Source organism: Nuphar pumila, chromosome 3 (assembly GCF_984573655.1).
Source record: "Nuphar pumila chromosome 3, dmNupPumi1.hap1.1, whole genome shotgun sequence".
Classification (NCBI taxonomy): Eukaryota; Viridiplantae; Streptophyta; class Magnoliopsida; order Nymphaeales; family Nymphaeaceae; genus Nuphar; species Nuphar pumila.
In genome coordinates, this window is record NC_143251.1 from 40767027 (window position 1) to 40911205 (window position 144179).

At 37.0% G+C, this 144179-nt stretch overlaps 2 protein-coding genes across 7 annotated transcripts; one reads left to right on the forward strand and one right to left on the reverse strand.

Moving 5' to 3' along the window:
* The first annotated feature begins 11975 nt into the window (after positions 1 to 11975).
* Positions 11976 to 55719, forward strand: LOC149842682 (plant UBX domain-containing protein 8-like). 6 transcript variants are annotated; one of them, XM_089999356.1, is made up of 11 exons: positions 11976 to 12109; positions 16343 to 16404; positions 16542 to 17115; positions 17214 to 17297; positions 17368 to 17480; positions 17889 to 18153; positions 18254 to 18457; positions 18542 to 18706; positions 54892 to 55035; positions 55119 to 55175; positions 55427 to 55719. In XM_089999356.1, the coding sequence occupies exons 1-11, from the start codon at positions 12026 to 12028 to the stop codon at positions 55532 to 55534; spliced, it is 1860 nt and encodes a 619-aa protein (XP_089855482.1). In that variant the 5' UTR covers positions 11976 to 12025; the 3' UTR covers positions 55535 to 55719. The 6 variants fall into 6 exon arrangements, 5 of the variants coding, with proteins under 5 accessions (XP_089855482.1, XP_089855483.1, XP_089855486.1 ...); XM_089999357.1 differs by having other exon boundaries at positions 17889 to 18144; XR_016430800.1 differs by lacking the exons at positions 55119 to 55175; positions 55427 to 55719 and adding an exon at positions 28603 to 28921 and having other exon boundaries at positions 54892 to 55027.
* Positions 55720 to 138240: 82521 nt separating this feature from the next.
* On the reverse strand, positions 138241 to 144016 carry LOC149842683 (protein IQ-DOMAIN 22-like). The gene is made up of 4 exons (XM_089999353.1): positions 143594 to 144016; positions 142442 to 142600; positions 142243 to 142323; positions 138241 to 139244 (listed from the first exon to the last, which is right to left on the reverse strand). The coding sequence occupies exons 1-4, from the start codon at positions 143990 to 143992 to the stop codon at positions 138369 to 138371; spliced, it is 1515 nt and encodes a 504-aa protein (XP_089855479.1). The 5' UTR covers positions 143993 to 144016; the 3' UTR covers positions 138241 to 138368.
* Positions 144017 to 144179: the final 163 nt, after the last annotated feature.

Here is a 144179-nt window from a genome sequence, read left to right on the forward strand (position 1 = left end):
ATGTATTATTTTAAGGATATTATACATGTGTGCAACTTGCAAAATAAGATACTGAATATGGTTCAAGGAAACAAAAATATTAGATAATACTATAATGGTTTGTCTGAACTATGAGAGGAGTTAACACTTTTTGAACCAAAGTTGCATTGTTCGGAAGACAAAACTCTGCCAAAATCAAATAAACGAAAAGCACTTTTGCCAAATTATTAATGGATTGAGATCAAAGTTTGAATCCACAAAATTCGCTCTCCTTTATCGAGGAAAAGTCATTTCAATAGAAGACACTATAGAAGAATTAAGTATGAAAGATAATAGGCTTAATGGGGTTTTTTTTTCTTTATGTGGACGATATAATTATCACAGGAGGTGACAAACAAAGAGATGAAAATATTAAAAGACTTCTCAGAACACATTTTTAAAATAACTGATTTGAGATTTTTAAAGTATTTTCTTGATATAGAAGTTGCTTATTCATTTAGAAGTTATTTACTGACTCAATCTAAATTATCTTTAGACATTGTTGTCAGGTCAGATATAAGAAGGTTGACACTTTCGAAGTTGCAAATGTCAAAATAAAGATTGATTACGAGAAACCACTAACAAATTTAATACCATACAAACAACTTGTCGGGGCTCTATCATATCTCTTAATTACAAGACTTGATATTGTGCATGTGGTTTGGTGTGAGCTGTATGAAAATCCTTTTTAAAACAATATTTTTAATCAAAATTAAGTGAAAACCAGACACCAAAAATATAAAAACCGGCTCACACAAGTGGTGGAGTCCTGGTCGAACTCAGGGAACAGAAAATACTTGTATCAAACACACAAGCTAAACTACTCTTTATTACCAAGATAAAAAGAATTAATTCAATAATTAACTAACTAAAGGAGTACGACCCTATGCAGAGGGCTTAAACAAAATAAATAAATTGCTTATTACAGATCCAATTAAATAAATAAATAAAACCCTAATCTAAAAAAAGAAAAGACTTCACTGCTTTGAGTCTTCTTGTCCCTTCTTGATTGATTTGCTTCCCTTTATCTCTCTCTTTGTGTACCCTTTGGGTAACTAGGTTGAACACTTTTGTATGGTTTGTTAAAGGGCTCTCTGGGGGTTCTTGAGGGGCTCTTTTGAGGGTTTGAGAGAACCTCAGAGGGTACTTCGAGGGCACAAAAAAGGCTTAACAACGTCCAAACAGTTTCTTGCAAAACAAAAGCATGAAACACAGCAGTACAAAAAAAAACTAAATAAAGAAATTAATAGCTAATGACTAAAAAATATCAGCAAGAATAAAAATTAAACTAACTAAAATAAACTAATAACATAAACTAACTATAAACAAACTAATAACAACCTAACACTAAAAGACAAAATAGCAAAACAACCTAACTAACTAAACAAAAACTAAATTTGCTAACAAACTAATAACAACTAATCCAAGAATTAAAGCAAGAATTTAACTAAACCTAATGGTCAGGAACATACTCAGTCGAACATGGCATCTAATAAAAAATATTAACAAGAACTAAGCACGAAAATTTCCTACTAAAACTATGCTAATCGGCTAACCCAAATTAATTAAAACTAGTTTGAACTATATGCAAAAAAATAAAATAAAATAACTACCGGATGACAAAATAAGGGAGGATGTTGTACATTTTCTTTCAGAACTAGTAAGTAAAAACTACAATATAACATTAACCTAACCATGTTGAACATCAATTGAAATAAGAAAGGCAAAACCGGCTATACTAATCTAATTAAATATGCATGCTAAATAAAAATTACTAACTATAAAATGGCTAACGTACATTCAATATAATTTAAACTAACTAAAATAATAAAGAACTATCCTAAGATGAATACCCACTAACTAAATCATGAAAACACATTGACTAAAGAAAACAAGCTTAACAAAGACATGGAATAAATAAATCTAATTTAATGTATTTAAATGACATGAATGACATTAACACTAAATTACATTAATTTATCTAACGCTACAGTAGAACGTGACCAATAGAACTTTTAACGTGAATGCTTTAACTAAGAGACAAAGATGACTATTGCTACAATGAATACTCTATTACTATTGAACCTAATAAAAATATGCTATACTAACTATTAACGATCGAACCATGCAAAAAAAAAAAAAGATACTGCAATAGGTAAAACGATAATTGGCCGACTCTTTTAACTCTACTTGACTAACCTACTTCAACTACAGGCTGTAAATAGCAAATGAACCAAAGTGACGTAAACTACCTAAACATTAAATCCGACGTTGATATTAATTAATCTAACTATCTAGGCTAACTAATCAAGCAATTGAATGAAGAAAAACAAGATCGGCTAATAAAAAACTTTATTTAATGGATCTAAGAAGCACCGAATATAAGAAAAAGAACGTAATGCAAGTTGTTCTAAGCTAGATCTAACCTAAAGCTAATCAAACTCAAGAAGACAAAATATAAAACTTAGATTAAAACTAACAATCTACCTACATTAAGACTATTCTACGCTTAAATCATGAAAATGATTAAACTATCAAATCGACATATATATTATTTTATTTTCTAGATGTAAAACATAAAATAAACTAGATGAAATATGCGGATGCTATAAACAACTAAAACTATATGCTATGCAATGCTTAATGCAATGCAAAATCTAAATCTACGGTAAAAAAGAGGGAGAAAAAATAACATGTCACGGATCGCTTCCGATGGAAGGGTTGAGAGGAGAAAGTGGTTGATCTCAGCTGCATACATGCCTCCCCAACGAAGAAGGTAAGAAAAGCCGATGAAGACGGGGTTTAGAGGATCGATGAAATAAAGAATAAGAAGAGCAAGAAGAAGGAGAAATAGAAGGAGAAAATAAATCAGCCAAGAATGAAGAAGAAGGGAAGTTGGAGGCAAGAGGGCTGCTGGAAAAAATGTTTTCTCGAGACCTCTTAATCCTATTTATAAGCCTAATTAGGTTAAAATCTAAAATTTCTAAAAAGGTTCGATAATTTTTTACTAATTTCTACAATGGTCCTTTGAAAAATGTGTTTCCTAAAACACACATTCTTAAACTAATTAAAACTTTTACTTAAACCTTTCTAAACTAATTTAAACATTAATTAAAAATTCTTAAACTAAATAAAACATTAAAAAATGCAGGGCAAACTTTGAAAAACATGATTTTCTAATAAATTCAATTTCAATGCAGTTTCTCGAAACTAACAATAAAAATGGATTTTTAAAGCGATTTAACACAGATCATGCATAAAATAAGACGAATAAAATATGAATATGTATGCATGATCAAATACCCCTATGATTATCATTTGCTAGTCCTCGAGCAAACTGAAGCAAAAAGCAAAAATACTAAACTAATCAAAAACAAAAAACCTAACTCACTTTCGTCGGACTCACGGTTTCATTTAGCATATGCAACAAGCTCTTTCAACCCTTCGGTTACCCTAGTGGACGAGTAAGGTCTCGTGAGGGTTTGTAGTGATGTTACTCACAAACGTCTTTTTTATATATGCATAAAATTCAACTTCAAAAGTCATTAGGCAGTCAAGGAGTTTGTTTTCGCAAATATTTCACGTCAAGGCATTATCAAAACATTATTAGAGTCTTTTTCGTGCCACTACAGAAAAAAATATTTTCTTTCACTTTTCTAAATATCACAATCATTTATGCTTTATTCTCATAAAATCAAATATATACATGTCATTATTCACTTATCCTCATTCATATGTTTTCTGCACAGGTTTTCTCAATATTTGCTTCTAAGTAGTGAACTTTTTCTTCTTTTATACTCTTTTTTTTCTTGATTTTCAATTTTTCACACATTTTTTCTTTTCTTTCTTTTGTTGACACTATTTCAAAATTTCAGTTTCGTGACCCGTGTAACAAGTTTTTTGTCAATGACTCCCAGGCCAGACGTCATTAGGGCACCAGATACAAAGTATCTCTCGGACTTAATTGCTCGAGTCACTAGACCTTCAATTTTTATAATTTTACGTATAGCTTGCTTCTCTGTCATGTACAATGCCAATATCTATTAGGCTCTCTATAAAGTCCATGTAATGGGCTTTCGGGTTGGTGGCTCCCAAACGAGATGCCTTTAGGGCACCTGGTGTAAACACCCATCAGGCTCTACTTGCTCGAACCAAATAGGTCACATATATCAACTAGACAAAGAAGTGATTTCCTTCGTTATTCTTTTTGGCGTAGGAATCAAACACTTCAACTTGTGTCTAAGTCCAACTACTAGGGAATACAAAGACATCAAACAACTAAACGTACGCACTTTTCACTTTTTGAGCACTTTTTTCAATTTTGTTTATTTGCTTAGTTTTTCAAAGATAAAACTGTGCATATTCATACTTGTGATTCAAAATAAACTCAAACATGCATCTATCATCATCTTTTTGTAATTCACGTAAATAACCATGATTTTCTAGATCCGTGTCAGATTTTTTTTTCGTGGAGCTTAAAAATCTTCTAAAAACATTAGATTATGTAAAGCATTCATATCTGATCAAACTTATTTCTTAAAAGCCCAAATATTTATGAGTTGATATCAAAAGTGCAAGTACAAAGACAAAGACAAAAAAAGTTTGGGTGTGGAAACTACACCCTCCCCCATGCTTGAATGACACTGTCATCAGTGCCCCCCTGCTTGTATCAAACTGAGTGAATGCATATGAGAATAAAAATAACTGAGAGAAAAGGGGTAGAAATCACCTGATCCACGCAGTGAAACATGTCTCACAGTTTGCAACTCATAAAATATCAGATGCATACATGATCTATCATTCACGCGCATAAAGAAAAACTACCTAAAAACAAAAAAACTACTAAAGCTACTAATAGTACATCACAAATATGAGTTGCCTCCCATAAAGCGCTAAGTTTGACATCCTTACCAAAACGGATCTCTAGTGACCCTTCATCGTCCATAAGATCAATGAACGTGAAGTCATGCTCAACCAGGGGTTCTAAGAAAATTTATGTCATCTGTGATACTGCACACTTTGTTTTCTCCAACTCTACCCCCTAAGGATCCAATGATGACTCTAGAACTTAGGATGAAGGAGCTTCATCTCCACGTAGAGAATAGTCTTAAATGATGGTGAGTCATAAACCAAATGACTAGCAGGACACACATTTAACTGCGGACCAGATTGCTTCACTGTGACGTCTGTCACCTGAAAACAATCATCATGTCTTGTCGCTTTGTTGGCAACATCAAAGATATGCAAGCACACACACTTGTTGCCAAAAGAAAGCTCCATCTCCCTAGTATCACAATCGATACGAGAATGGGCAGTGGCCAAGAATGGTTTGCTCATAATGATGGGGATCTGGCTAACGACATCAGTACCCTCCATGTCCAGAACAAGAAAATCGACAGGAAAGTAGAAGTCTTCAACCTTGACTAACACATCTTTCAAGATTCCTTGCGAACGGTTGGTCGACCTGTCAACCAACTGCAAAACACTAGTCATGGGCTTCAAATCTCCAATCCTGAAAGTGTTATATAGGGAACCCAACAAAATGTTCATACTTGCCCCAAGGTCGAGCAGTGCACACTCGATAGTCATGTTTTCGATGACACAAGAGATGATCGGTACCCCAGGATCCTTGAGCTACGGTGGGGCTTGGTGTTGAAACACGGAGCTTACCTGCTCAGTCAAGAAGACCATATTGGGCAACAACCTCAAATTTCTCTTTTGCGTGCAAAATTCTGAAGAACTTTGCATAGGCAGACACTTGTTGGATGATGTCAAGCAAGGGGATGTTTGTGTGAACCTGCTTGAACATGTCAAGCATCTCGTACATGCGCATCCTCTACTTGCCAAAATCGTGTGGTTTGGTCAGGGCCTGAGGAAAATGAGCTCTAGGGGTATACGAAGGTGAGGGCAAAGGCGATTGGCCTTGCCTACTTTTCTCGGGCCTGGTGGAGGAGATCGGCTGGTCACTAGGTGTGGGAATGAGCTCGCTAGTCGACTCTTGTGTAGGGTGGAATGCCTTCACACTCTGAAGAGTCTCTAGCTTCACCATCGACTGTGTATGTGAACAGAACTGACCTGCTCTTTATGAAACTCTGTGAGGTGCAGGTCGTAAGACATGGGTTCCTTACCCTTCGGGTTGATGACAAACTAACTCAAGAGGTTTCCCTCATTGCTCTTGTTCAAGGCCTCAGCCAACCGTCCCATTTTGGTATCTAGCTTCACTATTGACTGCGTGTCTGAACAGAGATTGGCCATAATGTCAAAAAAGGCCTCTAACAACTTCTTTTGAAAAGATGGGCTCGATGTGGGCTTCTAAGGAGAAGGCAAGCTAAGCGAGGGGTGGGCCTGTGGAAGTATGGCACGCGGGTAACCTTGTGAGGAGTTATCCTACCTGTGTTGTGTCTGAGAGCGCAGATGGGGTGGCTCGTGCGGTTTTCTCCACATGAAGTTGGGATGATTTCGCCATCTCGGGTTATAGGTGGGTGTATAGGGATCGTGCACCAGTCTGACAAAACCTTGGACAATATTCACTTGCACCTGAACGAATTTAGGATAAAGTGGTGTTGCTAGACACTCAGAAACAAAGTGTGCAAGGCTAGTGCATAGCTCACACACTTTTTCTATTGAATGTATCGAAGCTGGATTGGCCAGTAATTGATCTACTTTCCTAGTCCACTTTGATTTGCAAATCATGCTTGGACCCAACTTCGTAAATCCCTCCATTCTTTTTACCACTAGGAACATATGTGGTCCTATCAGTACGTGAGGACAGGGCATGATGCATGACATTTTTGCTCTATATGTCAAATAGAGCCCATGCCTCGTCCTCGTTCTTGAGCATGAACGTGCCCCCACACAAAGAATCAGCAATTTGCTTGTCCATCTCGGTCAGACCATCATAAAAGTACTGCACCAGTTGCCAACGGGGGGGTAGTAGGGCCACTTACAGAGAAGATCTTTCATCCTCTCTGAAGTCTCGTGAAACTGCTCTTCCTCAATCTGAGAGAAACTCGTAATGGCTTTACAGAACTAATTTGTCTTACCAATTGAGAAATACTTTTTAAGGAATTCATGTTGCATGCATTCTCAAGTGATAATCTGAACCGTATCGAGGGCCTTCAGTCAGTGTTTGGCTTTGTCCTTGAGGGAGAACGAGAACAACATCAACCTCAATGCGTCATCCCCAAAATTATTGATCCGCACAGTAGAACAAATCTCGAGGAATTCATCAAGATGATGGTAGGGATCTTCGTTACTCGGGCCATAAAAAGATGAAAGCATTTGGATTATGTTGGCTTTTATCTCAAACTACGGTGCTCCTATATCAGGTCTAGTGATGCAGAACGCCAGAGTGCAAGCATTGAGAGTAAAGTACTCCTTTAGAGGACAGGACAACTGTTGATCTTAGGCCATGAGGCCGGATCGACAAGCTCTTCCAATAAGGGACTCTGGGTTCTTGAAGATCTCTACTAGCTCAGGGTCAAGCGAGCGTTGCTCGTGCATGCATCAGAGGGTAGACCGATACAACAACCGTTTTAAGACACTGGTTTTCTACCTACCTAACGTGCAAAGCGGCCAAAGTACAACAAACCACAAAGCAAGTAAAATAAAAATAACACTAACAAGCAGTAAATAAACAAACACCACATACTTGCACTCAAGAGATATTTTGCCAAAAGCAAACTATGAGAACGCTACCAATCGTGCACAGTCACCTCTAAGGTTATCCTAATATGTGAGTCATGCAAGAATGGTAAACTAGTATCTAGAGTATGCAAGCACGTAGTTCTAAACCTAAATGCAGAAAAAAACCAAACAATCCTAGTTAATAAACATGATATTAAACTAAACAGCCCTAAGTAAAGAACAGAAAGTAAACTAACACCCTAACAAAACGTGAACAAACAATGACAATAAAGTGAATACTCGTATTAGTCGTCGTTCCCCAGCAACGGCTCCAAAATTTGGTATGAGTTTTATGAAAACCCTTTTTAAAATAATATTTTTAATCAAAATCAAGTGAAAGCCAAACACCAAAAATATAAAAATCGGCTTGCACAAGTGGTGGAGTCTGGGTCGATCTCAGGGAACAGGAAATACTTATATTCAAACACACAAGCTAAATTATTCTTTATTGTCAAATAAAAAGAATTAATTCAATAATTAACTAACTATGGGAGTACGACCCTACACAGAGGGCTTAAAATAAATAAATAAATCGCTTAATACATACCCAATTAAATAAATAAATAAAACCCTAATCTAAAAAACAGAAAAGAAAAGGCTTAAGTGCTTCGAGTCTTCTTGTCCCTTCTTGATTGATTTGCTTCCCCTTATCCTTCCCTCTGTGTACCTTTTGGGTAACTAGGTTGAACACTTTTGTATGGTTTACTAAAGAATTCCCTCAGGGTTCCCTGATGGACTCTTTTGAGGGCTTGAGGAGACCTCAAAGGGTACTTCGAGGGCAAGAAACGGGCTTCAGTGCACGTCTAAACGCTTCCCTGCAAAACAAAAGCACAAAACACAGCAGTACAAAAAAAACTAAATAAAGAAATTAATAGCTAATGACTAAAAAAATTCAACAAGAACAAAAATTAAACTAATTAAAACAAACAAATAACATAAACAAACTATAAACAAACTAATAACAACCTAACACTGACAAAATGGCAAAACAACCTAACTAACTAAAAAAAACTAAATTTGCTAACAAAATAATAACAACTAATCCAAGAAAGCAAAAAATTAACTAAACCTAATGATCAAGAACATACTCAGCTGAACATGGCATCTAATAAAAAATATTAACAAGAACTAAGTACAAAAATTTTCTACTAAAACTATGCTAATTGGCTAACCCAAATTAAATAAAACTAGTGTGAGCTATGTGCAAGATAAAAAAAATAACTAACTACCGGATGACAAAATAAGGGAAGATGTTGTACGTTTTTTTTTCAGAACTAATAAGTAAAAACTCCAATATAACATTAACCTAACTATGCTTAACATCAATTGAAATAAGAAAGGCAAAACCGGCTATCCTAATCTAATTAAATATGCATGCTAAATAAAAAATACTAACTCTAAATTGGCTAACGTACATTCAATATAATTTAAACTAACTAAAATAATAAAGAACTATCCTAAGATGAATACCCCCTAACTAAATCATGAAAACACATTGAGTAAAAGAAAACAAGCTTAACAAAGACATGGAATAAATAAATCTGATCTAATGTATTTAAATGACATGAATGACATTAACACTAAATTACACTAATTTATCTAACGCTACAGTAGAACGTGACCAATAGAACTTTTAACGTGAATGCTTTAACTAAGAGACAAAGATGACTATTGTTAAAATGAATACTCTATTACTGTTGAACCTAATAAAAATATGCTATACTAACTATTAATGATTGAACCATGCAAAAAAAAATGATACTGCAATAGGTAAAACGATAATTGGCCGACTCTTTTAACTTTACTTGACTAACTTACTTCAACTACGGGCTGTAAATAGCAAATGAACCAAAGTGACGTAAACTACCTAAACACTAAAGTTGACATTGATATTAATTAATCTAACTATTTAGGCTAATTAATCAACAATTGAATAAAGAAAAACAAGATCAACTAATAAAAAACTTTATTTAATGGATCTAAGAAGCTCCAAATATAAGAAAAAGAACGTAATGCAAGTTGTTCTAAGCTAGATCTAACATAAAACTAATCAAAATCAAGAAGGCAAAATATAAAACTTAGATTAAAACTAACAATCTACATACATTAAGACTATTCTACGCTTAAATCAAGAAAATGATTAAACTATCAAATTGTCATATATATTATTTTATTTTCTAGATGTAAAACATAAAATAAACTAGTTGAAATATGCAGATGATATGAACAACTAAAACTATATGCTATGCAATGCTTAATGGAATATAAAATCTAAATCTATGGTAAAAAAGAGGGAGAAAAAATGATCTGTCACGGATCACCTCTGATGGAAGGGTTGAGTGGAGAAAGTGGTTGATCCCAATGAAATAAAGAATAAGAAGAGTAGGAAGAAGGATAAATAGAAGAAGAAAAGAAATCAGCCAAAAATGAAGAAGAAGGGAAAAGGGAAGATGGAGGCAAGAGGCAAGAGGACTTTTGAAAAATACTTTTTCTCCATCCCTCTTAATCCTATTTATAAGCCTAATTAGGTTAAAATCTAAAATTTCTAAAAAGGTTTGATAATTTTTTACTAATTTCTACAAAGGTCCTTCGTGTTTCCTAAAACACATATTCCCAAACTAATTAAAACTTTTACTTAAACCTTTCTAAACTAATTCAAATATTAATTAAAAATCCCTAAACTAAATAAAATGTTAACAAATATAGGGCAAGCTTTGAAAAACATGAGTTTTCCTGATAAATTTAATTTCAATGCAGTTCTCGAAACTAATGATAAAAATGAGTTTTTTAAAACAATTTTAACACGAATCATGCATAAAATAAAATGAATAAAATGCGAATATGTATGCATGATCATGGTTCACATATCAAGTCAGTTTTAACATGCTCCCACCCTTTCAAGGTGAACCTAGAATGGGATAACCGACACCCATGCCCTTAGAGAGCTCGTCAATAGGCACTTACACATAGAGTGTGAGTTGAACTTGAGACTAAGGGGGTCAACAAGTTCTCCTGAGGCCTGCCACCACTCGGATGACCCCGACAGGTGTATAATTGCTGATATTTTGTTACTCTAATTATATATGTTAATGTTTTTATTAAAAAACATGTTTTTTTTAACTTATTAAGAAATCCCTAATTTGATAGGTTTTTGGTTAAATATATTACAACTGTCACACTTGTATGCTTTAATTTACATTACACTTAATCAAACATAACAAAATCTAATATGACTCTTATAAATGCTATCAAAATAAAATCAAGTCAGTCCATTAAGTCGATTGGAATCAAATTGACCAGTTTTCAGTTACATTTGAGAGCTGATTCAGCTATATCGGGCAGATTCGGCCTGAATTGGGTCTGAATCAACGATTCACTTCATTTCGGACCCATTCAGGAAGAATCAGCTTCTTCTTAGAAAAACGGATCCTGGCAACATTGGTCATTATATACGCTAATGGAGTAGGACGGTCTACTTGGTCCATAAACTCTAAAACTAGATCTGAATTCTGAGATCCGGTGTAAAATCTTTGGATTGGACCCGATATCCGAAGCACCTCGAGAGTCCCACCAAACGTGCCAACCACGATTGCTTACGCCCCCAAACCCTTTCTTAGTGTACACGTCACAACTCATTCCCTCCAGAGAAAAAAAGCCAAAAGCGTCACGCGGGTCCCACCGCAGAAAAACTCGAATTCCCAAAGTACGTCCAACGAATCATTTAATTACAAAACGGTTTCCACCAAACCCCAAGCTCAACAAAAACCGCACCTCTCAATTTCATAAAATACCTAAATCACTACCTGAACCCTTAGTCATTCTCCTCTTGTTTAGGACATTTTCGACATCTAAAGGGAATTCAAACGCCAAAACCGTCCTTCCCTGATCATCCCATTTCCGTGTTTGACCTGATTTTTCTGACGTAAATACCGTGACAAATAATGAAGTGACAAATGGATTATGCAAAAATGAAGCTCTATGAGCAACCTTCAGAGGTTCTCACGGCAGGGGTAATCTTGGAGAAATTTTTCGAAACTATTTTTACGCTTCGCAATAAAATTTAATAACTTCATTTTAAAATTTTATAGGAGTCATCTAGAAATTCTTATGACGAATAGGACACAAGAGATTACCAAAGCGAAATAAGATTAATTTATATGTTAATATATCATTAGATCAACAAACCACTTGTAATCTCGTGGAAAAGCCCCCAAACCCTCACCGTCGAAACCCAGAAATCTCCTCGTCGTTAAACGCCTAGAAGAGGCAAACCAGAGCTCCCTCTCTCTCTCTCTCTCTGCTCGGAGATTTTTTTCCGGTGATGGCGAGGCCGGAGAGGGACGCGATCGAGACGTTCACGAGCATTACCGGCGCCTCCGAAGCCGTCGCGTTGCAGAAACTCGAGGTATCTTTCCCGATCGTACGGCCAGTAATCACTCTCCGGGCGTCGATAGGGTTCCGTTTGCCTCTAGGGTTTCGTTTTAGTGAATTTCCGATCGCGAGAAACGATGACGAGGTTGTTGATGATTGCTCTGTTTTCGAATTCGCGTAGTTGCAGTGAATTTCTGCGGATTTTCGGGGTTTTGTCTCATCTTTTGTCGCGTTTGGTTTGTGGAAATGAAGTTTTTTTTTTAATTAAAAGATCGCAAGACTGTGCCGCTGTTTTTTTTTTCATTTCGGAATACGTTAATTTGAGTAGATGCAGTTTTGGTGGGATTTTATGACGTTAATTTTGCGGCGGTAATTCGGAATTCGTTGCGAAGGATTTAGTGTTTGGATTATCGGTTTGTGCTTAATTCGTTGTTCTTGGAAGTGCGCGGTTTATTCTTTCCTTGCTGTTATAGCTGCTTCATTCGGTTTCTTGACTTCTTCTTTTCTTTTATTTGTTTCCGGCTAGAATTTTGCTGCTTCTTATGCTGGAGCAATTGTGATGATCTGATAGAGAATTGAATTGATTCTTCTTTCGCAGTCTGTTGTTTGATCCGTTTAGGTTGTGGAAACTTCTTCATGCTTGTGAATGATCCCCTATTTTTGGGTTTAAACTTTACGCTTGCTAAGGATATAAACAAAATCCAAAGGGAAACATGCGACAGAGGAAATAAAATCCAAAGGGAAACAAAATCCAAGAAGGAAGAATGTTGGTTTTACTTCATTATGTTTAAGATCGCTATCTTCTGTTGTCAACCTGCAATCTCTGTTTTCTGCTCTCTATTGCTCGTCGAGATCCATCTTACTCTAATTGGAGTCTGTCTTTCATTGATTCCCTTATCTTCATGATCATGCATAGGAGATGTTTTTGCAAATCCTATCTTTGTGTGTTTTTGGATGACAATGTAAGCCACCTCTTTACTTGTCAATTGGCCCGCCCCTTGGTCAACATCAAGTGCCCCCCCTTCTCCCGAAAGACAAAATTTTGTCGTCTTTCCATGGATGGACATAGGAACAACTATGGTAGGCAAGGTTGTCAGTATCGTGATATGAGTGTGTATCATATTTGTATCATATGATACATGACTTATTTTACCATGTGTGTCATACGATACAGGGTCAACTAACTTAAAAAAGGGGTGAATCATAATTTTTTCAATTTTGAGTTATAAAGACCTATTGAGGGCCGACTTCCTCATTTGTGTAAAAGCCATTAGAGAGCTATCCACGCACCCTAGGACTCGTGAGCGCGATTGGCTAATCCGTGCACAAGAGAGAGGAAAGAGTGCATTTTCACCATTTTTTCACTTAAGTAAGTGGGTTAAGGCAAACAACCCTATTCTAAGTATTCTTTGCTTCCTATTGAGTTTTTTGGGGAAAGATGACATCAAATTATCCGGCATGGCAATGGGGCACTTGAGTAATGAGTGGAAACCGATTGAAAATCGAGTGCAACTATTGCCATATGTGATTTTATGATTGTATTTTGTGCAATTCATTATCGTTTCATGCGTTATGATTTTTTTAGAATTTTTGCTAATGTTTTTCTATTTTTTGGAATTTTTAGAAGTTTTTTATTAGAAATTTATATTTTTTTACGATACGATATATATCTTATCTTGGACCCGACCGATACGATACTTACAACCTTGATGGTAGGCACCCTGAGTTTACAACCTCAGTAACTGGCTCCTATGAGTTCCCAACCTTTTGGGAACTTTGTGGGCTCGCTGCTAACTGAAACTAGGAACAAGTATGCTGTCAACACCATAGACATGCAGCTGATTTACTAGCCCTTGCGTCGATCTTACCTCCATTGCCTATATATATATATATATATATATATATATATATATAGAGAGAGAGAGAGAGAGAGAGAGAGAGAGAGAGAGAGAGAGAGAGAGAGAGAGAGAGAGAGAGAGAGAGGATTTATTGTTAAAATCCATCCCCTCCCCCCTGGTCCCTGCCTCCCCTTTTGATTTTTTAAAGTTTTACTTAATTACCCCTAGCCCCCACTTCTTTCCGTGAAAAATAGAATAAAATTTACTAGGCTTCCCTCGCTCTTGGGCGGGGCAGCCTAGTCAGCGAAGTCGTTACCTTTTCATAGTCTAGCTAGCACCTAGACACACTTGCCTAGACGCTGGACTTGCGCTTAGGGCTACTAGGCGCTTAGGGATACTAGGCGCCTAGTCACCACTTTTGACTACATAGCTCTTGCAGGTGTTAGTAAGGGATTAGGGGCATTTTTGTTGGCATACAATACAAATGCAGTGTTTTCTTTTTTGGGTTGCTTTAGATGTGCCTTGGTCACCTTTAGCTTGTGTTTCGTGGAAGTCTCCTGACCATTAATTTGTATAAATCTATATGGGCAAAGCATTTTTAGTTGAAGTTTGGATCAAGTGCAATGATGCTGCTTTTTACATTATTTTTGTTTATGAAGCAAATGGAGACAAAGTGGTAGACCTGGGGCTGTTTTCTTTCTGTCTTTTAGCTATTGAACTTGATAATATTTTTCCATTCATGTTTTCCACGAGATGGACTGCCAACAATCCCTCGTCAATTTTAGGTGGCATAAGTACTTGATGCTTGTTCATTTCGTTGACTGAGGTCTAAGACTCTAAGTGCTTGTGCTTCAGGAGATATGCTTTTGAAAAATATTTCAAATTTTGTGACTATCTATCCAGATTTCTCATGGATGCAACATGAAAGGTACATTTGGATGTTTTGTGGGAATGAAAAAACCTCATCAATGTCCTCAATAGCATTCATGGATTTTCCCAAACTGATCCAAGGCATTTCCTTCAACCATTAAAATGTCAATGATTATCTTCTGCATGCTGTTTCTGAACCATTGGCACCATGGTTCATACAGTGCTATTTTTGGAGTATTTCAATGCCAGGCTGTATATCTTTGCCTGTAGTTATCTATGAAATTTTTTAACCTGTAGGTATATGCAAACATGAGGCTATGAATGTATTCATAAAATAAGTGTTTCCTCGTTCTTCATGAAAGCATGTACACGTTGAGAACCTGCAAATAAAGTTATTGGCTTTATCTGAATGGTTGAATCTCAGTGGCCAGGATGGAACCACTTGGATGATGGTGGATGCTCTTGGTTTTCTGGAGCTCTGGCTGGAGAGGAGTATGAGGTTTCCAGGATATTCATGTGTTTGTAACAGCTATTGGTTGGTACAACTTGATATTTGTCTATTGTAAAAGGCTAAGATGGCCAGATAAGACATTCAAATAGGCGTTGTCCTTGGGACTTTGGCTTCAGCTCATTTGTTGTGAGAATAGATTTGGTAGTTCCTTCTTCCTCAACCTCTTTCCTTTTTTCCCCAACTTCTTTCTCTCTATTACTCCTAACTCTGGGCATGTATGCTCCTCCTCACATACAGGCACACCATGTGACACTCTGTAACATGCATTTATCTGAGATCACTAAGTGCCTAGGAGTTCCTCTATTCAGTGCTTTTCCTTCATCTTGTCGCTGGATATCTCATTTGTACGCATCTTCTCTTGATTTCCCGAGCCTCTAGTGAGTTATAGGCAGAGTTATAAAAGATCAATAGTTTTGATGATTCCATCATGCATGATTGAGTTGGAAAAACTTCTGGATATGTATCCTACACCTGAACTGAATATTTTTAAATACATTTTAATAAATTTCATATACATTTATTTATATTAATAGATATATTCTTATATATTATACCTATTAAAAAATATTTTATATTAGCAAATTAAAAATACGTTTTTGTATGTCTTTTTTCTGTGAGAAACATGAATTTGCATCATGAATCTGTGTTCTTTGGAAAAATTCAAGATTTCTCCTGTATTTTGGGAATATCAGTGATTTTAAGGTAAGTGTATAAAATTTGTGTGTCTCAGAAAAATATCGGCAGTATCCTGGGAAATCCGGTAAATATTATTTTTAACTTATATGGCTTTTTATCTAATGTCATATTCTATCTATGTGTTGATACCTTTGAACTTTGTTTTCATATCCTTTTTTGGAAACACTAATAGAAGGTACTTTTCTTGATTTTCCTAATTTTTCCTCAAATTCTATTTCCTTCTAAAGGTTGTCCTTTTGTGCGTGCTATGCGTACCTATGATGTTATCATACTTGTCAAATAATGTAGAGATTTTCTTCTGTAGTATTGCTTTCTAAGAATTATTGCTGATTTTTGCCCTTGATATTGTCAGGAACATGGGGGTAATCTCAATCAAGCTGTGAATGCTTATTTTAACGAAGGAGAAAGCGGCATGTATGTACTTGAGCGGCACCTTTTGTCTTCTGCTAGAAATCTCATGAACTAAGAAATGAGAGAATGATATATTGTATGTTTTTTTAAGTATATTTGTAACTGAATGATGGATAAACATCTCACCTTCTGTGTTTCAGTGCGCCTCCAGCTATTGCTGCCTCTCAAAATGATTTCATGGAAGTGGATGATCCAGAAGAAATTGAACCTCGGCCGCCTCCAGTACCATCTTTGTTTGCGAATTCCAGTTTGAATCGCTTTTCACTCCTGGACCCAGGCTTTGTTAGAGATTTCTTTGATGGGAGAGGCCCTACAGATGTTAGAAGCCATGAACCTTGGGTTTCACACCCAAGGGAGGTGAGGGAGATCCCTATAGAGTTTAAGGATGGGGAAGGTCGGCCTGGACCTTCTGGGACTAGGCCTACCATTGAGGATATTTCTGGAAGTGCAGATTTATATGGACCGGAAACTCATGGGACTGTGACAATTGTTGATGATGAGGTTCAAACTAGTGGTGCACGACTGAGTGCTGCAGGCCAAAATAGGAACATAGATAGCAGTTTTGATGATACATTTGTTGACAGATATCTTGAACCAAGTGCTTCACAATTGAACAATATGGCAGACAATGATATAGAGGAAGAGATGTTGCAAGCTGCAATTGAGGCCTCAAAACATGATGCTAACAAGATGATGCTTTCTGGCACTGTTGATGTATGTCATTCCTTTGTGGCCAGTGCGGAACATCATTCATTATTCCAGAGTCATTTTTGCATAGACTTCCTGTAACATGTCAACCACTTGTGATGTAGGATACGGCTGGCCCTCAACATAGGCAGATTCCACCTGTTATGGAAGACCCTGACCTTGCACGGGCTGTTTCATTGTCTTTGAAGGTAGTTGTCATCTGTAGGTTCCTCATTAATTTATTTGTTGTTTCTTGTTGATGATGTTTCTTGGTTTCAGACAGAAGAGCAAGAGAAGGCACTTCGTGAACACAGAGCAACTAATGGAGTGTCAGAAGGGGGGCCTTTGGATGTATCTGGCGTTGAAGTTGGAAGATCTATTGCAAATGGAAGGTGGATATCAGAGTTGGTCCATTGTGTCATGAATGTGTGCTTGCATAATTATAATCATAGAATGTGAAGTAGAATTTGGACCTTTGTGTTTGAAATATGCACTGAAGAACCAAGCTGTTTCATGCTATCCAAGACGACTAGCAAATTGCCAAGTTGTCTTTGCTGCATCCAGTCTGGCACTTTTGTCTTTGGGTCTGATTTCCTTGAATTATTTTCAGATATCAGCCTTCTTCCATTTAGGAAGTGCAGGAATGCCAAGATTTTCCAGCCCATCTCCCTTTGGGTGATATCACCTGCAATTAGTTGAGCTTGGGTGTTGCTTTCATGTGCATATTGAAGCATGGTATGAAAAACTACTTATTCATGAACAACTTTCTTATGTAAAAATTTTCTTTTTCCATCTTGGAGGCTTCGGGTTGGTTCATCTAAAAAAGGATCTTCAAGCCGAATCAATACGGAAGCAGAGGATTTATCGATTCGAGGAGAAAGTGATGATGGAGTGCAACAGCCTTTGATCAGACAGAGGTCCAGGCGTCTTGCCTCTGGAGCTGCAGAAACTACTGATGAAACTGGCCAGCTGTTGGAAAGGGCATCTTCAACTACTGAACTAAATCATGCTGCTAATCATTCTCAGGATGATAGGGACTATTTTCATTCTGATGAGGTTTTTAATGTATTCTATGCCATTAAAGCTTTTGTAACTTATCAAGATATTAATTAGGTATATGGGGACTGCATTAATTAATTTTTGTTTGGTAATGTGATGGCTGCAGTGGGGAGGCATATCATCAGAGGAACATGATGAAGCGGTTATGCTTGAGGCTGCACATTTTGGGGGAATTCCTGAGGGAACTGCATACCGATTTACATATCCATCTGATCAAGGTGCTGATGGCAGTGCACACTCATACTCTAGGCGTTCACCAAGGTCACCTTCTCCTACCCTTGCAGCACAACGCACACTTCGAGAACAACAGGTTTCTCTATTTCTTTGGTTAGAATAACCATGTTTCAAGTTATTTCATAGATGTAATTGGTGATGATAAGAGCTGGTTCTATAGGATGATGAATATCTTGCATCACTGCAAGCAGACCAGGAGAAAGAACTGAAGGCAACGCAGGAAGCTGAAATCCGTCGTTTGGAAGAGGCAGCTGCAAGAGAAGCTGCTATGCGAGAAGAAAAGCAACAAGAAGAGGAGGCTCGCAGGAAATTGCTTGAGCAAGAGGTATTTTTTTCTTGCTTACAAATATTTTAATCCTAGAGTCAAATATGTATATGCATTTAGCTTTCTATTCAGACATTAAGATGCACCTATACTTGCGTATGATATGTAGGAAACTATGGCGGGGCAGTGTGAGAGACTGCCTATTAGATAGTGTAGTTTTGTATTTACAGTTTGGATCCGGATCCGGATCCAAACTATTTGTATATAATGGCATACTTGTAAATAACCCCAGCTTATCAGGGTTATCGTAAATGTTATGTATTAGGGCTTTTGCCTATATACTAATGAAACATGTCATGATTTCTAATGATAAGAAATCGTGACTCATTGCAGCCTCTCTCTCTTTCTTCTCTTAGTTTCTCGTTTGCAGGCTCTGGAGAAAACTCACATGGTATCAGAGCACGTCTGATCCAAGGGCTGAAATTCTTCCTTCCTCGGTGTGGCTGCTGCAACACGATCACGAGCCCCAGGTACTTCTTCCTTCAATCTCTTCTAACCCAAAATCAGTTTCACGATATTTTCTTAGCCCCACCCACTTCTTGACTTCTTCCTTCATTCAGTTTCACGATATTTTCCCAAATCAGTTTCACGATACCTTCTTCACTTCTTCCTTCATTCTGTTCTAACCCAAATCAGTTTCACGATACCACTTCTTCCTTCATTCAGTTTCACGATATTTTCCCAAATCAGTACCACTTCTTCCTTCATTCTGACGATACTTTCCCAAATCAGTTTCACGATACCCCTTCTTCCTTCATTCAGTTTCACGATATTTTCCCAAATCAGTTTCACGATACCCAAATCAGCCACTTTTTGATTTCTTTGCTTTCACATATTTGGGTTTTATCGGCTGCTCACTGATCTGTACATCAACGATATTCCTTTTATTTCTGCTTTATTATTGCTGTGTGCAATTTTTATATATTTTTCAAAAAAAAAGGCAAAGTCTTAGCTTCTTTTATCAAATCAGATTAGACTTGATAATCCGGGTATCAGTTCTGATAATCAGATTCACGCTGAATTCTCAGCTATCTACTGTTTAAAAAAAAAAAAAAAGAATTGCTGCATTTATATACTGATTGCACACCCCAATAATATTCTTTTTCTTGTTCTAAGTCATGGATTCTTCTTCTTCTCAAACTTTTCTCTCATCCAACTTTCTTCGCCAACTCATTTCTGAAAAACTTACCAATTCCAATTTCTTGATCTGGAAGAGACAAATTCTTCCATTCATTAAAAGTCAAGGTCTTTCTGGCATGGTTTTAAAACTCGCCGAGTCAACTCGGTGACTCGGCTCGACCCTCCAACGAGTCAACTCGGCAAGCTAAACTCGTTCTGCGAAAACTCGGCCTTGACTCGGGCTGACTCGGGTTGACTCGGGCGAGTTTTGGGCACTTTTTTTTTTTTCATTTTTCAAAGGCTATGGGCATTTTTTTCATATGTAAGTGTTCATTTTTCAAAGAACAAATAGCATAATAACAATAGGCTTACCAACTTAATATAAAATCACAAAATTAGTAAAAGTCAATCAAATTTCACATGTCCATCATTCATTCCTTTTGGTAGCTCCAGGTAAGGAATCAAACCCAGTACCCCTCAATGAACATAGAGTGAATCCACTAATCCAGCTAACATAACTGATCCCTCATGCAACCATCTCTGAGACCTACACAATAGTTGGCAGCCAGCCAGTTCAAAACCAACAGCATAAAATGCCCACATTTATCATTATAATACATATACATCACATCATTCTCATTATCCAAAGCTTATATGCATTTATGTGCAGATATATAAGGCATGGTCCAATCAACTCTACATCAGAAACACACTTACAAATATCAAGATAAAGTTCAATGTTCCCAAAATTTTGCAAGGATTTTCTGAGGCCCTGCAACACAACAACTATGTCCATATATTCAGGATGTAAACCATGATCGAGCATGGCTATTAAAGTTCTTGAAGCTAGTAATTAAGTCATTCTTTATATATTGTCTTGAAAGACTTGCTCCTAATTTATATATTGTCTTTGTTTTAAAATCAAAAGTTAACAAAACCTGGTCCGAGTCACCGAGTTGACCCGTCGAGTCACGAGTCAATAAAGAACGAGTCGAGTTCCGAGTCACGGGTTTTAAAACCTTGCTTTCTGGACATTTAAATGGATCAATTTCAGCTCCTACAGAATTTATCATACAAGAAACTAAGGATGAAAACGAGGCTGATTCTATACAACGAATACCAAATCCCCAATATGAAAATTGGATGAAGCGTGATCAAGCTGCAATTGCTTTCCTTATCTCCACTATCTCTCAATAAGTATTGGTGGGAATTCCAGATGAGTGCTCAACAAAAGAATTATGGGACCGACTAGTGAAGACATATTCTCAGATTTCAGAGGCTAGAATTTCCTTTCTTCAGCGTGAATTTCAACTCCTCACTAAAGGTTCCATGTCTGTCATGGAATACTTGAACAAGGTCAAGAACATAAGCGATCAACTAGCTGTTGTCGGGTATGAAGTGACAGACAAAGATAAAGTCAGGCAAGCCTTGAATGGATTAGGATCGGAATTCCATGTTCTTTCGACCTCATTGTTATGTCTGCCCAGCTTACCATCGTTTGAAGACTTGCAAGCGAAACTCCTTCAATATGAGATGACCTTAAAGGGGATGTCACATGACACTGGTGGACAGGTTCTTGCTACTAGTGTTTCCTTTGGCCAGAGACGCGGTAATAGTCATTTTGGTGCAGGCAGAGGACGAGGACGGGGTACTCCAGTGGGGCGTGGGTTACTACCCACCCCGAATGCCTCTCCTTATAATCTGAAAAACGTGCCCACCTGTTATCTATGTAACAAACGAGGTCACGTTAAAGCCAACTGTTGGCACAATCCACAAAACAAAGGAAAGTTCCAAAAGGGTGAGAGCTCGTCAGGACGAAAGGAGAACCCTTCAAAGTTTGGTGGCGATGTGAAAGAGCTTCTTTTGGCTGCATTGTCTGAACTTGATCTGAAACGCGATGATAAAGGAGTCTGGTACATTGATTCAGGGGCAGCTACTCATGTCACAGGTAATGCGGGTAAATTCTCTACTTTAACTCCTTATTTTGGAAAAAGTAACATCGTCACTGGAGACGAGTCACACCACCCCATCACCCACATTGGAAATGTTTCTATCCCCTTGCCCAAATCCCCACTTCATCTTTCCAATGTTCTTCATGCCCCAAATATTACAAAAAATATTGTTTCTGTTTCTAAGCTTGTTGATCATACCAATTCTTCTGTTGAATTTACTCCGTCTTTTGTTTATGTCAAGGATCTACAAACGAAGAAGACGTTCGCTAGAGGGGAACGCCGGGGAAATATGTATGTCTTCCAGGAGGACCCTTCTACTTGTGTTCGACCTACCTTGAAGTCATCTCCTCAGTCTATGTCGTCAAAGCATATCCATGTGTTCAATTTGCAATCTTCAAATAAATGTAATAAGCCTGATTTTTGGCATTTGCGTCTTGGTCATTGTGGTCGAGTCTTCGTTGAGCGACTCGTATCTGATGGTCTTATTCCTGAGTCTGGCCTGATTCCTAGACCAGATAATAAAATGTGTTCAAGTTGTCAAATGTGTAAGAGTTATGTTCTTCCTTTTCATTCAATAAATGAGAGAGCTTCAAGGCCTTTTGAAATCGTCTGTTCCGATGTATGGGGACCGGCTCCTGATCCTTCTAATTCTGGCAGCAAATATTATGTTATTTTTATTGATAATTTCTCTCGCTTCACTTGGATATATTTCATGAAGAATAAATCAAAAGTTTTTTCTATTTTTCGTTGTTTTCATACATTTGTCAAAACTCGATTCTCTTGTAATATTCTACATTTCCAATGTGATGGTGGGGGGAATACTCCTCCAGGGATTTTATCAATTATCTCCAAGATAATGGGATAAATCGTAGAGTATCTTGCCCGCATACTGTAATGAAATATGCAGAAAAACAAAGAGTGCGTTAAGCACTTACAACATTCACTAATAAACGAACAAAAGGGCTAACACCCAAACCCACAAGAGACAACACAACATAAAAATATAAATGTCTCTTATTGAAAAGAGAGAGAGCTCTCAAGAGTAAAGAATACAAGAGGGGTTCACCCCTATATATACACAAAAAAGAGGAGAGGAGGGGTGACCTTAGGCCTTAAAAGGAGAGCCACCTAGGGGGCTCCCCATGGAGTCGTTGGGAGCCCCCAACGGTCACAAATGTGACCGTTGGGGGCCCCATCGACTCCATGGTGGGGCCCCTTATGTGGCTGGAAATAAAACAAAAAATATAAAAAATAAAGTGCAAAATAAATACAAAAAGAAAAACAAAAAAGACAAGTACCCCTATCAGGTACTTGTGAAATGTCTAAAATACCCCTAGTGGGTATGCTTAGACAATATATATATATATATATATATATAGATTACATATGTATTTTAACACCCTCCCTCAAGCTTTACGGGGATATAACCGAAAGCTGGTTAAGAAGAAACAAGAAACGAGGAGCAGCAAGAGCTTTAGTGAAGAAGTCCGCCAACTGGTACTCGGATGTGACGTAAGGAAGTGTTATAGTTCCTCTTAGGAATTCATCACGTACGTAATGGCAGTCCATCTCAATATGCTTAGTACGCTCGTGGAAGGTGTGATTGCTTGCAATATAAATTGCGCTTTTGTTGTCACAACACATCTTCGAAGGAGTAGAGATGACAATGCCCATATCACTGAGAAGACTTCTTAGCCACACAAGTTCCATGGTTGTAGTGGCCATAGCTCGATATTCTGCTTCTGTTGAGGACAAAGAAACTTTGTGCTGCTTCTTTCATCTCCAAGAAATCATAGTCACCTAAAAAAACACAGAAACCCGTAGTTGAGACTCGGTGATTGGGATTTCCTCCCCAGTCCGCATCAGTATAAGCAATTAAATCAAGTGATGAGGAGGAGGAAAGAAAAACTCCCTTAGTTATGGTGTTTTTGATGTATCTGACGATCCTTAAGACTGCACTCATGTGCACGGTTGTAGGTGCATGTTGAAACTGACTGACTGAGTGGACGGCATGAGCTATGTCTGGCCGAGTGATGGATAAGTAGGTTAGCGATCCAACAAGTTGCCGATAGGGAGTAGGATCCTCGAGAGGTGTTCCATCTTCCAATCTTAACTTCGCATTGATGACTTCAGGGGTTTCTATCTTCTTATCATCGGAGATACCAGACTTGGAACAAATGTCCGCAGCTAAGAGTCCTAACACTAGTCATCCTAGCTACAGGTGCGAAGGTTTCTTCATAATCTATACCATATTCTTGAGCATATCCTTTAGCTACTAACCAGGCTTTATAACGTTCTAAGGAACCATCACTTTTAGTTTTAATTTTAAAGACCTATCTACATCCAATCGATTTCTTTCCAGTGGGTAATGAAGTTATTTCCCAAGTTTTTGCCTTTTCAAGGGCACTAAGCTCTAAGTTCATGGCTTCAACCCATTGGGGAATGTTTTTGGCCTCATTATAGTGTGAAGGTTCATGAAAAGAGTGCAATGCAATTAGACATGCTCTATACCTAGGCGTTAGGGACTCATAGGAAACAAACCTATTAGGAGGATTGGAGATTCGACTGGATCTCCTTAAAAAGGTTTCTTCTAAGTTGGATCCTTGAGAGTATCTTTCTAAGGCACTCATTTGAGCTTGTTGACCACGCCTAACATAGGTTTGGATTGGTCTATCACTTTCATTTACAACATTGTCAAGAGGAACATCCTCTAGGTCATTCAAAGGCTCATTAGAGATTTCCTCTTCTTGAGGAGTCTCATCTTCTTGAGAGAGAAGATCAAATAAAAAAGCATATTAACTTTCGTCAATATCTTTAGTTTTCATAAAACCATTTTCATTTTCCAAAAAGGTTACATCTTTGGATACATAGAGTTTGTTATTTTTTAAGTCAAAACATCTAAAACCTTTTTGATTTTCTCCATATCCTAAGAACACACATTCAATAGCTTTAGGAGATAATTTGTCCCTTTTATGAGTAAGGACAAAACATTTACACCCAAAAATTCTTAATCTATTGAAATCGGGTGTTCTTTCAAATAGTTTTTCATATGGAGATGTATTTTGTAAGGATGAAGATATCATTCTATTTATTAAGTAAGTTGAGGTTAAGGCCGCTTCGGCCCAAAAACTTTTTGGAATTTCCTTGGAAATAAGGAGTGTCCTAGTGGTTTCCATGACGTGCCTATGATTTCTTTCGGCCAAGCCGTTTTGTTGGGGAGTCCTAGGACACGATCTTTGATGACAAATTCCATTCACTTCTAAATAATTTTGAAATTCATTTGATAAATATTCTCCTCCCGAATCGGATCTAAGAGTAGAGATATTACTTGAAAATTGATTTTTAACTATCATATGAAACTTTTTGAAGAAGTTAAAGACTTCGGATTTTAAATTGAGAAAGTAGATCCATACATACCTAGTGTAGTCATCAATGAAAGTAACGTAATAGGAGTACCCTTCTTTAGACATGACCGGGAAAGGACCCCAAACATCCGAATGGACTAACTCAAAAGGTCTTTTGGACACAAAAGTTCGGTTTGGAAAAGGAGTGAATTTCATTTTTGCCAAAAATACAACTCTTGCAAACAAAATGTTTCTCATTACAAAATTTCTTTCCAAATGGAAAGGAGTACATTTTTGAGAAACTTGGATGTCCAAGTCTTTGATGCCAAATTTCAATATTTTTATCTTGGACATGGTTACAAAAAGAGTTGGTGGGGAGTTTTAAGTTGCTCATATAATAGAGATCTCCCCTCCTATGGCCTTGCCCAATCTGCTTCCCGGACCGGAGATCCTGTATAGAGCAATCCTTAGTTGAGAAAGAGATTTCACATCCATGGTCACATATTTGAGCAACAGAGAGGAGATTTAAATTAAGTTGAGGTACAACTCTCACGTTTGTCACAAAGAAATCTTTGGAAAAATTTAAAGTTCCAAAACTTTTTACTTGTAAAGATGTACCATCGGTAGTTGAAACATAGGAGTTTTTATAGTTATTACACAAATCGGAAAGCTCATTTTCAAGCGGGGTCATATGAAAGGAAGCTCCAGAGTCAAGGATCCAAGAACACATACCTGGAGGAGAGGAAGAAGCTATGGCGGCACCCGAGGTTGATGGTATCTTAAGTAGAGTTTGTAGTGCTTCCGATAGTTGAGCAAGAGAAAAAGATTCCTTCCCTTTGATGGTTTCTTCTTTCTTTTGAGTAGCTTCTTCAACGGAAGCAACCTTATGTTTAGGTGCTTCATTCAACTTAGGGCAATTAGGTCTTATATGACCCGACTCTTGACAATGATGGCAAATGACTTTTCTATAGTTGCCATTAAAATTATTTTGCCATCCAAAATGTGGGGGTTTGTAAGGTTTCATATGGTTGCCGGGTTTTGATACGGCCAAAACATCATCTCCTCCTTTAATCATGCCAAGACGAGTTTCTTCTTGGCATATTTCGGCTATGACATCTTCCAAGGAAAGAGGCTTAGATCTATGAAGAAGAGAAGATCTAACTTGTTCATATTCGGGCCTAAGCTCATGTAAAAATTGGAAAAAGTGCTCTTTTTCCATTTGTTCTCTCCTTAATTCCACATCCACACTAGAAACCCACTTTGGTTCTAGTAAGGATAGTTCATCCCATAGGGGTCCAAGAGTGATAAAGTAATCCCTTACACTCATCTCCCCTTGCTTGATAGTCCGGATTTTTTCTTGAAGAAAGAATTGACGAGCAAGGTCTTTTTGAGTAAACATACCTTTCATAAAGAACCATGCTTCGTTAGCCATCCGAAATTTAGCAATGTTGGCGCAAATCTTGAGCTCCACATTGTTCATGAACCAAACAAGAATCTTGGTATGCTTACTTTCCCAATCTTCTACTTTAGATTGGTGATCTTCGATGGCCTTCATGCGAGCATTTCCTTCAAGGGCTTTTTCTTGATCACCATCCATCTTAGTTAGTTGGAGTTGAGTTTCCAGAATGGTGCCCATAACGTATCCCCAAAGTTTTTTACCTTTCAGGTTGTTCTCCATGGCGGCGGCCCACATCATGTAGTTGGAACCATTGAGCTTGAAGGAGAGATCAATCTTTTGTTCTCCTTCCATTTAATCACTCACAAGAGGAAAAACGAAGAGAGATATAACAAGAAAAAAATATAGCTACACAACAAGCTATATTAAGAAGAAGAGCATACACAAGGCTCTGATACCATGTAATGAAATATGCGGAAAAACAAAGAGTGCGTTAAGCACTTACAACATTCACTAATAAACAAACAAAAGGGCTAACACCCAAACCCACAAGAGACAACACAACATAAAAATATAAATGTCTCTTATTGAAAAGAGAGAGAGCTCTCAAGAGTAAAGAATACAAGAGGGGTTCACCCCTATATATACACAAAAAAGAGGAGAGGAGGGGTGGCCTTAGGCCTTAAAAGGAGAGCCACCTAGGGGGCTCCCCATGGAGTCGTTGGGAGCCCCCAACGGTCACAAATGTGACCGTTGGGGGCCCCATCGACTCCATAGTGGGGCCCCTTATGTGGCTGGAAATAAAACAAAAAATATAAAAAATAAAGTGCAAAATAAATACAAAAAGAAAAACAAAAAAGACAAGTACCCCTATCGGGTACTTGTGAAATGTCTAAAATACCCCTAGTGGGTATGCTTAGACAATATATATATATAGATTACATATGTATTTTAGCTCATCCATGATATTGAAGAGTCACCTAAGAATATGCAAAATCCAGTTGTAAAATGCTTGTCTTGTGATACTCTTCCAAAATATACATCACAATAAGCCTTTAACTCTATTGCAGATGAAACAGAAAAGAATTAAGACATAATGCATGGTGCCTCCGACATATCTAATGATCCTCATTCCTCAGTGTCGTTGCCAAGTGAGATGATCTAAGGACCCTCATGAATTGGCTCACCACATGCACTACAAAGGTAAGATCTGGTCTAGAGATGGTCAAGTAAATCAAGTTTCCTACCAATTGTTTGTATACTGTAGGATCATCAAGAATCTCACCATCTGTATGCTTCAGTTTGCAGTTGGCTTTCATGAGAGTAACTGCTTGCTTTTTATCCCCAGCTAGCTTTGCCTTGCTGATCAAATTTTCTGCATACTTATGTTCTGTCGACAAATAGCCTCTCTGAGTCTCTCTAAGTATGCAACTTTAAGTCCCCTGAAAATAGTTCAATTTGCCCAACTCTTTCATCTTAAAGTTTTTTGTCAATTGAGTCTTCACTTCCTCAGTCGTAATCCTATTGTCTCTAACAATGACCATGTCATCTACATGCAACATGAGTATGCATTGCCCTCTATTGGAAGCAGTCACAAATAAAGCAGGATCATGAAAATTTTACTTGAAACCTAATCTCTTAAGAATTGAACTGAATTTGTCAAACCAAGCTCTTGGGGATTGCTTCAAGCTATACAAAGTAACAAAACTATATTTAACCTACATACTCTTCCCTCCTTATCAATAATCCCTTGGGGTAGTCTTCCCTCCTACATACTATTATGTAAACTTCTTCTTTCAAATCTCCGTTTAGAAACACATTCTTGACATTAAGCTGCCATAAATCCCATCTTCTAACTGTAGCAACTGCCAATAATGTCCTCATAGTGGTTATATGAGAAACATGAGCAAAGTTCTTAGCGAAGTCTATCCCATACTGCTAACTATACCTTTTCGCTACGAGTCGATCTTTGTACTTTTCTATCAATCTATCAACTGTGGTCTTAATTTTGTATACCCACTTGCACCCAACTATATTTTTCCCTTCTAGAAGCTTAACTAACATTCTTCTCTTTGCTTTGGTTAGCTTAAGAGTCATACACAACATCGGAGGGCCAAGGGATTAGAGGTGGGCAATGCACCTTGTGGTAATGATTAATGAATGAGTCAATTTTGTGGTATCAGAGACTCTGCCATATTGATTGTTCTAGGTTGCAACATTTGATATATGCTAGGAGTTTAGGCGAGCCATAGTTGTTCGTGTCAAGGCATGTTTAGGAATTTGAAAGTTAAAGGATGGCGAAGGGTCATGCTTTGCCATTTGACACTAGAGACTGGGAAGCTGTGTTCGTCTGATCTTGTTCATTCAGATGTGCGGGGTCCCTCACCAGTATTGTCCAAAGGAGGTTCGTTGTATTTTGTCACATTTATTGATGATTGCACAAAATATGCTTAAGTATATTTCATGATAAGTAGGTGTTAACTTTTTGAGATCTTCAATTTTTTTTTTTGCTATGATTGAAATTCAATTTGCAGCTAAGATTTAACTCTTTGACTGATTCAATAGGCATATTTTGGAGACTACTAGAGCTCTTCTCTTTGGTAGATGTGTGCCAAAAATATATTGGGTTGATGTTGTTTATGTGACTATCTACTAGATAAATCGTATGCCTTTGGGTGTTCTCAAAGGTATATCTCCTTTTCGGAAATTGTATGAAATTGTTTCGAACTATAAAAATGATTTAAGTGTTGGATGTACCTATTTTGTGTTTTTACTTGATAGACAGAGATAAATTCTCTCAAAGCTGCTAAGTGCTGCTTGGGTTTTTTGAATGGGCAAAAAGCCCATAAGTGCTATGATCCGATTGAAAGAAAAGTTTAGATATCTAGAATTGTCTTCTATGAATTGTCACAAACTGATGTTTATGCTTTAGTGAGCCACTTATGGGCAAGTGAACACTGTGAGAATATGACCTCTTATGGGTCAACACAAGAAAACACAAGAATAAGCCACTTAAGGGCTGATAACACATAAAAAACAAGAAATATTATTAGGGTACAACCCTTTGCGATTACATAAGATGAGAGAGAGGGTACTTCACAAGGCTCATAGAGAGCCGTTGGGTAGGGTCCAACGACTCCCTATTAATTCCCAAAAATTCCATGATGGCTGGGAATATTTACATAAAGAGGAATAAAAAAAAAAAAATAAAAAAAAAAAAATAAAAAAATAAAAAAATAAAAAAATAAAAAAATAAAAAAGATAAAAACACACTTAGTTCTGTCATAATGTGAAAAGACAAAAATAACCCTAAATTTACAAATATACAAAAATGTACAGAAATATATATGTAAACATATACATAAATATATATATATATATATATATATAAATATATATTAACACTCCCTCAAACTTTGGTGGGATAATCGAAAGTTTGTCCAATAAGAAATGAAACCTTGGGGAAGACAAGGTTTTTTTAAAGAAGTTTGCACACTCATATTTTGAAGTCACATATGGCAGTGAAATGGTCTTCAAAAATTCTTTGCGAGCATAATAACAATCCATCTCAATATGTTTAGTGTGTTAATGAAAAATATGATTTAGATAACACTCTTGTTATCACAACATAGTCTTGACTCTTGATGGCTCTATCATGATTACTCCCATATCCTTGAGAATGTTAAAATCCAGTATGCGTATGGATTTGGATCCAGATCCATACGCACGTTAAATAACACACGCACAATGCAGTTTCATTAATGGCATTTTTGTAATATTGTCTATTGTATATTTGCTTTTACTTTATAAGGATTAGGGCTCGGTGGTCGTGAGTGCTTGAGCCGCCCCAGCCATTGTACATCTCTCTCTCTTCCTCTCTCTCCGCTTTCTGTTTTCTATGCAGATTGGACTGCGGTAGAGTCTTCTCAAGACATCTTATATGGTATCAAAGCTAAGGTTGCAGAACCCTACCAGAGAATCGTTTTAACGAGATCTTCGTTTCCTGTGGTATCTTTTAAATCTAAATCCCTGTCGGTAAAGTTTCTGGCCCTCTTTTCCTTCGATTCAAAGCATCACGCACAACCCTCGATATTCTTTTCTTAAACCTCTACCGTAAGTTCCCTTAATTCTTTTCCTTTTGCTGTACGTTTGTCGATTATGTTTTCTTTAACTTATCGTTATTTGTCTTTTGTCCCTAAGTCAATAAGTTATATCAGATAATCAATATCGTTGCTCTATTCTGCGTTTCTTTTTCTCTTTTCCTTGACGTCATTGGTATCAGGTTGTGATTTCCCTTTTTAATCTACAACTTACACGAGTCTGAATCGTTTCCTTTGTATTCCAGATATAACAGTGACTGACGTTCAGCAATATAAAATAATAATAATAATAATAATAACAATAATAATAATAATAATAATAATAATAATAATAATAATAATAATAATAATAAGAGGTCGTTTCTTCCCTTCCGACCTGTTTGCTTATTCGTTGTTTCATCAACATGGATTCCTTTTCGTCTTTCGGTCCCTCTGCAAATTTCTTAAATCAGCTTGTTACAGAAAAACTTACTCATTCTAATTTCTTGACATGGAAGAGACAAATACTTTCGTTTATACGAAGTCAGGATCTCGATGAACATCTGGATGGTTCTGTTCCTGTACCATCACGACTTATTTTGCAGGAAACCAATGATGAGAAGGGTGACATCCTTACCAAATCTATTAAAAATCCAGAGTATACAGCTTGGAGAAAGCGGGATCAATCTTTGGTTGCTTATATTACGTCAACACTCTCTTAAGAAGTGTTGGCGATTCTTTCAGATGATTGCACTGTAGTAGAACTATGAAGTAAGCTCTCTTAGACATACTCTTAGATATCAGAAGCTCGGGTTATGTACTTGAAAAATGAGTTTCAGAGTTTGAAGGCTCAATGACAGTTATGGAATACATAGGCCGCATGAAGAGTATCACTGACCAACTGATTGTTATTGGAAGTGCTATTTCAGATAAAGATAAAGTACAACTTCTTAATGGATTGGGCCCTGATTTTGACATGTTTACCACAACTTTATCATGTCTTCCGCACTTGCCCAACTTTGATGATCTTCAGGCAAAACTTCTTTAGCATGAGATGATTATGAAACAAAGGGCAGAAGAAAATGAATTAGCCCGTTCTCACTCAGTTTTGGCCATGGGCACTTCTGTTGGCTTTGGACGAGGATACAACGACAATCAAGGAGGCAGGAGCCGATGACGTTTTGGGCAGGGAGGACGTGGTATTTTGCCTACACCTAATAGTTCAGGTGTCTTTAATGCAGGGAATCAGAGGAGAGTGCCCACTTGCTTCTTATGTAACAAACGAGGACATGTGAAAGCCGATTGCTGGTTTAATTTGCAGAACAAAGGAAAAATAAACAAAATTGAAAATAAGCCAGCTATGATTATGGACTCGAAAGCACCATCTGCAGATGTGCAACAACTTTTACTATCTACATTATCACAAATGACGATCAAGCAAAATGAACAAGGAGAATGGTATGTTGATTCTGGTGCTACCACACATGTCACGGGTAATGCGGGTAAGCTATCTCACTTATTGCCTTATCTTGAAAAAGGTAGTATAGTTGCGGGAGATGAAACTTATCACTCCATCATTCATATTGGCAATGCACATATTCCTCTGTCAAAGTCCTCACTTCACTTGTCCAATGTCCTTCTTGCTCCTAATATTAAAAAGAACATTGTCTCTGTGGCTAAACTTGTTGACGATATGAATTCTTCAGTCGAATTTACTTCCTCCTCTGTTTATGTTAAGGATCTTCGAACGAAGGAGACGTTCGCTAAGGGGGAGCGACGAGAAAACATGTACGTCTTCAACGAGATTCCCTCAGTTCCAGTTCTCCAGTTGGAGCCGTCCAAGCATTCTTCAGTATCTTCGCCTTCAGAGTCTTTGTCTTTCCGTCCATTAGAAAATTTTGATTCATCTCATTGTAATAAGCTAGATATCTGGCACAGTCCCTTGGGACATTGTAGTCGGGGTTTCATTGAAAAACTTGTATTTGATGGTCTTGTTCCAAAGTCTAGTTTATGTTCCTTTTTAGAGAATAAAAGATGTTCATCTTGTGCACTCTGCAAAAGCCATGTTCTTCTTTTTCATGTTATCAATAAAAGAGCTTCAAAGCCATTTGAAATTGTTTCTTTCGATGTTTGGGGACCTGCTCCTATTCCTTCTCTCTCTGGCCGCCGCTACTATGTTATATTTATTGATTCTTATTCTCGCTATACTTGGATATATTTCTTGAAACATAAGCTTGAAGTTTTTCGAATATTTCAGGAATTCCATTCGATGGTCAACACAAAGTTTTCCTGTAATATTGTGCATTTACAATGTGATGGTGGAGGAGAGTATTCATCGAATGAGTTTATTGCTTTTCTTCGAGATAAAGGCATAAGTCGACAAGTTTCTTGCCCCCATACCCCTCAACAAAATGGGGTTGCAGAGAGGAAACATCGGCATATTGTCGAAAGTGCGATGAGCATGTTACATGACAACAATATGCCCATTGGTCTTTGGACAGAAGTTTTTCACACATCTGTTCATATCATAAATCGTCTTCCTATGACACTTCTGGATCAGAAATCCCCTTATTATACTTTATTTGGGCAACATCCCTCTTATGATGAGCTGCATGTTTTTGGTTGCGTATGTTATGTACATATTGATTCATCTTTGCGAAATAAGTTCCAGGACAAGGCCGCTAAGTGTCAATTTGTTGGGTATGCGGATGAATACAAAGGCTATCGATGCTATGACTCTACCGTAAAACGTATTAGGACCTCTCAGAATGTTGTTTTTGATGAACAAAATTTTCATATCAATGACTCTGAACCGTTGTCATCTCGAGCAGTAGAGGTGTATGATCCATGGATGAGCGCAACCCTTTTTGCCAATACAGGAGAGACATGTCAGGCGCCTTGTCCTTCATTCGACTTGAATAGGGAGTTGAGTAACACACCGATCCATGTCGAGCCATCCTTCGTTGAGCCACCTCCAGTTGAACGCTTTTCTGGACAGGTCTACACTAGAAGGGACAGAAATACAAGGTCGAGAGATCTGAAAATCGTTTCTAGTCATCCGGCTCAAAGGTCGTCATGCATCAGGCACCCTATTCAGCGATGGGTGAGTTATGAGACCTTTTCTCTTGATTTTCAGTTGTTTATGTCTCAACTCACAAAACAGAATGAACCTACTTGTTTTAATCAAGCTCTTCAATCCCGTCATTGGATTGAGGCTATGAATGAAGAAATGGGAGCTCTTCATGAGTGCCAGACTTGGGAAATAGTACCTCGGCCAGAAGGAAAGAATGTAGTTGGTTAAAAAAAAGGTTTATAAGACAAAATATAAGCCCGAAGGAAGTATTGACAGACATAAGGCACGACTTGTTGCTCGGGGATTCACACAACAATATGGTGAAGATTACGATGAAACTTTTAGTTCGGTTGTCAAAATGGGCACAATTCGTGTCATCATATCCTTAGCAAGGTGCAAAAGGATCCGACCCAATCCATGTAAAAAAAATGTGTACAATATACGTTATATTTTAATCGGGTCTGGATACACCAGACCCGGATCCAAACCTCTGTAAAAATTAAGTTATAAATGAATAGTTTAGGTCACGATTTCACACTGAAATTGTGACAGCCGCTCACCTCTTGCTTTCATCTCTTTATTTCTCTCTCTCTCTCTCTCTTTCTCAACGTAGGTACGGGTGGATTTCTAACATGGTATCAGAGCGAAGATCTGTCTAAGGGCAAAAAAAAAGGGAAGGAGGTTTCCGGCAGGTGCGACCATCAGAGTTTTGAGGTTTTTCTCCCTTTTTCTACTCTTCTTCGTTTCCTTCTCTCGTTCTTTTCCCTTTTCTATTTTTTTTTTGTGTACCCACATCGCACGTGGGCTTGCTTCTCTCTTGGATCTGAGATTCAGTTTTTCCCCCTTTTTCTACTCTTCTTCGTTTCCTTCTCTCGTTCTTTTCCCTTTTCTGATTTTTTTTTGTGTACCCACATCGCACGTGGGCTTGCTTCTCTCTTGGATATGAGATTCACGTGAATCCCGTTCACGTGAACCCAGATCGTAAAAAAAAAGAAGGGGTTGAGCATTTCGTGAGCACTCTTGCTGAATTTCATTCTCTATGGATCCTTATTCCTCCCAATCACATATTTCTTCAAGTTTTCTCAATCAACTCGTTTCTGAAAAGTTGAATACCTCAAACTTCTTGATTTGGAAGAGGCAAATCATTCCTTTTATAAGGAGCCAAGGTCTCTTAGGTCACCTGGATGGAACCACCCCAGTCCCACCAGAATTTGCTCCGAGAGAAGAGAAAGATGATCAAGGGGCGAGTTCGATCGTGTATGTCAAAAGTATAGAATTTCTCAATTGAGAAAAGAAGGATCAATCAATTGTTGCATACATCACCTCAACTCTGTCTCAAGAGGTCCTTGTTGCCATTCCCGACAATTGTACAACACTACAACTCTGGGAACGATTGGTTTAGACGCATTCGCAGGTTTCTCAAGCAAGGATGGTTTTTCTGAAAAGAGAATTTCAGCTGTTAAGAAAAGACTCCATGACCATCATGGAATATTTGAACAAGATAAAGATCAACTTGCAGTTATAGGATGTGCTGTAAGTGACAATGACATGGTGCAACAAACTCTGAGTGGATTGGGATCTGACTACAATATGATAGTCACTTCACTATTGTGCCTTCATGTTCTTCCTAACTTTGACGAGATACGAGCCAAATTGATCCAATATGAAATGACTCTGAAGGGATTCTCTGAAGAAACACACATTCACTCAAATTCTCAAGAAGTTTTTGCCACAGGCGTGATTTATGGTAAAGGACGGGGACGAGGAGGGCGAAGTGGATACAGAGGGCGTGGTCTGCTTCCCACTCCAAACATGTTAGCTCATGCGCAAGGACCAAGATCCATCCCTACTTGCTTCCTTTGTAACAAAAAGGGGCATATCAAGGCGAACTGCTAGCATAATCCAGAAAATAAAGGAAAGGGTCCACAGACAGAAACCAAAAGAAGATTCGCAAATACGAGAGACAGTGGAGAGATTAAAGATCTGCTGATATCTGCCTTGTCAGAGTTGAAATTGAAGCAGAATGACGAAGACACTTGGTTTGTTGACTCAGGGGCAGCGACTCATGTGACAGGCGATGCAGGTAAAATTTTTAACCCTATTCCTTATTTTGGAAAAAGTAAGATTGTCACTGGAGATGGATCCCATCATCCTGTTTCTCATGTTGGAAAAACTGTCATTTCCATGTCATATTCTACTCTTACTCTTTCTGACATTCTTCATGCTCCTGACATCAAGAAAAATATTGTCTCTGTTTCCAAACTTATTGATGATAATAATGCTTCAGTTGAATTTACCCCCTCTTCTGTGCAGGTCAAAGACCTACGCACGAGGGAAACATTCGTTGAAGGAAAGAGACGAGGCAATATGTATGTCTTTGAAGAAGCTCCATGTCATGCTGTCCGCCCTGTTCATCTGAATTCGAAGCCTTCATTAGAGTCATGTTCACCCTTTTATGCTAATGTTTTTAGTATTTCTGAATGTAATAAGCCATTCTTATGGCATAGTCGATTAGGACATTGTGGGGGTCATTTTTATTGAAAAACTTGTCTCTAATAATCTCATTCAAAAAGAAAGTCTCAATGGGGATGAAAGCAGTCGTAAGTGTTCCAGTTGCCTTTCATGCAAGAGTCATGTATTGCCTTTTCATTCAATTAATAAGAGAGCTTCAAAACCTTTTGAGATTATTTGTTCTGATGTATGGGGACCCGCCCCAATTGTCTCTGGATCTGGAAGCAGATACTACCTAATCTTTGTTGATAGTTATTTTCGATACACTTGGATATATTTCATAAAAAATAAGTCAGAAGTCTTCTCTTTGTTTCAAAATTTTCTTTCCTTGGTCAAAAATTAATTCTCTGAGTCTATTTAATTTTTCCAATGTGATGGAGGTGGGGAATTCTCATCCTGTGATTTTATTTATTTTCTTCGAAATAACGGAACAGGAAGAAGGGTGTTCTGCCCTCACACTCAACAAAATGAAATTGCTGAACGAAAACATAGACATATCGTTGAAAGTGCCATGAGTATGCTTCATTAGAGTAATATCTGCCCTCACACTCAACAAAATGGAATTGCTGAACGAAAACATAGACATATCGTTGAAAGTGCCATGAGTATGCTTCATGACAGTAATCTTCCCATCAACCTCTGGATAGAAGCTTTCCATTCTGCCGTGCATGTGATAAATAGACTGCCCATGGTTGTTCTGGAAAATAAGTCTCCTTATCACTGTCTTTTTGGAGCTTATCCTAGTTATCATGATCTGCATGTTTTTGGATGTGTTTGCTATGTGCATATTGATCAGTCTCTGAGAAACAAGTTTCAGGACAAGGCCTAGAAGTGTAGGTTTGTGGGATATGCAGATGACTACAAAGGATATAGGTGTTATGATCCCACCAACAAACGTATCAGAATCTCAAGAAATGTTGTCTTTGATGAACAAAACTTTGATGACAGAGCTGACGCAACGAACATGCCAACTGAAGTTTACTATCCTTGGCTGAGTTCAGAACTTTTTGTTGGCTCCAATGAAGCATGTTCCTCAGATTGCGTGCAACAAGAAGAAGAGATGTTTGAGAACATTGGGACGTCGGGATCACAGAATGCAGAGGAAGTACCGGGCAGATACAAAGGTATTGTCTATTCTAGACAGCGACTGTCATTCAAATCATGTCTCAGTCGCCAATCCAACTTCTTCTCATACTCTTGAGGTCAGAAAATCAAACCGCATACAACATCCCATTGACAGGTGGGTTAGCTATAACAACTTCTCCTTGGATCTTCAACTCTTTTTAACTGCACTCAATAAGGAAGATGATCCCATTATGTACTATCAGGCAACCACTTCTACCAAATGGGTAGAAGCCATGAATGATGAAATGCAAGCCTTACATGAAGGTGGAACCTGGGAAGTTGTTCCCAGACCACCTGACAAAAATGTTGTCGGATGTAAATGGGTCTACAAAATAAAGTACAAGCCAGATGGAACCATTGAACGATATAAGGCAAGGCTTGTGGCAAAAGGATTCACTCAAGAAGCAGGGCAAGACTATAATGAGACCTTTGGTCCGGTTGTAAGAATGAGAACAATTCGAATTATTATTTCTCTGGCTGTTAAACATGGATGAAAGCTCAGTCAGCTCGATGTGAAAAATGCATTCTTGCATGGAGATTTGAAGAAGGAAGTATACATGGAGCAACCCCCTGGATATCAAGAATAAAATGGTAAAACCCATGTGTGCAGGTTAAACAGAGCTATCTATGGTCTGAAGCAAGCATCTCGCTCTTGGTTTGATAGCTTCTCGTTAGAGATTCAGAAACATGGATTTTCACGTTCCATGCTAAACTACTAATTTATTTTTAAAAGTCAGACTGTGACCACTCTATTATTAATTTATGTCAATGATATTATCATCACAGAAAACTCTACCTCTCACCGTCAAAAAGTAAAAGGCTTGCTAGGTCAAAGGTTCAAAATGAAAGATCTTGGAGTTCTACGTTATTTTCTTGGTGTAGAAGTTGATAACCAGACTCATGGTTTGACACTCACTCAACATAAGTACACCGTAGACGTTCTCAGCAAGGCAGGTATGAAAGACAGCAAACCTTTAGGAACTCCGAGTGTGCTTCATCAAAAACTTAGCGCTGATGATGGAGATCTGTGTGATAACCCTACCAGGTATCGAAGCATAATAGGAATGTTACAGTACCTCACATTCACTAGACTTGACATCGTTTATTCTGTCAATCAAGTGTCTCAATTTATGCATGCGCCACGTACTCGACATATGGAAGCGGTCATGAGAATCCTTAGATATCTGAAAGGGACTATTGGGGATGAATTGATATATTCACCACAGTCATGGCAAAGATGAGCACAAACTTACTGTATACTGTGATGCAGACTGGGCAGGAGATCCTGACGAACGAAGATCTACATCAGGATATTGTGTCTACATTGGAAGAAATTTAGTCTCTTGGAGTAGTAGAAAACAAAAGGCTATCGCTAGATCAAGCACTGAGGCTATGTATAGATCCATGGCTGCTGCTACTGCCGAAGTCACATGGATCAGTTATCTACTAACTGAAGTAGGAGAAAAGATCTCTCATACTACCTTGCTATGTGACAACCAAAGTGCTATCAACATGTCATTCAATCCAGTACATCACAGTCGTGCTAAGCGCATTGAGATTGACCAACACTTTGTGAGACAAAAGGTTGAAGAAAAAGAGATTGAACCTGAATTCATCAGTACTGAAAGACAAGTTGCAGACATATTTACCAAAGGGTTAACAAAGGATCGTTTTTGGATGCTTAAAGGCAAGTTGTTCATGGTCCAAAACCATGATCAACTTGAGGGGGGGGGGGGGGTGAAAAAGGTGCAAAAGGATCCGACCCGATCCATGTAAAAAAAATGTGTACAATATACGTTATATTTTAATCGGGTCTAGATACACCAGACCCGGATCCAAACCTCTGTAAAAATTAAGTCATAAATGAATAGTTTAGGTCACGATTTCACACTGAAATTGTGACAGCCGCTCACCTCTTGCTTGTAAAGAGTCTTACACACAATCAAGTCTACAAACAACTTGACAAAACATACATTCACCCAATATGGTAAACCAAAATAGCATACAAAATGCTCCACATCACAAACATAAGAATAGTGCATAAATACACTTGAATCTGAATATGTAAGAGGTAAAACCCTCTACCTTTATGTTTAAATTACAATGGGCAGCATGCCCTTATTTATAGAGAGATTACATGAGAGGAGCTATTGGAATAGCTGTTGGGCTACTCCCAACAACTCTAATTAGAGCCGTTGGGAGTAGCCCAACAACTCTATTCAAACAGTCAACATTTTGACTGTTTGACAGAACCTGACAAAAGGCTGTTGGCTGTTTTGACAGCCCAACAGCTCTAGTCCCTTATGACTGTTTGACAAAAAGACAAAAAAAGAAAGAAATAAAATTACAAAAATAAACAAATAAAAAAGTATTACAAGAATATAAGTATATACTTTAAATATATAGTTATATACATATACATACTCTTGTATTACAAAAAGTATGTATATATATATATTCAAGTATATACATATATATGTTATTTTCTAATAGTCTCTCTCAAACTTATGGTGAAATCACCGAAAGTTTGTCAAGTAAAAAGTTGAATCTTGGTGAGTACAGTGCCTTGGTGAAGAAGTCAGCAAGTTGATATTCTGATGTCACATAGGGAGGATCAATAGTCTTCTTTAAATATTCTTCACGAACAAAATGACAATCCATCTCTATATGCTTAGTTCTTTCATGAAACGTATGATTTCGAGCAATGTATATCGAACTCTTATTGTCACAACACAATCTTGTAGGATTCTGAAGGTGAATCCCCATATCTGAAATCAGTTGTTTGAGCCACACAACTTCCATAGTAGTAGTTGCCATTGCTCTATATTCAGCTTCTGTAGATGATAATGACACCTTTTGTTGTTTCTTGCACCTCCATGAAATCAAAGTTTCACCTAAAAATACACAAAAACCAGTTGTTGAGCGCCTGTTATTTGGATCTCCTCCCCAATCAGCATCAGAATATGCAATAAGATCTAAGGAGGAAGAAGAGGACAGAAAGACTCCCTTATTTATAGTGCCTCTGATGTCTTTAATAATTCTCATGACTGCACTCATATGAGCTGATGTTGGAGCATGTTGAAATTGACTGGCTATATGTACAGCATGGGCTATGTCTGGTCTTGTAATACTTAAATACATAAGAGATCCCACTAGTTGTCTGAAGGGAGTTGGATTGTCCAAAGGAACTCCATCACCGACTCACATTTTCATTCCGACAATCTCTGGAGTACCAACAACTTTATCATATGAAAGTCCTGACCTGTCAATAATATCTGAAACAAACTTTGTTTGTGACAATATGTATCCTCGGTTAGAGTATGCAACTTCTATACCAAGAAAGTATGTTAGAAACCCAAGATCTGTCATTTCAAAAGAAATTTTCAAAAACTGTTTTACTTTCTTGATTCCCTCCTTGTCACTACCTGTAATTAACATATCATCAACATATAAAAGTAAAATTATAATACCAGCAGAAGAGTTCTTGATAAACAAAGCTGTATCAGTATAGCATGGTTTAAAAGCATACCTTGTAATAACATTATTAAAAGTATCAAACCAAGCTTTAGGTGTTTGTTTGAGGCCATATAATGCCTTTTTTAATTTAAGCACTTTACCTGAAGAAATTATTATTCCAGGTGGAATATCCATATATACTTCCTCGTTGAGATTCCCATTTAAAAATGCATTTTTAACATCCATTTGAAATATATTCTAATTTTTAATAGCTGAAATAGCTACAAGCATTCGAATAGTGGTCATTCTGGCAACAAGGGCAAAAGTTTCTTCGTAATCTACTCCGTATTCTTGAGAATATCCTTTGGCAACTAGCCTGGCTTTATGCCTTTCCAAGGATTCATCACTTTCGGTTTTTACTTTAAAAACCCATCTACAACCTATTGTCTTCTTTCCCATAGGTAAATCCAGAATTTTCCAAGTATTAGCATCTTTAAGAGCTTCTAATTCTATGTGCATAGCTTTTATCCATTCAGGTAAATTTTTTGCTTCATTGTAACATGAGGGTTCAAAATATGAGTGGATAGCTATAAGACATGCTCTATGTTTAGGAGGGAATGAAAATTTCTGATGCTTCATGATTACTTTGATTTACACCTTCATTGGATGCATTTCGATTTCTTCTAGTGTATACTATTGGTTCAACTGTTGTTCTATTTTCAATAAGAGGTTCTACATAAATATTTTCATCATTAGACAATAGTTTAAACAAGAAAGAATAATAAGAGTTTATGTCTTCCGACACGTTTTCTTCAAATCCACTTTCATTTTCAACAAAATTAACATTCCTTGAAATGAGAAGTTTATCATTTTTGGTATCATAACATTTAAATCCTTTTTGTGTTTCTGAATAACCAATGAACGCACATGAAATAGCTTTAGAAGATAGTTTATCTCCTTTATCATTCAAAACATAACATTTGCAACCAAAGATTCTCAGTCTTTGATAGTCAGGTTGATATTTGAATAATTTTTCAAAAGGAATTTCATTAGATAAAGTTTTGGAAGGCATCCTATTTATAAGATTGCAGCTTTAGCCCAAAGATTTTTTGAAACATTTTTAGCAATAAGAAGAGTCCTTGTAGTTTCCATAATATGTCTGTGTTTCCTTTTTGAAATTCCATTTTGTTGCGGGGTTCTAGGACATGATCTTTGATGTAAAATTCCTTCGTTTTCTAAAAATTGTTTAAACTCATTTGACAAGTATTCTCCTCCAGAGTCAGTTCTGAGAATTTTGAGTTTACTTTCAAATTGATTTTTAATCATGTTATGGAATGTTTTGAAGGTTGCAAATATATCTGATTTATACTTAAGAAAGTAAATCCAACAATATCTAGTGAAGTCATAAATAAACACAACATAGTAGGAGAATCCTCCTTTAGAGGCTACAGGAGCAGGACCCCATACATTCGAATGAACTAATTCAAAAGGCATTGAGGAGTAAAAAGTTCTTTGACCATAAGGCAAGACTGTCATTTTACCAAGTAAACATTCTTTGCATTCAAAATTATCTTTACAAAGATTCTTCATAATAGGTACAAAATTTAATTTCCTTATATTTGGATGCCCAAGTCTATGATGCCAAGTCCGTATGTCTTTTGTTTGGGCAGTGTTGCAAAATGATTCCTTTGGAATACAAAAGAAATCCATATAATAGAGATCTCCTTGCCTAGAACCTTCCCCAATCAATTTTCCGGACTGGCGATCCTGCACCCAACATTTACTTGATGAGAAAATGACATCACATCCATGATCCGAGATTTGAGAAACAGAAAATAGATTAAGATGAAGTTTTGGTATAAGTCTTATTTTCGGAATATAAAAGTTATGTTTTGGCAAATCATTTTTAAAAATTCCAACACCCTCTATTTCCAAGGCAGTACCATCGGCAGTGGAAACAAATAATGCATTTGAATTAGGTTGACATTCGGATAGTATAGATCTACGTGGGGTCATATGAAAAGAAGCTCTTGAATCAAGAAGCCAAGAGCACATACCAGGAGTAGAAGATGTTGCAATGGCCGCTCCTGAGGTAGATCCTTTAAGCAGCGGTTGCAATGCCTCTGGCAGTTGAGATAATGATTTGGTGAGGTCTTTGAGATTCAAAGTATCTTCATCTTGTTTTGATGGTGCAGCCGCAACACGCTTTTCTTGAGGCCTATATTTGTATCTAGGACATTGAGGCCTAATATGACCGGGCTCATTACAATTATGGCAAACGATTTTTGATTCTCCTCGATTCTTATTAAAATGAGGAGGTTTATATGGCTTGATATAGTGTCCTGGTTTTGATGCGGCAAGTGCGCAATACTCTTCTTGACCATTGCTAGAAGTAGCAAGCACACTAATATTTTTACTCATGTTTAGTCTAGTCTCTTCTCCACTAAGTTTAGTGAGAATCTCATGAATAGGAGAAGGTGATGAAGATGATAGCAAGGAGGCCCTTGTTTGTTCAAACTCGGGTCTCAAACCATAGAGAAAAGCGAAAAGTCTCTCTTCTTCAACTTGAACTCTCCGCATTTCCATACACTTTCCTTCCCATTTGGGTTCAAATTGGGCAAGTTGGGTCCAAATGGAAGATAACTCCATAAAATAATCTCTTACATTCTTATCTCCTTATTTAATGTTTCTAACTTTTTCTTGGAGATAATACTTGTGAGCCATATCTTTTTCGGTAAACATACCTCTAAGATATTCCCATGCTTCATTTGCCTTTTTGTAACACAAAAGGTTTGAGGCAATTTTTGTCTCAACTCTACTAAGCATCCATGAAAGAATTTTGGCATTTTTCATTTCCCATTTATCTAATTTTTTGTAGTATTCTTCCATGGCTTTGTTTTTTTTCTTCAAGACTAGTCTCAACGTCATTTTCACCTAATGTAATTTTGGGAGTGAGTTCAAGAATAATACCTCTTACAAATCCCCACAAACCTTGACCCTTGATGAATGTCTCCAAGTGTCCCGCCCAAATGTTATAGTTGCTTCCTTCAAGTTTGAATGGCGGAATGAAGTTGGAGTTGCTTGTATTGTGCGAAAAAAATTTACCCATGATGAATCCAAAGAAAAAAAAGAACCACCAATCACGAAAGAGAGAAGACATGCTTTACGAGGCAGCTCACCAATGCACGGTTGATCATACACCAAGCTCTGATACCATGTAAAGAGTCTTACACACAATCAAGTCTACAAACAACTTGACAAAACATACATTCACCCAATATGGTAAACCAAAATAGCATACAAAATGCTCCACAACACAAACATAAGAATAGTGCATAAATGCACTTGAATCTGAATATGTAAGAGGTAAAACCCTCTACCTTTATGTTTAAATTATAATGGGCAGCATGCCCTTATTTATAGAGAGATTACATGAGAGGAGCTATTGGAATAGCTGTTGGGATACTCCCAACAACTCTAATTAGAGCCGTTGGGAGTAGCCCAACAGCTCTATTCAAACAGTCAACATTTTGACAGAACCTGACAAAAAGGCTGTTGGCTGTTTTGATAGCCCAACAGCTCTAGTCACTTATGACGGTTTGACAAAAAGACAAAAAAAAGAAAGAAATAAAATTACAAAAATAAATAAATAAAAAGTATTACAAGAATATAAGTATATACTTTAAATATATAGTTATATACATATACATACTCTTGTATTACGAAAAGTATGTATATATATATATATTCAAGTATATACATATATATGTTATTTTCTAACATTGCTTTCATCTCTTCGTTTCTCTCTCTCTCTCTCTTTCTCAACGTAGGTACGGGTGGATTTCTAACACAGTCGACCGAGGATGGAAGCTTAGTCAGATGGATGTTAAAAATGCATTCTTGCATGGGGCTCTAAAGGAGGAAGTATATATGGAGCAACCTCCTGGGTATGCCGAGAAGGATCCTATTGCCTGGGTGTGCAAGATAAGGAAATCTCTATATGGGTTGAAACAAGCGTCTCGTTCTTGGTTTGAAAGTTTCTCCATGCAAATTCAAGGCTACGTCTTTAGAAGATGCTATCTGGACCACTCGCTCTTTATTTACCGGGAGACAGACATAGTTGCACTTCTTATATATGTTGATGATATTGTGATCACAGAGAGCTCAGATAATCATGTGCAAGAAGTGAAGCGGTTTTTGATGAAAACTTTCAAAATGAAAGATTTAGGGGAGTTGAGATACCTCATTGGTGTAGAGGTTGACAGAAAAGAAAACACATTGACACTCATGTAATAGAAGTACACTCTTGATCTTCTGGAAAGAGCCTGGATGACGAATTGCAAACCTGTCAACACTCCGAGTGTACTACAAAGGCTGAGCTCTGAAGATGGCCACCTTTGTATCAATCCTACACCGTATAGAAGTCTCGTAGGGATGCTGCAGTATTTGACTTTTACCAGACCTGATATAGTTTATGCTCTCAATCAGGTATCTCAGTTTATGCATGCTCCAACAAAAGGTCATATGGAACCTGTGAAGCGTATTCTACGCTATTTGAAAGGAACTATAGGAGACAGACTTGTTTATCGCAAAAACGATAACCTACATATAGGACATGAACTCATCACTTATACAGACGCAGATTGGGCAGGGGATCCAGATGAGAGACGATCCGTCTCTGGATACTGTGTATACATTGGACACTATTTAGTGTCTTGGAGCAGTAAAAAAATAAAAGGCAGTGGCACGATCGAGTACAAAGGAAGAATACAGGTCGATGGCCACAGACACGACAAAAGTTACATGGATTAGACACTTATTGAGTGACCTTGGAGAGACAATTATTCGATCATTTATCCTATGCGACAATCAAAGCGCAATCAATATTGCATGCAACCCTATTCAGCATAGCAGAACGAAGCATATTGAGATTGATCAACATTTTATACGGCAGAAAGTCGAGATGAAAGAGATAGAACTACGTCATGTTCGAACAGAAGATCAAGTGGCAGACTTGTTTACCAAGGGGTTAACATGACGTCAATTTTGGCTATTGAAGAGTAAGTTGTACATGCTCCAAAACCACGTACAACTTGAGGGAGGGTGTTAAAATACAATATGCGTATGGATCTGGATCCAGATCCATACGCACGTTAAATAACACACGCACAATGCTGTTTCATTAATGGCATTTTTGTAATACCGTCTATTGTATATTTTCTTTTACTTTATAAGGATTAGGGCTCGGTGGTCGTGAGTGCTTGAGCTGCCCCAACCATTGTACATCTCTCTCTCTCTGCTTTTTGTTTTCTGTGCAGATTGGACTGCGGTAGAGTCTTCTCAAGACATCTTATTAGAGAAGACGCCTCAATCATACAATTTCAGTTATAGTAGTTGTCATGGCTCAATATTCGGCTTCAGTGGAGGATAGCGATACCTTCTGTTGCTTCTTACATTTCTATGATACCAGGAAATTTTCTACAAAAATACAAAAACCATTTGTTGAGCGTTTGTCATTTGGGTCTCCCCCCAATCAGAGTCAGAGTAAGCAATTAAATTAAGAGATGAAGAAAAAGATAAAAATAATCTTTTAGAAGCATAATTTTTCAAATATCTAATAATACTCATCATAACGCTCATGTGCTATGTCTAGTCCGGTAACAGTCAAGTATGTCAATGATCCAATCATCTGCCGATATGGAGTAGGATCATCCAAAGGTGCTACATCATCAATTTTCATCTTTGCATTTATCACTTCAGGAGTATCTACTCTTTTGTTATCAGTAATTCCAAACTAGTCAATAATTTCATCTACAAATTTGGATTGAGACAAAAAATACCCTCTAGGAGAACATGCAACCTCATTCCCTAAGAAAAATCTGAGAAAACCATGGTTAGTCATTTCAAAACTTTGTTTAAGAATAAATTTAACTTGATCTACTCTATGTTTATCTACTCTAATTATGATCATATCATCAACATAAAGTAGTAAAATAACAATACCTGCAGCGAAATTCTTAACAAACAAAGCAATGTCAGTATAATAGGAAGTATATCCAAGCTTAAGCATAACAGAACAAAATCGATCATACCAAGCCTTTGGAGCTTGTTTAAGACCATACAAAGCTTTTCTATGGTGAATAACTTTTCCCTTAGGAACATTATATCCAGGGGTGGATCCATATATACATCTTTTAAATCGCCATTTAAAAATGCATTTTTAACATCCATCTGGTAAATTTGTCACTTTCTAATAGAGGCTATGACTATGATAATTCGAACAATAATCATTCGTGCCACAAGAGCAAAAGTTTCATTATAGTCAATTTTATATTCTTAAGAATATCCTTTGGCGACTAACCTAACTTTATGTCTTTCTAGAGATCCATCACTTTTAGTTTTAACTTTAAATACCCACCTACATCCTATGAATTTCTTATTGGTTGGTATGTCAGATAATTCTTAAGTTTGAGTTTTTTCTAAGGTTTTAATTTCTGCTTTCATATCATTTTGCCATTTAGGATAATCCTTTGCTTGATTATATGTAAAAGGTTCAAAGTATGAATAATTTTTTGCTAAACAAGCTCTATAATGAGATTCAAATGATTCATATGGTATAAATCTATCTGGGGCTCTACGTGGTCCCTTTGAGTGCCTAATTCTTATGTTTTCTTGTTCTTCTATGTTCAAATATTTTTCTAAAGTACTTAGTTGTTCATTATCTTTTCTTCTTTAGTATTTAATGACAGCCAGATGAGATTCATTATACTGAATATCAGATTGAGATTAATTGCGAGCTATCTCATTAATGTCTTAATTTTGTGTAGCATTGTTTTCAAGGGAAATTTCTAAAAAAATTGTATTCATTTTCATCTTTTGGTGTGGTAGTGTCAAAAACATTTTCTTATTCTAAAAATGTGACATTCCTAGAAATATATAACTTATTATTTTTAAGGTCATAACACCTAAATTCTTTTTGGCTTTCTCCGTATCCTAAATATACACATGGGATGGCCTTAGGAGATACTTTATCATTTTATGGGTGAGTACAAAACATCTAGACCCAAAGATCCTTAGTCTAGGATAATCAGGTGAGACTTTATAAATCTTTTCATATGGTGAAACATTTTGAATTTTTGAGGAGGGCAACCTATTTATAAGATAGTTGTTTCAGCCCAAAAATATTTTGGAACGCTCTTAGATATGAGAAGGGTTCTAGTGGTTTCTATTATGTGCCAATGCTTTCTTTCGGCTAAACCATTTTGTTGTGGTGTATTAGCACATGACCTTTGACGAAGTATTCTATTTTCTCTTAGATATTACTGAAAGTCATTAGATATGTATTTACCCCCTGAATCAGAACGAAAAATAGATATATTGGTCTTCAAAAGATTCGTCACTAATGAAATTTTTTAAAATTCTCAAATACTTCATATTTATGTTTGAGAAAATATATCCAAGTATAGTGAGAGTAATCATCCACAAAAATAATATGATAAGTATATCCTTCCTTGGAGACAACAGGGGCAAGATCTTAAACATCAGAGTGAACTAATTAAAGAGGTTTAGAAGCAAAGAAAAACCTCTCTTGATATGAAATTGATTTCAAATTGATTTCATTTTAGCAAGAATACAATCAGTACATGCGATTTGTTCATTACAAAAAGTCCTCAGATTATAAATATTGGATAATTTATATATACTAGGGTGCCCTAGTCTTTGATGCCACAAAACTTTATTCAATTTTTGAATATTAAGGCAAAAACTCTTGGAGGAAATTTTTCAGCTGATCCATATAATACATGTCTCTTTCTCTATGCCCTTCCCCAATATGTTTTTTGGACTGGAGATCTTGTATTAAACATTGGTTAGAAGTGAATGTGACTCTACATCCATGATCAGTTGTTTGAGAAATAAAAAGCAAATTTAGATTTAGTTTTGGAACAAATCTTATTTGAGGAATACTAAAACTTGGACATTTTTCAAAATTTTAAATTTTACTAATATCAAGAGAGGTTCCATCGGCAGTAAAAACATTTATTTTACCAGTAGAATTACTATAATTGAAAAGTATAGATCTATTATACGTCATACAAGGAGCCATACCTGGAGGAGAAGAGGAAGAGACAACGTCACCAGTCACGGATTGTCCTTTGAGAAGAGGTTGAAATGCTTCCACAAGTTGAGAAAGACACATGTTTGAAATTGATTTGCTTGAAGGGTACCAACCGAAACAACCTTTCTTTCATCTTTGTTCTTGAATTTCGGATAAAATGGTTTAATAGGTTTCAGTTTTCCACAATTATGACAAAAAATGCATCATCTTTTCTTTCCATTTTCTTTTCCCTCATACACACAATTCTTCCCATAATTATTGTTCATATGAAAGTGTGACAGTTTGTATGTATGGATGTTGGCTCTCGGTTTTGAAACGACCAGCACATTGCCTTTAACTTCTCCTGTTTCATTTTGAGACTTCAATCTAGTCTCTTCCATACAAACTTGAGCTAAAACCTCTTGGATAATAAGAATTTCATCTTGTCTACTATGAATGATATTACTTCTCATTTGTTCAAACTCTGGTCTAAATCCTCTCATAAATTGCTCATTATTTATTTGCTTCTTTCTAAGTTGAGCGTTATTGGGAGTTTCCCAAATGGGCTCTAACTTCGCCATTTGATCCCACAACTTCTTTAGAGATCCAAAATACTCTCTAAAACTCGTCGCCTTGTTTACAATTGTGTATTTTATCTTGAAGTTCCCATCTAAAGGCAATATCACATTGAGTATATGTTTGTTTAATAAAGAGCCATGCTTCATTGGCTCTCTCAAATTCCAAAATAGTTTCACATGTATGTTCGTTCATACTTCCCATGAATAGGGAAAGTACCTTGGCATGGGCTATTTCCTATTCTTTCAAGGCTTTCTTATAACCCACAAGAGCCTTTTCCTTTTCTTTTTCTTTGAGAACTTCTTTCTTAATGGTTTCGTCCATTTCTTTAATAGATTTTGTGAGAGTGAGTTCTGATTCAATTGCTGAACCATCAATACACTCTCATAATCCTTTACCAATAAGAATTCTTTTAATAGTGGTAGCCCATAGTTCTTTCCATCAAATTTGATTGGGACTACCGTCGCCACTTCTTTGTTGGTCATGAAACCAAAAAAATACAAAGCAAGCGAGAAGAGAGAGAGAGAGGAAGAGGAATAAATACTTGGAACAACTTTCAACTCTTTTTGAAGCTCCGATGCCTTTATGCATTCATGATATGACCATTCTTTAAGAAAGTTGGTAGGCACACTTTCCAAGGCAAGGCCCGATCTTTACACCACTTCAAATATGCTTGAGGAAGAGTTGAATATCACCAAAGAGACGATCCAGCTCTGATACCATGTCATGAAGTGATGCTTATGCATTAGTGAGTCACTTATGGGCAAATTAACACACGTAAAAAATAAAGAATATTATTAGGGAATAACCCTTTGAGATTACATAAAATGAGGGGGTAGACCTTTTTATATACATCACAAGGCTCATAGAGTCGTTGGGTAGGGTCCAACAACTCTCTATTAATTCTCAAAAATCCCATGATGGCTGAAAATATTTACATAAAGAAGAATAAATAAAATAGAAAAATTAAAAAGATAAAAACATACTTATTTCTGTCATACACGTGAAAAGACAAAAATACCCCTGAACTACAAATATACAGAAATATATATGTAAACATTACATACATATATGTTTACATTAACATGAATATACACCTTATTTTAGTCGGATTAAGGATAAGGTGGAAGAAAAGGCTGGTGTGTCCTTGGTGCCATTTCCTTATAAAGAGGGAGTTGATGGGCATATGGGGGTTCAGGGGGAGCAAAAGGGAGTTGATGGACATATGGAGGTTTAGGGGGAGCAAGTTTCCTTAGGAAGCCATAGGTTTGGATGTATTCCATACAATGTGAAAATATTGTTGAGATACCTTGGATCACGTGGAGGCTCAGGACCACTGTTATTAAAAACGCGCCTCAAGGCGAGGGCCTTTGTGCCTTGAGGCGCAACATAAAAGCGTAAATACCTCGAGGCGTACGCCTCATACGCTTTGAGGCGTACGCCTCAAAGCGAGGTGCACCTCAAGGTGAGGCACACCTCAAGGTGAGGCGTACACGCCTCAAACCCTCATTCACTGTTCGTCTCTCTGCTCTCTCAGATCTCGCTCGTCTCTCACTCAGGCCCTCTCTCGTCTCTCAGCAACGCTATATCTCATGTGCTATTAGTGATAGAATTGCTAAATCTCAAAACCCACTTGTTAATTTTTTCATCCTCTCATTGTTTGTAACAATCAGAACCCAAGTGGAGCAGCACTAGCGCACAAATTACTGCTTTCTCTCACTAAACGAATAGCCAAAATTGAAGCGGATAAAAAGCAGAAGTGGGGTTTACGGGCTCATGTTAATTTGTTTGCAAGCATATTGGTAATCAGAGAGAGAGAGAGAGAGAGTGAGAGAGAGAGAGAGAGAGAGAGAGAGAGAGAGAGAGAGAGAGAGAGAGAGACTGGAAAGCTGGAACACAGCTCCTCGTTTTTCCTCTTTCATTTGAGGTCTTTGGCACGCTCGAGTTGCCTCTTCACACTCATATACTGTGGGACATGGGGACGACCTGAACCGAACCAATCCGACACAATTTTAATTAGAGTCCATGCCACCCAACGGCCCAACCCTAACCCATCGACAAGAGGGGATCAGGTCAGAATGTGCTCACGGTATTCCATCAAAGCACTTCTGGATGCCGTTGATCTCAAGATGGACGACATCCAATACCTGTACCAATGAGATGCCCGTCACTTGGATGGACCTCACTATTTTTCATTTGAATCCGAATTCCACTAGGTCAGTTCCGATTAAGTCGAACCTAGATCCGACCCGTTGACATCCTTACTTACATTTTGTTGTTTTATTACCGTAGGAATAAGTCAATGCATGAGGCTGTTTGCAAAGTGAGAAGCGTGAATCTAAGAATGTACGTGAAGTGTGAAGCATTTAAGAAAAGTAATGGAAATTCAGTAGTGATAGAAAATAAAAGTAAGGAATGCATAAAATGCAGTTAAAGCCTTTATTATTTTAAAACTTGTTTTTTAAAAAATCATTGCATGCATAAATTTAATGTAAAAAACATACAATTAAAATACCAAAGTACAATTCTTTTGGCATGAAAGACATGTTTCCCACATCAGGAGAATCCATTTTTATATTAGGAAAACAATATTTTTCACTTTTTAAGAAGCTTGATTTGCATAAAGTTTTCAAAGTGTGATATGCTGAGTTTCCTCTTATAAAGTGAGTTTTTAATCATTGTAAGAAGTAACTATAATTTATGTACAATTAATTTTTTTTTTGAGGCTTACGCTTTGCGCCTCGAGGCTTACGCCTCGCCTCAGATTTTGGTGAAGCGCCTCACTACGCCTCAACGCTTTTCACAACACTACTCAGGAGGTAGGAAGCAAGAAGGACAATTTTGATCCAATTCCTTCTTCATCTGATCCAGAGCATCAAAGTTTGGAGTCATTGTCTTGGTTATCTCCATCTTCTTTACCCTCTCCTCAGATACGTCGAAGCTCTAAAGTATCTATTCCTTCCTCTCGCTTTGTGTCTTATGAGTCTTTCTTCCCTAGACATCATGCATTTTTATCTTTGATTCATTCTTATGTTGAGCATGAGTCTTATGTAGAGGTAGCTAGTAAAGAAGGGTGACAACATGAAATGTCTGAGGAAATGAATGCTCTAGAGATAATGCATGCATGAGATCTTGTAAAACCTCCACCAGGCAAGAATGTAGTGGGGAGCAAATGAGTTTATAAGATCAAGAATAAGGCATATCGGTTAATCAAGAGATATAAGGCAAGATTACTGGCAAAGGGCTACATCAAGCAGTTTGGAATTGATTTTGCATAAACCTTTGCACTTGTGGTTCATATGACTACCATACAAACCTTGTTTACAGTAGCTGCAGTGAAACAATGAAACTTGTGACAATTAGATGTGAAGAATGCCTTCTTGAATGGTGATATAGATGATGAGGTATATATACAGTTACCATAAGGATATTCTGAGGGCAAAATTTGCAGGTTGAAGAGATCTTTGTATGGGCTCAAACAAGCTCCTTGTGCCTAGTTCAAAAATTTTAGTATTGCTGTGAAATCTGAAATATTTTCTTTGCTTAGAAATTACATACTTAAAGAGAGGACTTTACTTGTCCCAACATAAGTATGCAACTGATTTAGTTGTGCATGCGAATTAGTGGATGATTAAAAAAAGGTTAGTTCTCCTATAGATGCTAATGTCAATCTGAGAACTTCAAATGCGGTGGAGTTTGATGATCCAGTGGTGTATAGACAGTTAGTTGGGAGCTTGATATACTTGAGTATACCCTATACTTGATATCACTTACGTTCATGTAGTCAGACGGTGTATCAGCTCCCTTAGGATGGTTCATCTTGTTGCCGTACTTCGGCTTGTCAGATATGTGAGAAACACCATGCACTATGGGATGTTTTTTTCATCGTCCTCCTCCATAGATGTGAGAGCCTTTTGTGATGTTGACTTTGAAGGCTCTACCGGGGATCGTCTCTCCACTAATGGTTTTTGTATTTTTCTTAGAAGCTCCCTAATATCATGGAAAAGGAAGAAGAGTTGCCTTGTCTACAATTGAAGCTGAATATAAAGCAATGACACATGTTACAACTGAGATTATTTGGATAAGGTGGTTATTGGGAGAGTTAGGAGTTCTTATCAATGGTCCAGCCTCTTTATATTGTGACAATACGAGTGTCATTCATATTCCAAAGAATCCAGAATTTCATTAAAGGACTCAACATATTTAGATAGATTGTGATTGCTCAAGTAGGCTCTAAGGATCAGATTGTAGATGTGTTTACCAATAATCATGCTCCGTTGCACTTTAGCACATTCCTTTCCAAAATTAGGATGATTCTTCTTGCAACATCTCAAGTTTTTTTTTCGGGGGGGGGGGGGGGGGGTGAGTCTTATGTACAATGTGTATTACATTTTGTATGCTACCCCTCTATGTATTTATGTGTACATGACATTCTTTATAAGGGTATTTTTGTACTTCTTTTAATAGTGGAGTCAACTGTTTTTGTCTTGTAGTGTGATAGGAGGGATGTCCTTCATGTATGGCTGTATTCTTTTTTTTCTCACTTAATGAAGTTTTTCTTCTCATTTTCTTTGCTCTCTTTCATTGATGGAACTCTATTGCTTTGATAAACATCAATGCAAATTTTTTTATTCGGAAGCACTTGAAAGCCTCTTGAATGAAGATTCGTCCCTCTTTTGTCTCTTTGATGCATATGAATTGGGCAGAATGATAAAACCACTCTGATTTTATGCTAAAACTTCTGACAGGATTGAATTTAATTTTCATTGGAAAAAAAGAAACAAACAGATCAGTAATGTGCTGTTATGAATGGTCGATAGGCACTCGGCTGCAGTGCATTCCTTGAACTTAGATGATTATGAGTACAATGTAAAGCTACTAGTGATCTGCTGGTATATTTGTTGCAATCAGTGTTCGAAACCTATAGAAGGCATCCCTTGTCGCAAGGTCGAAGCTGGGTGTACTCGTCGGGACCTCAAGGGTTTTATCAACTAGAGACCTGCCAATCTGCAGTTGGTGATGGGGTTTTCCCTTGGCATAGCCACAAGAAAAAAAGGAATGATTAGCAATGGGATGTATGTGTTGTCAGTATAAGCATCTGTGTAGCTTGTTGTCGACACCATTCATTATCTAGCTAGTATTAACTCATTATATCTAAAATTCTGACTTTCAATGTAGTTCAACTCTGCACTTTTTAGCTAGGTAACAATTCCAGCATGCAGTACAATATATGTGAAGTATAACACCTCTTGGGTAGTGAAGCACATCCCTTCTGCTCATGATTGAGTTTGTTCTCTGTTTTCACTTATGGCTTTGAAATGTGGTATTTGGTCTTCAAGACCAATGTTAAAATATTTGTAGCCACGCATTTCTTTTTGCGTTCTTCTTAGCTGTGACATCATCATTTTAATTTCTTGAAAGCCATTGGGCTTCATGTTCTGAACCTAGTAACTATGCAGGAACTGGAAAGAAAGCTTGCAGAAAAAGAAGCTTCCCTTCCTCCAGAGCCAGCTTCAGACAATGAAAATGCAGTAACACTTCTTGTAAGGATGCCAGATGGCAGCCGTCGTGGACGGTGCTTCCTGAAGTCGGACAAACTTCATGTAAGCTCGTTGTCGTGCTGAGAGTTCACATTCTTACCTAGTTCATATTCTACTGCCTATCTCACAATTGTTTCCCTTTGCAGTTGCTTTTCAACTTCATAGATGTCGGGAGAGCAGTTAAGCCAGGCACCTATAGACTGGTATAGCTTCTGCTCGAAACCACTTTTTATTTTCTTCTATTCCATAGTGGATTGAGCCTGCCTATGTCGGACAGAGTCCGTTTTGACCCCCGTATCATGTTCCTTATATATCATATTGAAAGCTTCATAAAAATGGTTGTATCTCCATATCTGCACATATCCGGGGGTGAACTAGAAGCCTGTTTCTCTTGAATGGGGCTTGCTAGTAATCCCATACTTTTACATTTTTCTTTACCCTTCATGCTTTGCAGGTGAGGCCATACCCTCGGCGTGCCTTCAGTGAGGCAGAAAAAGAGTCGTCTTTGAGTGATTTAGGTCTTGCCAGTAAGCAGGAAGCACTCTTTTTGGAATTATTGTAGCCATAATATCCTTTAGCACCACTGATAAGGTGGGAGACGGAAATAACTTTTTTGCTGGAGGTTTCCTGGGTTCGATATTGCAAGTTTGTGCAGTTCTGTCAGTAAAATCAAATATACAAAATTTAAGAAGCCTGTCACTTGCGCCAGTAATATTATTGTGATGCATTGGCAGTGATTTATTCTTGTTTTGTTAATGTTCTTTTCTTGTTATTCTCTCTATTTGTGTTTTTTTGACATGCTTATTAGTTGATGTTACTGTAGGTTATGCGCATGGGAATTAGCCATCATGGCAACTTGAATATATATATATATATATATATATATATATATATATATATATATATATAGAGAGAGAGAGAGAGAGAGAGAGAGAGAGAGAGAGAGAGAGCTGCTGAATAAATAGGTGCTTGAACATCTACTTGATGTTGCTGAGCATACATAGTGTGCTCAGCATTTTTTTACGCAACAGGAAAAAATGCCCAAAAAAGGGCCGAAAAGGCCATTACCGCAGCTAAAGCTCTAAATCTAATGCTGTGCCCATCCTTTTACATTTTAGTGGTGCTTTTTAGCACCAGTAAAACCCCATTATGTGTGTTTTGGGGTGTTTTTAGCATTTTTTTCGTTGTTGCACACTGACCATCCATCAATGCGCCTGATGGACAGTCAGCGCGATTAAGCAGCTATTAATTCAGCATCTACGCTCTACTCTCTCTGTATATATATGAATATAGTTTGTTTTATAGGAATCATGCTTTGGATCATGGGTTTTTGACATAAAAGATTTTTTAAGTCATGAAATTTTGATACATTATGTGCCGTTGATTTTTAAAGGTCGTAAAAAACATACATATATGCTACAATCACATGATCTAAAACTTCTTTTTTTTACTAAATAATGCTTATAGAGGGTATGATCAACTAAACAAGTTTTAAGAAATTTGACAATCTAAAGCTTTATTAGGTGGGAGTAGGTACTTTGGGATATATATATATATATATATATATATATATATATATATATATATTTGGGTAACTAGAATATGTAAACCAGCAAGTAAACTGGTGTTCATCGAGATTTTTATAGTTTTTTTTTCAAATTTCATAGTATGGATGCAATTTAGATGCTTGGTTTTATAGAAACACTCTTAGATCATCCTATTATGATGTATAAGAAGGATCCTCTGAGGCTTAAAAATCAATGGTTCAAATTTTTTATAAATATTAAATCATACAAAATCACATTTCTTGATTCAATTATGATGATCCAATAGTCGGTTCCAAATAAATGGATCACGCCAAATGCATTTGCAGGGTTAAATTTGCAAAAAAACCCTATGAAAATCTTGGTTCATAACATATTTTACTGGTTGCATATTCCAGTTTTTTTTCTCTATATATAGGCGGATGAAAACCTCTTCAATGAAAACCCTCATGAACCTTTTCAATAGATTTTTTTTGGTATTTTTCAAAAGTGTGCTTGTAGGGATGTGTTCAGCATGATTTATTTACTATAAATCAACACTTGTACTTGTCTATGCATCGGAATCAATTGCTCCAAGAACTGTTTCTTATAAAAACAAGCATATAGATAACATCAGTACTATCAAAATTTTGAAAAATAAAAAAAATCCAGTAAAACATCCTTTTAAGAGGTTTGGGACGGTTTTTCATTGGAGTAGTTTTCATTTCTCTCTCTCTCTCTCTCTATATATATATATTTGAAAACTGAACATATTAGGACCAGTTTTCTCATTTTGCCCCCATAGGTTGAAGTGTTTTATGATAGATCTGAACCTTTAAATGTGTTTATCATGCTCGATTTAGTGAGAATCGACTCTTGGATCACGTTTTTTCAACAAAAAAATGTATTTTTATGAGTCAGTAAAAACTGATGCCTTTGTAGCCATTGATTTTGGATCACCGAAAAACCCTGTATACAGGTCAGATTCTGGTGATCCAAAAGCCAGTTCCCACTAAACAAAACCTATAGTTCACATCAATGGTGTTAGATGTGAATAAAAATGCAAAAAACTACTATTTTTGAAAGGACCTAATGGGGCAAACGAGAAAAGAGATCAGCACCAACACTACTCTCTCTCTCTCTCTCTCTCTCTATATATATATATATATATATATATATATATATATATATATATATATATATATATATATATAGGGTGCTCCCTGTTCACTTACTCCCACCTCATATAAGCTTTAGATTTTCAAATTTATTAAGCCTTTTTAGTTATAGATATGATCTGTAAGCATTATTTAGCAGAAACCAAGTTTTGGATCATGTGTTTATAACGTATATATAAGTTTTTTGAAACCTTTAAAAATCAATGGATGGAAATGTATGAAAATTTTGTGACTTGAATAATCCTATTTTTATGTCAAAAAAAAGTATATGAAGCATGATTCCTATCAAATAAACTATGTTGAGTACATACACAAGGTCTGATTGAGAATATACAACTGACAACTACGATTTCTAGTATGTGAAAGTATATATATATATATATATATATATATATATATATATATATATATATATATAGAGAGAGAGAGAGAGAGAGAGAGAGAGAGAGAGAGAGAGAGAGCTGCTTGAGCACCTACTTAATCAAGCGGACTGTCCATTGCGTGCTTGATGGACAGTCTGCACACAAAAACAAAACCCCCCATCAAAAATGAGTTTTTCTGCTAAAAATATCCTATAGCTGCACTTTTTGAGCTTCACTAAAGACTTAGGGACACGTGCATCATTACAAAATTCTAATGAAGCATGTGTCTTTTGAACATTTAGCAGCATTTTTAGCATCTAATGCCCTTTTGGGCACGTTTTGACGAGATTTTTTTTTGTTTCTGTGCTAGCCATTCATCAAGCACGCGATGGACGACCAGCGTGATCAAGTAGGTGCACAATCCCCTATTGATCAAGCATCTATGCTCTCTCTCTCTCTCTCTCTATATATATATATATATATATATATATATATATATATATATATATATATATATATATATATATATATATGAAAAAAATAAAAAGGTTAGGCTGGGGTTAGGCAGACCCCTACCAATTTATTGATGAATCAAACTAGTGTAAGCTGTACACTTGGAGCTTTGTATATCAAAACTATACACCATTCACAACGGCTGCCAATCAGGTTGGTGATGTAACCAGTGTCGCTCCTCAAAATTGGAGGTCATCTTAGCTAAATTTGAACAGGCTTTCTATTACCTCAAGGGGGCATGAGCCAACCCTTCCACGACCTTCCACCAGTGAAGTAATCAGCGGCACCAAATCCTTCCTAGACGTTTCGATGATCGAGAGAGGAAGTAAAATCTAACACTTCCCTTCAAGTTGGAGCGTGTGGATTTATCACACCCAACTTGTCTTTTAGTTGAATAAATTGATCTCAACTTAGAGCCTTATTGAAGATATCAATACATTGATTGTCATGTAGACATACCGGGTCTGGATCATTTTTTTGGGATCTTTTCACGAACCACATGACAATCCACCTCTATATGTTTTGTACGTTCATGGTAAACAAGATTAGTAGCTATGTGAATTGTTGTTTGGTTGTCACAATGCAAGACCATTGGCTCTCGATGACTGATGCCAAAATCATGAAGGATATACCTTACTCATGTCATCTTGCATGTGGTCACTGCCATGGATCTATACTCTACTTCTATGGAAGAGTGAGACACAATACTTTGTTTCTTTATTTTTCAAGATATTGGGTTGTCTCCCATCATAATGCAGTGACCCGATGTGGATCCTTGAGTCATGGGATATGCAGTCTAATCCACATCACATTAACCTGTTACTTAAATTTTGATGTTGACAACATAATACCTTGCCCTAGAGTTTCTTTGATGTAGCTTAATAAACACAAGACAACCTCTAGATGTGATTTATGTGGTTGACTAGTAAACTAACTGAGGATATTGGTCAAATATATAATATTCGGGCGGGTGATAGTAACATACATAAGACACTGTAAATACCCCAAAATTTTCAAAGTTTTAAAATTTTCTTTTTTTTGCCCTTAGGACCTACTTTCTGAGTCAGTCAGAAAGGCAATTAGGTCAATTTCTAATCATTTCTCAGATTCACTTCCTTATTGATGATCCAAAATCGAATTTTATTTTATTTTTATACTTGGCCCAATCTCGGATCCAGATCAGACATCCAAATCTAATTCTGAGCCTGGATCCTTTATTTCCACTTCAAATCTAAAAATCCAAAATCAGTTCTCCGTATGGCTCAGGTATTTCATACAGATCTAATCTCTATTTGGATCCATTCATTTCATTTTTTCTCAATTCGAGATCCAAACTCGATATTTACTCAAAATCACGGATCCAGATCCATTTTTTTTAAAATTTATTTTTTAAAATTAATTCTTCTATTTCAAAAGCTCTCCTTTGCAAAATCCTCAAACTTCAAATTCAATATTTTTGCAAAAATCCTTCAAAACTTCATTTGGATCTCGTCTACCGAGTCACTCACATTTTCTTTTATATATTTTAGATTCTCTTCCGAAAATTAAAAAGGCAAAATTTCAGAAAGTGACTTTTGGTTAAATAAGAAAGGTTTTTCTTGAAATTTTTTGCAACTAAAACCTCATTTTTAAAAATTTTAAAAATCTAGAAGGGGCTTTTTTTGAAAATTTCGTAACCACCTTCTCCTTTATAAACTCACGTAAAGGAGAGGGAGGGGGAGGAGGAGAGGTGGTCGAGCTTTTGGAAGAGGAGGAGGAAAACCAAATTTCTCTCTTCTCCCTCTTTCCGTCTTTCATTCTGATTTCCCCTCTCTTTTTCCTTCTCTCTCCCTTGTCCTCTCATTTTCTCTTCTTGATCGGTAAAGGAGGTCGGCCCGACAGCAGTGCAAAGAGGAAAGATCCCTCTCCTCTCAACACAAGCCAATCCGCGGTAAGAATTACTCCCTTTCCCTCTTTGCTTTCCTGTGAATTTGTATCTTAAGCATTCTTTGAATTTTGCTGTAATTTACATATGTTGATCTCTGTTCATTTACTCATTTATGTTCCATTCAATCGCTTACTTCATTTTTTTTTTAGCATCTATGCATCTGCGGGTTTCAATTCCATCATCTGTTGTTGCTTCTGCATATCTTTTCATTTTCTGCATCATCCTTGATTGTTTCATTTCATTTGAGCATTATGTGATTTTCATATCTGTCGATTACTTTATGCACTTTTGATTCACCAGTAGCATTCTTCATTCTGCATCATTTCTATTTCATTTTATTTTCTTTCATAGCATCGGGTTCATTCTTTCTCTAGCTCACATCTCCTATCTCTTCCTTTCAATCAACGTCTCTTATTGCTCTCTATCTCATTCACGCCTCTCATAGTCACTTTCATTCCATTTCCAACAATTTTTTGAGGAGAGCATGATCTTAATGATTTTGGTGACACTCAATTTCAATGATTTTGTAAAGCTATACTTTAACATTTTTTAAGATTATTCATTCCAACAATTTTTAAAGAGTTTGATTCTAACAATTTTTGTGAGGTAGGGTGCGTTCTAACCATTGAGTGTGAGTATAGTTCTAGAATACTCAAATATGGAATTATTCATGTGTTGGATTGATATTCCATGCAAATCTGAATTTATATTGTTGTTAAATTTATTTTTTTCTCAAATATGATATTTATTCATGTATTGGATTGTTGTTTCACGTAAATTTGAATTTATATTATTGTTAAATTTGGGTTTATTCTAAAATCTGAAATTTATTCATGCGTTAGATTGTTCTTACATGCAAATCTGAATTTATTTGGTCATTTGATTTGGATTTTTCTCAAATATGAAATTTATTCATGTGTTGGATAGTTGTTTCATGCAAATTTGAATTTATATTATTGTTGGATTTGAGTTTTTCTCAAATTTAGATTTTATATACATATGTTGAAATCGTGATTCATGCATATATGAAATTATAATTATGTTCAATTTTTTGTTATGAAAATCTAAAATTATGTTGGTGTTGGACATGAGATTTATATGCAAAGTGTTTGTGCATATGTTTATGTGCACATGAAATTTGATTTTTATAAAGTACTTATATGAACATAAATATCTGTTTTAATGGTATGCTTATATGCACATAAAAATATGATTTAATGGTGTACATATATGCACATAAATTTCAAATTCAATAGTGTGCATATGTGTAAAACCTGTAAATTTTGGATATTATAAATATAAAGAGATTAACTTTATCTTTGAGTTAGAAATGTGTTTCTATCTTCTAAATGTCAATTGTGGGTATTTTACATGCTCAATTATTTTTTCTAACCAATAAGGGTAAAATAGTTATTTTAATAATTATTTTAGATAACATTTTATTTAAATATTTAAATTATCATGAAAACTAATTGTTTTAGAGAGTCACAACCTTATCTAAGTGTTTTAAAGGTGTTTTGGAACTTAACTAGATGTATTTTGATGGTTTATGAAAGAAATTCTATATAAGAGTATTTTGGTCATAAATGATGATCATTATTTTAGAAAATACCAAAACCAAGAACCCAAAATTTAAGATTTTGTTTTGAGAAAAGAATTAGATTTTTTAATATGGACCTGAAGTCTATATGGGTCGATCCAAATTAGGTATATGGTTTTAAAATAACTAAATCGAATTCACATTTAATTCTAATTTGAACGATTAAAACAATATTCGTATAAATGCAACTTTTATTAGTTAATTGAGTTTTAGTTTAATTTGTTTTTAAAAGTCATTTAGGTTGGGACCAAACCAGACCCAAACCGGACCCGATTTAGGACCTAGTTTGGATTTGTGCACTTAGGGTTAGGAATAGGTCGTGTGGGGCCCACTAGGACACCGACCCACCCTTGTCCCTTTTTTTTCAAGCCAAGATCGACACTCCCCCATTTTACCTTCTTCTTCTTTTGCTTTTGAGAGAAACCATATCTCTCTCCTTGCTACCTCTTCTTCCCCACCAGAACAGAACCCCTTCCTTTCACCACACCACCGAGTTCTCGGTGCTCCAGACCAGGTTCCTTCATCGTAACACCGATGTGAAGGCGAACAACACCCTCTTTAGCGACCCAGACCATTATTGAGAGACACCATGTCCTTAGAGGAGCCGCCATAACCAAGGAGCTTATCTTTGCTTTCAAGTTTTCCTGATAAAGTTACCTACAGAGCCTTCTCCGCCCCTGCACCATCCGATCGGTACAATGTTACACTTCACTCTCTCTCCCTCATGCTGCAAAACCCTACCTCCTCCTCTGTTTGACATCGTCGTTGTCATCTTCCTCTTCTTCAGCGGTGTTGCAAAAGAGTTGAAGGTTGGGTTGTTGTGGAGGATGGCGAGCAAGCAGACAGTGCTATGGTTCTTTCCATCGCTGGCGAGTCTCTTGGCAAGGGTCCACCCTATCAATATCTTCCCGCGATAACGAGCTTGCAAAGTTTTCATTTTGGAAGGAGATTCATTGATTTCAGGCATTCTGGATCAGAGATTTGCATTATTGCGTTGACGGGTTTTCATCTGGTGCAAAATTGATCGGTTCCAGCTGATCGCTATCGGAGTTCGAGTTTTTAGCAGGTTGTTTGAAGATTTTTGGGAGTTCCGACGATGCCTGCATTTTTGGCAAGGGTTCACCACTCGTGTAGTTTCTGTTTTATTGCTGTTCTCGAAGGGAATGTGTTTCACGTGTGGAGATTTGGGTGATCCCATCGTTACAGAGCAAACAAAGGCAGTGTTAGGAGGGTGTGTGTTTTCGCTCTTTCGATGTTTAGAATAAAGCGATTGCTTTTGGGGTAGATTTTGTAAACTTGAGCACATCTAGAAGAAATTGACATTTCTCATGTGTGGTTTCAAGCAATTTCAATTCTTATTCATTTTGAGAATTTTGAATATTTTATTTGGTGTTTTAGCATGTAATTGGACTGAAGGTACTATCTTCAAATTTGTACAAGGGAATTGCGAGCTGCTTTACTCAGTCTGTATTATGCACTTCCACCTACGGTTCTTATAGTCTTGATCTCCAAATACATCAGACAATTGTTGCTGCCAGCCTCATTCCCTTCCTCTTTCTGCAAACCCCCATCGACAGCCTCCCTATCGCCTCCACTGTCGACACCCCCTATTATTGTGTAGTGAAACAAAAAGAAGGAAAAGAAAATAAATAAATAAATAAAGAGAAGGGAAGGCCTGCATATAGTCATCGAGCCTAGTGAGCCTCGTATCACTACCTCGCTACACCAGACACCTCATATTGCATGCAACCATCGTAGAGAGTCTCGTCACCATGCAAAATGCCTTAGCCAATCCATTTCGTGCCCACACTTTTGAAGGTTTTAAAGCTTTTGGCATTTGCCATCGCACACCAAGTGTTTGTTGTATTGCTTGGGTAGCGGTCTTTGTGGTTTGCGAAACTTCAAGAATTTTTGGGTTTCGCTACTCTCAATTTATCAGTTCTATGAAGGTAAGTTCCCTTAACTGAACTTGTAGACAACATGTTTAGGCACTAATTGTGTAAGCATGATATTGTTGCACCAAATACTTAACTGAATTGCAAATGCACTTTATGGCACACACCACACTTAATTGTGGATATCTAGGGTTATTATGTATGCAAAAGTTTTCCTATATGTTTAACTGATTTGAGTGTAGGATATACAAAAAAATGCGATACTTATATTAAGTATCAAAATAACTATAAGCCAGTGTATATTGAATGAAATGCAATATAAAATGCAAATCGAGTAAACGACCGTGGTAAGTATACGTGATGCAAATGCATCACACAATAATTTATTTTATTGTATGCAACACCTTCAGTTGTGGATATCTATGATTGTTGTGATTATAGTTCGGAGATCATGCTTAACATGATTTGAATATATGAGAATATAAGTGTTTTTCTTGTTGTAGTTCAGAAGATCATGCTTGTCATGATTTTAGATAGTGAAATGAGTGAGTGTCAACCTTGGCTTGAAAAAAAAAGAGACTTAAGGGTGGGTCGGTGCCCTAGTGAGGCCCACACGACCTATTCCTAACCCTAAGTGCACAAATCCAAACTGGGTCCCAAATCGGGCCCGGTTTGGTCCCAACCTAAACGACTTCTAAAAACAAATAAAACCAAAACTCAATTAACTAATAAAAGTTACATTTATACGAATATTATTTTAATCATTCAAATGAGAATTAAATGTGAATTCTATTTAGTTATTTAAAAACCATAAACCTAATTTGGATCGATCCATATAGACTTTAGGTCCATACTAAAAATCTAATTCTTTTTTCAAAACAAAATCTTATATTTTGCTAACAAAAAATAACTATTCTAACTCTAGATAGTTCATGGTTTTAGTACTTTTTAAAATAATGATTATATTTAATTAAAATATTTTATTTAAATAATTTATGACCAAAATACCCTTATATGAAATTTCTTTCATAAACTACAAAAATGCATCTAGTTAAGTTTCAAAACACCTTGAAAATACCTAGATGAGGTTGTGACTCCCTAAAAGAATTAGTTTTCATGATAGTTTAAATATTTTGACAATATTTTGTCTAAAATAATTCTTAAAATAACTATTTTACCCTTATTGGTCAGAAAAAAATAATTGAGCATATTAAATGCCCACAATTGACATTTAGAAGATAGAAACACATTTCTAACTCAAAGATAAAACTAATCTCTTTATTCATTTATAAATATCCAAAATTTATATGTTTTACATTCTATCCCCCCCTCAAAATTTATACAATCATTCAAACAAGTGGGAGTATTCATCAGGTCATTGACCTTTCTTTTACAAGCCATTTGGCCAAGAAAAGATCACACAATAAATATGATTTATAAGCATATTTCTAAGTTCACATCAACAACATTTTAAACATGACACATCATAGAGGTTTTTCATATTTAATATCGACACATTTCATATATGTGCATAAATAATATTTACAAACGGATACCTTACCTGTGAAGGTCGTCTTACTCGTATCTCGTAGCCATTGTTACCAAACTATTCTAATACCATTTTATAATGCCCTCAAAATTTTAACCTTTATAATTGTTCAAATATTAAAATTTTGAGACCAATTTTTTTTATAAGTAAACGAGATCTTATAATGCAGAAATAATTTTTTAAAACGGTTAAGACTTTGGGCGGGGTTACAATAAAGACAACAATCAAATCAAAATATATAAGATATATGCATCTCAAACCACATATAATATAAGACTGAAATATAAAGAGTTTTAATTTCATTTCAAATCAGAGTATAAAAATGATAGTTCAGTCTCTACATGATCAAGTACTTAAAATAAAAAGATCATGTCTACTAAGATCGCAAGTTAAGAGTGAACACTCAAGGGTGCAGCTTGTCCAGTCCTTTGCTTCAGTTACTCATCATACTTTACTTGCATTACCTGTCCCTCATAAAACAAGGTTAGAATTGCTAAAGTTTGGTAGGGTAACCCAAACTTAAACTTGAAGAAAATATATCAAGCATTCAAAGGTAAAGACATGATGTATTATTCATCAATTATAAAGTGTTATATAAGAGAATAACGTTCCATAAGGCATTCATTCAACTATTCAAACATAAGGTATTTAAAAGCATTTCATCACTTAATATTTCATTTAACCTTAACTCACATCATAAAGCATAATCCATATGCATTCAAAACATATAAGTTATCACACACACACACACAGAGACACACACACATATATATAAGACATTGAGATCATTGCATCATTTTCATATGCATTCATAATTTTTATAAATAATAGGTCAAATCATATTTGATCATTCTAGCGTGAAACACACACATATACATCCTAAGTAACTCAGTTAGATACTCATAATACATATCAATTATGATAGATAGGTGTGATATGTTTAAATCAGACAATCATAATACAATAATTTGCAATAAAACTATATAGATGTGATATATCATTCACCTAATAAGTCAACCTAGTCATTTATAGGCGTGATATGTTATTTACCTATACACTAACATAAGTGTCACAATTATAACCTCATATCAAGATCTAAAATCAATAAAGGTCTGATTCTCACATCAAAAAAGCCAAATCTATAGATTCATATATGACGATCTCAACCAACTCGCAAGTATCACCACAACTCATCATAGTATTTTATTTAATCATAATAAACATTTGTATGATCCACGCCGGATCACCTAATCTAAAAAATATATAACCTCACAAGAGTTACCGCCCTAAACGGATGACCTGCCTGGTCTTTAACAATGTACTTCATTATAGAGATATATCGTCTTCGTGGGCTACTTGCTCTTGAACAATACATTTCCTCTCAAAGACTTATCGCTATAGCCGTATTACCTGATCTGATCGTGCACACCCTCATAGAGAATCTCTCGGGAAGAGTTCCTTAATGGGTACCTTATTTAGTGAATATTATTGTCATACACACATCTACATAATTGACAACTTTCAGGGTTGATAGCCACCAACACGAGCACATGCATGTATACAATCAATTGGCAAATCACATGATTTTAGGTTACCACTTTGGAGTACCAACACATATCAATTCAATCGCCTGAACATAAGGTCGTGAGCCACTATCCAGACTCAAATATTCAATTGATCTCAAAAGATCTATCATATATCTTATTTCATGCATCAATCAACATGCATCACATCATATATCATGGCATTTAAATCATAAAATTACATATTTAGCCAACAAGGTTTCATGAACCAAAGCTCAATCCTGAGCTTAAACATTTATCACAAGCATTCGTTATTTCACTTCATGTGGTATTTAATAACATATAGATGCTTATCATAACATAATCATATGAAATCATCAAGTTTCATCAAAATCCACATATTCGTAGATTAAACCTCAAAGCATGCATAAACAAAATATGAATTTCATGCATGCGTATATGAACATGCACATTCTATAATATAAAGCAACTAAACCTCAACATATGTAACTCTAACGTATTTTGAGTTTTGCACACATGATAAAAATCATATATGCATGTTTTACCACATGAATCAATATGCAAAGCAAGCATCTCATGCACAATATGTCTCACACATGATATATATATATATATATATTAATAGCATTCACATTTAATTCACTTAAAGCATAGTTCATTCATGAGAGCACAGGACATATCAGTCCATGAATAATGATATTTGCATAATCCTATCATGAACATGATTCTATTGCACATGCTTTCATGCATAATTCATTCATAACATAAATGACATGTTTCACAAAATTATTATTTCATACAAGCATTCACAATAGTCATGTCAATCACATCAATCATGCAATATTTATTTCATACAAATACATGCTTAAACATGTACCTACAACAAACACACTCTATATTTCATTAACTACAATAATGACAAACATGATCTCCTGAACCATAAAAAGAAAAATACTTCTATTCTCATATATTCAAATCATGCTCAATATGATCTCCAAACTACAATCACAACAATCCAAAATATCCACAACTAAGTAAAGTGTGAGAGCATGAAGGTGTTGCATATAATAAAATAAATTATTGTGTGATGAATTTGCATCACGTATACTTACCATGAGTGTTTACCACATTTACATTTTACATTGCATTTCATTCAATAAACAGTGACTTGTAACCATTTTGTTACTTAGCATAAGTATCACATTTTTTATATATCTTGCACTCAAATCAGTTAAAGATATAGGGCAACTTATGCATACATAACAATCCTAGATATCCACAATTAAGTACGGTGTCTGCACATAACTTGCATTTGCAATTCAGTTAAGTATTTAGTGCAACAACATCATGCTTACACAATTAGTGCCTAAACATGCTTACAAGTTCAATTAAGAGAACTTATCTTCATAGATCCGATAAATTGAGTGTAGCGAAACCCAAAAATCCTTGGGGTTTCACAAACCTTAAAGACCGCTACCCAAGCAATACAACAACACTTGGTGTGCAATCATAAATGCCAAAATCTCCAAAACCTCCAAAATCGTGGGCACACAATGGATTGGCTGAGGCATTTTGCATGCTGACTAGACTCTCTATAATGGTTGCATGCAATACGAGGTGTCTGGTGTAGCGAGGTAGCGATACGAGGCTCGCTAGGCTCGACGACTGTAGGCAGGCTACCTCTTCTTTTTATTTATTTATTTATTTTCTTTTCCTTCATTTTGTTTAACCACACAACAATGGGGGGTGTCGACAGTGGAGGCAGCAGAGAGGCTGTCGATCGGGGGTTTGCAGAAAGAGGAAGGGAATGAGGCTGGTGACAATGATTGTCTGATGTATTTGGACATCAAGACTATAAGAATCATAGGTGGAAGTGCATAATCCAGACTGAGTAAAGCATCTCACAATTCCCCTGCATAAATCTAAAGACAGTACCTTCGATCCAATTACATGCTAAAACACCAAATAAAATATTCAAAATTCCCAAAATGAATAAGAATTCTACTGAAAATGCTCAAAACCACACACGAGAAATGCCGATTTCTTCTAGATGTGCTCAAGTTTACAAAATCTGCCCCAAAAGCAATCGCTAAATTCTAAACATCGAAAGATCGAAAACACACCCCTCTTAACTCTGCCTTCATTTGCTTTGAAACAATGAGATCGCCCAAATATCCACATGGGAAACACATTTCCTCCGAGACCCGCAATAAAACAGAAACTACACGAGTGGTGAACCCTCACCAAACACGTAGGATCTGTCAAAAACTCCTAAAATTCTTCAAACAACCTGCTAAAAACTTGAACTCCGATAGCGATAAGTCAGAACCAATCAATTTTGTACCAGATGAAAACTCATCATTGCGATAACGTAAATCTTCGATCCAGAATGCCCAGAATCAATGAATCCCCTCCCTAAACACAAACTCTGCAATTTCGTTACTGCGAGAAGACAACGATAGGGTGGACCCTCACTGAGAGACTCATCGATGAAGGGAAGAACTGCAACACCGTCTGCCCACTTGCCATCCTCCACAACAACCCAATCCTCAACTCTTCTGCAATGCCACCAGAGAAGAGGAAGACAATGATGATGATGTCAAACAGAGGACGAGGTAGGGTTTCACAGCATGAGGGAGAGAGAGCGAAGCATGACATTGTACCAACCAGATGGTGCAAGGGCAGAGAAGGCTTTGTAGGTAACTACATCAGGAACACTTGAAACCAGAGATAAGCTCCTCGGTTATGGCAACTCCTCCAAGGACATGGCATCTCTCAACGACGACCTGGGTCACTGAAGAGGACATTGTTTGCCTTTGCATCGGCGTTGAGGTGAAGGAACCTGGTTCGGAGCACCGGGAACTCGGTGGTGTGGCCGAAGGAAGGGGTTCCGGTAGGAAGGAGAGAGATATAGTTTCTCTCAAAAGCTAAATAATAAGAAGGTGAAATGAGGGTGTGTTGTCCTTGGCTTGAAAAAAAGGGATTAAAGGGTGGGTCGGTAACCTACTGGGTCCCACACGACCTATTCCTAACCCTAAGTGTGCAAATCCAAACCGGGTCCCAAATCCGGTATGGTTTGGGTTTGGTTTGGTCCCAACTTAAATGAAGTCTAAAAACAAATAAAACCAAAACTCAATTAACTAATAAAAATTATATTTATACGAATATTGTTTTAATCATTCAAATTAGAATTGAATGTAAAATTTATTTAGTTATTTAAAAACCATAAACCTAATTTGGATCGACCCATATAGACTTCAGGTACATACTAAAAATCTAATTCTTTTCTCAAAACAAAATCTTATATTTTTCTAACACAAAATAACTATTCTAACTCTAGATAGTTAATGGTTTTGGTATTTTCTAAAATAATAATTATATTTAATTAAAATATTCTATTTAAATCATTTATAACCAAAATACCCTTGTATGGAATTTCTTTTATAAACCACCAAAATGCATCTAGTTAAGTTCCAAAACACCTTAAAAATACCTAGATGAGGTTGTGACTCCCTAAAACAATTAGTTTTCATGATAATTTAAATATTTTAATAATATTTTATCTTAAATAATTCTTAAAATAACTATTTTACCCTTATTGGTTAGAAAAGAATAATTAAGCATGTAAAATGCCTACAATTGACATTTAGAAAACAGAAGCATATTTCTAACTCGAAGATAAAGCTAATCTCTTTATTCATTTATAATATCCAAAATTTACAGGTTTTACAATATAGGCACAAAATTTTTTGATTCAATGGTGTGCAAATGTGCACCAAAATTTCAGATCTAATGGTGTACATATGTGCATAGAAAATTTAGTTTGAATAGTGTGCATATATGTACACAAATTTTAATATTAATGGAGTGGAGTGTTCATATGCAAAGAAAACTTTGTTTTATTGAGTTGCATATGTGCACAGAAAATTCTGTATATTTGCACAAAAATTTTAAACTTAATGTTGTGCATATCTTTACAAAAATTTCAGATTCAATGGTGTGCATATGTGCATAAAAAAATTCAGTTTGAATGGTGTGCATATGTGCACATAAATTTCAGTTTTAATAGTGTTCATATGCAAAGAAAATTCTATTTTAATTGCTTGCATATATGCCCAGAAATTTCACATTTAATAGTGTTCATATATGCACAAAATTTTTAGATTTAATGGTGTGTATATGTACAAAAAAATTTAGTTTGAATGATGTGTATATGTGAATAAAAAAAAGTTAGTTTGAATAGTATAAATATGTACAGAGAAAATTTAGTTTGAATGGTGTAAATATGTACACAAAAAATTTAGTTTGAATGGTGTGAGTATGTATACAAAAAATTTAGTTTGAATAGTATGCATGTATACAAAGAAATTTCAGATTCAATGGTGCGCATATGTGCACAAAAAATTAGGTTTTAAGAGTGTGCATATATGCACAAAAAATTCTATTTTAAGAATGTGTTTCTAGGCACAAGAAATATGAATTTATCATGTGCTTGTAATAGAAAATGATATGCATAGAATTTCTGATTATAAAATATATTTGTGCCATGGTTGTGGGCATAAAAGATCTAATTATATATATGTGTTTGTGCTATGATTTTGGTGTAAAAAAATCAGATTATATATATGTGTTTTGCCATGTTTTTAGGCACAGATACATGGTTGTACTATGATTGTGGTGCACAGAAAAATTGATTTTTAGCAAGATGTATGTGCAAGGATTATGTGCATAGAAAATCAATTTTAAGTATCATTATTGTGTTAAAGTCATGTGCATAGAAAATCTGTTTTAAATATCATGCCTATGATGAATTAATGTAAGCATGATATTAATATGTTGTTATGATGTTAATATGTTGTCATGATGTTAAACATGAAATTGATATGCTGTCATAAAATTAATATGTTATCATGATGTTAATATGTTGTCATGATGTTAATCTTGAGATTAATATGTTCTTATCATGTTAATATGTAAAATGATATATTGATACATAACATGATGTTATGGTATGCAACATAATGTTATGTTGTTAGATAGTGCTATACGATGTAAAATCATGCGTGCACTTGTTAATGCTCATAAATGAGCTTGTGGTTCAAGAAACCAATGTGGTGCCATAAGTGCACAAATGATATGGTGCATATGATTATGTTGATGTGCTATAAGGCAAGAAAGACATGCATGCACATGGATTTACTCATGAATTAGCAAGGGGGTTGAGACATCCCATTGGGTGCTAAAAGTGCACCAAGTTGTAAAATGAATATACATGCATACATAACATAAAAATATCTTAGAGCAGATGTAAGGTATAATTGCTCAAGGTCACCTCAAATTGATGCAGAAGTGCATACCAAAAGCATTCTAAATGGGTTATCAATATAAATGAATAAAAAATTTGTGTAAATACCTCAGAGTGGATGCATGGTATAATTGTTCAAGGTCACCTTGGTGCGGATGCAGGGGTGCATATTGAGGACATTCTAAACGAATGAGCAAATAAACAACGTAACTACCTCAGAGCAGATACATGGGTAGAATGCTCTTACCAGAAAGACAATTTTGACAAGTTACCTTAGAGCGGATGCGTACTTGGCCATATTTAAAAATTACCTTAGGGTGGATGCAGGGGTAATTGACTATAAAAAACAATTATGAAAAATTACTTCAGAGCATATGCAAGGATAATTGACTAAAAAAAGGCAATTGTGGAAAGTTATCTTAGAGCGGATGCAGGCGTAATTAGTTAGGAAAGGGCTGAATGTTTTATGACTTATGTGATAAAATGTAATTTATGTATTTTTTTTATTTTACATGTTTAGATTAGTTGTTTTAGTGTTTTATTGGATTTTTGTATATTCTGATTTTAGATCTGTAGAAATCATGCTACTTCATATTTAAATCTCTGTTAGGAAATTCTATTTTTTTTATATTTAGTCCACGAATTTTTCATTAAGTCTCTGTAAAAAAATCATAAGTTTTGGGGTTTGGGAACCCTGTTAGAAAAATACAAAGTCGGATCATGATTTCTGTTATTTAAAATTGTTATTGATATTCAGATATAAATTGCAGAGATCCAATTCAGGATCCGAGATCCAATTCAGGATCCGTAAATTGAAGTAGCTTTGTGTTAATATCTATTATTTATTATAATTTTCTTATATTTTTCTGTCACTATCTGCTATTTTTCCTATGTTAGAAAGTAGGATCAATTTTTTAGAACTTGTTATGCTTGATTAAGATCCTAAGCTAACTTGTGTTGATCGTATCTCCCTAACCAGAGATTCGATCAGTGATCTATAAAAAGGGAAATTCTTTATCTGCATATCTTTTATTCACTGCTAAAAGTTTAGAATTTTCTGATGTGGTTTTCTATTTTCCCCTGTATTTAAAACCGAAAGTATCTATTTTGATAGATTTTATATTTATTAAATTCAAGTACAGATTGCGGGAACGATATCTCCCTAACCGGTGATGATTTTTCCAATCTGTAAAAGAGAAAATCTTTGTTTTTCTGTCTGTTATTCTCTGTAAAATGTTATGAATTTTTATGGTGAATTGACTCCTGATTCAAGTCTGACACTGTGACAGGTACGTGTCTGTATGTAAAAAATAGCATATTTTAGGGTTTTTATGCAATTTTCATATTGAAATAATTTCAAAATTAGATTTTTATGTTTCCAATTTAATTTTAGGGTTATAAAAAGTGCAGGTGTCAATTTTTATTAATTTTGGAATTCATTTGGTGCTTGAATCGATTATATGGCGAAACAGGGTGCCGAGAGGATCCTGAAACACTGGCAAAATCGTGTTTTTCGTGATATTTTTCATTTTCTTCATAAAATTTTTTGTTTTTAGGGTTTGTTCATATTTAGAATCATGCTAAAACATTATGTAGTTGATTTGGCTTTGATTTGAGTCTTTTTAAACCCTAAACCCAAAGTTTTACCAAAATATTTTCGTAAAACCTTGATTTCAAGGCCATAGTCTTGTTTTCAGGGGTATTTTTGTTATTTTTCCTCAAATTTTGAATTTCAAATTTATTTATTTTTATTATTTCTTCAATTTTATTTCATATTTTATTATGTTTATCTCAGAAAAATCATGAAAAAAAGCTTATATCTAGACAAATCCAGTAATTTCCAGGTATTACTAGGTAAATATAGAAAAGCCAACATATCTTCACTATCAAGATTTTCTAGTTTTGCAGAGATATTCAAGGCTGTGTTTTCTTTTAATTTTCTTTATTTAAATTCAATTAGTGATGTAAATTGTAAATAAATTTGGAATAAGAATTTCAATTCCTGCTTAGGATTAGGATTTGTATTGCATATAGTTTAAACTTTGATATATAACTGTCATGTTTGTTATTCATGCACATATTTCAATTCCACCATGGTCTACATAAATGACATGTGCACTAGCTTCTAGGGAGTTGGTAAACTCGATCGAGTTTGTATTTATGGCCATAGTCAGAATACGAACAAAATCTAGATTTACCATCTTCTTTTAAGCCACAATCAACCTACACTCTTAGGTTATCTTTAAAATCATTGCATATTTCAAAGTTTTATAAACCTTTTCTCCTTTTAGAATCAAATGCGATACATTTAATCCATATCTATTGCCATAGTCAGGCATATGAGGCAAATTTATTTCATTGAAGTTCTATAAGGCACATAAAATCTCCTTTTCCAAGCAATCTTCTCAAAATTTCTTCAGAAAATATTTTTGACAAATTGCAATTATATATCATTTAGGTTTACAGTGCATCATGAATGTATTTCATAGGGTCACACATCCACCTTTCTGATGTATTTTTCCAATTCCATCTTAAAAAATCAATTTTCTCAAATTTGCCCTGATTATCCTCCAAATCGATTTTCTCAAAACCTCTTTGGTTTTTTAAGGATCTTTTAAGTATTTCTCAATCCCAATTCACGATTTTCCAAGTTATATTCTCAATTTCAAAGTTCAAATTCAGAGAAATCAACTTTCTCTAAGTCATTTTGAGTTTTATCAGAAATCATTTTTTCTCAAAACTTCCATATTTTTTCAGAAATCGATTTTCAATTTCTTTAAAAATATTCTCTCAACAAGGCTCACAATTTTCAAAGTGTTATCTTTTCCAAGGACTTCTTAAGTATTTCAAATCTCTGAAGCATACATCATGTTTTTAAATCTGCATTTTCAGAAATTCATAGCACATGCCTGATTCTTTGTGCATTTAGGAAACATAACACGATTTAGACAGTTGAGCAAAGCAAAACATTAGATTGATCTTTGGTTTAATTAGCCCTGGTAAAGGTGTCAGGAACGGTTAAACCTCGTACCGACAGGCGAATCCCATTCCACAGAATTTTCTCGCAAATTTTCAAAACAGAGGGGAGTTATTTTCAAAATCTTTTTTAAAGGTCAGTTTGACTTACAAAAGTAAAATTTTGCAATGATAACACCAACCTAGCCATCCTTTTTTTCCTTTTCTTTCGGATGTCATAGCGTGTTAGGAAAAGGGGTGGCTGCATAAGCTACAACCGTGACCCAGGCCGACTGAGTGAGGGTCAACACAGACCACTCCTCCTTTCCCTTCTTTTTTTCCTGCTCGCGGTCGAGCTACAACAACCCTTGGTTCGGGGCTCTGTTGTAGCTCCTTGGCCTGTGAGCTTGGCCGGTCTGAACCATCCAGGTTCAGACCCTACTAGGAGCTCTCTGGTTCGAACAGGGGCTCTCTGTCGTAGAGCCTTGCAAAGCTAGTAACCAGGTGCAGGCTGCACCCGAATCTTGGTGGTTGGGTGCAGCTTCCTAGCGTAGACCCATAGCCTGCATCTTGGGCCCTGGTCCAAACCACCTTGGTTTAGACCAGGGACCTCCTTGTCACAGTAGGGTTTGGCCCCTCATGGACCAGACCATGCTGTGGGTAGTTTGGCAACTTTGGAGCACCCGGACTGTTCCAGTCCGGGGCTACCTACTGTGAGTTGCATCGCACTCCATGGTTCAGACCAGGGCGTGGTTGTGACCAGATGGGTCTGGTCCCTCATGGACAAGACCTGTTTTGGTAGGGTGTTGTGCTTGGGCGCCCGGACTGTCACAGTCCAGGGCAACTTGTTGCGGCCTGCCTTGCAAACTGCGACCCTTGATGTAGCAACTGGCGTCGGCAGCATGCCATGCCCTGCTCCTGGCTGTTTCCTGCATGTGTGCAGGGCAACAACCCTGCTGTGTTAGCAGTGTATGTGCTGATGTGCTTCACAATCCCGCAAACTATTGCGATGTGTGGCTCAAGGCAGCAGGTTGAGCTGCCTTGGTGCCCCCTTTCCTACACATTCGTGCCATGTGCATGACTGCAAAATGCAGTCCCTAATTTCCAGCTGGATGGCACTAAAGCGTGGTGCCTCCATAGACCTTCCTTGCACAAAAAAGTTTAAGCGATAGCCATGTGCTTTTAAGCGCTTGTTGTGGCTCAATGGTCGCCGATAAAATGTATGGTAAATGTGATTCGAGTGTGCAATGTCGCAAACATATATATATATATATATATATATATATATATATATATATATATATATGCGTGTGTGTGTATAGTTTTGTGTTTCAATTGCTTAGAATACCATACACCACTCACACATATGAGCACGTGCATGAATATCTTTCATTGAAAATGTGTTTAGTGTCATAATTGCAAGTAAATTGGTGGAATTGCGTATTTGATTCATATATCGCATGTTGTTGCCAAATGACACTTCTCACTTGCACATATTTGCACATTGCAATATAGATTGAATGTGATATACATAAATGTTGCCATTTATATTCGATATTTGTGCAAGAATATGAAAAATATGTTGAATAGCTTTGCACTTTCGCCTTGACACACCGAGACAATAAACTAGATTGTCTTTTGTGTACATCGAGTGTCGTATTTAGGTTTTGTGCGCTATCACTACACTGATGCATTATCGAACAGTACGCACTTGATGTATCTCGACAAGGGTTGGGAAGTTAGCACCATATAGTGTATTGGCAGAATTTGCTAGTTGGGGTTGTGCGACTCCACTTGAGTCTTGTTGGGCGATGGTCCCTTGTCCATGAATGAGCTCACGCATTATAATACCCTAAAAAATAAAATAGTGTTGTATCACCTTCACAGGTGATGTGCTCTTTCCTTGGCCGTGTGAGGCTCGAGCACGTAAATAGGTGAGCAAAGACCTCGTTTGTGTGACCCTGCGGGGACCACGAGGCATGTGTGCCTAAACACCTTGGAAGAAGGTGTGTTGTCAAACCAGCTTAAGAAAGATAAACCGCCCGGTTACCCATTTGCAAAACGGTTCACCTTGGAGAGGGTGGATGGTACAAACCTCGAGTAACAGGTCGTTACTACGACATGTTAATAGGAGCAAAGGCGTCCTTTTGGCCTCCAGTCACTCAGAGTTAGTAGGGTCGAGGTAACCTATTGAGGTGCCTCCACTACTGCAGTAGTGAGGATTGCAATTCATTACCTATGCGAGGTTTCTCTCAGCCTTGGGCTGCTCGCATGAGGTTACTCGGTTTGTAGCTTCCCCGGTTACTACATTAGAAATTGAATAACAGACGTCGGGTGCATGCCTCACAAAATGCGAGGTTCCTTCGCATACTCGAAGAAGTAAGCAAGAAGAACATAATTACTAACCAATCACATGCTGACTTACTTAGATTAATTGTTTGTTTCATATATTAGAATTGTACAATGTGTTTTCTTCCTCGTTGTGCGTACAATAGTTGCTTTGCCTTGGTTGTATGTTTCTTACTGTCTCATCATGATGTTCATAGCTTGTATTGCTTCTTGCTAGTTCTCGTATTTGTTGCACACTTCACATATATGTATGCTCACACGCACATGTACTTTGGTTGCATAATTCAAACTGTTTTATCATGGTAGTTATAGTTTTGTTACATACTTGTGATGCATATCTTAACTGCTATCATGCTTTATGTTTTCTTTTAAAATAGTATAATATGGATGTTGTATCTCACCAACTCGCAAGAGTTCTGACCCCATGTTATGGGGATGCATGTGATGATTAGCTTGAGTTGTGATGCGACATCTGCATGGCGGGAGGCTTGGAACCCACACTTGGACTAGTGGTCTTGGTTTTGGTTTAAGGGGATTTTTCTCTGACTTTTTGGGAGACTTGTATTTATGATGTATCCATAGTCTCATTTTGTAAAAGACTTGATATAGTATCGTTTGTTGATTAATATTTATTCCTCTATAACTCATCCAAACTTGCAACCCTTGTTTTAATTGCTTATTTAAAACCTTTAAAAAAAATGTAACTCTCTAGGGTTTTTCCTTAGTTGGGGTTTGGGGCGTTACACCCTCCGATGAAAACATCGAAGGGGATGAGTTCAAAAAAAAAACAGAGGGGGGGGGGGGAAGTCAGTTCCCCTAAAATCGAGGAACCACTTTCCCCGATCTGCGAATAGGGTGGGGGATGAGGATAAACCTCACCCCCCACGATCGACTGTGTGTGTGTGTGTGGGGGGGGGGTTCTGAGGGCTGACTGAAATCCGACCGACGATGACAAGGTAACCTTCTTCTTCTCCTCCTCCTCTTTCTACTTCATCTTCTTCATTTTTTGCTTTCTTTTCGGGAAAAGGGGGGTCGATAGACATCGCTATCGATGAGGTGAAAAAAAAAAGAGGGATTGCAGTTAAGAGACAGAGAGGGTCGGCAACTGTCCCCCTCTGCCGCAGAAGGGAAGGGGGTGGGTCGGCTCAGAGCCCCCCCCCCCCCCCCCCCTCTGCAATGAAGAAGATGGAAGGGGCAGAGCCCCTTCCATGTTCTTTTTTCTTTTAAAGGAGGTCAGGTCAGCTTGGGTGCGACCTAGACCGAACCGGGTTGGTCTGGGTCGCACCCAGACCGAGATCGAGCCAACTTAAAAATAAAAAAATAAACAAATTGGTCAAACCGGTTTTGGCCGAACTGGGTCTGGTTGAGTCGGTTCAAACCAAACCAGTTTGGATCAAATCAGGTCAAATCGAACTGGTTCATCTGACAGGGTCTCAGATCCATTTGGATTTGATCTGGACAGATCCAAACAAAACTGGATCCAGAGAGACATGGGTCTGGTTCAGATCAGTTCTAGATTCAGATCAGAACTGGGTTTAGATCCAATCACGCGGTTCTGGATCCAAATCGGTAAGGAGTCTGGATCTAGTTAGACAACTATGAATCCAAATAAGAAATGGATCTGGTTGTAAGTTATTTTTGAATTATGAAAATAATGTCAAAATAACCAAAATGCCCTTATGACTATCCATTTTTTTGGTAAAATGGGCATAACTTTGCACTCCAAACTTAGAATTGAGTGAGGTTTGTGCGTTAGACTCATATCACAGTGAAAAATCTGTTTGTCCACTGGTTTTAGTCAAATCAGGGACAAAAAAATTGAGGTCTCATGAGTAATTTTGGGAGAGATATTTTGGTAATTTTGTTAAAGTATATGAGGTTTTGTGCATTAATACAAATATGCTTATGTAATGACCAGATTCTACTGTCAGAGCGTCTCGAGACTCGACTGCGACTAGAGCACGATATGCACACTCGATGTAAGATATATTATAAGTAATTTTAGATGTGAATAAATATTTTTACGTTGCATATTGTTATGAATTAACATAAATAACATGATGGCTTTTAAGTATGAAAATGATATGTATAAATTGACTATGCATGATATTATGAGATGATTGTATACACATGTTAATTGTGGAATACATGTTAGTTGTCGTATGCCATGCTTGTTAGAAAGATTATTCTTGTGATAGCATATCTATGTGATAAACTGCTAATGCTATGCATTGTGATGGGATTATATTTAGACTTGAGTCTTACTTTTTATTTTATTTATGTTGTATGAATGAATATATTGAGATTAATATGCATAACCCCTTAAATCCCAAAAGTGGAGACCTGTGGTAAGGGATACATAGTTCACGGCTAGAGTATAGCCACCATAGAGAGTGGGCCACCAATGATTTAACGATGTGGAGACCCTACATCGTTGCATGCTTATTATGAGATAAGTGTGAGTCCTAATGTCATCTTGAGATTAAAGAATGAGATATGTTATGATTATTTCATGATATCACTTGTGAGAGAATGAGTGAAAATGAGTTTAAAAATGTGAGTTTATGCGTTGAACTTAGCTTATGACTTAGGGTTACACTCACACAGTGTTTCAGGACTCCAGACGATCATGGATGGTTGAGAACCATCATGATTAAGATGTAATATGAACTATACCGAGATTAAGATTAAGCCTTACCTCCCGGCTAGCTACCGGTGGAGTCCCCTTTTTGTTTTACTAGAGTGCCTGGTGGTTCGGAGACCACTGAGAGTGTATGATTCATTGTTTGACCAACATATAGAATGAGGTGTTTTACGCCAGTTGCTATACCCATAGACGGCTATGACTGATATAACCGACCTAGGAGTAGTGTTGTGTGATAGAGTATATTGGGGAGATAATTAAAACATACAAACATGTGTGGTGTGTCAAAAATTAAACTCAGACTACGGGATTAAAGCCCACTATAATTGTAAGTTTAAGTATTTATTTGCTTATAATTATTTCTTACTTGGTTATAGACTCACCCCCTGTTTAATTATAATTGTAGGTTCCAGGCACATTAGTACAGACAGAGCTTGATTGACTACTTCTTCGGCAGAGCACTTGGTAGTTTTTATTTCCTTGTCATTGAACATCTATATAATTATTACTCTCTTTTGTTATGAATGATGAACTATGTAAAGAAAGTGAGTTATTGAAAGATAATGAAAAAAAAAAATTTTAGCCATGTTTTTTCTGTGTGAACTCTGTACACTTTCCCTCTGGGAAGTAATACCAACTAAATTCGGACTCCCGAGGTCCCAGATCGAGGTGTTACAAAATGATATTAGAGTCAGGTTCACACAAAGAAGTTCATCATTCATAACAAGTTCAATGACAAGATATGATGTAAGTCTCTGCTCGATAAGAACACTTTAGTAATTAGGTTATTTTATAATTAAAAAATGGCTAGCGAGCGCAATAATCACGAAGACCCTATAGAACAAGACCATTCAGAGCCACCTGTCGTAGGAAGAGAGGAGTTTGTCGCTGTAATGACAATGGCGACTGGAGTCATGGCAAGCATGACTCAAATAGTTAGAGATCTATACCACGACCGCGATCGATTTATACCATAGCAAGGTAGAGAGACGCTTATCGACAGGACTACCTTGACATTACTCAAGGATGGCAAACACAATCTTACGGACAAGGGACTCACCAATCCTACCGTCAGATTGCTCGGTCAGTACATGACTGAATGACGAGAGATTGGATGGCGTCTCGAGGAAGAGTCGCAAGAAGAGCATCCCCTAGCACAAACTTTGTGTCTCAGGGAGGGTCTCGTACGACCAGTGCACGAGAATGACATATGTCCTAAGCCAGTTATGCGGCTGCCATGAGTGCAGCAAATCGAGAAGCTTCACATCCAGTTAGAGAGTTTCTTTCTAAAGAAACTAGGAGGGTAGCAATTCAGGCTGCTGAAGCAGCATGGCAAGCTACTGAAGCAAACAGGAGCGGCCCAACATTAGGGCAGGGATAGACAACATTGAGGAGTTCGTGGGAAGGAGGCAAGGATGGAGATCCCACTGATGATCCCACCTCACCTACCTATACACCCGCCTCACCTACCTATACTCCTGCTTCACCGACCTACACTCTTGCTTCACCTCAGTATGACCTGAATGCTCCTCCTACGACTCACCTTCAACAGACACAAAGAAGTTTAGGGAGAGAACCAAGCTTTGGATGGATTGAAGAATGATATAGCGAAGCATTTAGGAATACTTAGCTTATTTAGTTTAATTTGATTATCTTTTGCCTTGTAGTATTTTTCTTTTTGCTTGTTAGTTATATTTCTTTTTCATGTAATGAAATGAAGAATAAAATAAATATTTTCCTATATGAGTATCATAATTATTGTCTGTGATGAAATCTCATGCGAGTACAAATAATGCAAATAAGGATAAGTTATTTATGTGATAATTTCAATGCAACATACAAGGCCACTCATAGGAAAACATCCTATCCATTTAAGGACATTGTGGCCACTAGGCGAGAGATGGGACGTGTAACGTCCTAAAATTTTAATCTAAATTTTTAAAGATTTTTTTTTTATATAACAGCAGAAATAAATCACTTTGTTGGGTTAAGCAACCAAACACATTACAGGAGTAGTCAAAGCAATATCATTCATTTTATTCTAATTAATTATGAAATTAGAGTCTTGAATAACATAAATATCAATAATTAAAATTTATTGTTCGACGACCCGAGAACACAATAAATCAAGCATCTTAATCAGCATCCCACCCCACAGTCGTTCATAATACTCTATCTTCACCTAAAAAATAGAAAGATGATTAGAATTAGACTACAAATAGTCTAAGTAGAAAAATACTGTGATTTTGCAGGTATATCATGTGAAAAGTATGTAATGTGTGTGAATAACATGATATTGATCATAGGAGAAAATAAATAACATGAACTAAATCACTACAACAACAAATTCTAAGAATCTAACTAGCATGTGTGATCAATAGCAAACTCAAAGCGACTCACAGAAATACAAAATTTATTTTATACTAATTTAAATAACCATATGCTAAAAGTAACTATTAATATGCTAAAGTGCAAACCTGCCAACTCCCTGCTCAACTGATGTACACAAGATATTTTTAGTTAGTGTTTTTCTTTAATTATCTCGCGGGTACATACGGGTCAAGGCAACCGTAACAGAAGAGAACATTCGAGGAGTTATTATGCATTGATGTTTTATTAACCCGAATGTTCTAACTAAAACTGAAATCCTAAGGGAGTGGTTGAATTTCCTATAAAAAAATCACTTAACTTTTAATATTATTATTATGAATTTTATTATGGTTGATAAAAAAAATACCTAGTGTCTATTGTAGTTGTTAAACGTGACAATACCAAAAACTTATACGTGTGTTTGGAATTTTTTTCTTAAAGAAAATCTCTCTATTTCTCTCTGCCCACAATACTTAATATTCTATTGCTTCTGAATGAGACCTGAAATAAGTGTGAGGTACTGATGGTGATAAAGAACATCAAACTACCATGGCTGGATTTCCTTGGGCCTCATGAAAATTCTTGTATCAATCGATGTTGTAGATGAAAGGATGAATGTAGGGTCGTCATCTGGTTGGGTACCCGACCCATTAGGATGTACCTGAACCCACCTAAATAATAAATGGCCAATTCTGGGTTTAGGTTTGAGTTTTTTTCCAATTCTGGAAAGTGAAATCCCAAACCTGGTTTGGTAGATTGTTACTTGACATAGATGTAAAACACTCGGATTGGAGCAGGCACCAACCAAAAATTGAGAGCATAATGATTGCGTCGGCACTTTCTATGCTTCTACGAAAAATTTTGGGTTTGGGTCGCATTGAGTATCGCAACAGACCCGATCTGTTGCAGCCTTAAATGAACGACGTCTCCAATGTGCAGCCGAGAGAAACGTTCAAGCTGATAGTAATATTGTCACGGGTACCCCTAAGTTCCTAAACTGATCTGCACTCGCCTGTAAAATTTTGAGTGACCAAAACAAAGAGAGGAGTACATATGACAATAAATTATCCCATACAATTCATATCATTTTGATTACATAAACATATACTTTACCTGGTTTAGAAAGTTTATTTTGGTTTTAATTGTTAAAATATATATATATATATATATATATATATTGTTGCTGGTAGTGTGAATCTCTATTGTTGTACGACTGGACTCCATTGGCATCGTAGTGGGCTCCAACGTGAAGAAGAAACCACCATCGTTGCTGGTCAAAGCTTCGAACGAAGTAAGGAGTATTATATTTTTTTATGTGCAAGTGTTCGATGTCCTGTAGCTCAACCTTGTTGCAGCACCACCAAGGTTGTTTGCGACAACACCATCAACTTATGCAGGCCATAGGATTATTGAGGCCACTCGTGTTTGGGCTGAGCCACCTATTTGTCTATATGACGACACGTAGTGGTCCAGCCAATGGTTTTCGCCATGATTGACCAAAGGATCATGCATTTGCTGTGCAAGCACGCATGCAGTCTTGTATGATATTACAAAGAAAAAAATTATTACAAAAAAAAACACATGACCATGATCCAGCATTTTGGTGTGGGTCTTGATTGGGGGCTTTATGTGCATAGGCGTGCACCCGCTTGCCTGGTCCCTTTTATGGAGTTAAATATTCTATAGCATGTACATGTTGGGTTCATTATTCTGTAGCAAACGTATAGCATGATGATCCTGAAATAATGTTAGGTGGCATTTCATTTACGCACAACCTGATGCATGCTAGACAATAGTTATTAATGTAGTACACAAGAATTAGAACAATAGTGGACTGAAAACGTCATTACATGCCATCATGTAACCAAATGAATGTTGAAAAAAAAAAACTGGTACACATACAGCATGTATGTACCCTGGAGTACCAGGGTAAAAACATTTAAGTTTTTAGTTGATTTCAAGCCTAGAAATTTTATGGGATAACGTGGTTACTTGGTATGTATGGTAGCAATAATTTTTTTTTGGAATTTGTTACTTTGTCACCTAATGCCTCACACATATACAAGAGGAAAGGTCCTTCTTAGTTAACAAAATTCAAGTTTTATCAAGTGTGTGAGTGTTCTGAAACAAAAAAAAAATGAACTAAGGTTACTCTAAGCCTCAGCCACGTTCATTACTAGTAAGGGGTGTTAGGTTTGTGTGTATGTACTAAGTGTCTTGTAAGTACAAGGGTGTTGCAACCCCTTTTATACGACTGCTACCCACCCTGTTAGAGATTGAATAATCTTTTTGTGGCACCTACTTGGGAAAAACATTACACCGGTACCCACCATTGACTCATGCTGAGTTTATCCAAGTTTTTCTTTCTTTCTTTTCAAGTTGAGACATTCTTTTAGGTAAGCATCACACTCTGCTGTCAATGTAAATTGACTCTGCTGGATTTTGTTCTAGTCTAAGGTGAATAGTGGCTGGACATACGAATTGACAGAGTACTATAATATAATTGTTTTATTCAATCTACTTTGTAAGCATGATTTTTTGTGTAATGAGCCAACAATAGGTATTAGAGTTACGTGCAACGTGCCATAATTCAGATCTTCTAAACAGCATGCATGGTTTTTACATTATTTTCCCTAGACTACATAACTTGTTACTCTTTTCCATATCTTTATGAAGTTCAAATGTGGGACCTTGTTGGTTGGACATTTAGTACTGGTAGTAACTGCCAGTTGTCCTGTTTTCTTTGTGCTTATAGCTGTATTTTATTTTAGAAATGATGCCCTGATTGAACCTTCTATTCTGGGTAACTTAACTTACGTTAGAAAAAAAAAACAAGTTGTTGAGTTGATAACGCTATCTGTGATTTTCTACCATGACCTTATATCGACTATTGTGATATCATGATGCTTTTACTAATCATTTCTGAATACCAAGTATCAATTCAAATGTGAGAATATGATTTAGCTTACAAAAGTAACTATTTATTCATTTCTAAATTTATGCCATAGAGCCTTGTGACTAAGCCACTCATGTTAGTCAGGACACCATTGTTTATTACTAGGCTACACTAAATACTAGAACCACAATTTAGTAATAATATATATATATATATATATATATATATATATAAGGGGGAGGTCGATTGACCCCAACCTCACTCGGTTACCCCAGGGCAGTGGGCCGATCGGCCCATTCGGTCAACCCCCTTCAGTCCTGCACCAGTAGGGCTCGAGGGCGTTGCCATAACCTGTTGAGTCGGTCGTTGTATTGTACCATTGTCATTGAGACAGGGTCGGTCCCCATTCTGGTGCTAACCAGGCTTATGCACGTAGTGGTGACGGCGGGCTCTATATAGAGCGCTGGCGGGTGTTAGCATTCTCTTGTGGTGGCATAACTTGGGGTGGAAACCATATAAGACCACTACGAGGGAAGAATTGTGGCAAACCGAGGTGTTGGGTGAAGCCCATGTGATCTCATTTATGAGCGCATCTAAGTATATACTGGTGCCGCGTGGATGGCATAGGGTGTGTGTGGGTGCGTACATTCTTGTTCATGACAAAATAAAAATGTGGCCTCTAAGTCGAGCCGAGTTCGGGAGGTTCACTCCTCGATGATGCATATATCACCTTGATTATAAAATATGGATAAAATGTGTAAACCCTATGACGGGTTCGGGATTTTGAGAATCCTCTGTGGTGCAATGACTCACATAGGAACATAATTGAGAAATCAAAATGTGAGATTTTTGAGGCTCTAGGTATACCTGAAAGAAGGTATATGTTACAGGACCCCTCGTAGTGCGACAACTTGCACTTGGTTATAAAGAAAATGTAAAATGAAATATAAAATATAAAACCTTTGAGATTCTGGGTATATCTGAAAGATGGTATATGTTACCGGATTCTCTGGGCTCTGGGTACACCTGAAAGATGGTGTATGTTACTGGACCCATGGTCTACCTTAGAGAGGGTAGGTGGTACAAGCTTCGTGGACATTCTTGTTTTCGTGAGAGCTAGGCGTCTCACCAGGTCCCTAGTCCATGAAGTTAGGGGACCAGGACTACCAGTGTGTCCTAGGTGGTAGATCCAAGTCTTCTGCAGAAGTACATGGTGCATCCTAATACTTGTTCTAGCCATTGGGGAGTTCTCTCTTGGTCACTGACCGTCCCCTTTGGATATCCGTACGGCTAGTCATACGGGTTTTTAATTAATAGACATCCGTATGGTCTCGGTCCGCTACGAGGTCTATGCCTGTGCGTACCCACAGGGTAAGAGTAAGATAACCATTAAATAATTTAAGTTAAATGAAATACTCATTATTGAAGAATCGTGAACTGTCATTATGACTTTTGCAAAACTTGTAGAATCTACAGTTTATGCTAATGTGAATAAATGTATCTTTAGTTCGGTTATTTGTTGTACTGTATCATGAATTAGAAATGCATAATCATTTTCTTAGAATGATATAAATTTCCATGCTAGTTATATCTACAGTTGTTGCACATATTTGTACACAGGACACTGAGCACCACATATGAATATAATGCTTCTTACGCAGACAGGGGAGTCTGACCCTTTTGCTTTAAATATTTTTCAGGAAACAACTAAATCGGAGTATCGTGGGCGTCGCGTATGGAAGTAGTCAAGAGATCTCAGTTATTCAGTGTTTTCTGTTTGAACTCTGATTAGTAGATTTACATTTTTGTCATGTGATGTAATTAATGACATTAATGCTTTAATTAATGAATGCAATGCTTTTATTACTTCTCTGTTTTACCTTGTAATGCACTCGACTTGTGTTTTTCGCACTTTTGCTATTTCAAAAAAAAAAAAAATTTACCCCAAATTTTTTACTATAAAAAGTTGGGGCGTTACAGGTTGAATAACCAAGAGAACCTCCCAAAGGCCCAAAACAAACATGATGCATTCCTAACTTCTATAGAAGAACTTGGAGCTACCACCTAGGACAAGTTTGGTAGTCTGAGTCCCCTAACTCCGAGGACTGAGGACCAATGAGCTATTGTCACTCAAAGCAAGAACACACATCTCCGGAGTTGTGTACCACCTACCCTCTCCAAGGTAAGCCCGAATATGAGTGGGTTGCTTATCTTATTAATTTGTATTACCCGCTTAATCAGGGTTTTCCTGGATTTGAACCTAGTATCTAACAAACACTGGAGTTTCCCACAATTTGAATCATACCACCGAAGTAGTAGATCTCCAACCATTCATACCTTAAATAGATATGATACCCAAGCATTCATTTAATTATGTAAACCCACCCAGAGTGCTTCGGTACCTTTAAACCGTCAAGCATGGATGCCTCAGTACCTTTAAACCAGTCAAGCAAGAATATTAAATTTGCATTCTCTTTATTTGTGCATGTACTTTAACTTTCTTAGTTTAGGTGTACTTGTGACACCTTGTTGGTGTAAGTACACACCGAGCTCAAACCTGGGCAACCCCGTTTAACTTAATATTTACCATACCTATGCATATCACAATCTACGGGAATATACTTAATACTGTAATGAGAAGGAGGATGCAAACAGTCATTCAGTGAATGATGATATTAAGTATGAAATTTGCAGATGCTATCACACCACCATTGTCATACACACATATGCGTGTATAGGTACCTTTGTTAATAACACAATTTTAGTACACCATTAAGCATCTTAAGATGTCAAATGTTCAGATGAACACGCATAAACAAAATTTGTCATTTTAAGTGCCACAAATAGCACAATCCGTCCAAAATTAACGATTTTGGGTCTACTTAAACATTCTTTCTTCTTAAAAATGCAAATTAATACATTTCACTACAAGTCCAAGACCATGCTAGTACAACCACAAACAACAACTACTTATTCCTAAATATGCAACATAGACTAATAAAAGTACTCGAATTGATCTATTTAAAAGCATCTCCTCTCTCAAATACGTACATCAAATGGACATCAGGAATCATATATTAGCGTGTAACAAATTACCCAAACCCCTCAGTACACCTGAAAGAAATACCAACAACCCACATTGATGACAAATTATAAGTAACAAATAGACCCAAGGAACTAAATTTTGGAAACATTGGCAACTGTGTTCTGTGGGTTCAGAAGAATCAAGCTAAGTTCCTTTTTTTTTTATAAAAAAATAAGTTAATCTGCTTTGAGATGGTTACTATAATTCCAGTATCAGTAGAAAAATAATCTCTAGGTCTTTAAAGGAAGATTATAACATAATAACCTGTAATATCTAACATTGTCATAGATTTGAAGCAACATTGTGCAAGATGAATAGAAAGTGGTCGAAGCATAAGAGAAGAGCAATCATGTGCAGTAAGGTGCATATGCATCCGCCATAAGAAGACTCCTACAACCCTGTATTCATTGATAATATACATTGAGGCAGCCCAAGATGAAGTTATCTAAGAAGATGCTCTATTCACAAAGTGAGGCCATATACTTCAATGAGCCCCAAACACATACGTGCATACAAAGGATTACAGTCATTCTGAATAAAGATATACTAGCTAGAGATGAAAAAGCAATGACCTACAACATGAAAGAAGCTTACCACCCCTCTTCCTTTTTTTTGTTTTGATTTGGGGTTCATAGCAATCGAAATCCCCAAATCTACCGATTTGGGGTTTACGACAACCCTTAAAACTATTCTTTTGATTTGGGGTTTGTAGCAACTGAAACCCCCAAATCTATCCATTTGGGGTTTATGGCAGCCATCAAAACCCCTCTTTTGATTTGGGTTCTACGGCAACCCACTGTGCCTTGCTACCAGAGAGCGTACTCTCAATCACAGAGGATACCCACATTATAAACTCAAAAACATGGTATTCCCCCCCCCCCCCCCCAAAAAAAAAAAAAAAAAAAAATAGTAAACCCCTACCTTGATTGGTGTTTTCCCCCTTTGCTCAATCGTGGTTGGAGGTGCAGCCGGCCACCCTTGCTCTTCTACCGTGAAAGGGAGGATGAGAGGGAGGAAGAATGAGAGAGTGCATGTGAGGAAAGAAAGTGGAAACATTGGCTAAATAGATGGGATGGGAAGACGATTACAAAATTGCGAGAAAGGGGGGAGTCATGGTCGGCGGTTGCATACACAACCGCCTCCCCCCTTCTCCCTTGTCTATTTTAAAAGAAATCGCAAACCTCCACTTAGGGTTTGTTGTTTCTTTAATACATATAATTTTCTTTTTAGCGCACGTCACACTTTTTTTTCGTATTTTTATTTTAACGCACATGTATGTACGAAGACGGACCGACCGACCCACGATCCATACGCCATCTTGGTTCCAAGTTTTATGCCTATCCGGATCCATCCACGGATCCGAATCTTCTTCTCTTTACATTAAAAAATACCAATATTTAAAAATTTCAGAGAAGGGTATAACTTGAATCATTATGGATCTGATTACTTTATATTGGAGTTCACGTAACTATACTAGATCCAGAATCCATTTTGTTCATAAACCATTTAATAGATTTGGATCTAAGGATCCAAAGTTTTCATCATACTCTGATTTGGAACTATGGATCCAAATTACCATACATGGATCTAGACCACTATTATAGATCCAAATATAAAAATTTTAATTGGATCATCACCATAATTAAATTTCTGATGTCTAGGATCCAAACACCATATTATGGATCCGAACATTGCGTAGACTATTACAAATCCCTATAAGGTGTTATAAGTTCGATATAAAAATTTTCTTATTAAGAATTTGATTTAAACTTCATGGATCCACAACATTTGTCCAGGATCCAATATCAAATTTGATCATGATATTGAGGATCCAATACCAGAGATCCGATCCATTTGCCTAAAATCCCTTATTGGTTATCCAATTAAAATGTTCGTGATCCGATATCTAAGATTCGAATGAAAAAATCAAAGTTCCGAATAGGATATTTAAGAATCCAACATTGAAGATCGAAACAAAATATCCAAGATCCAAATATGAATAAACAAATAAAAAAACAAAAATATCCCTGTACCAACTTAAGAACATAATTTTAAGTTTATTTATCTGATAAAATTCATGAGTATTACATCCTTTCCCCATAAAAAGAATTTCATCCTCAAAATTCACATATAAGGACTACTCGAAAAGACTGTGATACTTTTCTCTCATACTGGCCTTCAATTTTTATGTGGTTTCGTCGGTACCATAATATTGACATCTAACCTTAACGACATATAACATTGGCATGATATTCAAATAACTCATCCATATCCAATATGTCCTCCTACTTAGTCATATCTAGTAGGATCAGGTCTTCGGTAATTCCTTCACGTCCAATAATATTTACGTGTCTGGTATATCGTTTACAGATATATTTACAATCTATGAATTGTAGTATTCTTACAATTATTAAAAGTACATATACATATACACCACATATATATATATATATATATATATATATATATATACTTTAAAGAAATATGCAAGTAACATAACCAATAAAATAAAATATACTCACAGAGCGCTTGCAGGGTGTGGCACGATCGTGATCTTTGATTTATTGTTCCCAGGCTCTGATACCATAACTGTAACATCTCAAAATTTTAACCCAAATTTTTAAGATTTTTTTTTGTATAACAACGAAAACAAATCACTTTGTTGGGTTAAGCAACTAGGCACATTACAGGAGTAGTCAAAACAATAACATTCATTTTATTCCTGTTAGTCTTCGGTCTGACAGGGTCTCAGATCCATTTGGATTTGATCTGAACAAATCCAAACATAATTAGATCCATAGAGACATGGGTCTGGATCTGATTGGATCAGTTCTGGATCCAAACCAGAACTGGGTCTAGATACAATCAAGTGGTTCTGGATCTAGATCTAATCAAGCGGTTCTGGATCCAGATCAGTAAGGGGTCTGGATCTAGTTAGACAACTATAGATCCAAATAAAAAATGGATCTGGATCTGTTTGTGAGTTATTTTGAATTATGAAAATAATTTCAAAATAACCAAAATGCTCTTGTGACTATCAAAAATTCATTTTGGTAAAATGAGTATAACTTTGCTCTCCAAACTCAAAATTGAGTGAGGTTTAGTGCTTTAGACTCGTATTATAGAGGAGAATCTGCCTGTTCATTAGTTTTAGTCAAATCAAGGATACAAAAATTGTGGTCTCACAAGTCAATTCGAGAAAGATATTTTAATAATTTTGTTAAAGTATATGAAGTTTTGTGCATTAATATAAATATGCTTATGTAATGACCAGATTCTACTGTCAGAGCATCTTGAGACTTGATTGTGACTAGAGCACGATATTCACATTCAATATAAGGGATATTATAAGTAATTTTAGATATGAATAAATAGTTTTATGTTGCATGTTGTTATGAATTAACATGAATAGCATGGTGGCTTTTAAGTGTGAAAATGATATGCATAAATTGACCATGCATGATATTATGAGATGATTGCATACATATGTTAATTGTGGAATACATGTCACTTGTTGTATGCCATGCATGTTAGAAAGATTATTCTTGTGATAACATATATATGTGATAAACTGCTAATGACATGCATTGCGATGCGATTGTATTTAGACTTGAGCAATATTTTTTATTATATTCATGTTGTATGAATAAATATATTAAGATTAACATGCATAACCCCTTAAATTTCGGAAGTAACAACCTGTGGTAAGGGCTACCTGGTTCGTGGCCAGAGTGCAACCACCATGGAGAGTGGGCTAGCAATGATTTAACAACGTAGAAACCCTACATCGTTGCAATGTCATCCTAAGATTAAAGAATGAGATATGTCATGATCATTTCACGATATCACTCGTGAGAGAATGAGTGAAATACGAGTTTGAGAATGTGAGTCTATGTGTTGAACTTAGCGTATGACTTAGGGTTACACTCACACAGTGTTTGGGGACTCTAGATGACCATGGATGGTTGAAAACTATCTTGGTTAGGATATAGCATGGACCATACCGAGATTGAGCCTTACCTCCCGGTAGGGTCTCCTTTTTGTTTCACTGGAGTGCCTGGTGGTCTGAGATCACTGAGAGTGTATGATTTATTGTCTGGCCAACATGTAGAATTTGAGTGTTCTACGCGGGTTGCTACACTCATAGACGACTATGACCGATATAACCGACATAGGAGTAGTGTGGTGTGATAGAGTATTTAATAGTATATTGAGGGGGTAATTAAAACATACAAATATGTGTGGTGTGTCAAAAACTAATATCAGACTAGAGGCTTAGAACCCACTACAGTTGTAAGTTTAAGTGTTTATTTGCTTATAATTAATTTTTACTTAGTTTTAGACTTACCCCCCTGTTTAATTATAACTGTAAGTTCCAAGCACACTAGTACAAAAATAACTTGATCGACTACTTCTTCGGCAGAGCACTTGGTAGTTTTTATTTCCTTATCATTGGACATCTATATAATTATTACTCTCTTTTGTTATGAATGATGAACTATGTAAAAAAAGTGAGTTATTAAAAGATAATGTCAAAAAATAAAAATTAGCCATGTTTTCTCTGTGTAAACTCTATACACTTTTTCTCTGAAAAGTAATACCAACTGAACTCGAACTCTCGAGGTCCCAGATCGGGGTGTTACAGTTTGATTTCTCATCAAACTCAAATATCATTCACTGTGCATGGATTATTAACTAAACGATCTGAACTTGCTTTTCTGGGATGAGAAACAAAATGAACTTAAAAAGGTTCTTAACCAGCCATGTTCAAGTCAGGCTCGAGCTGCTTGCTTTGATAATGGCTGAACATGGATCCCATCATACATGTAGCAGGAACCATGGGATCTCCAACCAATGGCTATAATTGGTCCACATCCTCACCCTAACCATCCAAATGCATCCATTGAATGGCTATGATCGACATATGATGCACTATGATCGACATATGATGCACGAGATCATGTCATAGGAGTTGGGAACCCAGGATCGCTTAAGTGCCTGGGTATGTGACACTAGCCAATCACATAACAGCATTGCATGGGAGCCACAACAACAGATTGCAGGCCCCACATTGAATGCTATCATGTGATTGCACCTACCCGAGCACTTAAGCGCCCCCTGGATCCCCTCTCTGTGTCATAGTATAGGATCCTTTCTCCTCTAAAGGGGCCCATATAGACATTTGGTTCTGCCCATCCATTTCGTATTGGCCCTCCAATTCTTTGTGACATAACAAGCCTTAGAATTGGAAAGAACTCATCCAACCTACATGTAGCACACTTCATTCATGACCAAACAGATCCAATTTTTGTTCACTTTTAAATTGCAACCAATGTGTGAAAGAGCCACAAAAGAAAGCATCTCTACTTCATTCCCCACAAGCAAATTAATCAAGATTGTGCAATTCATGGACAAGAAAGGACTGGTTGTGGCATCTCTGCTAATCACCTCATGGTTGAGCCTTAACATGGCAGAGATAGATTGCAGCACAGTGGCCTCTCTCATCTCAAACTGCTCAACCTATGTCACATATGGATCCCCTAAGCCAGAAGTGAACTCACCTTGTTGCAATGCCCTGGAGAGCCTGAGGAACATAGCCAGTGAGGCTGAGGACAGGAGGTTTGTTTGCAGGTGCATGATGGGCCTCATCACTATGTACAACCCGAACGCGACGGCCATGGCTTCCCTTCCTTCCCTCTGCAGGATCTCCTTGGGTTTTGCCGTCGACAATCCGAACGTAAATTGTAATTTGTAAGTGTTTGTCGCTTGTATCCTCCAAACGGTGAGTGCCTTTGCACACTAAAAGTATGCCGCTGCACCTGTCTGCTCTCCATCTTATTATTCGGACCCACAGCTGACAGGCTGTAGTCAGAGATGGAGGGCACTCAGGTGCAGCAGCACACTTCCTGGTGTGCAATGTGATTGGACCTGATCCGTCCTCGCCTGTAGCTGTTCACTTGGCCAAATTTGGGTCGCCGGATTTGCCAACTATGGTTTTTTACAAAGAAATTATTATAATTAAACTGCACCATCTCCCTGGTTAGTGCATTTTAAGAATCGTCACCTGCACAGGCAGAGGGGTATTCCTTACTTCCATTGAAGAAAGTGAATGTAGGGGCAGGGGGAGTGCTGTACAAGTTTTTTTTTTTTTTCATGTGCCAAACCAGATTCAGACTTTTTATTTTTGATTGGCAAGCTGGGGTTAGGCCGACAACTACCCGTTACAACGATTCAATACTCAGAGGATCAGGAAACCAAAAAGAATCTCTCCAAACTATTACATACCTCAAAAAGAGCTGCAGAATTATGATGGGGATGGGCTCACCCTTCAAGTAGTCTGTTAATGAACCCTACCGCATCTCTTCTTGATGACTCAAGCACCACCTGATCCGTGTTTTTTTCCTTTTTAATAAAAAAACCAGAAATTATGTGGATCGGGTTTGGAATTCCAATTTATTGACCCTGACATGACCTGAACTCCAACCGTTATTTGGGCTTTGGTGCACTCTGATGGATCTGATACCCGACCTGTTGACAGTCCTACCTCCATGAACTGGGACAAGTGAATCATTGGGGTCAGTTAGGGGTGTGGACCCGTCTGCTTGAAAGTGATGCTTGGTGGGGTCCACGAAAACGTGTGAAAGGTTTTCAGGTCGATGGTTGTGGGTCCAACCACAGGTTGGCCTAAAGTCTTTGTTTGTTTTCTCATATATTCGGGTTCTTTTGGTGCAGAATCCCTTGAAACCAAGTGAAAAGATGGATGTTTTCTAAGCTAAAGAAAAAAAAAGAATTGATGAAGAGAAAGGAGTTTCAGCCGTTTAATCTGTGCAAGTGGAACTAGTGAATCACAGAGAAAAATAAGTTCAATAATACAATGTTGTATGCCGCCTTAGCGTTTGCAATTGTGCTTGGACAATATTATTGACACAAGCAATTATGTAACGAGTAATATTGCAAGGCCGTATGTCTTTTAGAGTTCTCATTGTGCTTAGACATCCTTGATACACTGTTTTTTGTCAAAGCGCGTGCTAACAATCAAAATGGAGAGAGAGAGAGAGAGAGAGAGATAGAGAGAGAGAGAGAGAGAGAGAGAGAGAGAGAGAGAGAGAGAGAGAGAGAGAGAGAGAGAGAGAGAGAGAGATGCCTATTTAGTTATTCCAAACAAAGAGCCTCGAGTCCAAGAAGAAGATTGCCACATTTGCATTGGATCTTTTATTGAATTCTACAGTGCCAATCTTCAATCTTAGTCTTCACAGTTGAGACTTTCAGCCACAATCTCAAGCAGAGGCCCTCCAGTTTTGCTTGAAGTGCAGTTGGCAGATGATATACTCAAACTGTTCATTACACAATTCAAGCAACCAAGTACTTCAGCATCATGAACAAAAAGGCTATACCTTTCTCTCTTTCCTCTTCAATTATTCCACTTCTAGGAAAACCAAATAAGTCACTAAAGGTAGACATCAGTTACCCTTTCAATAAGGTCATTGGCAAGGCATTTTAGCATAACAAGAAGGGAGAGAGGATCAAGTCCATAGATGGAACAAATGCCCCATGCTAGATTGGCAACCCCATATATATATATATATATATATATATATATATATAGTGGTTGTGTACCATGATATCATATGGTGGTATATACTTATGTTTGCATAGATCAGGCCAACAAATGGTAAATCTAACTGTACTGATGTGTCTAGCATGATTTATTTAGTATATTAGAAGGTTTTATCATGTTTAATACACCATAAGATTCCATTTTTGAGACTATGAAAATCAATGACTCACAATTCATGAATATCAGTTGTGTTTTAGTGCTTACCATGTGGCTTCCTGTGTAGTTCACTTGAGCCGCCATATCTTGAAGGTGAAACTCTGTGACAAACCAGCCTGTCTTGGTACCAAGACGGGCGTTTCCATGGGTGTACTGGAAGCTTTTCTTAACACCAATAAACTCTTCTTCTTCATTGAATATAGACTCGTTCGAACTGGTTGCAAGCCAGCATCCCCTGCTGTTACTCCTGTTTTCAGTCTTTTTTGTGAAAAAGTACCAATTTTCATGCCTGGTTGTGTTTTCTGTGTGCAAGAGATGCCCAATGAGAAAATGCATCAAGGCCTAAGCCAAATGCTAAACTATCCCCAATGGGCAGGGGAAGTACTGGTGAAGTTTTACACTGCAGACATCAGCTCAAGTCCATGATCAATGTGATACCTCTTATCCTATAACGGGATGTCTAAATCATAAAGTGGTTTGTCTTTGCTAATTTTAAAAAAATAAGCGATGCCTAATGCATGAGAAAATATATCACTGCCAGTGAACCACATACCTATATAGTAAAGTTATAATGATGTCAATAAAGAGAAAAACGAAGTATATGTTTGGATACAGAGGAGGTCTCTGATCCCAGGGGCGATTTCTATAAAAAAAGTTGGGATCAGGCAGTTCCCTACCAGTTACATAAGATCATAGTATATCTCATTATAGAACCAAACTCGGGAATTCCTATCCCAATGGTTTTCCAATGCCACATATTCTAATGGAGGAATGCCAAACAGGGTACAGTTTATCCAGGGCTATCCTTGTATGGATTTCTTACATACATCATGGATGTGTATAATTTTGGAAAATTTTCCTTATTGGGCCAGAACCTTGTGATGATTCAACGATAAATTTCCTATTCGGTCTTCGTCGCTTGAGGAATATGCCAAACAGGGTAAGTACTACATTCGTACGAATTTCTTACGTGCAACATGAATGTGTACAAATTTGGAATTTTTTGCTGATTGGTCTAGGAACCTTGATTATTCAAAAATTTCCCGATTTGGGTTACGTGGAAGAGTTCGCAATTGTTTTACATGTCGCTTTTCGGGTACGTAAAACATGCTTCTCATGCAAAATCAATATTAAAGCCACAAAATGTGCTCCATACATTTTGTGTTATTGGAGTGTTGGATCTTCATAGACAACCTATCTTCTAGAATTGGATCTTCATGGAGAACCAAATTTCTAAAATTTGATGCTTAGAAATCCTAAGTCCGTCATTTTAAAATTTTGTTTAAGAACATGCTTATAATTTACTACATGTTTGTCTCCTCCAATCATGATCATGTCATCAACATAGAGAAGTAAGATGACAATATTTCTTAAGAAACAAAGCAATATCAATATAACATGAAGTATAACCAAGTTTAAGCATAACAAAACTAAATGGGTTTTAGGATCATGTTTAAGACTATGCAGTGTTTTCTTAAGTGAAGCACTTTGCCAACAGGAACTGTATATTTATATGGTAGATCCATATAAACTTCTTCCTTCAATTCACCACTGAGAAAGGAATTTTTGATGTCCATTTGGTGCTTTCTTTCTTGATATTTGCATGGAGAAATTGCCTTTAGGATCAGAGATCTAGCCGCACTTATGATCATTGTCCTGTCAGCATAAAACTCCATGGGCTTACCCTTTCCCTCAGGTTGTGACTTGCACAAGGGGTGACACCCATGGGATTTGAACTTAGACTGCCCGTCTAACAGCCTAAGCCCCATCCCATTACAGCAAACCCTTTTGGGGAATATAGTGCTTCCTTGAAAGATAGATCTCTTGAAACACTAGATGATACCCCCACTTCAGTACTTTTATAAAAAACATTCCATGCATCTTATGTCAATCCATGATGTGCAAATTTGATGCAAAAAATTTCAACCAATGTTAGTATCAAATTTTGATATCATGTTAACCCCAAGCTGATTGTCCCTGGTCTCAGCTTAGCTTCCGATGTCCGTTTACTAGATGGCCTAATCAAGCCATGGGAAGCTTTGCTAGGCCTAGAGCAGGACAACCCCAAAAACTATTTTCATGTGAGAGAAAACAACCAAACCAAATGAATAAATTATGCAATTCATTCCAATATGAGAGAGAGAGAGAGGTACCTAGTAAGTTCCATGGATCACAAGAGTAGAAATCGACCTCGGCAATTATTTGATATCTCAATATGTTCTTATTCTTAGGGATCAAATACTCCTCTATGAGTTCGTAATCAGTAGGAAGAAACTTATAACCGGCTAACGAGGAGAAAGACATGATTAAGCAGAAAACAATATTGCCTCTCAACCTGCAAGCTCACTACAGCCTTCACCATGAGCACTTATTTATACTAAAATGAAGGGGGTCAAATCTTTTCTTGTTTGCTTCCACGCGCCTTATGTTTCCTTCTTTAGCTCAAGCAAATCTTGTTTGATTTGGTGTAATACATTTTACCCTCTCACATAGTGCATGTATTTAATGTATGCACTCCCCTCCTTTGGACTGAGTGGTCAAATCTTGTTTACCATTATAAGACAACTTAAAAATTGCTAAACATGACCTAGGGATGCAAATGGGTCGGATCTGGAGCAGGTAAATTCATGGGGGAGTGATTCGGAACAGCCAAAAATTGCAAGACCTCCATCCTGAATCTGACCCATTTGCATCATGACCTAGTGTGGTTTATGGATAAGTTAGATATGGTTGCCCCTAGACCAACCATATCAACAACCTTAGGGGCACGTTTGAAAGTAAGAAAGACGTAGAAAAAGTGATACAAAGTAGAAAAACTGTATGATTCTGTTGACCCTTCCAAACTAGAGAGAATTTTTCTAAAAAATAACTTTTTGATAAGAAACATTCCTTCAGGAAAGGGGCGGAGGAATGCTCTTTACCAAGAAAAATGGAGATTTACACTAACTACTACCCATCTTACCACATGTCACTACCACCCACCATCCCACAATCACCACCATCACCCACGTCCTCAAAAACCGCCTTCCCTACGATGATTTTTCACTATCCATCACCACCACCACTACCCACCTCCCGAAAAACCGCCCTTCCCACCATCCATCACTACCCACCATGTCTCACTTCCCGAAAAATGATACCGGAGAAGCTCCACCACCACCATAATGATGACCCACCATCACCCACCTCTCCAAAAACTGCGTTGGAGAAGCTCCACAACCACCACCACCCTCCTCTTCTCTCTTATTTTTTTAAGATTTTTCATTTTATTTTTCTCATGCTATCCAAACAAGTGAAAAAAATTTATTTTAGAAATTTTATAGTATCAAAACTTCTCATAGGAAAATTTTTCTTTTTCCATGAGAGTTTTTCTTGCTTCCAAGCGTACCAGTGCAACCACTGTTGTGAGCTGCATTTGCTCCATAACATTGACTCCATGGGGAAATATCATTCCATGAAAAAGACCCGAGACTATGTAAAATGGAAAACGTTCATTTTAAGGTAGTGGACCCTTAAAACGATCCAAGGAAGCTTTTTCACTTACTGGAGTGAGAAAAAAGACGACTCTAATAAGATAACCAGTAAACATGAGTAGGCAAGGGAAGCCAACAGAAGGTCACTTTTCAAGCATTAGTAAAGCTACTATATGAAGCTTCGTCCAAAGGGTGAGGAAGTGAAGTGAATAAGAAAAGAACTGAGCGAGCGAAGCAAAGCAGTCCCATGAGATCTGAAAGTGCATAACAAGACTTTGTCTATATCATCATCTGAAGAAGAATGAGTTAGGCAATCAACAAGTAGGTCAGGCTTTTGCTCGCTATGCTAATAGTGATTAGCCTTTGTATCAGCAGAAATCCCTAAGTATCACCTGCCAGAAGCTTTGCTTTCGGGAATAAAACTAACAGCTAAAGCTAAGAAGCCTATCACTAGCTGCATCGCTCCTTGATCAACAGAGAGGAACCAACAAAGGATCAAGCGCTTTGACTTTGTCCGTTGTGTGATCGTTGCAAATTTTTTTTTTTCTTTTTAGGAAGGAAAAACTTTCGCAAGGTCCACTTGTAACGCCCCGGATTTCCAAAACAAAGCTAAGTTAAAATTTTTATGAATTTCTTTTTTTTTCCTTTGCAGCGAAACTTAGAAAAGCTTTTATCAGCGGAATCATACAATAATGAGTCGTCAGTTTTAGAAAACTCCGGGCACATTACAGGTTTGTGGTCAAGCAAGTCATTGACCACCAAAATGTTCTATTTTTATCGAAAACCACATGTTTATTACAACATCACTGCTTGGAAAAGCAGTATAGGTTTAATAAAAAGAAAGCAGTACAACTTTATCTAGAGAAACCCTGAAACTCAATGCCGCCTTGCTTCGCATATCGCAACGCAAGTCCAACACCTGAAATATTCATAAAACGGGGTCAGAACCACTGATGATCTGGTAAGAAAGCAATCAAACATTCATTCAACTCAAGTAAATGCGTTGACCACTCCGGGTCGCAGTTCGCAATAACGACGGTCAAGTCTCCATGACTTAGCTCATATCGCAAGAGCCTCCTTTGGGCTATGAGTTGAACATCTGCTCAAGTCTTCATGACTTAGCGCAAGCCTCTTCAGGGTTGTGATTTGAATCTCTTGCTCAAGTCTTCATGACTTAGCGCAAGCCTCTTTCAGGCTGAATGTCGTGCTCAAGTCTTTATACTTGGCACATCCGTATCCTACGTATCTAAGGACAATTCCTCAAGCTTCGCTTAGTCGTGCAGATACAACACAGGTCTTTGCTCAGTCAATCCAGTCGTATACCGATCATGACACCTTCATAAAGGTTATGCAGGACTTGACTCAACAATGTCCATCCACTCATACATTCAAGCATCGCTGAACCTAGAGCTAATGCATTGTTTCGATATTTAACCTCTTCCACCCTTGGTACGTGGGTGAAGCATTGTTCGGGCATCAACTCGACATTCTGGAGGTTGATTATTTCATGTATTTTAGATACCCCAGAGGCCTGTTGACCCTATTCATAGTAGGACGGTGTATTTCAATCTGGAGAACCCTACTAAGCCCAATTCGGATGCATCCTCTACTTGCAGTAGTTGGGTTCAATCCTTAAATCTTAACGATAACCCCAACCTCAAAACCCATGAGTGACTGAGGCCATCGTGGACTCTATCAGGTCCAAAGTCAATACGTGTCACTTAAGGTTGTACCATCACTATCATTCCACAATGAACATAATTTCTGAAGGGGTCTGCCAGTCTTACGATTACTTGGTCAGATATTGCATGTCATTTTAGGTAGCCCGTGCCTCAGCACTATGAAGATATGTACCCGACCCCATTCAGTATGCCTCAATCACGGTCATCAACTGAGGGGGATACCCCTAACACGATCATCAACCGCGGGGTATATGCGACCTTAAGTTTTATTCATATGCATGCTTAACTCTGCTCTCGGCACTGCGCCCATCACGAGCATCTCACCTCTTTCGGGTGAAAACAACACACTCTGGCTCTGCGTTCCTTACGAGCCTGGTTGTATAACAGTTCTCAATGAGCATGCATATGACTCGATCTTAATGGATTGGTCACTCAGCGTATTTTTATGCAACGAGCTCATAACCTAGTCAAGGTGCTAGCACTATTCTAGCGCAGCGGCCCTTACGAGTAAGGTGCTCTTACAGGTATCAGAGAGACGAGCCATTCTAGCATCGTTATGTCATTTAACCAGTTCAGGCAGCTCTTCTGCCAACCATTTCGCCAGCACCTCCCCTGCTCCAACGGCAGGAGTGCGGCGATCCTTTCTACGTTGTAGAAAGTGTTCAACGGACTGGGTAACAACTCCTCTTTATGACAGAGTAACCTGCTATGTTCTTTCTGAGCTATTTCTAGCTTCTTCAGAAATTCCAGCAACACTTTCTCTCTTTGATGGAAAAAGCATGTGTTTCCTTTAACCATTTCAGCGGCATCTCTCTTCTTTGGCGGAAAAATCTCTATTCTTAACTCGGGGATGGATGCACACCGTCGTGCTTACCCCGCATCCATCAAGGTTGATTGGAACCTTGGGCCATAGACAAGTCATACATAAATAACTTAGTCTTTACGAAAAAGCGATTTTGCACAAAAGTGAAGTCTTTCCAATAGGGGTTCTATTCGTCAAGCAAAATCTTGATCGAGGAGTGGTAAGAGAATCATATCGACGATTTGGAGTTGATCTCCATTTGAACGCTCATTTACACACCATATATGTAATAGCAAAAGTTTGTGCTTTATATAACGGTGGCGTAAAAGAAATGCATATACTTATTGTTCGGGGTGTGTAACCGAACAAAATATTATATATATATATATATATATATATATATATATATATATATATATATATATATATATATATTTGTAGAAAGCAGGAGCATTGGCGTCATTCAATGCGATGACATAATGTAAGTGCATAATCAGAAATTATAGAAAACAGGGAGCCTTGACATCATACGACGCGACGACGAATGGTAAACTACACGAGCCTTGGCGATATAAGACGCGACGGCCATTTCCAAATGATATACACCAAGTTTGATATCTAACGATAGTTATAAGGTGAGCGAGTGAACCCCGAAGTGTCCTAAAGGGCTCAACAAAAAACTAGGGCGAGATACCATTTTTAAGAACACATATATTGCATATTCAACATATATATTCGACAATAGTTACGAAGCGAGTGGGTGAACACAGAAGTGTCCCAAGGAGCTCAACCAAGAACTAGGATCAGATACTACTTCAGAAAGTATATGCTATATATAAACAAACAAATACTTGAGAAAGATGGATCAACGAAGCGAGCTTACTTCAAATCATGGAAGAAACAACTTCGAACGGGGTTCGAGCCTTCCTTCGAGAGGTTGGACTAGGTTAGATGAGGTTGACCTAGTTGAGAAAGAGGAAGAGCAGGTCAAGCTGCTCAACCTAAGTGGTTTGAACCAAACTGGGTTCGGTCCAAGTCAACTGGGTTCAGCAGGTTCAGACTTAGCCCAAACTGGCTGGGTCTGGGTTCAGAAAATCAAACCAAAGTTTGGGACTAAAAAGGAATTTGACTTTGACTTCAAACCCAACTAGGTTCAAGTCAAGTCAACTAGGTTTGGACCAGATCAGGCAGGCTCAGATCAACTGGGCTAGGTAGGGGAGGTTTAGGAGAGAGAGAGAGAGAAGGCTAGAAAGGGGGGGGAGGATTTTTCTAAAGGGGGGTACACCTTTATTTATAGAAAATATTACTTGGCCTCAAAGTAATTCTTTTTACCCCTATGCCCTTAGCTTTTCAGAAATTCTAAGAGGTTCATTTTCAAGTGGGGCCCACATGGGATATTTTGTGGGTCCCACCGGATATTTTTTGAGGAATATTTTCGTGGGTCCCACCAACATTTCTGTGGGTCCTGCAAAAATTTTGGGTTTTCGGCGATTTTTTCCAAAAAATTCTGAGTACGTCATTCTCTTCGTATTGACGTAACTAAGGAAGTTGGCTTGTACAAATCTTTTGATTTTATTCAGGAAGGAAGTTATGACTCTTTGACGATTTGAGCATATATTTGCGAAGATACGAATATCCTAAGCACAACTGGTTCGTACAAATCAATTTGATTCATATTTCGGATTCAGATGCTATTTTCACCTGGAAATGCCTCATGAATTTATTCAGAAAGTTACTGAAAAATTACGAGTCTTACACCAATTGACCTTTTGAAAAAAAAATTTAGAAAACAACATGCCTCCGTTTTTGAAATTTGCAAGAAAATGGGGAGACGGGGCCATATTTGAGAGATCATTCTGGTTAGTGAGAAATCATTCTGACAAGTTGGTCTAATTCCAGAAAAAATTTGAATGACCCAGAATGACAGGGTCAGAATCCTATTTTTTTTGGTGAATCAAACCAACTCAGAATAATCTATTTTTTTGTGGAGATTCTGAAACACATAAAGGAAGATGCAGTATAAAATTTAGATTAAAATGATACCTAATTATATACGAATTGATAAAATAAAAAATAGACTAGAATAGAAAATATCCTCTACACATGATTGAATAAAATAAAACCTCATTAATGAATTGATCTAATGATCAAGCATGAGATTTATCATTTAAAATAATGGATGATGATAAAAATAATATAAAAATAGAATTAAAATATCTAAAAATAAAATTGAAAGCATTGAATCATAAATTAAAATTGATTTAGCCCATTGAATATGAGATTTGATCTATTAAAGATCAAATCTCATAATTATAGATGGCTAGAATGAAAATGCACAAATCAAGTAGTAATTCAAAAACATAAAATGAAAATTAACATAGAAAAGAAGTAGATCTACATTGATATTTATGAAATTAGAAAGAAATTGAAAGAAAAGACAAGATCTAACTATAAAAATTGAAAAATTATGAAAGAAAGGAAAGAGAGAAAAAAAATTAAAAGAGGGAAGAAAGAACTTACCTTTGGCTGAAGAGAGGGTCTTTTTCTCCCTATTTGGACCCAATCCTAAGGAGCAAAGAAGGAGAGAGAGAGGAGAAGAGAAAGAGAGAATTCTTTTGATTCTCTCAAATTTTCAAGTTATGGAAAAGAGACCCGCAAGGGGTATTATTTATAGCCCAACTTGGGGGCTTCACATGGGGCTGGTGCCAACCTTATGTGGGTAATTTTTGGTTTTTTAAATGGGCATAATTGCCATTTTGCAAAAAATGTTGACACATGGCACCCCCTTGCAAGTGGGTGCCTATGTGAGTCTTTTCTAGGTTTTGTAAATGGGTAGAAGGGGAATTTGATAGAAATTTTGACACATGACACCACTTGACAAGTGATGCCCGTGTGTATTTTTAAAAGCAAAAAAGGGTTTTTTTAAAGGTGAATTAAAAAAAATGATTTTGATATAATTTTTTAAAATGCCAAGTGGCGGGCTTCTTTGAAAATGTATTTTTTTGTCTTTTTGATTTTATAATTAAGATGAAAAGTGAACTATGAGAAATAAAAAGGGGAAGTTTTAAGGTAATTGGATTCAAAAATCCAATTTTGATTTTCAAAATAATAATAAAAAAACAGATCTAGATTGAATTTTGAGAATTTTTTGCAAAAATATTGAATTTGGATTTAAAATTCAAAGATTATTTTTGAAATTGAGATAAAAATTAGATTTTGAATTTGAATTTGAAACCCAATAATTGATTTTGAATAAAAATTGGATTTTGAAACTGAATCTGAATCCATTTTGATATTTCAAAATCTAGATTGAATTGTGAATTGGATCCAAGGTATTTTTCAAAAGTTTTTTTTTAAAATGATGGATTTGAATTTGAAATTCAAGAATTAATTTTGAAATTAGGATAAAAATTGAATTTTGAAAAGGATCTAGATCTGAGGTTTTAAAAAAGATTGGATCTGGATCTTGATTTAAAGGAAATTGGTTTGAAATGAGAATCGAACCCTGAATATGGATTTTTGAAGAATTGAAAATGAAAAACCCAAATTCATGATAAAAATTGGGATTTAGATTTGGATTTAGGATCCAGCTCAGAGAATAAAATTGGATCTTGGATCTAAATCAGAATCCAAGAAGTGAAATTGAATATCATATGTTAGATTAATCTGAGTTCGGAAATTGATTCAATTTAACCTTCTGAATGGATGAGAAGGTGGATCCAGATTGAAAATGGATCCAAAATGATTAATTGGATCTCGGATATCCCATGAGATATTTCAGGTTAAAAAGAATAAATTGAACTCTGAATATAGATTTTTGAATGAATAAGATGAAAATCCAAGTCTGGGTTGAAAATTTGATACCAGATTCAGCATTGGATCCAATATCCGATTTGAAATAGATTAGATCTCGGATATTGATAAGATATCAAATGAAGGAATTGATTCGAGTTCGAATTGGGACTTGTCCCAGTTTAGAAAAATGTTAGAAACAATGTTCTTAGTAAATTTTTATTTTTTTATTTTTGCCCTCCAGGGGTAAAACACGGTACTAAACTGTCCTGAATTAATTTGAATTGTGTAGGTTTAGAACGAACTGAATCAGAAGCCAATTATACTAAAGTGAACTAAATTTGGAGCTAAAACACTAGTTCAACCAACTGGGATTAGCTCGATTTGAACTGAATTGAGTTTAAATGAGCTAAAATAAGCTAAAATGAAGGTCCGGGTGTGTGAAAAGTGACTTTGAACTGGACCATTCAAACTCTTGAGGAACTTAGATTAGACTCTTGAGGATAGGATCTACTAGATTTGGCTGACTCAGAGATAACCTGCCTGAAATTCGAGCTAAAAATGAGTTTATTTCTCTTGAAATAAACTAAATTTAGCTTGAATGAATTGACACAACTTATTTGTGAGCTGAGTAAAGCTAGAAATGACTGACATTCTAACTCTTCTGAACTTAGAATGTACTTGACTATGACAGACAAACAAAAGGGCTAAGGGTGACTCAGGGGCAAAATGATAATTTTATTATCAAAACGGGGTAAATTGATCTCTAGACTGGGATAAACCTAGGGGTGAGACTCGACACCGCCCTGCAGAGGATTTGACATATGTGAAATGAGATGTCCGTAACGGGTTTGAAAATTTTGGGGTGTTTACAGATGCTCCTCTTTGCTGCTAAGGCGGTTGAAAGCCGAACTTAGTAGCAAAGAAAAATACACCAAATTTTGAAATAATAAAAAAATACCCGAGTTAGAAAAATCCAAACTGGGTGTGGAAGAATGATTGTGTAAATGATATTCACGAAGTGAGTTTGTAAAACGTGAGAAGAATTAAGATCCCTAAAGCTTTGAAAAGGGAGATTGATAAAGGAAAAGTCACATGTTTGAGACAAAATAAGCTTTTACAGAAATTCAGGTTTAGCCCTTAACCTAGATGAGACAAAAAATACCTCATGAAATGAGGCTCAGGTTTAACCCTTACCTGAATGGGGATGAAAATACCTCAAGAAGTGAGGCTCAGGTTTAACCCTTACCTGAACGGGGAAATAAAAATACGAAATCCTCAAATGAAGAGACCATGATGGGACTTTTGGATTTGAAAAACAACTGCCCATGGCGGGACAATAGGGGAAAATAGGACATATCGAATCGGATATCAAGTTCTTAACTTGTGTCGAGATAACAAAAAATATTGCCAATAAGATTGTAGTTGATTCAAAATGATTGGAATGTGCACATCTGTGCAAAAAGTATTCCCTCTTTCTACCTAGAGTATTACCTCTAATTGGGCTAACTCCATAGAGTCAAGAATCCAATTCAAATTTGTTGTTGTTGAGTTTCTTCAAGGAAGATATTCATTTCCTTGATATGAAAAGAGAGAAAGTATTCTCAGTTTCATAAAAGCAATTGGATGAAAAGATATTGATAAAAGAATTTCACATAGATAAAGATGATTCCTAGCAATTTTGGCAGCTTGATATCTGGGATTTATCCATGATGCTCTTTTTGTACTCTTTGAGATATAGAATTGAGTTTTCTTGGGGTTTGACGAGAATTTTATCACATCAGCCTTCAACTTGGTGATATTCTGATTTTCCCTAAAAGGACATGTTTGATGCTCCTTCAACTTGGAGATGTTCTGAGTCTTCTTTGGTCTCATAAATTAGATTTGATAATGTTGTCTCTTTGATTGAAATTTCTTGATGATAACAGTGATCAAATATCTTTTAGGGTTTGGTGGGAGGTTCATTGCATCAACCTTCAACTTGACGATGGTTTGAACTTTCCCTGGAAGGACACATCACATACTCCTTCAACTTAGAGATGTTTCAAATCTTCTTTAGCCCTGGGGTCTAACACATCAATCAGTCTTCAACTTAACGATGATTGAGGGATCCCTTTTGCATATAGTTAATTGTAGCTTGAATAATTAGAGAGATATTGAGTGGATTCTTTTTATCGCTCAAGATATTTTCACTTCCTTATTACCAGAAGAATGATATTTAAAAATATGTCATAACTGTGATCAATATCAATTCACTTATGGCTTTTCAACATCCTTGGATTTTCATCTGTCGGCCATATCGAGGATCTTTCTTCATCCTTTGGTTGACCAATAGAAAAATCTTGAACTTTTGTTCCTTTTTGTTGAAGTTTTGTCCTTTTAGAGAGAATATTGAAGGTAGTTCGAGTTAATTCTTATGTATAATAAAAATTTGGAATCAACAAATATCTTTGGTAGCACACTGGCAATATGTCCTGGAATTCTTTGTGAGAGAGTTCACTTGATGTTAGATTGATAAATCTGTAGCTAAGCATTGGACCTTGAAAAAATTTGTTATTTGAAAAAGTTGAGTTTTTTGAAAGTTTGATTAGTATAAAACTGAATTCGGGAAGTTCAACTAATGAAAAACTGGATTTGGGAAGTTTGACCAGTGTAAAACTGGATTTAGGAAGTTCGATCAGTGTAAAACTGGATTCTAGGAAGTTTGACCAGCGTAAAACTGGATTTTAGGAAGTTCGACCAACGTAAACTGGATTTAGGAAGTTTGACCAGCGTAAACTAGATTGAAGAAGTTCGACCAGTGTAAACTGGATTTAGGAAGTTTGACCAGTGTAAACTGAATTTAGAAAGTTTGACTAATGTGAAACTGGATTTAGGAGGTTCGACCAATGTAACATGGATTTAGGAAGTTTGACTAGTGTAAACTGGATTTAGAAAGTTCGACCAGCGTAAAACCGGATTTAGAAAGTTCGACCAGTGTGAAACTGGATTTAGGAAGTTCAACCAGGGTAAACTGGATTTAGAAAGTTCGATCAGCGTAAACTGGATTTAGGAAGTTCGACCAGCGTAAAACTGGATTTTAGGAAGTTCGACCAACGTATCCTGGATTTCGGAAGTTCGACCAGTGTAAAACTGGATTTAGGAATTTTGATCAGTGTAGAACTAGATTTGGGAGGTTCGACCAGCATAACCTGGATTTAAGAAGTTCAACCAGTGTAAATTGGATTTAGGAAGTTCGACCATTGTAAAACTAGATTTAGGTAGAAAGATAAAATTGCAACCCAAATGTTCAAAAATGACTGACATTGATAAGATTGTAACCCGAAGGTTGGAAAATGATTGAAATTGATAAAATTGTAACCCAAAGGTTGGAAAAAGATTAAAATTGATAAAATTGTAACCCGAAGGTTGGAAAATGATTGAAATTGATAAAATTGTAACCCGAAGGTTGGAAAATGATTTGAAATTGATAAAATTGTAACCCAAAGGTTGGAAAATGATTGAAATTGATAAAATTGTAACCTAAAGGTTGAAAAATGATTTGAAATTGATAAAATTGTAACCCGAAGGTTGGAAAATGATTGAAATTGATAAAATTGTAACCCGAAGGTTGGAAAATGATTGAAATTGATAAAATTGTAACCCGAAGGTTGGAAAATGATTGAAATTGATAAAATTATAACCCGAAGGTTGAAAATTTATTGAAATTGATAAAGTTATATTCCGAAGGTTGGAAAATGATTGAAATTGATAAAATTGTAACCCAAAGGTTGGAAAATGATTGAAATTGATAAAATTGTAACCCAAAGGTTGGGAAATGATTTGAAATTGATAAAATTGTAACCCAAAAGTTGGAGTTTTTGGAAATCACTAGTGCGAGAACTGGGTTTTTAGAAAAAGGATTTGATCTTAGGATTAAAATTTTTGAAAATGGCCAGTACGAGGACCGAGTTTTGAAAATGGTTCAATCTAGGATCAAATTTTTTGAAGATGGCCCGTAAAAGGACTGGGTTTTGAAAATGGTTCGATCTAGGATCATTTTTTTTAAATGGCCAGTTTAAAGACTGGGTTTTGACTTGTAAGCTGAATTTGGCAAAATATTGGTGTTCTAAGAATTTTTTATGACTGTGATCATAATTTTATGAAAATTTTAGGCTCAGGAAGATTCACAATTTGAATGAAACATTATAGAGGACTGTGTTTCTTCTATGAATGGTCTGAGGATTATCTCTTATCCTACATGAGAAATTGACAAAAATTATTGAAAATTGATGAAAGATTTTGTTTGATCTTGCCCGCATATAGAATCTTTGAAGTAAAAATGAATTTTTATAAAAGATCAACTCAAAAGTTGGGTTTGCCATGACTGGTTTGAAAATATGATTTTGAAAATGTTCAGTTTGAAAACCAGTAAAAATTTATTTTTGAGAAAAGGATTAACTCGAAGATAGATTTTGAAAAAGACAAATAAAATAAAATTTTTGAAAGGAAGGATCAACTCGGAGGTTGATTTTGAAAAGATGATCAACACGAGGGTTGATTTTGATCAACAAGAGGGTTGATTTTTAAAAAATGATCAACATGAGGGTTGATTTTGAAAAATGACCAACATGAGGTCTGATTTTAAAAAATGAGCAACACGAAGGTTGATTTTGAAAGATGATCAACACGAGGGTTGTTTTTTTTTTTTTTTAAATAATCAACATGAGAGTTGATTTTGAAAGATGATCAACACGAAGGTTGATTTTTGAAAAAATGATCAACACGAGGGTTGATTTTGAAAAATGACCAACATGAGGTTTGGTTTTGAAAAATGATCAACATGAGAGTTGATTTTGAAAGATGAGCAACATAAGGGTTGATTTTAAAAAAAATGATTAACATGAGGGTTGTTTTTGAAAAATGATCAAAGCGAGGGTTGAAAAATAATCAACACGAGGGTTGATTTAAAAAAAAATATCGGTTTGAAAATAGTTTTTTGCAAAAGATGATCAACACGAGGGTTGATTTGGAATGGTCGATTTGAAACCAGGTTTTGTAAAAGAAGATCAACACGAGGGTTGATTTGAAATGATCGGTTCAAAACTAGTTTTTGCAAAAGAAGATCAACATCAGGGTTGATTTGGAATGACTAGTTCGAAACCAGTTTTTGTAAAAGAAGATCAACACGAGAGTTGATTTTGAAAAAGATTGGTAAAAAATAATTTTGATGAAAATACTCAATTTAAAGGTTAAATTTTTGAAAAGAGACCAGCAAAAACTAGTTTTGACGAAAAGACTCAACCCAAGAAAAAAGATTGTTGCTTTGAAAGCTCTCGGTGATCCTGATTGAGATTTTTGCAAAAGAAATTTTTTAAAAAGGATTTTACAATTTTAGACAGATTTGTACAGGTAGTCCTATTGCTCTTATAGATGATCTCAAGATTGTTCCTTATGGGAACGGATAGAAATTTGATAAAAATTGATGATGAAAGATTTTGATCATGCCTGCATACAAGACATTTGAAGTGAAAGTAGAATTTCAAAATAAAAGATGCCCCAGTATAGCAAAGGAAGGAGATATTAGAAAAAAAACATGAAAAAAATTGATATTTCATTGATGTATTGAGGAAAGGATGACAAATTAAGGCAAGAAATGAGATCACATGTCCTTACAGAATGACAAAAGTAAAACGAAAGAGATGAGAAAACATTGGCCTTGTTGCTCTTAAGGTGTTGATGAGATGGCTGGTTTGTCCTCTTCCTTGTCTTCCATTAGAAGATTTTTATCAATGTAGTCTTGAATGATGTTCTTGAGAACAAAGCAGTACTCGATATCATGCCCGAATGCTCGATGGAACTCACAAAATTGATCCTTAAACCTTCCCCTAACGACAATAGGATCAATGACTTTTGGGAACTTAATCATTTCTTTGGCTAGCATATACTCAAGGATTTCTTTGCGCGGTTGGTCTAAGGGAGTAAAGTTGCGAGTAAAGCTCCAATTATCGTGCTTCAGTTTTTCTTGAGTTTTTGATTCATGATGAGAGCTTGATTGGCACGGCTTGTCATTCTGTCTGCAAATGTCCCTCTTTTTGCCTTCATTGTTGTTTATAGCGGTATTCATGGGGAAGGTGATAGGTGTCTTTTTCTTGGTGTCTTGATAGCTCTTCGAGAGCGTGAGGCTCTCATACACATCATTTTCTATCCCCATTTTGAGTCATTCGGCTCGTTCTACCAATTCGATAAAAAATCGTGATGGAGAGGTAGAGATCAGGCCCCTCAGAGGTTGGAAGGAATTATTCAGGATCACTGACAATGCATGCCCTTCTAATATCGGATCCCTCATTCGATTGCAAGTGGATCTCCACCTGTAAATAAAGTCTCTGACCTTTTTGCCTTCTTTCTGCCTGAGGTTGCAGAGATGGTTCAAGGTTGGCAATGCCTCAACATTAAAGAGAAAATGTTCAATAAACAAGTTGGCAACCTTGTCGAATTCTTGTAATTCGATTGGATTGATGTGCTCTGAGTACCATTTTGTCGTTGTTCCATCCAAACTGCGAGGGAAGCATATGAATAAAGCTGGGTTGTCCCTTTTGAACCTTGCACATTCGGCGAAGAACATTGCCAAATGAGCTTTAGGATCGTCTAATCCATCAAATTTGATAAATTTCCTGGGAAGATCTCCCGGGTCATCATCCCCTTCCAGCCCATTATAGAAGTCTTCACATGTGTAGATCTTCTTACCCATATCCTGGGCTTGTAGGTCCTTGACCATCCTGGTCATTTTTTTTAGCTGGAGTTGGATTGGATCATCGACTGTTGGCTGCAGCCTTGACTGTTAGAGTTCAGAGAAATGCCTCTTGCTCTTCATTTGAGGCTTCTTCCACGAAATCTACCCTTTTTGAATCACTATCAAGCTAAACCCTTTTCTTCATAACTTTGACAGGTTTCCTCATGGGATTTTCCTTGGATTTCTTCTTAGATGGCCTTTTTCCTGAACCTACCTTGGCTTGCTCTGATTGCATCTTGATCATCATCTTTTAAAACAAATCGTACATGGCAGGATTGATGCCATCATCGCATGTTCGACCTTGTCCTTTGGCCGATTTTGGAGAACCCATCTCTTCTTTGTTGTTGTTGATGTTGTACTGAGGCATAACTGTTTTCTTCTTGGATCTCGTCCAAACCACGTGACAATGTCAAAGCTCTCTGCTGAACAAAAGAGGATGGTTTAGACTGAAGATTTTTTTGAAAGATGATGGAGATATCAAGTGGATAATTGCGTTATTGCATTATTAGGGATTGGGTCATCATAAAAGTCATGATAATTGCATTATTACTCCCAAAAAGGAAGTGAACAACTAAAAATATGCCTTGTTATCCAAACAAGGTCACCAACCATGATAAAAGAATGAGTAAGAAAACAAAAGATTTGGGCTGACAACTTCCCATTGCGATGATCAAGGGATTTACTGGAAAATATGAGGAAAATAAGGAGAAGAGATTTTGAAAATAGATAATAGGGTTAAAATATAGGGATCGAAATCCAGGAGGAAAGGAAAGAGAAAAATTCATAATTGTTGAGAAAAGTAGCAGGCAAGACCAGATAGATCAAGATCCAAAATGATGAGAAAGAAAAAAAGGTATACGTCTGAAGTTTTGGAAAACAAAGGAGATTTTAGAAAAGATTTCCAGGGTTTTAAGAAAATCGATCTAGAGAAAGAGGAAAATATACACCTGGATTTTCAAAAAAGGGAAAATTTTGAAAGAAAATATCCAGGGTTTGAGAAAGATTAATCTGAAAAATATAAGAAAATATAAGAAATAAACAAGCATCACAGAATCATGACAAAATTGTACAAACAAGGATGCGCAAACAACATTCCCTAAAAGTTGACTCTAAATGCAGAAGTTTTGAAATGACTGTAGGACCCTGATCCTAACTTTAAGGTTTAGATCATCTAAATCCAATTAAGATATGCCGATATACTCAAGTCAAAGCTCAAAGTACGTAGCATAAAAATATCTCTAATTTTAAGGTAATGGTTTTTCAACATCCTTGAGTGTCTGCCGATATACTTCGGACTATGGCCCTTAGTACATGGCAGAGGGGTTTTAAACCCAAATAAGTGGCCCAATTGTGAGGCTTTGTCTCAAACTATGATTCATGGAAAAAGCTCAGCAACGTGAAGACCAGGACAATATAGGTAGGAGACATTTTTAGAAATATGATCAACATGCAATAAATCAAATGTCTTTAATGCAAAGTTCTAAAGAGATAAAATTTTGGAAAGCATAAAGAAACACAGACTTGCATAAATTGTTTGCATTCAATCCCTAGTTTGATAAGGGTTGTATTAGACCTAAGTCTAAGTAAACATGAATAAAATCTCCTCAATTTGATCCTACCAAACCATACTTAAGCTTATATGCATTACGTCAGCTGGGTCAGAGTTTGGGCTCCTAAGTTTTGTATGAAAATAAAGCTGACATTTGTAGAATAGTAACTTAAACAATTTTAAGCAAGGCAAAGGCATAGATTCAACCAGATGAAGATGAGTCCCATCTCGGTTGCTAAAACTGTGATCGTTGCAAAAAATTTCCTTTCTTTTTATGAAGAAAAAACTCTCGCAAGGTCCACTTGACCTTTTGAAAAAAAAAATTACAAAACAACTCGCCTCTGTTTTTGAAATTTGTAGGAAAATAGGGAGACGGGGCTCGCTCGTTGGTACGAGGTTCAACCATTCCTGGCACCTGTGATCGTTGCAAAAAATTTTCTTTTATTTCTTTTTAGGGGAAGAAAGAGAAAAACTCTCGCAAGGTCTTACTTGACCTCTTGTAAAGATATTTTGAAATTACTCACCTCCGTTTTGAAATTTACGGGAAAATGGGAAGATGGGATTAACTCGTTGGTACGAGGTTCAACCATTCCTGGTGCTTTTACTAGGGGTAATCGAACCAATGATCGAATTTACGCCTTTGCATTGCCTAAATTTATCTAAGAGATTATTCTAAGTCCTAGATGCAGATTGAATCAGGCTTGCCCTATGATTTTGAACTTTAAAAATGTGTACGCTTTGGAAAGGATTTCAGAGATTTGTATTTTTCCAAGTGATTTTCAAATGGATTTGAAAATATCTTTCAAGAAATGACTTTAAAGTTCAGAAATCGATTTTGCATTGAGGAGTTGGAATTTCAAATGAATTTGAAAGTTTTAAAATTTAAAGATTTTGAAATTGAATTCAAAGTTGATTTCTTGGAATTTGATATCAAAATTGATTTGAAATAGAAAATCGAAATTGGAGTATCAGTTTGATTGAGAATTGAATTAAGAAATCAAACTTGGAATGATTTGAATTTTAAAAAATCAGAATAGAATTGAATTTGAACTTTGATTTGAAATTGAAGAATTTTGAAGTTCAAAATTGAAAATGTAATTGAATCCGAAAATTATTTTGAAAATTAAAGATTGAAATTAAAATTTTGGGAATTAAATTGGAATTTAGAATTGGGAATTCAAAATAAAATTTGAATTTTGTTTTGGAATTTAAACTGAGGATTGAAATGAAATTCAAAATTTGAAGTTTTCGAATGGAAAATTTCAATTTGAGATGACAATAGAATTCAAAATTAGAATTTGAACTTTGAAAGAAATAGAAAATTGAAATTGAAATTGAAATTGAAATTAAATTTTGAAAGAAAATAGAAAATTGAAATAGAAAAAATGAAATTCAAAATTTGGAATTTAAAATTCAAAAATGAAGAATTGAAATTGATTTTAAAATTAAAATAAAATCAATATTTGAAATTTGAATAAGAATTTTGAAGTTAATATTTGAAATGAAAAGTAAAATTGAAATTATAATTTCGAAAATGGAAAAGGAGAATAAGATTGAAACATGAAAATTAAAAATTGAAAATTGAAAATTGAAAATTGAAAATTGAAAATTGAAAATTGAAAATTGAAAATTGAAAATTGAAAATTGAAAATTGAAAATTGAAAATTGAAAATGGAGATTTGAAATAGAATTTAAAATTAAATGAAATTGAAAATGAAATTGAAAAAGATAAGTCTGGATTTATGAATGGAAATCAAAAAAATGATTTTGAGTTTAGAAATGAAAATTATTTTGAAAATCACTTGGAGACTTTAAAAATAACTTGAAAGAATTAAAAATGATGCAATTTTATCTTAAATAATGAATGCATTAAAAGAATTTGTTTGAAATTGAATTTAAAAAGCAAATTTCATTCTTTTAATAAAATTAAAACAAGATTAAATTTTAATACATTCATGACTATGGCCACAAACATATTTCAATTTAATCTTTATTTAAATTCCAATAAAGAATAAAATTAATTTTATGCCTTTATAGAATTAAAACAAGATTAAATTTTCATATATTTATGACCATGGCCATGAATATATTCCAACTTAATCTTTATTTTGGATTCTAATAAAGGAAGAAAATGCATTTTTGTGAAATATGATGATTTTTGAAAAAGACTTAAGAGTGTAAGTCGATTTTTGTATTTTAATAAAGAATAATAAATTTAAGTATTATTCATATTCCGACTATTTAGTTTTATTTATCCTTTATTAAATAATGCACGTGTCATTTGTGTTTTTCCATGGTGAATTTCTTAAAAAAAGAAAACAAAAATGAAAGAAATACTTCAATTATGGAATTTAATCTAAATGCTCATTCATTCTAAACTAAGCATAAAATAAAAATTTCATTAATAAATTATTACAACACTTGAATGAATTTACATCAATTGAAAATAAAGAAAAGGAAAATCCTACAAAATAAGAAAACATGTTACAAATAAATGTAGGCATTTATGGATTTTTTTCAATTATTGAAAAATTGATAAAAATCCATAATTTAGCCTTTTTTATGTCCCAAAAACTAAAAGAAAAATCCATAAACATATTAGAAATTGATGAAATTTTATTTGAAGGTTACTAATAACTTTAAAAGTATCCTAGAATAAAAAAATGCAAGAAAAAGTTTGGAGAAAAACCTGAATTTTGGTTTTTTTATCCAAGTAAAATAAGACATTTCAAAATTGAGATATGTAAATCGACCCTTTCAGAGTATTTCAAATGAATGAAAGCCTAAAACAACTCAGATTGAGCTAAAACTTTATTTCATAGATTCCTACTTTTTAACGAAGCATCTCCTTTTTATAGATCTTGAAAAGCATTTTTAAAACTCGAGATATGATTAAAACATTGATAAATAAATTTTGAGATCAGGAAATTAAGCTTTGACAGACAAGTTTTTGTAATTTTCAAGTTTCAGAGGCTAAATTGATTCATTTTCTCCCAAATTTATGGGAGAAGTTGATCAGTTCAACCACAAAACATTTTCAAATTATAGATCTAAAAAAATGATCTCCCATTAGGGAGATCCCATCTGATCAAGTTGATCAAAAATCTGTAAAAGCATATGAAAGAAAATTTAATAGGTTTCTAATTTTTTATTCGGATGACAAATGAAAACTTAATGAAAAATTCTGAAAATTGTCATACATAAACTAGACATTTTAAGTAAAAAATGTGTTTTTACAGATCTAAAAAATGATCTCCCATTAGGGAGATATGAATTCAACAAGTTGGTTTTAAGTTAGAATAATGCCTGTAATTGAAAATAGATAGTGTCTTTACTTAAAATACAAAAGAAATATAAATAGTCTATAGAAATAAATGAAAATTTACATTAATAAATAAGACATGCAGATGAATAATATCCTTTTTACAGATTTTGAAAAGGATCTTCCATTATGGAGATATGACTCTAACAAAATGGGTTAAAAATTAAACCCTAAAAGTGACACAGTATAATAGGGTTACCGTTTTTTGCCATAAACAGATATGAAAACACCATAAAAATTAATGAAAATTGGCATGGAAAAACTAGACTCAATTCTAGAGATTTTAATTTTTACAGATTTAAAAGATCATCTCTTGTTAGGGAGAAAGCACTCCAACAAATTGGTCTAATTTTAGGGAAAATTTGACCGAGACCAAATGGTAGGGTCCGAATCTCGATTTGTTTGAGGGACCAAAATAACTCAGATTGATCTAATTTTTGGTGTGGATTATGAAAACATACTAATAAAAATTTGATAAAAAAATTAGATCAAAATAAGACCTAATTATATGCCAAATGATGAAGATAAAATTGGATCAGAATTAAAAATATCATCTCAACACAATTAAATGGAATAAAATCTCAAAATTGAATTGATTCAATGATCAAAACGTGAGATCTATCATTCTAGATCATTGATGATAATGAAAATGATATAAAAACATAAATGAAAATATATAAAATGAAATCAAAAGTATTGGTGCATAAATTGAAATTGATTTTGCCCATAGAACGTAGAATTTGATCTATTGAAGATCAAATCCTAATTTTAAATGGCTAAAATGAAAATACATAATGTAAATAGCAAATTGAATGAATCAAAACATAGAAAATAGAAAATAGAATTAAACTAGATTACATTGTTATTACACAAATTTGAAAGAAAATGCAAGAAAGGAAGAAAGGGGGGACGATTTTTTAGAAATTAAAAAAAATAGAAAGAAAAAATCAAAAGAAAAGGAGAGAGAGGGCCTACCTTGAGCTTCTTCTTCCTTGATCCAGCCATCACTCCAAGCTTGAGCCACCAATGCAAAGGAGAAGAGTTTTCTTCTTTGGAAAACTCATCAACCCCAAGGGAAAAGGAAGGAGAGAGAGAAGAAAAGAAGGGAAATAAATAACTTTTTTTTTCTCAATTTCTCAACTCTTCAACTTATGAGAAGAGAGACCCCCAAGGGGTCTATTTATAGTTTGAGAATATGGATGGCTTTTGCAAAATGATAGATATGGGACTAAAAAATCTCAAGAAGGAGATGCGAAGCCCATTTGGGTATTTTTTTTTTTGTAAATGGATAAAATGGTCTTTTTGGAAAAGCTTGGACACATGACACCCATCTTGCACATGGGTGCCCATATGGCAAAGGGGGGCTCACATGGGGTTGGTGCCAACCCCATGTGGGTCTTTTCTATCTTTGTAAATAGGCAAAATAGCCCTTTTGTCAAAAAAATTGACATGTGGCACCCTCTTACAAGAGGGTGCCCATATGAGTCATTTTCAATTTTCTAAATGGGTAGAATGGCCTTTCTTTTAAAAAATTTGACACATGGCCTCACCTTGTGGGTGAGGCTCATGTGGGTTTTTAAAGACAAGAGGGTTTTTGAAGGTTTGCTAAAATGACTTTTATTTTGTTTTTTTTTAAATGCCAAGTGGCGCCCCTCTTTAAAAACAATATTTTTTTTTATTTTGAAAATTAAAAAAAGGGGAATGAAATATGAAAGTGAAAAGGGGAATTTTTGAAAAAAATCAAACTTAAAAATTCAATTTTTGATTTATAAAATCTGAATTGGGCAAAACCGGATCCAGATTGAAATTTTGAGAATTTTTGCAAAACACTGAATTTGGTTTCTAAAATTTTAAAGATTATTTTGAAATTGGGGATAAAAATTGGATTTTGATTTTGAATTTGAAATCCCTAAATTGATTTTGAATAAAAATTGGATTTTGAAACTGGATCTGGATCCATTTTGACAATTTGTAATCAAAACTGAAATTTGAACTGGATCAAGGATATTTTTTAAGAGATTTTTGAAATTCAAAGGTTTATTTTTGGATTTGGGGATAAAAATTGGATTTTGATTTTAAATTTAAAATCCTCAATTTGATTTTGAATAAGAATTAAATTTTGAAAATGGATCTGGTACCATTTTGACATTTCAAAATCCAAACTGAATTTTGAATTGGATCGAGGGTATTTTTCAAAAGATTTTTGCAAAATGGTGGATTTGTATTTGAAAATCTAAAAGATTGATTTTGAATTCAGAATAAAAATTGAGTTTTGAAAAGGACCTGGATCCGAAGTTTAGAAAAAGATTGGATCTGGACCTCGATCTGAAGGAAATTTGATTTGAAATGGGAATCGAATCCTGAATATGGATTTTTGAAGAATTAAAATGGAAAAACCCCCAAATTCATAATAAAATTGGGATTTTGAATCTGGATCCAGTTCGAAGAATAAAATTGAATCTAAATTTAAATCAGAATCCCAGAAGTGAAATTGAATCTCAGATGTTAGATTAATCTAAGTTCAAAATTTGATTAAACTGAACTTCTGAACAGATCAGAAGGTGGATCCAGATTGAAAAGGATCCGAAATGGTTTAATTGGGTCCTGGATATCCGATGAGATATTCCAGGTTAAATGAATAAATTGGACTTTGGATATGGATCTTTGAACGAATCAGATGAAAAATCCAAGTCTAGGAAGAAATTAGACACCAGTTCCAACATTAGATCCAATATCCGAATTGAAATGGAGTGGATCTCGGATATTGATAAAATATTGGATGAAGGAATTGATCTGAGTCTGAATTTGGGATCTGTCCCAGTTCAAAAATTATTGAAAACAGTGTTCCAGATAATTTTATTTTATTTTTGTCTTCACCTTGCATGGGTAAAAACACAGTACTAGACTGGTCTGAACTAATTTAAACTGGATTGGATTGGAATGAACTAAATTTGATGTCAGTTATACTTAGATGAACTAAATTTAGAGCTAAAACACTAGCTCACCCAGCTGAGGCAAGCTCAATCTGGACTAAATTAAGCTCAAATGAGCTAAAATGAGTTGAAATGAGTTAAAACGAAGGTATGAGTGTGTAAAAAGTGACTTTGAATTGGAACTGCACCATTGAAACTCTTGATACACTCATGTTAGACTCCTGGGGATAGTATCTACTGGATTTGGTTGTCTCAAGGACAGTCTGGCTAAAATTTGAGCTAAAAATGAGCTTATTTTGCCTGAAATTGACTGAATTTAGCTCGAATGAACTGACATAGCTCATCGTGAGCTTAGAGAGGCTAGAAACGATCAACATTCTAACTTTTCTGAACTTAAGCTGAGCTTGGCTAAGTCTGACAGATGAAAGGCTAAGGCTAACTTAGGGGTAAAATGGCAATTTTATTAGCTGAATGAGGTAAAACTGACCTCTAGACCGAGGTAGACCTAGAAGAGACTCTATATCACCTTATAGGGGACTGTCATCTGTGAAATGAGGATGTTTGGAATGGACTTAAAAATTTTAGGGTGTTTACAGATGCCCCTCTTCACTGCTAAGTCGGTTGAAAGTCGAGCTTAGTAGTAAAGAAAACACACCAAATAAAATGCTCTAGTTAGGGAGAATCTGACTCGGTATGAAAGATTTGAGTTTAAATGGCCCTCACAAAGTGAGGTTCAGGCTTAATCCTTTATCCTGAATGAATTTTGAATAGGATGAAATCCTCGAGGATGAAAAGATTTTGATAAAAAGAATGAGAAAATCGTTATGGGACTTTTGGATGAAGGTCCCAAGATTGTGAAAATGAGGTCTCATGGCTAAGACAAGATAAGCCTTTTGAAAAGATTCAGGTTTTAGCCCTTGATCTGGATGAGATGAAAAATACCTCATGGGACGAGGTTCATGTTTGACCCTTACCTGAACGGGGATGAAAAATACCTCACGAGGTGAGACTCAGGTATAATCCTTAACCTGAACTAATATAAGAAATACCTCACGATGCGAGGCTCAAGAACAATCCTTAACCTGAATGGATATGAAAAATACTTCACGAGGTGAGGCTCATGGACAATCCTTAACCTAAATGGATATGAAAAATACCTCATGAGGTGAGGCTCAGGGACCATCCTTAACCTGAATGGATATGGAAAATATGGAATCCTTGAATGACGAGACCATGATGGGACTTTCGGATTTCGCACAAAGAATCCGAAAGGGGTTGCAAAAGGCAAGAAAAATGGGTGTTCCTAAAGTTTTGAAAAGGAGTTGATTGGGGCATCTCATGACTGAGACTGAATAGCTTTTGAAAATAACCTTTGGCCTGAAAATGAACAGTGGGACAGTGGAGACAATAGGGAAGATGTGCAGATCCGAGAGCCCAAGCACTCAGCCTAAACATAAGAGAAGGATCTTGAAAACTCCTGTTATCAAGTACTAAAAAGGGATGAATGGGGTTGCCAGGATGTTTCAAAAAGAAATCAAGTTCTTATTTCATGTCAGGGTAGCCAGGAAATTTTGACAACAAGATAAAGTTGTAGTTGATTCAAATGTTGAAAATGTGCACGTATGTGCAAAAGATATTTCCTCTTTTACCTAGAGTATTTCCTTCAATGAGGTTAACTCCATTAATTCAAGAGTCAAATCCAAATTTTGTTGTTGTTGGGCTTCTTCAAGAAAGTTATCTATTTCTTTGATATGAAAATAGATGAATTATTTTCAGTTTCATAAAAGCAAATGATGAAAAGACATTGATAAAAGAAATTTGCATAAGAAATGACGATTTTTAACAATTTCGGCAGTTTGATATCTAGGATTTTCCCATGATGATCTTTTTACACTCTTTTTGAGACATAAGATTGATCTCTCTTGGGGTTTGGCGAGAAGTTCATCACATCATCTTTCATCTCGAAGATGTTCTGATTTTCTCTGGAAGGGTACATCACACGCTCCTTCAACTTGGAGGTGATTCGAGTCTTCTTTGTCCCGGGAAATTAGATTGATGATATTATCTCTTTGATTGAAAATCATTTGATGATAACATAAATCAAATATCTTTTAGGGTTTGTTGGGAGGTTCATTGCATCAACCTCCAACTTGGCTATGGTTTGAACTTTTTCTGGAATGATTCATCACATGCTCCTTCAACTTGGAGATTATTCAAATTTTCTTTGTCCCCAGGGGTCTAACTCGTCTATCGATCTTCAACTTGACGATAGTAGAGAGGTCCCTTTTGCAGATAATCAATTATGCTTGCATTATTGAGAAAATTGAGTGGATTCTTTATCGCTCAGGATATTTTCACTGTCTTATTGCCAGAAATTTGTTTTTTAAAATGTACCATAGCTATGATCAATATCAATTTATTTCTAGCCTTTCAAAATCATTGAATGTTCCTTTGCGGTCATATCAGAGATTTTTCTTTCATCGTTTCGATTAACCAATAGAAAAAAATTGAATTTTGCTATTTTCGCAAAAAGTTTCACCCTTTTGAGAAAGAATACTAGAGGTAAATTGATCTGATTCTCTTGTGCAGTGAAAAATTTAAATCGATAAATAGTTTTAATAGCAAATTGGCAAAATGTCATAGAATCTTTTGTAAGTGAGTTACTTGATATCAGATTTGATAAATTCGTGGCTATAGTTTGGATCTTGAAAGTTCAATCATTGCAAAGATTGGGTTTAGAAGGACCAGTGTTGAACTGGGTTTGAAAGGACCAGTGCTAAACTGGGTTTGAAAGGACCTTCATAGTTGAAATTAAGAACAACATCGATTCACTTGGAACAACATCGGTTCACTTAAGAATGACATTGGTTCAATTAAGAACAACATAGGTTCACTAGGAATAACATCGGTTCAATTGAAAACAACATCGATTCTCTTGGAACAACATCGGTTCGCTTGGAACAACATTGGTTCACTTAAGAACGGTATCAGTTCACTAGGAACTACATCGGTTCAATTAAGGAGGGCATCGATTCAATTAAGAACAACATAGGTTCACTAGGAAAAACATCGGTTCACTTAAGAACAACATCGGTTCACTTAAGAACAACATCAGTTAAAATGAGAACAACATCGGTTCACTTAAAAACAATATCAGTTCAATTAAGAACAACATTGGTTCAACTAAGAACAACATCGATTCACTTAAGAACTACATCGGTTCAACTAAGAACACCATCGGTTCAACTAAGAACAACATTGGTTCACTTAAAGAACTATATCAGTTCAACTAAGAACAACATCGATTCAACTAGGAACAACAATTTTGAGAAAAGGGACCAGTACGAGGACTGGGTTTTAAAAATGGGTTCGATCTAAGATCGGCAATTTTTTAAAATGGCCAGTTCGAAGACTGAGTTTTAACTTGTAAGCTGTTTTTTTGTGAAATATTGGTATTCTGAAAATTTTTAATGATTGTAATGATGATTTTGTGAAAATTCTGAGCTCAAGAAGATTCACAATTTGACTGAACCATTATAGAGAGTTGTGTAGCTCTTATGAATGGTTTCAGTATTATCCCTTATCCTGAATGGGAAAGAAAGAAGAGATTGATAAAAATTTATTAGAAATTGATGAGAAATTGTTGATGAAAGATTTTGCTTGATCCTGCCCACATGAAATCTTTGAAGTAAGATGAGAATGTTCCTCCCCGGCACAAACCACGTTCACGATGGTTGTGCAGGAGCAAAACCTGTTACCAATGATCCAAGTTGGGGGTCCCTTGAACGAATCAAACTACTTGGCTTGATATAAAGTTGCCACTCTTTTTCTTAGTAGCAAATCCAAGTTGGGGTTCATTAATAATGAAAAAATTAAACCCTCAAATATGCGGATTTGTCTAATCTCCTGGATATGTGGATTTGATGGATATTTGAACCTGATTACATGTAAAAAAGAAGATTTGTTATGAGCTTTTACCATCTCAGTTTGAATTTGAATCTGAATTTGTTTAAGCAACATCCGATAACCGAATATGAATCATTTACACCCATACTTTGAGCACTTTATAGCCCATACTCACTTACTGAAGCCATGTTAGATCGGGTCCAAGTTACAAAAGATGGATCCGTCCATCTTACCCGACCCTGGTTCGGCTAAACCTTTAAGGCACATTTGGAAGAGAGAGAAACTCTCGTAGGAAAAAAAAGTTTTGCCTATGAGAGTTTTTGATATGAGTTCTCCAAAAGAAAGTTTTTCGCTTGTTTGTGTATCATGAGAAAAACAAAGTGAAAAAAATGTGAAAAAATGAGAGAGGAGGAGGGTGGTGGGTAGTGGTGAGATGGATGGTGGTTGTGATGGTGAGATGGTGGGTGGTGGTGGAGAGTGTAAAATTAAATTTTTTCTTGGTATAAAACATTTCTTTAACCCCCTCCTCCCATGAAAGAATGTTTCTGGTAAAAAAATGTACTTTTTAGAAAACTCTTTCAACGAAAAAGTCACTCTTATTTGGAAATGTCAAAAATCCATGCAAGTGTTCTGACTTTTCCAATCAAGAGAAAATTTCTCTTTGGAAGAGATTTTTTTAGGGCACGTTTGGAAGAGAGGCAAACTCTCATTAGAAAAAAAAGTTTTGCCTATTAGAGTTTTCAAAAAAAAGTTTTTTCAAAAAAAAGATTTTCACTTGTTTGTGTAACATTAGAAAAATAGAGTGAAAATGAAAGAGAGGAGGAGGAGGGTGGTGGTGAGATGGGTGGTGAGGAGTGTAAAAATAAATTCTCTTGGTAGGAAGCATTCCTCCACCACCTTTGTGGAGGAATGTTTCCTATCAAAAAGTGTACTTTTTAGAAAAACTCTCTCAATGAAAAAGGCTCTCGTTTGGTAGGGTCAGAAAATTCATACAGATTTTTCACTTTGCATCACTTTTTCTACGTCTTTCTCTTTCAAACATAAGTTTTTCTAAAAAAGTACACTTTTTTACTAAGAAACATTCCTCCGTGAGAGAGGTGGAGGAATGTTTCCTACAAAGAAAAATTTACTTTTACAATCCCTACCACCCATCTCACCACCACCCTCCTCCTCCTTTCTCTCATTTTCTCACTTTGTTTTTCTCATGCTACACAAACTAGTGCGAAAAACTTCTCATAAACTCTCGTAGTCAAAACCTTTTTTTTTCTATGAGAGTTTTTCTCTCTTCTAAACGTGCCCTTAAAAGTATATTTTTGTGTAGAAAACATTCCTCCACCTCCCCCGGTGAAAGAATATTTTCTATCAAGAGAAAATGGTGAGATCTACTCTCTACCACCCATCTCACCGCCACCACCCGTTTGGTGCATCATTATTGACCTTCGACGAGGCTTTCATATTTGTTGCACCAACCTTCAACGAGATTTTTGTTGTAGATTTTTTTGTTTTGTTGTAGCAGCTAGGATGTGCCGATTTCTAACTTGAGCTCGATTCAACTCTCTCTGCATCATTACAATATCCTTTCCCTTTGTTGTGGTCATTACCTTCCGTTGTTGAGTTCTCTTGCTGCACTAGTACCATCCCTCCTGTATACCTACTCGCACAGGATGCACGCAGTTCTCTTGTTGTGCCAGCACCATCTCTCATCACTGACCACCTTGTTTTTTCTTGTGTGCAGTTCTGCAGCAGCCACTTAACCAGCCCCAATTGCTTGAACCGCGGACAGCCACCGTTTTGGCTATTTTGGATGGTGGATGAGTGGCGCATAGGCATTTTGGAATGGTGGGCATTGACATTGAAGCCCTTTTGGAGAAGATTTGGAAGCTTGAAGTTGTTGGGACATTGGTGGTGTCGTTTACCTCCTCCATGTCTTCAGAGAAAAGCATGAATGGAGAGTTTCAAGGGTCACAGACTTTGGCTTCCTATGAGATTTTTTCTCATGCACACAAACAAGTGAATTTTGTATTTTAGAAAATTTATTCTCTTCCTATGATAATTTTTCTCACTTCCAAACTAGCCCTTAATGTGGTTCCCGTCAATGTTTTATTGGATCCATACTCTGATTCACTTAGGGTGCATTTGAATCCTTGAGATCTAGATCTCGGATCTCTAGCTTTTAAATCCTAGGACTTCTGGTCCAAACACTATCCCCCCTTCCCTCCTCAAGAGATATGTGGATTTAGGGTTTTTTTGTCTAAAGCATAGTTACCGTAATCAACCCTACCTCCACTTGTTTTCCATTTGTGGGGAAAACATTTTCTACTCACTTCTCAATTTGTTTTCTTCTGGCATCCCTATGTTTCACTTATAAAATGAATCCTGCTCTATGCTTTCCGCTTCATACTATTTTTTTACACTTGCTTCTCTGCTTCTCTTTAAGCATGGTTTTCTCTATCCATTTTTGCTTCTTGGTAACTATAGTTTAAAGTGAGGATCACAAGTCCTTGGACTTGAGATTCTCAATCTTAGAGAGGTCGGATCAAGGCGTGAAGGTTCACATGTCTATGGATCTTTTCAGATATTGATAACCCTCAAGAGCATCCTTAATTTTCATCTTTGTAAGTTCTACATAAATCTCTCTCTCTCATCAAAATTCAAACACAAGAATACATTGTAGGATATTTGGATCTGGGTCTAACCCATTGGGTGACTCGATAGTGGGTTGCATAGTGGAGGACGGTTAATGCTTAGTGGAGGAGGTTACGTGAATGTGGAGTGTCCATATTCATTAAACCACCTCCATTATATAAAGAGGTGGTTGGGCAATGTATGATGAGAAACTATTGTAATTCAGCCTCATCCTAGCCTACATTTAGTATCGTGGGTTCAGGGTCCTGCTCATCATCGACTTTAAGCCTGGGCTCATCGTGGGCGTCGACCGGCTGAGGAGAACACCGAATACCCTGCACGCGCTCTATGGCGAATACAGGTATGCTTTCTGTGATTGTTTTGCAGAAAATGTCACATTGGGTTATGGGCTCACAGAGTCCCACGCATTCTGCTGCGCGTGCGGGGTCATAGGGCTTTTCGACGTTTTCTGAATTCTGGCCACGCTCCAGTACCGTTGACTGCATGTCATCGTGGGGCGACATGGGTCACCAGTCATTCCAGTAGTCTATCACAAACAATGACAGATGATGGCGATGTTGTATTCCCCGAATACTGTTGCCATGGTGTGACACCAGACCCATTTTATGAGGTGCTCGCCTATCACCGTGGGGCGACGTGGGTAGCCGGTATGGCAACTGTCATCGTGGGGCGACTGCCACAACCAGCAATCGTACGCTAGTGGTGAGGAATGTCTCGACGACCCTTTGATTCAACAATACAGAGGATCGAGGGTTTAACCCATGTCGTTGGGTAGCAAGGTAGTCTGTCGATGCCGGGATCACAGCGGGATGTCGCTGGGGGAGGGAGTTTTATCGGACCGCTGGATTGCCGGGGGAGTGCGGAAAACTCCTTACCTGTTGCGTCGGTCATCGGAAAAAGCAGGGTTGAAAAAACCCCATTCTTCAAAACCCTTCAGTCGTCGGGCTGGGGATTTTGGCTGGTGGCTTTTCACTGGGGAGGTGAAGGAGTAGTGGCGGCCTTGTCGGTGCCGCTGGCTGCCCGGTGGCATCGTCGATTTATCGACAGTTTTGGTGACAGACCCATAAAAAGAATAGTAAGCCTTACCTGTCGTCAGGGGTGAGTTCATCGTTGGGTCACTGAGTCAGTGACATCCTCATCGGTGACTTTCTCTGAACCGGAGGGGATTTGATGCCGCTGAAGCCAGATGGGCATCGTGTTGGCCATCGTGATGGACGCCATCATCGATGGGTCTTTCGATCGGTCGTCAGCCGATGACGTTGGGGAGCTTTTTCTTCACCGATGCTGGTTGTCATCATCGGCAGCCTCACCGGTGTCGGTTGCTCATCTTCTCCCCATCTTCAGAGCGGTGGCTTTCAGTTTCTGACTGAAAACTGGTTTTTAAAAGGAAGTAACCCTAACAGGTCTGCCATTACTTAAGAGGGTCGGCCCTGACCCAGGTCTGGACCCAGATCCATTCGGGATCTCGGTCTAGGCCTGATCTACTGGGTCAGGACTAGAGGGTTTGACCCGAGACCATTTCGGATCGCGCCAGACCCGCATCCATTTCAGATTGGGTCAGACCCGGGTCTATTTAGGATCGGGTCAAGACCGGGTCCAGTTTAGACCTGGTCAAACCTGGGTCCAGTTAGGACTGGGTCAGACCCGGGTCCAGTTTGGATCAGGTTAGACCTGGATCCTATTTGGACTGGATTGGATCCATGCTATTGTAGGATCCAGACACTATTTGATGTGAACCGGATCAGGAACTGATTCAGCTCTTTCTGAGACCAGTTTGGAGCCTTTTTTAACTGACTCTTTCAAGTTTTTCACTGGTTTCGAGATGCTAAGATCTTATTTTCATAAATATATAAAGATACAAGGATTTTGGCATACAGTTATAAGGTTTTATGAACTTTTGTTCATATTTGGTACCGATTCATAAGGTTCAGAACTGGTTCAGACCCTTAGATGACCGGTTTGAGACTGTTTCAGACTGGTTCGGGCTGCTTTCAGACTGGTTCCTACTTCAGAACCTCGGGTTTTACCCATATGAGCATGCTTTTGTTATTTTTCATGCTTTATAAAGTGTTTATTCTAAAAAATTCATGATTTATGCATGTTAATTCATGTGTTTTGTGTTAGTTAAGTTGTGCATGATAGTTTTAAGCATGAATTATGACTAAATTCATGACAGTTAGTTTATGTATATTAGTTGAAGCATGAACTTGCATTATGTCATGAATATACATGCATTAAAATGTGTGCATGAGCATGCTCCATAATACAAATAGGTTTTCGGTAAAAGATCTTGATTGACTGATTCATGTAATCACAAAAATGATCTGAGTCATGTTGATTAAGGATTCTTTGGACCGTATTAAGATTTGTTATTATGATTGTGTATGAATTTATGAAACATCGATTCTACCCAAAGGTAGGTCATTGTGTTTTAAATTTACACAGGGTGTGATAGTAGATGTGTATTCCAGCCCATGAAGTATGTTCATACCCAAAGATACACTGCTGAATTGCCTCTGGATACATAATATGCTAGTTTTACAAACTGAAGTCAATTCCTTGAGAATTGAAGGAACGGAGCAACTATGAGTATTGTCGTTTCCACCAAAGTGGAACGATAATAGCTCAACTATGCTTGTCTCAGAAAATGTGAAAATAAAGGGTCTCACTTTTACCTTTTCAACACGAGTCTCGTCTGAACAATAATAGTAATGTTTTTCCATTTTTTGTTCCTTGTTGCATCAGGTTTCTTTCTTATCGACGGTTCCAGTAATATCTCTCTTTTAGACAAATCTAACTTTTCAGATTGGAAAGAAATCGTCTTATTCACTTTGGGCTATATGGATTTAGATCTGACCCTAGAATTGACAAACCTCCCACTCTTACAGAACAGAGTACAACCGATCAGAAGGTTGCCTCTAAGAAGTGAGAGCGCTCAAACAGACTTAGCTTGTTGCTTTTACAATCTCGGGTAGCTAAAAATATTTGAGGTGTCATTCCTCACTGCAGGACAATTAAGAAATTTTTGTGAGTCATTGAAGCTTAATTTGTTACTTTTAATAAGGCAAGGGCCAGTACGCTCATGTCCAAATTAGTGTCTATTAAATATTCTAGCAACAGTCACATCCAACAACATATTTTAAAAATGAAGAATATTGTAACTCAATTGAATGACTTTTCATAAAAGAATGTTCATCTCCATGACTCATTTGATTCATCCTTGTGATAAAGGGTAGCATGTGAACCCGCATGAAGAATTAAATTGAGATAACGGTATAGACCTCAATTTAATGTATTTTTAGTGTCAATGGGCCAAGTGGAAGAATGTTGGATATTTGGATCTGAGTCCAACCCATTGGATGACTCGGTTTGACATTAAAAGTATAGTGGGGTAGTGGGCTGCATAGTAGAGGAAGTTACGTGAATGTGGAGTGTCCACATTGACTGAACCACCTCCCTTACCTCCACTATATAAAGAGGTGGTTGGGCAATGTATGATGAGAAACTATTGTCATTCAGCCTCAATCTAGCCTACATTCAGTAATGTGGGTTCAGGGTCCTGCTCACCGTCGACTTTAGGCGTGGGCTCATTGTGGGCGTCGACCGACTGAAGAGAATGTTGAATACCCTGCACGTGCTCTATGATGAATATATGTACGCTTTTTGTAATTGTTTTGCAAAAAACACCACATGTAGATCCAAAGTAATCAAATAAACATTTTTCAGTGAGAACATTTAGACGTCCGGAGGCCACTGATTCCACAAGTAGGGCTGGTAAACAAGCTGAGCTTGAAGTGTTTAACTCATTCTTGTGGAGAGCCAAACCGAGTTAGAGTTCATAATGATTATGAGTTAAGCAAGCTGGGTTAGAGGTAGTTTATTTACGAAAAAAATGCATTGTTTTTAAACTGAAAGAAATAGGATCAGAAAAAAAAATCAATCATGTGTTATAAATATGCTATATGGCGTAAAATATATATAAACTTTACTTTTGATATAAGTCAAGCCAAGCTGATTACCTATTGTTCATGTTCAGCTTATGAAGCCTATTTTACGAGTTTGAACAAGTTCTTTATGAGTTGAGCATGATGACCCTATCCACGAGCAGCTCGGCTTGTTTCCCAGACTCTTCTCACAAGATTGGTTCTCCTTGAACACATGATAAGTATACGGAGCAGCACAAGCCCATTCTCTCAGCAGGCGTTTAGGGTGAGGCCAATTAGTGATTGTTCATGGTGGTTCATCGTCATAAAAAAAAAAAACAGGAGCCAAATCATACATTGACCTAACTTCAGCTAAGAAAGCATCTAATTCATCCTAATCCTTTTTTTTTAATGAGGAAAAACTCTCACCAAAGAGACGAAAAAACCGAGGTGGAGCACCACGATTACCCTGCCTTATGTGACCTAGGGGTGGCAAAATCTGACACGACCCGCCAACCCGCTTCATAGGCGGGTTCGGGTTTTGCTTAAACGGGTTTGTGTCGTAAATGGGTCGACCCGCCTAACCCGTTTATTAAACGGGTCGGGTTCGTGTTAGGGGTATGCCAACCCGTCAACCCGGCTGACCCGTTTAATAAACAGGTTAGGCAGGCGGGTCAACCCATTTACCCGAACCCGACCCGCCAGCCCATTTACCCGACCCCGCACGCTAACCCGCCAACCCGTTTATTTAACCGTGTCGTGTCGGGTTACCCGTTTAATAAATGGGTCGGGCTCGTGTTTGCAGCCAACCCGTTTAATAAACAAGTCGGGTTCGTGTTGAGGTATGCTGACCCGCCAACCCGACCCGATTGCCACCCCTAATGTGACCCATCTCTAAAAGCTACTAACACACCCGTACCCTAACGGAGTTTGATCCTAAATCATCCTAATCTTACTCAACCAACAATTACTTTGGTGATTCTCATCTTTACTCTCAGTAAAGAGAGAATTCTAGAGAGAGAAAGTTTGGAAACAGAAACACTAATACTACCTATGTTGTCATTATCAGAATTGGACCTGTATCGTTTGGCCAACATTCAGGTGAATCGACCCCCGAAAACCGATTCTCAAGTGAATCTGTTTGAATCAGCCAAAAAATAATTAAAAAATATTACTTGTCAATCAGAATGTGGCACGTGTTAAAGATATTAAAATAATTAATTTTAAGATATTTTTTATATTTATTAAAAAATAACCTATTCAGGTCAGTATCGTAATACGACATAAGAGAACGAAAGACTACCAAACAGAAGACTATATATTATAGAATGAAAATAAAAGGAAGCAAAATAATCAATGCACATGCGCAGACCGTGTTCAAACATGGCGCTGGGACTCTTTGACCATCTTCATTGTCGGTCACCGACGAAGAATCACACACATATACCTTTAGCAGTTTGTGGAATTTGGGACAATCCTGTACCGTGTTCACACATGAGTCAAGGAATTAGGGATTTTTCTTGAATTTGGAAAGACTGTCAAAAGAGACACTGCATGTGCCGCTGTACCTGATCGTCCTTCGTTTGCTGTTGAGCCCACTGTTAAAATGGTTCTGCTTGCGGTATTTATGGTCGTTGTTCTAGCAGTGTAAAACTCGGAAAGGCTTATTTCTTGGCCTTCTAGGAGTTGGGTTTCTTAAAATAGAACCTAATCCAATTGAATTGTTTGTGAATCAACAACTTTTTATTATCAGATGACATGTGTCACTAAACAGTAAAAAATATTAAAGAAATTTCAAACAATTTAAAAAAAAAACTTCTTAAATAACATTAAAAAATTGAATTGAATTGGTTGTGAATCAATCCCTTTTGAATCGCCATTGGGTGGATTCGATCCGAATCGGACGATTCAAACCGATTTTAACAACATTTTTTTGAGCCCAACAGCAAATAAAGGGTGATCAAGTACAGAGGCATATTATATTTGTGCAATGTGATTGCATCTGATCCAGCCTCGATCGGATTGCGACTGGAAGGTGCTTTTTGATCTTATCGCTAGTCCAACTGATGCATCGGGATGGTGATGATTAGTTCGCTGTCCCTTTACATGAGAAAGAGGGTTGCTTGGGGTTTAGGAACAGTTCGATTCCACTTATCCCTTATTCCCTTATCTTCGTACCCCCTCTTAAATACTATGATGCAAGTTGTTTTGATCAAATCTAACCCCATGGATTGTTTTGATGAGCATGGTCGATTTAGTTAAAAATTGTCTTTAGAATTGTTTTCTTTCGACAAAAAAAAAGAATTTTTAAATTATAAAATATTGTACTTTGTCAACCATTGATTTTTGAATCACCAAATGATGTCAACCATTTAAATTAACAAACTGGTCTCCGTATACCTGAAGATGCTTAAATATGTAAACTTTTTTATTTTGTATTTTGTCTCTGGTAGGGGGGCCTGCCCAACCCCAACTTGCTCTTAAAAAACAAAATTACAAGAAGACATTTTCAACATCAAGTTCATTTTCATATTCAAAGAAGCAACCTTTCCTTTCCTTTCCTTTCCTTTTCTTTTTTGAAAGGCAAGCTAGGGTTAGGCAGACCCCTACCAATTATACAACTACACCATTGGGTTTTGAACCTGCAACGCCGCAACAGTAGATGACGTGCACTAGCTGATCCTACCATACAAGCGGAGTCCGCTCCCATTGGTAACCTTTCCTTGGAAGCATGTTAGCGTAAAGTTTTCTAAGCATCAAAGAAGACGTAGCTGCATACTTGAGAAAACAAGCTTTCTAGATTTTAAGAAGCTTCTTGTAACTATTTATGATACTGATTGATGAGACCAAAGAGGGTGTTTAACTGTTTGGGGGCAACCATCTAACCAGGAAAGTTGACAACTTTCATATTTCTTATTTTTGTAGATTGAAAAATAGCTGATCTTAGTTGAAATTCTGGTCAGGCCTGAGTCTCATATGAAACTTCACAAACCATACCCAGCCAGCTTTATATATTAATCAGACTCTTTGGGTTTGATCGAGATTTTAATTGGACCTTCTTATTTATCACCAAGTTGATAACTTTCATATTTCTTATTTTTGTACATTGAAAAATTGTGGATCTTAATTGAAATTTGGGTCAGGCCTGAGTCTGAGTCTGATATGAAACTTCACAAATTATACTCAGCTTCATCTATTAATCAGACTTTTTGGGTTGGATCAAGATAATTAGACCTTCTTATTTATCACCAAACCTTGACCTTATAGGGCTTGGTACTTGTCGGATCCGGGTCGAACCATTGACACCCTTAACTAGAAGGTGTAAAAAACACGACGGTGGCCAATGTTTTTTTTTTTCAAACATGTTAGCAGTCAGTGGTCACCAATCATTCCCAATAAGTATAGTCAAGCACCTAAACTTAAGGGCACCCTAAAGGCCTAAACCTTGGAAAAGAAGACGTGAATGAGATGGCATGGCACTATTTTGTAAGTTTGCAGGGTCTGGTTTTTTGTGTGGAAAAAAAGGGAAAGGGACATCGAATAAGACATACTTGTGCAAGCAATGGATAAAAGCTAGAGTTTCACCACATTTTTTTCTTGTCATCCAAACACCACCAAAACCAGGAAAAATTTTTCCATGTGAAAGTGTTTTAACATACACATAATGGTACGGGAGAGCACTGAGTACCACGCAGCGCTCAGTGGGAACTCCGAAACATGCACTGTAATGGGTGACTAGGTTGAGTCGGGAGAGAGCTACGGATACAAATGGGTCAGACCTACGATGGGAGGTTTTGCAATTCTTAGCTATTTCGGATCTGACTCCCCATGTATTTAGCTGTTCCAGATCCGCCCCGTTTGCATCCCTGGACAGAACTCTCCTAAGTGACTAAATCTAATCACCAGTACTAGCAGTGACATAGTCTAGCAATTGCTACAATTCCCATTGGATTTTTCCTTTGTACCGCCAGACCATGATTTGGATTCAGGGTCAATGGGTTTGGTTTGACCCGGATCTGACCCGTACCAATCCCTATAAAATCAGGGTTGGTGATAAAAATAAGGCCTGATTAGAATTCAGGTGGGACCGAAGGTCTGATTAATATATGAAGCTGGGTATGGTTTGTGAAATTTCATACTAGAACCGACCCAAGTTTCGACAAAAAATTGTTATCTTTCAATGTAAAAAGGATAAAATTTTTATTTTACGGGGTATGATTCAGGTTTGGTTCATGTAATCCTTATAGGATGCGGGTAAGGTTTCTCTTTGATTGGGTCCGATTGGAGTCGGATCCAAACCCAGTAACAACTTCTCAAATCATGTCTGGATCTGGTTCTAAATGGGTCCAAACCAAACCCGACCCATTGACACTCCTAGTCATGAGGAACTGAAGTGTAGGAAAATTGGAGGTAGTGGGTCCCACCCCATCTCCATCCCCATCCCCCACCGTCCAATGTCTAACTTTTCCAGGTAATAGTTGGAAATGTGTTTCTTTTTTTAGTGTTCACAATATATGCAGACATGCAGCGCTGCTGACAGCCACCCATCGTGGCGTTTCTCGAGATGGCTGTGGTCTCCATCTCGAGAAATGTTGAGATGGGTGGCTGTCAGAGGCGGCAGCTCCGCTGCATAAAAACTAGGCCTGTCAATGGGTAGGGTTTGTGTCAGATACCCAACCTGACCTGACCCAAATACTTGGGTTTAAACGCGTATGAAAAATTCTGACCCAAATATTATAATGCTCAATCCAAACCCGACAAGATTAGCATGTGAGTCAGGTTGAGATGTAAATTTGCTCAATTATCTGGCCTTAATATTTTATATGTAATATTTAGTGTAAATTTGCATTTAAAAATGATTTCTAAATTATACAGATTCAGATTGTGATTCATTTTATGGGTTGGGTACCCGAACTCAAGTGGTTGTTTTTTTTTTATGATGAGGAACTGGTGAAGGAAAACCCCGGGTGGGACCCACGACCACCTTGCCTACCTCTGAAAGCTACGGACACACCCATGTGCCAGCAGAGTTTGATCGGGGGAATCCCAGTAGTTGTTATTTGCACGGATTCGAATAAAACGAATATTTTTAAAAAAATAACTGTAAAATTGAAAGAACTGCCTTTTCGGATTGTGCAATCTTGATGCATCAATAAGTATTTTTTGAGAGCGTCTGCTCACATTACACCAAAATTTTGCAATTGAAAGATTTTTGGGTTTTTTTTTGTCTCTTAATCTTGAAGGAGCTCGATTTAAAATGCATTTCTTTATAAACCGACTGTTATAGCAACAGATATTCACCCTATATATATATATATATATATATATATATATATATATATATATATATATATATATATATATATATATATATATGCTTGCTGTTGTATGAGTTGAATTTCCAAAAATTATGAAAAGCTTGATCTCAGACTTATAATAAACAGGTTTATAACATTTTCCTAAAACAATACTTCAAAATGTATGAAGCTTAGTTGAGCTGGGAAAATATATTAGTTAAAAGAGGTCGGGGGTAGGCCTAGGAAGACATGGATGGAGGTGATAAGAAAGGATATGAATGCTTTGAACCTCACCGAGGACATGGCATTGGATAGAAATGAATGGAGGAGAATGATCCGACCCCAAATGTTTTGGGATGAAGGTGTTGTTGTTGTAATACTTCAAAATGTATGAAGCTTAGTTGAGCTACTGAAATAACAACCGGACCACCACACGGTGGTTGTCCATATGGTCAGTGGAGTCTTGTGTCAAGGTGAAGGCTCAAGATTGAATCTTGTCAGCACATGGGGGCTGTTGTTGCTTTATCACGGTTGGGGGCAGATAAGGTTAGGTGGTTGTGTCCTCAACTCGGAGTTTTACCTTACAGGAAGGTGGACCCATTAAGTGACCCAGTTCTTGGCGAGAGTCGTACAAAAAAAAAAAGAACAACTAGACCAGTTAGCCCGTTTAATCAAACATGTTACTTTAGAAAGGACATTGGGGCCTTTAAAACCGACTAAGTTAACAGGCCAGGCCCGATTGTTTAATTGGGCTGAGCCAGCTCAAGTTCAATTGAGCCTGTGCTGCATACCGGAGAGTCAGGCACCGGCCACCCCTCAAAGCACACGCTTTTCAAAATGTGAAAAGACTGCGACCACAAAGCTCTCCAAACCTAGTTATGTGGGTCAGCCTAAAAGATTCAAGCTGAAGGACATCAAGAACTTGATACTTAGGGTGGGTGCGCGTCCCTTGCCTCAAGGCAGAAACAGCAGGTCCCTATGGGCAAAAAGAGCAGCCAAGGAGAGCGGATCTAGGGTTTACAACCACAAAACGCACCCCTCTGTGGGTCTCACTTGTACTGAGCTACAGTACAGTGGGTTGGGTTTTGTGGTTGTAAAGGATGGGTGAGATTGCTAATCTCACTCAGCATTTTACAGGATCCGCTCTCGCAGACAAGGGGTTCTAACCAATTGGGGATGAGCCATATGACAGAGCATTGATGTCTCCACGGCAGAGGTGGGTGTCCCTTGCCCTCAGGCCGAAGCAACAGGTTCCATGTGGACAATAGAGGTGGCCGAGGGGTTTCAACCACTTGAGAATGGGTCATACAACCGAGATGTCAATGGGTCGGCTTTGGTTCAGACCCAAGTGAAACCAGACTTGGATCAGATTTTCAGGTCTGAAATCGGTCTAATCGAGTCCACTATAAGAAAAACCATACCCAGACCCGATAAAAACTATGTTACTATACTAATCAAACCCGGACCATACACAGTAAAACCATATTTTCTATCATTTTTACATTGAAAAATTGCAGGAGTCTTCTTATTTTATCACCATAGAACCCTATAGAGTTTGGTTAGGGTCAGGTCCCGGTAAACCAGGAGGCCCCTTGACACCCCTAAGCAGAGCCTCGATGTCTCCTGGGCACATCACCTGAAGTTCCCAACCGGGATTTCCATACTTAAATTTTTAAAAAAAAAACACCATAAAACTCGATGATTCAAATAAAGTGCAATCACATCTTCACTTTTCTTTCATAATTTGAAATCCTAACAATTCAACATTCAGAAGACTTCACATAGAACCACAAACAACAAAGCCGAGAGAGAGAGAGAGCCACACGGTTTCTAGTATCTACAACCAACTTCACTGCCACTGCGAAGCGGCATCCCCAATCTATCAAGCCGGCCAGAGCCCGGGTAGGCCTTGGAAGTGAACTTGGCATGCAACGATGATCTCTGCAAATAAGCACTGCTCGAGTTCGACCTCATGTCGGCAGCGAACTCATAGGATATGAGCCGCTTCACCGAGCTCGACTTCTCAAACTCAGGTCTCTGCTTCGGTGCGCTCTGTGACCGCGCCTTCGCTCTCCATGATTCCGTGTTCGACATGTAATTCGGATAGTCTGCATACTCACTGAACGGACTCTGTGTGAATTCACTCTTCAACGGCGCGAGTGGCCCGTGCTTGGCGTTCCCCGGCTGTGACAAAGCCGACCAGAACTGAGGGTTGCTCTCCCTGGTGCCAAAGATGCAATCGACATCTTCATGGGGGAGACATAGCGTGTTCAGTGACCGGGATGGCATCTCAACGGAGGACGGCGACGACAATTGGGCAATGGTCGAATCCTTGGATGGGGAATCAGGCATTGTGGTGAAGCTCAGGCTGCGGCTGTTAACCGACTGTGCTGAATGCAGGTTGTTCTTCCGCTTGGAATTGAACAGAGGCTTGCCAGGATCCACTTCCTTGGATGGGGAATCAGGCATTGTGGTGAAGCTCAGGCTGCGGCTGTTAACTGACTGTGCTGAATGCAGGTTGTTCTTCCGCTTGGAATTGAACAGAGGCTTGCCGGGATCCACTTCAAGAATTTTAGTGTTCTCATCATCGCCGGTGCTAGTGGGCGCGGCCATTCCACCGTGGTTGTCCATCCATCGGTCTAACCAGGACCCACCCAGCTGCGCCCGATCAAGTTCAGCTTCCAAAGTTTGGGAATTCAGAGTGTTCTGCTTATATCAGCACAAGAAGGAGACATCTCAGTCTACAAAGTGGTTATATTGGTAATGGCAATATGTAAACAGGATTGATATTTGTGCTATGGAAAGCACAAAACTGAGTACAAATCAACTTCTTTTCATATTTTTTAGATATTTTTAAAAGCTTGACCTTGGGGGTGTGGTCTACAAGGTGTGATTAGTAGAAAATGAGCTTTGAATCATGCGATCTAAGCATGTTTTTTAAGAGCTTAAGAGCTTTGGATCAAAATAACACAATCCAAGGTTTGCCCCTTAGCAAACAAACCATGCTGAACACATCTATGGTTTTCAACTCAATAGTTTCGTGCCTTCAATAGCACCAAATTTTAAACCATGTAAATAAATTGCGAAGTGGTGTCAAAACAACATGACGGAATATTATAGGTGTGGCTGTAGCTTTTCTTAAACTGATGATTTTTAATAAACCCAAAGAGTTGCAGATGAACTGCGCCAAACAGCTACTTTGAAGTTACATCTAAGACTGTGCATGAAAGTGAGTAAAAATGTGCTCAACTGTGACTTCAAGTCTCACAGTCCCATTTTCTCACGTCTGCTTGCACATGAAAAATGGGGTAAATAAGAATCTCTTCCGAGAGTAAAAGCTTTCCTTTGAATTGATGTTTGGGTATATTTTATTTACTATGTGCACGTCTTAAAGTGGACTCTCACAAAATGTTCTGTTGTCATTTGTAAGCTACACTTGTCTTGATCAATTGTAAGCCGTTGATTTTTCACCATCTTGAAAATTGTACTGATACATTGACAATAACTGAAACAATTAGCAGAGTATACAAACAGTGTGGATCGCATCATAAGGTTAGACCCAACATTTGGTGGCTACATCCACGCAGAGAAGACATGGTCAGACCATATCAATGTTATCAAAATTGAATTGAATTGGCTGTTTTGAATCAAATTGGCTCCTTATCAATTAGATGCAGGGGCCGAATAGACTCCCTATGAAACCAGCCGATTCAGGCCCAATTCAGATGAATTTCAGGGTATATATAATCACTAAAATATGATCAACTAAAGTGTGAACTAGGCATCTCTAATGTTTTTTTCTTGCAAATTAGATTGCACATATGCATTCAGCACGATCCATTTGCTAGGAATCTACTATTGGATTATGTTTTTTCAACAAAAAAATGTAATTTATTGATATTTGGATATTTACCAAAATTCTGAGCCATCGATTTTTAAGCCTTAAAAAATCCTGCTTATGCATCACAATTGGAGAATCCAAGAACCAGTCCATTTAAAACCAAGCATGTAAATAGCATTCATACAGTTAGATTTAAGAAAAAAAGCAAAAAAAAATCCATGAAAATGTCAGGTCAGACCCTACGGCTCATATATATATATATATATATATATATATATATATATATATATATATATATATATATAGGTTCACTAGAATATGTTAACTAAAAATATGTGAACTTGCGTGTGAACTAGACATTTTCAACACTTTTTTTGCAAATTGAATCCTGTAGATGCATTCAGCGTGGTCCATTTGCTAAGAATCAACTCTTGTGTCATGTATTTTCAAAGAAAAATATGATTTTTGGATGCTTGATAATCGGATAATCCAAGAGGGATAATGTATTTCCGACAGTTGGATCATCCAAATTGGATGATCCAAGAGTCTGTTTCTATAAAACCAAGCATCTGGATCATAACCATATTGTGAAATCTAAGAAAAAACGAAAAAAAATACATGAAAATCTCCACTCATACTCCAGTGGCCCTATATATAAAGTGGTAGCTGCCTACCGCCAGCCTACCACCATTGAATAGGCGTTTCCAGGTTGTTTTTCAGCATGATCGTTTTGCTAAGAAATAATACTTAGATCATGTTTTATCAATAAAAACATGATTTTTTAAGCATTGAATATTTTTGAAAATTGTAGACGTCGATTTTTAAATCTTATAAAAACCTAAGTGTCGGAATCAGACAATCCAATAGTTATTCCTATAAAATCAAGCATGTATATCACATCTGTGTGGTTAAATCTTAGAACAAATAGAAAAAAAAACTTTCAAAGTTTGGTAGGCTAGAAAAGTGGTAGGCAGTTACCCTCTCTCTATATATATGTGTGTGTGTTTTAATTTTTTTTTAACTTGTTTTCAATACTCATTCAAACCGATTCCATTCGATTCAAAAACCGATTCTGATAACATTGCACCACAAGATAGTGGCAGTTCATCAATGCAAATGCTAGGGATGTAAACGGTTCGGGTGCAACCATCAGACCCAATCCGAATCCAAGTCCATTAAGTAAATTTGTAGCCAAATCTAGATCTGATTAATAATTGGATCCAGATTTCATATTAAGTTTTGCATTCAAACCCCAAATCCGACTAAAACCCAAACCCCATACAATTAAGTGTAAATACGAGGTTTTAAGCAAATCAGATCCGGGTTTGGTTTTATCTTTTTCCATCTGAATCCAAATCCAACAACGAACCCTATTAAGTTAGACTTGGTAATGCCTATAACCGACCCGAATCGGAGCCGTTTACATCCCCATCAAATGCGTGCCCCTTGTGCCAGGATCCAGTGATCTCTTAACTCATCTCCTATGTTCGCAGCCAATCACATGACGACATTTTTTTCAGTAGGGCCCACCTTCCTTTGCGGGGCTTATAAGATGCTGCATGCTATTGAGGTCAGTGGACATCGTTTGGTGTTTGTGTGTGTGTGTGTGTGGTGCACAGAGACGCAGACCACGTACTACTGCAAATAATTTCCGACGCAACTGAACTGGGTCAGACTAAGTCCCCATGACCCATCATCCCAGGACAACAGGTGGGATACGGATCAGATCTAGATCCATTCACTGCTCCACTTGTCGGGAGTTATGATTAAGAAAGTACTCATCGGATCCAGTCAGACTGGCCAGCCCAGTCCATCCTGGGTCCCATCAATGCCTGCAAAAAAAAGGCCTCGGCAACGCCATACCTTGCCGGACAGACCTCGGTCGGTTCTTGTCCTATTGTTGACTCGGACCCTGGGCTCGTGTTTCTCAGGTGTGGGAGGTCCCTGCGAGAGAAAGAAAAAGTAAATAAAACAAGCCAGTGGACCCCACATGAGTTCATCTTCAGAAATGACGAATCTGCCCTTGTTTCTGATAAACGCGTACGAGAGCGTGTGTACTTACAGGGTTGCACCGCACGCGGTGAGCGCGGGCACGAGCCTGCACCCTCACCAACGCTTGCATGCAACGGAGGGTTACCGCAGCCTGCTTCCTCACTATGTGTCCCCTCACCAGCGCCTGCAGCTTCACGACCCCCTTGAGCGCACGCAGAGCCCTTCTTGCCTGCACCCACAACAATGAACAATGAGGAAGGGATACAACTGCATTTTCTAACTTTCTTAAAGGTATAATAGGAAACTAAAAACAGATTACAGGCGGAGCCGACGCCGTGGTAACAGGCGTCGTGTCAAGATTGCTGAACAGAATCCACTCAGAGAGAAACGTGTCGTTTCGCGTCGGACACAGCAAATGCATGTCCCTCTGACGTGCGGATGTAGAAGACCCCGTCCGAGTCCGCCAAATATTATCTCCGGGTGTAGAAACGGTTAAGAGTGGGGTCGTGTCGTGTCGTGTTAAAGGCGCGTCCCTGTGGTGGGCGGACGCATAGAAGGCTCGGACCGAGTCCGCTAACCTCCGGGTGTAAAACAGTTTCAGAAGTTTCGGTAACGGACTAGAGAAACGAAAGAGTACATCCCGAGTGAAAAGAATGACGATGGTTCAGGGGTCTGAATTGGATTCCCCGAGACATCAAACTCCGAACCAAACAACGGAGATACCAAAAGACTTTGAAATCCCTGGTGGCTTGGGGACGGAAAAACCATGGGAAAATTAGTGTCTTCCAACCAAACACGGTAAAAAAAAGCCGGCTATCAGTGAAAAACTCCAGAGATTAATTCTTATTCAAACACGCCATTCGAAGAAAATTTAAAGCTCACTCCCTCGTCATTAAACGAATCGGAAACGTTCGATGACATTCTCGGAAAAGAGAAGCTTTCGTCAAGACGATTATTACCGACGGCCAAACGCCGCTGGCGTAGGAAGAAATTACGAGGAGGCGGCACCGACTCCCGGCAAGATCCGAACGAGAAGATGAAACGACGCAAATGACCCCCCCCCCCCGAGAAAGTGCGGGAAATCCCCGAACGGGATCTGTCGGAATGCTTCCCAAACTAACGATTTCCTTAGCTCGGGTAGCTTCCAGAAAAAGGCAAGTTCGTTATTTACCGATGTGTGTGTGTGTGTCTGAGAGAGAGAGAGAGAGAGAGAGAGAGAAACCAAGTAGCCTCTGAACGCGGTCTGAATCCGGATCGCGGCCCACTCCTCCCTCCTCCGGCAGGCAGGGGCCGCCGCGCACCGGCCGCTGCTCGTCAGCCGGACCACCGACGCAGCCGCCTGAGCGGCAGCGACGGCGGCCTCCGCCACTGCAGCGGTGGCCGCCGCCACCGCTATCGCGTGCTTGTTGCGGTCGATCATCCCCGGTCCCGCCGCGTCGTACACACCGCCTCCTTCCCTGTACGACCCGCGCCTTTCCTCCACCATATGCGCCATCGTCGCCCGATCCCGATCGCGGCCGAATCCCCACCTCTTCTTCTCCTTCGGCGGCACCTCCTCTCCCGCCGCCGGTTTCTTCCCACCACCCAGCAAGCTCTTCAGCCACCGCCCTGCCTTCCCCATCTCCCCCCTACCGGAGAACGCCGGATTCCGACTACCAGGAAACTACCATTAGACGGGACGAGAGAGAGAGAGGAGCAGAGCGAGAAATTGAGAATTGTGAGAGTCGAACCGGTGTAGTGTTGGATAAATAAAGAATTCAAAAAATCGGGAAAAGATCGCCGACTCGTCGGCACCGAAGAGAGAAGAG

Coding starts and splice junctions, on each gene's coding strand:
- LOC149842682 (XM_089999356.1), top strand. CDS start 12,026: ATGGCGAGGCCGGAGAGGGACGCGATCGAGACGTTCACGAGCATTACC. Junction 18,458..18,541: donor GCACACTTCGAGAACAACAG/GTTTCTCTATTT, acceptor CTGGTTCTATAG/GATGATGAATATCTTGCATC. Junction 55,036..55,118: donor TGAAGTCGGACAAACTTCAT/GTAAGCTCGTTG, acceptor TTCCCTTTGCAG/TTGCTTTTCAACTTCATAGA.
- LOC149842683 (XM_089999353.1), bottom strand. CDS start 143,992: ATGGGGAAGGCAGGGCGGTGGCTGAAGAGCTTGCTGGGTGGTGGGAAG. Junction 142,324..142,441: donor ACCGCGTGCGGTGCAACCCT/GTAAGTACACAC, acceptor TTTCTCTCGCAG/GGACCTCCCACACCTGAGAA. Junction 139,245..142,242: donor ACCGAGGTCTGTCCGGCAAG/GTATGGCGTTGC, acceptor TGATATAAGCAG/AACACTCTGAATTCCCAAAC.